Below are 144,179 nucleotides of genomic sequence, written 5' to 3' on the forward strand. Positions count from 1 at the left end.
ATAAAGCAAATAACTTGTGTCCTTAGGTCACAGTCCTCAGATCAAGAGGACTTATACTCTAGTGACCATACCTGAGATGTCTCATCCATACCTGAGCCTGATTTCAAAAACAAGATCCTGTCTTTGTGCTGCTGATGATAACAGATGTATTTGGGGAGTCTTTGGACAAAACCGATAGATTTTGTCTTTGGGGTGGACACAAACAGGCATGTATCATTGGGAGGCCAAAAGATGACTGAACTTACCATTCTCCAATAAGTCTCACCTCCTCATATTTACATGCTTGGGGAGTTCCTTCCCTCATTGAACAAGACTGATTTGTGGACTAATTAGATATTGTGGACATGATGCTATGTGACTTCTGAACATAGGTCAAAAAATATGTTAAAACTTCTGCCTTTCTTTCTTGAATCACTCACTCTGGGAGTCTATACCATAAGGACATGAAGCAGTCCCGTACAGAGGCCCATTTGTAGAGGAACCAGGACCTCTCACCCACAACCAACACCAACTTGCTAACCAAATACATGAGTAAACTTTGTAGTGGATTTTCCAGTCCCAGATCAACCCTTGAGAAGAAGACTGCAGCCCTGGTTAAGGTCATTGAGCAACAGACCAACCCAATTGAATAGTGGTTCAGACAAGATGCGTCAGACTTGCAAATACTCTGAGGGATAATAAATGTTTACCATTTTCTTAAGTCACTGTTTTTAGGGTAATGATATATGCAGCTTTGTCTCAAGATCAAAAAGTGTAATTTTATTTTCCATTATGGTTTTCGCCAGTCTTTGTACACACACATAAGTAAGCAATTTCATTCTATTTCTCCCATAAGAGAGATATAACTCATACCAGAAAACTATTTTATATGGCATAATAATTTTCTCTGACTTTAGTAGTCCTACCACCAAAAGCTCCTTATTTCATACGTGTAAGGACATGTTTCATGTCCTTGCTTTATACAAAGCTTCAGTTTCAGAAAACATTTGCTTTTGATGTATATTCAATTTCAGTTCTATTTTATTTTATCCAAATAAAATGTATAATTCTACTAACCACATCTTGCAAAGCGAGAATCAATGAATTTCTATAGTTTGTACCTCTAGCCAAGGGATAACTAGTTTCCACTAACTCTCTAGATAAATATAAACAGATTCATCAAGTATCCATCAGAGAAAAATAGAAAGAAGGCCACTCAACTGCACACAGGAGTATATTTCTTGAAAAGGGAGAAATTACTCAGAGGCCAGGCACAGACCTATGGTGTCTCATTTCCAGATTTTGAGCCTTAATCAATCAACAAACTGGCATTTTCAAAATGCTGCCTTCAGAGAAGATTTCTCATCTTATCCTGTTTATTGTTGCAGTATGTCTGAAATGAACTGTACTCTCCCACTTAAGAAACCTGAGCTTCACATGTTTTTTTTTTTTTCAACAGTTGATAGATGCTTCACTGATGATACTAGTAAGAAAACTGTAACTGATTATTTTCAATGTTATCCATTGAGTATGTCTAGGAGAAGTTGAGGTAATAGAAGAGTTGGTCGAATGATCTAAGGATTCATGAGATTTCATTGCACATCAAATTTCAGAAACCATCATATTATTTGCTTCAAGATATAACATTTTAAAAAATTTATAACATGCTTATATTATTTGCTTTGTAGGCAAATGCCAGAAATTAGAATAAGTACAGTAAATTTCAATTTGTGAAAACAGGATTTTAAAAGTGCTGGTTGAATTTATATGAAAGTGAATTTTTATTGTCTGCACATTGCACAAATGTCTATATAATATGCTAATTAAAGGGGGTTTCAAGGCAACAAACTATGAAGACTATCAATTTTCCTTTTTAAAGGCTTGATTATCTCACATAAAATATGAAGAAAAGGTAGAATTTTCTCCTGTAGTTACTATGAAAATAAAAGAGTTCAATGTTTTTAACCCAATGTTAAATAATTTTAAATAAGAGAAAAAGTTATTTGGTTCCACCGAAGCCTCACATCCATTAGTAAGTATTTCACAGTCCAAAGTTTTGCCCTAAATCTTTTAGACACTTACTTTTCTCACAAACTAAGAATATTTCTGTTCCTTAGGGATGGACTTGCTTTTTAAAAAATATTCTGGATTGACATATAAATCATATGCCAAATTATCCATATTCAAGAACTACAAAGTTAAAACTTCAAAGGAAATCTGGACACAAGTTTTCCTGCTAGAAAATTTTCTTTGTGGGTATCTCACAGGGCCAATCTGCAAACAAAAATTTATTTGGAGAGAACAAAATCTGGATAAATGGAGATAGTAGAATAATCTGAAATTTTAATATCATCAGGTCTAAAAATTCTAAGGCATCTATATAGAAAATCAGAATGTATTTGCCACAGCAAGCAAAAATGTCAAGTTCTTGGGTGAAGACACAATATGTTTGACACACATTTTATATTGACAAATTGAATCTTTTCTATGATTATTGAGTAGGAAATTGAGATCATTCTATGTACTCAATGTTCTGAAATCAGAATTATTGGTAACAAATAATTATTAACATAAATTTTTAAAAATCTCTAAATACTGATCAACATTTTCTTGACATTTAGTCTTTCAGAGATCAAATCTGAATATAATCTGAAATGGTTTTTTCTGTTTTGTAAGTAACCTGGTTAACCTGGTGGCTTTTGCACAGTTGTATGTCGGTAATTTTTTTCCTTTATCGTTGTAACTCAAAATATAGCCGTGATTCTCTTTTCACTAATTGTGTCTAGATTCAGTAAGCACTTTAGGGACAGCTACCAAAGTAATTTATCAAATCAGGAAGTTGTTTTTCTTCTGTTATATTTGATTAGTTTTCTCCTTTATGCTACTCAACTCATAATAGACGTTTATGCCTTTTTTCTTTATCCCCGAGGCCAGACATCTCATTCTTAGAAAGGTTGTGTTATTGGTCTTACACTTCATTTTCTAGGGGAGCTTCTCGAAATGTCCTGTGAATCACTGTTGCGATTTTTCTCAGTGTTCTTTCCACCCTCCTAAGTGAATGGATCATAATCTTGCTATTATACTTTCAATTACATTTTAATTTCTCTACTTGCATTGGAATGCTTAAATCTCAATAGGATGTTGTAAGTCTTTGGCCTCCTCTCATTCTTCTAGATGCTACTTTATGACTTCTCACTTTAGTTTTCATAGTGGTGTTATTTCCGTATACCTTTTTAAGAATATAAATCTAGTATCTCTAATTATTTCTCCTTTATTTGATTTTCAGCAGCTTTTCCTACAAGTCTATGGTACTTTTATTTTTCAAGATATATTCTACATTTTGGATTTTTTAATATTTTTCTGCTTATCTTTGATAAAATATAGGGCCAAACAGACCCAATGTTTGCCAAGGAAAAAAAATGGGTCTATTCCTCTGCTATTGCCACTATTCATCTGGTGCTTATAGCATCCCGCTCTCCAATCTACAGCCTGAGATGAATGAATACATCTCTTAACATAAAGCCTGACACCTTTAGTACCTTTATTCAGGACAAATCTCCTGGACTGGGGTGCTATTACTTCGCTAAAGCCTGCCTTTTAGATATTTTAATTTGAAAATATATTGCCCTTTGGCTCCTTTGGATTTTGTTTTTGGTTATAAATCTTATGTGGTGGAGCTATAACTCCCAGAAGAAAACCATGGCCTGCAGTACCTACTCAACATTCTGATAGGTTGAATGTAAGTGAGGAAGTCTCAGGAAGTTTTTGGAAAGGTATAAACTGATAAGTATGAAAGTGTACTTTATTTCTAGTTGCTCAGGTTTTATAGTAGGTAAAATAAGGCCTCTTTAAGCCAGCAAGCAACAATCTGCTGGGAAGGTTTGAGGCTTTGTAGCTACTTCCAGGCAAACCAAGCTTACCTGAATAGAATAACTTCTATGAGCCACTATTATGTTTCTTGATATGTCTCTACTTGTTTTTACCCAGTCAAAATTCTCAGATTTTAGAAATAGGTTAGTCATAGTCTTAGTTTTCACTGATTTAATTGCATCATTTTCAGTTGTGTTATTTTTCCCAACAAATAGATATTTTACTGGGATATTAAGAGAGAACACACTAAGAACTCATAAAAATATTTTGCGATCCACTGAGTAAACTTCATTTCCTGAATATTTCCCTAACACTAGGATTCTTATGGCATTTGCCTAAGCCATTTTCTTTGTTTTATACTAGCTGACAAAATTTCATTAATACTAGCTTTCCAAAAAATAGGCAGCACCAATATTTCTAAATAGTTCATTTAGTAAATAACTTTCAAAGTGGAATCAAAAGTTGAAAGATGTAAACAAAGTTTATACCAGAGATATCTTTTTAGAGAAAATGCATCAGTCATGAGCCAATTACCAAGCTTTTTTAAAGCCAGACTTAAAATTGAAGTGCCCATAAAAAATCAATTTATTGGAAATGACAACTACAATATTCTGCAATACTCCTGATCAGCTTCTATTCAATATTTTTAAATATTTTTATATATCATGGCTATTCATTCACGCACCTTAAATAAGACAGCAATGAATTTAACTGACTGTTTTGCTAACTGATATATTCCCACTAAACTAGAAATGTGCTCAGTAGATATTTAGTAAAAGAATAATTCTACAGACTACATAACAAACACATTCTCAGTAGGTCAGTGCTAGACAAAAGTGATTTGCTGGCTGAGAGATGACCTTAAGTTTCTTTGGAGAGACCTAAAGTGAAAACTATTTTCATAATAATACTAAGGCATTATTTGCCTTTTTTTCATTATGCTAACACTTATACTGATGGTCCAAAAGCAATGCTGGGTGAAATTTCTGACAATTACATCAAAATATACTCATAGTCACTGTAATCTTCAAGGCCATCCACTTATAGGAAAATAAAATGCCAGTTGTGCTTTTGAAATGTTTGATGAAAAAAAGGTTGTGTTGTTAATTTTATTGTTTAGTATACACCTTTTTTTTTAATATTTTATTTATTTATTTGACAGAGAGACAGAGTACAAGCATGGAGGAGGGGCAGATAGAAAGATAGGAGACTCCTCGGTGAGGAGAGAACCAATGTCGGCTTGATTCCAGGACCCTGGGATCATGGTCTGAGCCAAAGTCAGATTCTTTTTTATTTTTTTTTTATTTTTATTTGTTTATGATAGTCACAGAGAGAGAGAGAGAAGCAGAGACACAGGCAGAGGGAGAAGCAGGCTCCATGCACCGGGAGCCCGACGTGGGACCCGATCCCGGGTCTCCAGGATCGCACCCTGGGCCAAAGGCAGGCGCCAAACCGCTGCGCCACCCAGGGATCCCCCAAAGTCAGATTCTTAACCGAGTCACCCAGGCACCCCTAGTACACATCTTTTTAAATATCTTACATGATAACATGGGGAAAATACATAAAATACATTTTTTTTCTTTGTAACATCATTGTTCATGAAATGAGTGGCAAACAAATTGATTATTCAGATTTGGTATTATGGGAGATCGTAAATTAAAATATAGCAATAATATCAATGTGTCATCATTAATGAAGATAAAATATAGGACAATATTCAAATACAAAAAAAAATAATACGGGGGCAGCCCGGGTGGCTCAGCGGTTTAGCGCCGCCTGCAGCCTGGGGTGTGACCCTGGAGACCCAGGATCGAGTCCCACCCACATCGGGCTCCCTGCATGGAGCCTACTTCTCCCTCTGCCTGTGTGTGTCTCTGCCTCTCTCTCTCTCTGTGTCTATGAATAAATAAATAAAATCTTAAAAAAAATAATATGGCATATTCTAAAGATAAAATTTCATGTAAATCATATTATTTATTTTTTAAATATTTATTTATTTATTTTAGAGGAGAGAGAGTGCATGCGAGTAGGGGGAGGGGCAGAGGGAAAGAGTCTTCAGGCCGACTCCCCACTGAGCACGGAGCCAACCCCTCAACCCATGAGATCAGATATTTAAATCATTTTAAATATCTGACTAACCACATAAAAGAAGGTTCTTTGTAATTTTTTTTTAATTTGAAAACAAGTTAAGATCTACAGTAGGAGATTGCTTATCAAAATTATGGAATATTAGGACTATTAAAATATATACAGTCCTACAAAATGAAAATGTAGTTATATGCTTCTTGATAAAGAGTATTTACTTATTTAGTAAATATTTAGTAATAAATGTAGATTATAGAACAGAGTGTGTTATGATGCTTGTAGTCTATCAACACAAAATCATGGGAAAAATATCTGAAAGAGTTTATAAAAAATAATAGCAGTGCTTACCTTGTGTGGTTGGATTTAGGGTGATGAGGGGTTTTTTTGTTCTTATCTGTATTCCTTGATTTTTTTTTTAAGATTTTATTTATTAATTCATGAGAGACACAGAGAGAGAGAGAGGCAGAGAAACAGGCAGAGGGAGAAGCAGGCCCCTTGCTGGAAGCCTGATGTGGGACTTGATCCCAGGTCTCCAGGATCACACCCCTAGCCGAAGGCCCCACTAAACCGCTGAGCTACTCAGGCAGCCCATGATTTACTTTTAATATAATGAATGACTTAGTCTTTAGTTAATAACTATGTAGGGTGAACAGAAGAGTACATATTCAAAGAATTTCAGTGTCTTGTTTCCTCAAACTTGTGAATCCTAGCCAGTTGAGAAGAGGATGTGGGAGCAAAAATTTTGAAGGTTTTTTTGGTAGACCTTGATGTACTCCCTGAAAACCTTAATTGGACTCTGCTTTTTTGGGCTTCACTTTAATCACATGATTAGCTAATGTTTTAATTGGCAAAAACAATTTTCCTTCATTTCCTAAGAGAGTAGTCATCAAATATATTAATGAATGGAAGAATGGCACACATAAAGACAGATAAGCTAATCAACCAGTAGGAGCTTTCTTAATGCTTATTAGGTGTTCATTATTTTGCCACGAAAACATTGTTTTTCTGAAATCTGAGAGGAGCCATGCCCTAAGGTTGCTGAAAATTATTTGTGTTGCTAAGTGTTTCACAGAATACAATATGAAAAGATGTCAAACAGTTCCTTTATCCTGATGAAAACTCTGTTTTAAAGGTAATGAGACCTGCAATGATTATTTTCCTTAAATTGTACATTGGCATTCATTATATAATTTCTAATAATTGCTAAAATAATATCTATGACTTTAGGTATTTCTAAGGAAAATGCGTTATTCCATAGAAGAACCATGTTGTTTATGGGGCGTTTATTCAGGTATATTGTCTCCTCCTTAGATGAGTCTAGCTATGTTCTGGAAAGAAAAATGAGGCAGTGATTATACTCCTCAAACCAAATAATGAGAAATACATTCGGACAACGGGCAGCATGACGGAAATTGAGGTGGCCTTATCACTGTATTTATGGCCAACCATCCAACTGCAACACAATTTTCCAAATTGTTCCAAAATATTATGGATATTTTTTTCAAATGGGGCTGGAATCATTATATTAAAGCAATGCAAGTGGGAAGAAGGGATGCCCTAAAAGCTCTCCCTTGTCCTTTTTGCCCTAAAAACCACAGAGTTAGTATGGAGTGGTTAAAATTATAATATCTGCTTTTGCCTTCAACATAGAAACTGTGTACCTGTGACTGTGATCTAGTTTGTGCAATTAAGAGCTGGCTTGGGTCAGAAAGGTTAAAACACAAATATGGTTTTGCAGCAAGTAGTACTTTCCTAGCAAGAAGCATGGAAAAGGCTGAATGACAAATAAAATGTTCAGCAATTTTGTGAACTATAACCCTTCTCAGTCAGAAACTACAATGACAAGCTTTAATATCCCGAGGGCTTGTCTCGCTTAAAAGAAAGGTAGTGAGCAGACATATCAAAATTAGAGTTCAGTTAATTAGATGACCATCATTTGTCTAATTAGGGAGCATATCTCAAGAGCAATGGACATAGAAATGGGAATAGGAGAAAGGTGATTTTTCCTACTTACAGGCAAATTTATCATTTGAGAAAAATACATACTCAAGAAAAAACAAACTATAAAGTTTGCAATGTGGATTCAAGAACAATGGTTAAGAAATTAAGAGTGCTTTTAAATAGCAATGATGACCACTGGAACATTTTCAACTAGGAAGGAATACATAGTACAAGTAGACAGGATACAGAACAAGAAGACTTAAAAATATCATTTCCTAATACACTGAAGTCATGACAGGCTGCATAATGTAGCAAAAAGTGCAAAATCTGAGAGTCAAGAAACCAGTATGCCATTATTCTAGGCTATGCCACTAACTCATTTTGAAAGTTTTGGGAATGCCTGAGTGGCTCAGCGGTTGATCCCCTGGCTTTGGCGCAGGGCATGATCCCTAATTCCTGGATTCGAGTCCCACATCAGGCTCCTTGCATGGAACCTGCTTCTCCCTCTGCCTGTGTCCCTGCCTCTCTCTATGTCTCTCATCAATAAATAAATACAAATGTTTAAAAAAAGAAAATTTAGCCCAGGATTTCTTTTTGAGTCTCAAAATTTCCTCTACTACAGCATTAGACAGTAGGAGTAGATAACTTCATAGCTTCTGAAATTATTTTTATTTTATGGATGGATGCCTATGTTTGTCACTAAAATAAGATTATTTTTCTCTGATCTTATTAAGATCACTTCTGAATTTTTTTAGATAAGAGAACTTTAAAAGTTAATTATAATCTACAACTCAATATTTAATTTAATATAATATGATCTTTAAAGTTTATAGCATACAAATACAGTAGAGGAGATAATGAAGAATCAAGACAGCCCTAAAAACAAGTGCATTTTTTCACAAGGCCACCATAATGTTCCTTAAACTTTTAAATTCAGTTTCGATCCTCCTTCTTACAAACAATACTGATGGAAACATACATATTTTGTTTAAACTTTTAATAAATACAAAAATGGAAGAGTAAGACTAAAAAATAGTCACAAACTACATTTACTTGTACATCACATCCCTACATGCCATATGAAAGAATAATTGGACAATTGTATTAGGAGATAAAAAGCAGGATCCCTGGGTGGCGCAGCGGTTTGGCGCCTGCCTTTGGCCCAGGGCGCGATCCTGGAGACCCGGGATCGAATCCCATGTCGGGCTCCCGGTGCATGGAGCCTGCTTCTCCCTCTGCCTATGTCTCTGCCTCTCTCTCTCTCTCTGTGTGACTATCATAAATAAGTAAAAATTTTTTAAAAAATGCTAAATAATGGCTTCTAAATTTCACAGTTTATTAAAAACCTTTAAAAGAGCTAGGAGAGTATGCAAATTCTCAAGTTATTATGAATATATAACATTTAATTAATATGATAGTCTACCATAATTTTTTCTTTTTTTAAAAATATTTACTTATTTACTTGAAAGAGAGAGCACATGGTGGGGAAGAGCAGAGGAAGAGGGAAAGAGAAACTAAAGCAAACTCTGTGCTGAGCTTGCAGCACCACGCTGAGCTCGATCTCACCACCCATGAGATCATGACCTGAGCCAAAAATCACAAGTCAGATGCTTAACCATCTGAAACACCCAGACACCCAAATCCTAATTTTTTTCTAAAGAAAGTTTATCATATGCTTTACCGTAAAATATAAAAATTACCTTAAGTGTAAAGATTATTGTAAATTCCAACAAGTGCACTTATTATACTTAAAGCTAAATTAATCAATTCAAAAACAAGATTCTTGAAATATTTCCATTGTTATAAGAAGAAACTTAATTTCTATGTATCAGATTTAAAAAAATAGAGGCAGAAGATAATTTGTTACACTTGAGAGATACCCTCATGTCACATTTGAGGCAGTTTCACATCATTAAGAGTTCAGCCTTGGGGCACCTGTTGAGTCAGTGAGGTAAGCCACTGACTCTTTGTTTCAGTTCAGGTCATGATCTCAGTCTCAGAAGACCAAGCCCCACGTTGGGCTAAATGGTCAGTGGAGAGTGTGCGTGAGATTCTCATCTCCCTCCCCTTCTGCTCCTCCTCTCCCTACTCATCTGTCTCAAAAAAAAAAGTACTTAAATCTTTTTTAAAAAAATCAAAAAAAGTTCAGTCTTTGTAGTCCTATTGCTGGCTTAAATCTTAGCTCTAATATTTATTATTATGTGATCTTAGATTAATTATATAACCTCTCTGCCTTGGTTTCCTCAAGATGATAGTAATATCATATAGTTATATGATTATTATTCTGTAACAACCACGAACTGGGTGGCTTAGAACAATAGAAATGTGTTGTCTAATAGTTCTGGAGGCTAGAAGTCCAAAATTAAGGTGTCAGCAGAGCCATGCTCCCTCTGGAGGCACCAAAGAAGGATCTGGTCCAGGGCTTTCTGTTAGTTTCTTGTAGTTCCTTGACTCTGGCAGCAAAACTGAAACCTGCACATGTTGTTCTCCCTTTGTACATGTATGTCTCCTCACATGGTGCTTTTTATGAGGATACCAGTTGTCATCAGAGTAGGGGCCTATCCTGCTCCAGGATGACCTCATCTAAACCTGACTAATTACACTGCAACAACCGATTTCCAAATAAGGTTACATTCCAAGGTACTGAGGGTTAAAACTTCAAGCCATGAGTTTATGAGAGGGTCACAAGTCAACCCACAACAAACTTAGGGAGATGTAGCAATCATAAAATGGTAATGTATAAATATCTATACAGTTATATAGGAGAACATTGGCAAGTGGAAAGCACCCAGCTGAAAATGAGCAAGCCTCTACTTCTCATAGAGAACCAGAAATAATTATGGTATCTAAGCAATGAAACATTAAGAGACAAGCATCTGTTTCTCTTAATCTCTGTGAAAATCATCCTAATCTGCAGTTCTTACCTATAGTACACTCTTGCTATCTCCCTACTTTTATCTACACAGAATAGATAAGCAAATGAGAGCAATTTTTTAAAAATTTAAGCCAAATCACGACTGTTCCACTACTTAAACTCATACAATGGTTCTTGACACACTAAGAAAATAAGCAGGTTTCCCACCATGTTGTACAGGCCCCTCGTGAATGGTCCTCACATCACCCACTGTATCTCAGATTTTTGCTAAAAGCATACTAACTTCATCTCTATGACTCAAAAATGTTCTTGTTAACTCAAGGACTTCTCAGCTGCAACTTCACTTGCATATTTTAATTTCAGTCTTTGCATAGCTGACTTTTCAACTCTCAGATTTCAGTTCAAATGTCCAATCTAATCAGCATTGTTCCTAGAGTCAAGAATTAGCAATAGGTAACATTTTTGACTGCTTATTACTCTAGTAGCTCTGTATGCTCTATTTTAATTGAATCTCAGTACAACACTATTGGTTACATTCTCTAATTGCTGCCACTTTACTGATGATGAAGCTGAGGCTTCATTAGTTTATTAACTTAACCGAGTTCTATGGTAGCCCCTGTACTCAAATTCATATTTTCTGAAGCAAAGCTTGTGTTGTATTAATGACTTTTGGATACTAACTCCTAGTTATAAAAAGAAAGTTCATTAGGTATTTTCTCACTGATTAAGGTGCCAGAGACTCTGAAAGACTGGTACAGAATTTGCAAATCATAGAAGTTTAGGGCCTTTTAATTGTAGGAGTAGACAATTTTATATACTTCAGTAATTTTAATGGTATTTTATTTAAAAGAATACAATAACATCCATAATTATAACCTTGAGCAACAAGAAAAAGTTTTCATTAATATATTCTCTCCATAAAGGCATAAAATAGTAGAATCAATTTTCAAAAAATGTCTATGTTAAAATAAATGCTAAGTTTGGTGCTTAAAAGAAAATGATATCAGATAACTTAATAGTTACTCCATTCCCTGATCTTAAAAAAAAGGAGTGAATAAAATGGTTGCCAGTTGACAATCAAACTCACTTCCTTAAATGTGTTTTCTTCTAAAATCATTCACATGACATAGCTCACACAATAGCATCTTGTGAGAAAAACAAATTCTAGAAAGAGGAAATCCAAATCCAGATTCAACATTTGCAACGGAAAGTAATGCAAGTTTTTTTTAAGGCATAATAATGTAATTATTTGACTCTATTTAATGTTTCTAGAAGAATACACATTGAGATAACAATTTGTCCTGCACTATATAGTAAAGATAGATACCTAATTATGGTTAATATAGAAGTAAAATTTTAGAGTACTAATTAACACAACTGTGTAGGAAACATAATGAAAGACATATTTTTTACTAATTAGGAATGAACTTACTGTAAGCTTTTACTTGCCTAACATAACCTGCTTAAGTTCCAAGAGTCAGAATTCATCCCACAGCATGCAATTTTAAATACATTAAAGATCCTTAAAATTTGTAGCCAGAACATATTGATAAAACTGGTCAAACTTCTGTAAACCCAGTTTTCCAATTTCATAGGAATCTAAGGTAAATGAGGAAAGGTGCATTTGCATTTGTTTTCCTTCTAATAAAATTATATTATTTAATTTTATTTCAGAACTTACCCTCTTATCCTTGACAGTACAGATTATTAAAACACACTTTATTTTGCTATATTTGTAAAGTAACATCAAAGTATGGCTCTTTCTAAGGAACATAATCATTAGAAGGGATGTTTGGTCCTATTGAAATTTCGTGGTAACTTTCCTACTACCTATAATCATAGCTTTGGTTTTTAGAGATATGTATTTCTTTCACTGTTGTTATTGGCAGTTCTTGGAAAAGCTACAAAGCTCATAATTTACCGAATAGGTGCTGAGGGTGTGAAGACAGATCTCCACTAGTTCACATTACTATTGTTATTGGCACAGCGGAAATAGTTATATCCCGAGTTTTTAACTGAAGTAATAAGCTTTTGCAGATATATTTATGACTAGAGATTCCATTGCCAATTTTGTTTTCTCTTGGTCCTTCTCAGCAAGGACCCTATTATAATAGGGTAGCAGTGACCTTTATTTAGATTAAAGTCTTCAGGGAGTTGAAGCTTGCAACAATTTTACAATCTTTTAAAATGGGAAATCTTCTTTTTATTGAAAAGCCCCATGGGCAAATCATGGAAAACAAATGCAATTCTGAAAACTCTTTCATTGATGGGATTTTAATGACAATGTTTGATGTCTATTTGAAGGGACTTAATCAGCATATCTATTCAGTTTGTGAAAGTCAGAGGGGAAGAGCAAAATCAGAGACACCACCACAGCAGATAGTCCAGCTTTCAGTTCCAGAAAGGGTCATAAGGGACCAAAAAGAATGAGACTGTGAAAATAGCAATGTCAAAATGGAAAATAAAGTAATTCCTAAGTGGACAAGGAGTGGGTTATAAAATAAACTGAATTCTGAGACATCCAGGTATCTATTTCCTCCACAATCTCTTCACCAGTGCTAGCATCCTTATAAAAATTGGTACAGAAGACCCTGGTTAACTGTCATGCCCACACTTTGCAATACGAAATTTATCCATTCTAGATTTCCTTCTTGGTCAGGACTAGGGAAGTACACCTGAACAAAACTAAGCACGGCATCAAAGTCTTTACAGATCAATGACATAAGGAGTATTTTCTGAACTGGATGTTGCCAGTTAGAAAAAAAGAAATATCCATCTCCTGTAGAATTGTCTAAACTGAAACTTTTTCATGAAATAACCATGGATTAATCAAATTTAAACGTCTCAGATAAGTAGCAGCATACTCTTACATCTCATAGATGCTTCACTCATTATTCAGAACTAGAGTGTGGCTTGCTTCATCATGTTTGAAATTTAAGCAAGAAAATTTAGCCTCATGATTATATTTAGAAATATATTTATGTTCTTTAATTAAAATGTATAAGTTTCTCTCCTAACATAGCAATTGATGGCAAGATGAGCTCAATTAGAATACAGTGGTTGTCAGAAGAGTAATTTATTATGGATAATCCACAGTGTGGATATTATAGTGTTAGAAGCAAGTTTTATTAAATATTGTTGAGTAATGTTGTCTACTGTAGGCAAAAGATCCACTTCAGTGAGTGGAAAATCATTCATAGTCTTCTGTCAATGTCTTTGTTATCAATGTTTAGATTAGAAAAAAAGCAAAAGTCTAGCTTGTTGTCAAGAGGCAGTTTTATTTTCTGAGGCAAAATCACTTAACCTCTTTAAACTCAAACATCCTTATAAACTGCAAGGGTTGTCTAGTTGAACTCTACAGCTGTCCCGGTTACCAAGGACACAGAAATAAATAGATCAGATTTTGCCCTTATGCTATTCACAGACGGGGATGACAGAGATGTAGACATTTGCAATCTACTGTGCACTCTAAGCTAAAAGTATAAGAACGGAGTTGTGAGAGCAAAGAGGTGTAACGATGCCGAGTGTGTGACCCAAGTGCTTCCCAATAAAAAAGGACTGGTGACAGTTTTGCCACTAATGACAAATTTGATTGCAAACTGGCTGCACATTTCAAAATTTATGCGATGAAAATTTGAAGTAGCTCTTTTTGGCAGCAGTCATCTCAAATATACACACTAATATTCTAGATATGACTGTTAAGCTGTATCTTTACAGGCATAGCATGTATGTAATAGTATTACCTGTAAAAGAGTTGGTTACTCCTATCTTAGTAAGTGGGAGTGAAACCATTGTACAGCTCGTTCTTAAAATGATTTTATTATTGTGGTTGAAAAACATGGCTTTTGTCAAATATTTGTTTCCAAAACACAGAAAATGTGTTTATACTTTCCAATTAAAAGAATATCAAAAAAGAATGACAATTGAGTCAGTTCTTAAATAGTGGGCATGATTTGAACTTGTAGAAATGTGATCCAAAAGGAAATTGTGAGGTACAGCTAGCAACAGCGTAGGTGAATATAGAAAAGCGCTGATTTTACACTAGGCCGGTGGCTGTCAAGGAATTATATAAGTGAATCTTTGAAACCCAGACACACTGCCTCCATAGAAATAATTTAACAAATTATTATTAAACCAGAAGTTATATTGTAGCTGTAACTTGAAATTATACCCTAAAACACAAGTAAACAAACACACCAAATACTGTAATTCAAGGTCTCATTAACTCAAAAGCTTCTAATAAAAGTCTTAAGTATTTTCTTCCCAGAATCACCAGCTCCAAAAGCAAGTTTAAATGTAAATAATTAACACTGGGGTAGGTTTAAGTCTGTTATAGTGAAGTTGGTAGAACTGTAAACGTTGGATAGTACTGCCATTAGCAGCATGGACTTAAAAATAACTTTAATTTTTACCTGTTTGGAAATACTGCTAGACCATCATTACAACTATTATATTGGTGGTCTGATATATAATCTAAGAGGCATCTACTTGTTTTCTAGATGAAAAAATTGTGAATTGGACCTGAAGAACCAAGACTCCTCATCAGAATTGCATTCTCAAGACCAAGAAGGCAAGCATTCTGATTCCGATTAATATCTTTTCATCCTCATTTAGTGCCTCCTTTCGACATAATCTCTGACAAAAGGATGAAAAGATTTTAATGAGGAAAATCCCTGTAGGATTTAACCTTGTGAAATAGGGCTACCTGCTTTCCCCTATTCAAATCAAGCATGCACTGCTGTGCACCTCTGTGCAAATGGATGATATATATTTGGCAAAAGTAGTCACGTAAGACCGTAAAAATCTAAACTCAGGCCCAAAGACAGGAAGTTTACTGCAGTTGGTAGGGAGAGGTAAAACACCAGAAAGGACAGGTGTTTTAGAAAACAGTCTCCAAAGCAGCAGTCAAGCCAGCATATGATAACCTCCCTGCTGAAGGCCATAAAAGTCAAGAAAGCACCCTCTAGGCCCAACCAAGGCAGGGGGACCTGCCAAAAACTGCAGAAGGGTACAGCTGACAAGTGTGTTTGGTGCTCTGTGCAGATTTACTCAGCCGAAGTTAGAAAATAAAAATAGGGAATAGAAAAGAAGAGAATGGTTGTGTGTGCACGCCACAATTTCAGGGACTAAACACTTTTTGGTACACATATCAGTGAGTGATTAATCTTAGTTGGAGACCTGAAGTAAATAATTCATATAAAAACATAGTAATTCAAAATTAGGAAAATTAAAAAATGAGTCAGGACAAAGAAATGACTCTTCACTTTAAACCTCTACTTTAGGCTAGGCACCCTTATAATTTGTCTCTATCTATATATACACGTGTTTATTACACATGTGTGGCTGTGAGTGTGCACATACATACACATAAATACAGATATAATAGGCAACTGACGAGTACAATATATGCATGGCATATACAGCATGTGTGTACGTACATACACACACATGTGTGTGGGGTTTTTAAATTTTATTTATTTATTCATGAGAGACACAGAGAGAGGCAGAGACACAGGCGGAGGGAGAAGCAGGTTCCTTGCAGAGAGCAGGATGTGGGACTCGATTCCAGGACCCCGGGACCACACCCTGAGCCGAAGGCAGACGCGCAACCACTGAGCCACCCAGGCACCCCCACAGATGTGTTTGTACTCACAGTAGCCATGCTGTCTTATTTTAAGATAGTAGCAACCAAGGTATATATTAAAGAGGAATCAACTATTATCTCAGATTCTCACAACCAATAAAATACTGATTTTTTTTCACATCTCCTAACTTATATTGCTTCACTGTCATTTAGCGAACTTGCTTATTTTGTGACTCACAATTGTCTATGTGCTTTTCCTATCTCCCCTGAAGTTAGGAGCTGTAAATTCTTTCAGTACCATTTAATCTTATCCATCTCTGCATCTCATGTGTCATGTTTGATTCTCTGGAAAGAGTGGGCTCTGGCAAATTCTTCTCATAGCCCACTTTGGTCAAATTCCTGAAACACAAAATGAACTTTGCTGTTTTATTAGTTTCCTAGGATTTTCCTTAACAGGACCACAAACCGGCTTGAAACACAGAATTTTACTTTCTCTGGAGGCGAGAAGTCTAAAATTAGGGGTCAGCAGGACCCTGCTCCCTCTGAAGGCTCTGAGGAAGAATATTCCTTGCCTCTTCCAGCTTCTAGGGGCCTCAGTTTGTGGTAACATCACTCTAAACTCTGCTTACATCTTCACATGGCCCTCTTCCTTGTGTATGTGGGCCCTTTCCTGTTCCCATAAGGACACAAGTCATTGTATTTAAAACCACTCTATGTCCAGGATGATTTAATTTCTAGGTAAAGTCACATTCTGAGGTTCAAGGTAAGCATAAATTCGGGGAGGATACTATTCAACCCACTGCACCTGTAAATCAGACATTCCTATTTGAAAGTCAATATGTGCATCATTTCCTCATCCAAAAAATATTTATTGAGCTTACTGTGAATCAGGTGAAGGAAAATACCAGTAAACCAAACAGAGAGTTCTCCACTCTCAAGGTGCTGCTCACTTTTTAGTGGAGCAGAGGGAGGAATAGCAGACAGGAAGATGGCTACATCTACATGGAGGTCTACGGATAGATCGAGAGAAGTAGAGTTACGGTAGAGAGGTAATGAGTGCAGAAGAAAAACAGAGCAAGATAAGGAAAACTAATGTTACATCATTAAGGTTCTGCTTCTTGAATTTGTGTTAGCAAAGTCTACATAAGCCTTTAAGTCACATTTTGAAATTAAGTCAGTCTATTGAATCTAGTTCTACTGTAAAATCAATGGCTCCTCCAAATGAATTCTCCGCATTCTCAGAGGACCCTTTTGTGCAATGAGTTATGATAAATACCTTTTAACATTTATTTTTGAGGAAAGAAAGATTTCAGTATGATATTTTTAATGGTCTTCCATGAAAACTAATAGGAAGTTTTTAAAGAAATGTAGTTCAAAGAGAAATCACTGAGAGTGGTAGAGAAAAATCACAGATTTGCCTTCTATGAACTATGATGAGATTGTTGAGATTCAGATGAGACTGTGGAGATTCGGTTTCTTTACTTAAAAATTGGGACAGAATGGGCCCTTCCCTAGATGGTTGTGAGGACTGAAGGAGAAGTGTCTATGGGGTGGTCACCTAGCACATGATCTGGAATATAGTAGGTTTCAAACAAATTAGTTGAATCTGAATACCTTTTTACTCTTTCTCTCGATATTTATCATAAAAACGTAATACAGGTTTTGCTATCATCATATAGCTATTGACTGTTTTACTGTAATTGAACGTATGTCTTCACCTAAAAATAAGGATTTTTATTAAGAAAACCTGAAAGAGGTCAGAAAAATAGCATTCTCTGTTAAAGGGTACTTCTCAGCTTCTCTTTTAAATTATTTTTAACCTATTGAGTTCAAATCTTCCTTTTAACTGCTAATAACTAATGGTATTCTTTTATGAGTTAGACTTATTATAAGGTAATTATTTTAATGCAGTAGACAGTTTTATCATATCTCCAGGAGGTTAATCCACCATGTGAATGTCATGCACTGCCTCTTCTGATAGTTGCAAGCAAATGGATACCAAGTGACATCCTCAGTAGCGCCCTCCCTACTCTGGTAAGTGGCTTGTTTATGCATAATGGGGGTAATCGGAAGAAACAGCTGCATTAATTTGAGCGTGGCGGATGGTGCCACTCTACCTTTAAAGTTGTGTCAGTCTTTAGCCCGAAAAACTGCTTTTGATTAAGAGTGAATATTTCTCTCCCATCTCAAATGCTTTTGCTCTAATCAAATCGATGCCAATTCTTTTATTTTTAATTCAAGTCTAGGTATTTCTCTACTTACTGTCAAGAGAGTTAGATGAAGTATCTGTTCCTTTTGACAGAACAAACCTGTGAGAGTACTCTCCTTAGTTTGTCATGCAGTATTTAATAATTCCCTCCTTGAATTTAGAGCTTCTTGAAATGGGCTGAAATCTAAAAATATTTCTGGCAGAAGCAGTTATACCAGACATCTTAATTATTATGTTTCCAAGGAAATGACAGGCTATGTAAGGGAAGCTGACATGTCTCCCTGCAGCTATGTGCTTTTTATATTGGAACTCGAGGCTATTATAAATTACCTAGGCCTGAGACTGGCATGAGCACAAAGCCTCAGATACAAACCAGCTGCCACCTAATGAAGCTGGTGTTAACCCCTTCAGATTTCCCCCCTTTTTGCCTTGTGGCACAGGGGCCAAATATAACACTTCCAGGAGCATATAGATTCTAAAAGGGCGGTAAAAAAATATTTCGCTGTCTCATTTTCCTTATTTCCTTATTTTCTCGAACCTTGCTGATCCCACAGTTGGGATCATTCCTGAGGATCAAATTGAAGAGGAGGATGGGTAAGCTGGGTGGTGAAGAGGTTGGGATCTCAAGAGTGCAGGAGGTTGACAGTTGCCCTGTAGGGCTGGTGCTCTTGACGACTATTGTCTGATGTGAGTCCCTGCCTCCTCTGCTGAATGCCATGTTTCCACATCAGGAAAGGAGCTTGATCCTTGCACCTGCTGCCTCCCCTCCCAGAGGCGAGAGGAGAAGCACGTGGGCATCTTTAAGTCAAGCAGCTGACAAAACAGCACCGCGCAGTAAATGGAACAGAGCAAACATGTTAAGCTGTTTCCTGTTGGGAAGGTCTTTCGAATGGTACTGCCATACTCTTTTAGCTTGCCTCTTGAATTTAGGCCACTTCACTAAGTATTATTCCACTGCTAAAATCTGCAGCCAAGTCCAAGTCCTGCTGCTAACAATTGAAAAGGCAGTAATTAGCAAAATTGTCATTCTCCAAATACAGGGAAGTAGCAAATGGGGCCCACTTAACTTTAGGTTATTAAGCCTCTAGGATTATGTGACTGATAGATTTCATTCATAAAATGCAAATAATGCCATGTATATTTTACAAACATATTTGTAAAATGCTTTGTAATTGAGAGAAAACACCGTAACATTATAAATGCTAAAAGGCTTTGCAGATATCAGGAAATGGGCTAGAGACTGGTTTGCGGTCTAACACTTCCTTTTTTTAAAGATTTTATTTATTTATTCATGAGAGACACACACACACAGAGACAGAGGCAAAGACACAGGCAGAGGGAGAAGCAGGCTCCATGCAGGGAGCCGACGTGGGACTCGATCCCGGGACATGGGGATCACGCCCTGAGCTGAAGGCAGATGTTCAACCGCTGAGCCACCCAGGCGTCCCTAACGCTTCCTTTCTATATTTCTTTGGATATGCTTTTATGTCTGTTTTCGCCAAAAACAGTAAGACAAACAAAAAACAAAAACCATAAAACAAAACAAACCAAGAATGCAGACGTGGTATGCCCTGCCAGCTTCATCCAGCAGTTGCTAAAATCAAAGGATAGGAAAAATGTGACAGTGGTTGAAAGACTGCTCAGCACTATAGAAATGTACATTTTTATCAGCATTTTGTGGACTTTTTTATTGTTAGAAATTGCTCTGGGAACACAAATCAGCAAACCCTGTATGGATGAAATAATGAGTGGTATGATTTTGGTAACGAGTGCCTACTTGATAAATCTAGTGGAGAAGGACCTTCATTCACAGTAGAGCATCTTGTCAGTCTCTCACTACAAATAAAATCCAGTGAAATCCATCAGGATACTGACGGAAGCTGGTAGTAGGCACCCCTGTTTACAGACAGCGGAGTCTGGCTGATGAGTTTATAGAAGTCCAGCCTCTACACTGCTTCTTTATTAGTTATCTCAAAAGATTTTCCAAAGAATTTGAAAAGAGAAAGTTACCAGTTTAAGCAATTAAGTGCCAGTAAAAAGAAAAGCATGAGAGCCAGGGGCCTTCATGGAACTATTTAAAGCCAATTTCATAGAGAATAGCCTGAAGGTAGCTAAAATGTAGACCAGGATCAGAACCCAATTCTAAGAGTACCTGGAATGCAGAAAACTTTGAAATCACAGATCTGGCAAGTGTCCAATAGCAGGACCCTGATAAGGAAGGAGCAGGAAACTTGGGATTAGAATATCTGGGTAGATGCTCTTGAGATCTCCCTGAACCTTTTAGGATGTAGAAATAGCCAAACTCTTCTCTTTAGGAAAAAGCACTCACCCTTCTTGAAGATTATGGTAAAACTTCCTATGAGGGAAGTGTCTAACCAAATGTTTTCCTGTTCTTATCTGTCCCCCTAGTCACCATACTATTCACTAGCATGGCCTGACTGGGGAAGAGCTGAGCCAGTGTGGGAGGAGAGGTATTGTAAACTCTGCAAGCTGTAGGCTCTGACCAGTAAATACCGACAGGAACCAAGAGCATATGCATAGGGGTACATCGTGTGGCTTCTGGAACAAGGGTGGCATAATATAGGATTGAATAAGTGAGAGTTTATCAATAAAAGGACCTTATTTCTGATGCAAGATTTATCATCTTGGAAAGAACCCCCAAATTCATTGGGGGTTCCTGGAATGTTCATGGTTTGATTTTTGAGAATGTCACCCCCCGCCTTTGTTACCTACCATTTGAATCCATGAAACCCTGGTAACACTTCAGAGTTAGGTCTCTGCTTTGATTCTCTTCCAATCTGATATGCCACCTCTGTGACCTGTTTCACGTTATGCACACCTGTATCAGAGGTTTCTGGCCGGAACACCTCCCTTCTATTAGCAGGAATGCTGGCTTTAACATGATAAAAATGAATGCACTGTTTACACTTATGAGCCAGACACTGCAATATCACGCCAGAATGGCTGTCAATGGTCCAATGTCCACAGTTCTTACATGGTTCCCAAGTTTGCTTTAGACCCTGCTTAGCAGATCCCGTGGGATCAGGGGCTGCTAGCGTTATCACTCCCACTTGATCTGTGTATTATCCTCTGCTGGAGAATGATTATCCCTTGTGTTCTACTGAGCCGGTGCATCCTTCAAACTATCTGATGTCCCTGGATCTTAATTATAAACAATATATTTTTTAAAGATTTTATTTATTTATTCTTGAGAGACACAGAGAGAGGCAGAGGGAGAAGCAGGCTCCTCACAGGGGGCCTGATGTGGGACTTGATCCTCGGACCCCAGGATCACACGCTGAGCTGAAGGCAGATGCTCAACCGCTGAGCCACCTGGGCGTCCCAATAAACAATATCGTTAAGTTTCTTTCTTGTTCAGGCAATAACAATAGCTCTCTAAGCAAAGGTTCAGCTAAAATCACAAGCTTGAATAGTTTTTCATGGTTTTAAGGCTGGTTAATAACACTCCTTCATTCCCCTGCATGCTATGCTCAGAGCCAAGTACCTGGAGAGAATATGTATCAACCAGTATAAAGAATGTGATAGGAAGCCTATAAGTAGGTGCCCATGGGCAGCCTAATAGTAAGGTTTATTCTGAAATAGGTATTAATTATTTTTCAATACCATACAGAATGTATCCAGTATCATAAGGATGGAAAGAACTCAATATATATATAAATAAAAACTATACTTAGAAATAAATTGAATGATTAACTTCTAATTGATTCATAGAATATGTCATGAAAAAATTAGTGAAACACTGCACACTGTTCTATAATACTTGATCATTATCATTTGTGTGTGTGTGTGTGTGTGTGTGTGTGTGTATTTTTTGTAGCTGAAGCATTTCTATTTTCTTTTTGCTGGTTAAATAAAGAACTGCTTATAAAACCTAAGGTTAGATGGTACTGTGTTGTAATATAGTCCCTTGATGTTTTAGAACCCTTTATATATGGTCACCACAGGCAGTTACCTGTCTGTTTTGCCCAATCCGCAGGCTCAGGATTAAATGACTTACGAAAGATGTAAGAGAAAATAGGAAATCCAAGAGGCAATATTTCTTTTCTCCACAGTTGTTCATGTATCTGGCCCAATTATTTTTTATAAATGTTCCCCATTGTTGAGTTTTTTATTAGAAAAGTATAAATTATTTAAAGAATATATCACCTAGGAGTGTATTAGTGATCCAATAAACACAATGACTTTTACTTACAATATGCAAAAAATATATTAAGTGAGAACTTGCTTGAGTAATTGTAAGGTGAATTCACCTTCCGCATTTTTAGAGTATTGTCATAGCTTCTGGTTCCTCAGCGGTTACTGTTAACACTCATTCATCTTTTTCTCACTACGGTTTTGCTCTTCATCAATAAGGAACTGAATATAGTTTCCCCAAAACAATACTGAATCCTAATACTTTGGTTTATAAAATCTATACAGGACAAAGGAAAAAAATATGCAAACTTTTCTATGAAAATATATGCAAAGAATACACAAATTAACAAGTGTACATACACAGGAATTATGACACAACAAATACACCCAGTGAGCCTCCAAACATGATAGAAAATAGACCATTACCTATACTCAGCAGTTTCTCATGCAAACCCTCCAAGGACCTTCCTCCTTCCTCTTCAAAGCTTAATCATATTCTGAGTTGGAATATCACAGATTTTGTTTTACATACTTTTGAATTTTATGTAAATAAAATTTATGTCTAGATAATTTCAACAATTTGATTGGAAGGCTGATCCATGTTTTTGTAGGTAGTAGTTCATTTTTGTTTATTGTTGTATCATATCCCATTGACTACATAATTACCTATTCTTCTGTAGATGAACATTTGGATGGTTTCATCTTCAGCTATTATAAAAGTATGTTGCTATGAACATTCCTGTACATGATTTTAGTGGCTATTTGTATGCATTACCCTCATGCATATACATAAGAGTACTAAGTGAGTTTCGAAAAAATTCAGTATACAAAGTTAAAATACATAAATCTATTGCATTCCTCTATGCAAGTAACAAAAACAACAGGATGAATATTTTTTAAAACTCATTTACAATATCATCAAAAACAATGTAATTTGGAATGCACTTTTTATTTCTTTTAAGATTTTTTAAATTTATTTATTCAAGAGAGACAGAGAGAGAAAGAGAGAGAGAGAGGCAGAGACACAGGCAGAGGGAGAAGCAGGCTCCATGCAGGAAGCCCGATGAGGAACTTGATCCCGGGTCTCCAGGATCAGGCCCTAAGCTGAAGGTAGGCGCTAAACCTCTGAGCCACCCGGGCTGCCCTGGAATGCACTTTTTAAAAAATGAGCAAGACCCACACTGAATTACAGAATATCACTGAGAGAAATTAAAGAAGATCTAAAAAAAAAAAAAATTCATAAATTGAAATTTTTAGGATTTTTAAGCTGTCAAATTTCTGCAAATTTCTCTATATAGTTAAAACCAATTTCAAAAATCATCTCAACAATTTTTTTTTTAGAAATTTTACATTTTAATCTAAAATGTACATGAAATTTGGGGCACCTGGGTGGCTCAGTCAGTTAAGCGTCTGCCTTCATCTTGGGTCATGATCCCGAGGGTGGGCTCTCTGTTCAGCAGGGGAGTCTGCGTCTCCCTCTCCTCTTGCCCCTGATCATGTGCTCTCTTTTTCTCTCTCACTCTCTTGCTCACTCTCTCAAATAAATAAATCTTAAAATAAAATAAATGTACATGAAATGCAAAAACCTATAGACTATAAATAGCATTTTGAAAAAGAACAAATTTGGAGATCTTATATTACCTTTCTTCAAAACATAATACCAAGCTACTGTCATAAGGATTAACAGATGAAGAACCCAGAACTGATCCAGAATTACACAATTAATCAATTTGCAACAAAGATGTAAAATTATCCAATGGAAAAGGAAAGGGTTTTTTGTATGTTTTTCTTTTCATTTTTGTGCTTCCTTTTTTTTCCCCCAAACATATACTTAAATTCTAGTTAGTTAACATATAGTGCAATATTTTGGATACTAATCCTTTATTGGATATGTTACTTGCAAATATCTCTCCCATTCCCCAGATTACCCTTTAGTTTTGTTGATTATTTCCTTCATTGTATAGAAGCTTTATATTTTTATGTGGTTCCGATAGGGTTTTTTTTGCTTTTGTTTCCCTTGCCTCAGGACACATATCTAGTAAGTTGCTACTGTCGTCAAAGAGGTTACTGCCTGTCCTCTAGGATTTCATTGGTTTCCTCTCTCACATTTAGGTCTTTCATCCATTTTGAATTTATTTTTGTGTGTGGTATAAGAAAGTGGGAAGTTTCATTATTTTGCATGTCGCTGTCCAGTTTTCTCAACACTATTTATTGAAAGGACCACCTTTTCCCCATTGGATAGTAATTTCTGCTTTGTCAGAGATTAAGGGATCATACAGTTGTGGGTCCATTTCTGGGTCTTCTGTTCTGTTCCATTGGTCTGTTTTTGTGCCAATACCATATTATCTTTTTCACTACAGCTTGAAGTCCAGAATTGTGATGCCTCCAGCTTTGCTTTTCTTCTTCAAGATTGCTTTGGCTATTTGGTGCCTTTTGTGGTCTATACATATTTTAGGATTGTTTGTTCTAGTTCTGAAAAATACCAGTGGTATTTTGATAAGGATTGGATTATATGTATAGACTGCTTTGAGTAGTATAGACAATTTAACATTTGTTCTTCCAATCCATGAGCATGGAATGTTTGCATTTCTCTGTGTCCTCTTCAGTTTGTTTCATAAGTGTTTTATAGTTTTCAGAGTACAGATCTTTTACCTCTTTGGTTAGGTTTATTTCTCAATATCTTATGGTTTTGGGTGCAATTATAAATGAGATTGATGCCTTCATTCCTCTTTCTGCTGCTTTATTATTTGTGAATAGAAATGCAACAGATTTCTGTACATTGATTTTGTATCCTGCAACTTCAATGAATTTCTATATTAGTTATAGCAATTTGGGGGGGGAGTCTTTTGGGTTTTCCATGTAGACTATCATGTCATCTGCAAATAGTGACAGATTGACTCATTCCTTGCTGATTTGGATGCCTTTTATTTCTTCTTGTTGTCTGACTGCTAAGACCAGGATTTCTAGTACTATACCAGTGGTGAGAGTGAACACCCCTATCTTGTTTCTGGCCATAGAGGAAATTTTTCAGTTTTTTCCCATTGAGGATATTAGCTGTGGGTTTTTTATATATGACCTTTATTATGTTGAGATGTGTTCGTTAAACCCTACTTTCATTGAGGGTTTCTACCATGAATGGATGTTATACTTTGTCAAATGCATTTTCTGCCTCTATTGACAGGATCATATGGTTCTTATCCATTTATTAATGTGGTATAACATGTTGATTGACTTGTGAATATTGAACCATCCCTGTAGCCCAGGAATAAATCCCACTTGATCATCATGAATGATTCTTTTAATGCCCTGTTGGATTCAATTTGTTGTATTTTATTGAGAACTTTTGAATCCATGTTCATAAGGGATATTGACCTCTATAGTTGCAATAGTTCTCTTTTTTAGTGAAGTCTTTGCATTTGGTAATGCCAGCCTTATAGGATAAATTTCAAAGCTTTTTTTCCATTTCTTTTTTTTAAATATTTTGAGAAGAATAGGTATTAATTATTCTTTAAATGTTGGATAGAATTTGTCTGTGAAGCCATCCGGCCCTGGACTTTTGGATGTTGGGAGATTTTTTATTACTGATTCAATTTTTTTGCTGGCTATTAGTCTGTTCAAGTTTTCTAGTTCTTCCTGTTTCAGTTTTGGTAGTTATATGTTTCTAAGAATTTATCCATTTCTTTTGCATTGTCCAATTGGTTGACATACACTTGTTTATATTTCCATGGTGTTGGTTGTTACTTATGCTGTCTTATTTGTGATTTTATTTATTTGGGTATTTTCTCTTTTCTTTTTGATAAGTCTGACTAGGGGTTTACAATTTTATGAATGTTTTTTCAAAGAATCAGTTCCTACTTTCATTGATCTGTTTTACTGTTTTCTTAGTTTCTATATCATTTGCTTCTGCTCTAATCTTTATTATTTCTCTCCATCAGCTGGCTTTAGGCTTTATTGTTCTTTTACTTCCTTTAAGGTGTAAGGTTAGGTTGCATTTTTTGAGATTTTTCTTGCTTCTTCGGGCAGGCCTCTACCGCAATATACTTCCCTCATATGACTATTTTTTGCTGCATCCTAAAGGGTTTGGAGCCTCGTGTTTTCATTTTCATTTGCTTCCATGTATTTTTTTTTCAATTCTTTGATTCCCTGGTTGACCCATTCTTTCTTTAGTAGCATGTTATTTAACCTACATGTATTTGTGGTCTTTCCAAGTTTTTCTTGTGGCTGAATTCTAGTTTCTTGGAGTTGTGGTCAGAAAATATGCATGGTATGATCTCAATCTTTTTATACTTGTTGAGGCCTGATTTGTGACCCTATTCTGGAGAATATCCCATGCACACTTGAAAAGAATGAATATTCTGCTGCTTTAGGATGAAATGTTCTGAATATCTGTTAAGTCCACCTGGTCCAGTGTGTCATTCAAAGCCACTGTTTCCCTGTTGATTTTCTGGTTAGATGATCTGTCCATTGTTGTAAGTGGGGTATTAAAGTACCCTGCTATTATTGGATTATGATCAATAAGTCCATCTATGTTTGCTATTGTTTTATATATTTGGGTGCTCCCATGTTGGAGGGCATAGTCTTTGTCACTTTTAGTCTTTCCTTTCCTACTCAAAGGGTCCTTTTTAATATTTCTTACAGGGCTGGTTTAATGGTCATAAACTCCTTCAGTTTTTGTTTGTCTAGGAAACTTTTCATCTCTCTTTCTATACTGAATGATAGCCTTGCTGGATAGAGTATTTTCAGCTACAGATTCTTCCCACTCGTTACATTGAATATATCATGACACTCCATTCTGGCTGGTCAAGTTTCTGCGGAGAGATTTGCAGTAACCTTATTGGTCTTCCCTTAAAAGTTAAGGACTTCTGTCTTGGTGCTTTTAGGATTTTTTCTTAATTGCTTTATTTTGCAAATTGATTACTGTATCTTGGTGTTGGTCTGCTTTTGCTGATTTTGATGGGAGTTCTCTGTGTCTCCTGGATTTGGATGTCTGTTTCCTTCCCCAGTTTAGGAAAGAAAGTTTCCAGGTAATATTTCCTCAGATACATTTTCTGCCTTTCTTTTCCTCTTCTTTTTCTGTGGTTCCTATGATATGAATGCTATTACATTTGATGGAATCATTGAGTTCCCTAAATCTATATTTGTGATCCATAATTCTTTCTCTCTTTTGTTCAGCTTCATTATTTTCTACTACTTTATCTTCTATGTCACTTATTCATTCCTCTGATTCTTCCATCCATGTGTTCATTACATCCAGTCTGTTTTGAATCTCAGTTATTGCATTTTTCATTTCTGACTGGCTTTTTAACTCTTTTACCTCTTTGGTAAGGGCTTCTCAGAAGTCTTTCATTCTTTTCTCAAGCCCAGCAAGTATCTTTATGATTGTTGCTTTAAATTCTCTACTAGGCATATTACTTATATCTGTTTTGAATAGATTTCTGGCTGCAATCTTTTCTTCTTATTTCATTTGGGATGAATTCCTCCATCATGGCATTTTATCTAAGTCTCTGTCTTCTCTGTGTCATCAAAGCCCGTTATGTTTCCTGCTCCCGAGAATAATGGCTTTACGAAGAGGTCATATACTATACAGGGGCTGGCATTTCAGGGAATGTCTCTGATGTGTGCTGTGTGGACTCTGATGCTGTGTTTTGGCTACTGTACTTAAGGCCAGCCTCTGCAGAGGCTTTTGTTACCGGTAGGGGGCAGTATTTGGACTTTGGCGGCCAGAGTATGGTGAGTTTTAACCAGGTGAGCTCTGGACTGCTTGGTACATGAGACCTGATGTTACTTCCACAAGAACTAAATCTCTGCAGAACTCTCTGGTCAGGAGATGTGATATGTATGTGGGTTTCTGCTGGACTTCTGGGGAAAGGGCCCACTGAGCTAAGCCTTATGTATATTTGCCTAAGAGAAGTAGTTCCCACAGAGCATGGGAGGTGGGGACAGGGTTTGTTGTAAACAGATTAGGCAGTCAGAATTGGTGCCATATTATTTACTGAAGATGGTTTATGCTGAGGGATAGGGGAGGGAAATGACACCAGCCAGCTTCTTTATGCCTACACTTGTGTCTCCATGTTTGCTGCTCTCAGGGAGTTACTTCCAGAAGAGGGAATCTGACTGCCATTTTCCTACTGGCTCTGGGTTGCCTGCCTGCCAGGAATAGCACAGTGCACTTTGGGCTCTATCCACCCAAGCCTACTGACTTTTAAACTCCAAACTTTAGGGTTTGGTGTGGCAGGGACCTGCACTTGTCTTCTAGGGGAATGTCTTTCTGTACTGAGATGGATGCAGGTTTGGCCAAGACAGCAGTCATGACAGAGGGTAGAAAAGTGGGATTTGGAGCAAAGAAGGCTTAATAGCCAGTGTCCAGGTTAGCACCCTCAGCAGGTGTCTCTGTGCCTATGCGGAGGGGCAGGATAGGAAAATTATGTCTGCTGAATTTTTTTTGTCACTGGAAAAGCATTTCTGAGAATGCCACCTCTCACAGACACGCTCCAAGAAGAGTGAACAATCTCTTTCCTATTGGCCTTAGGCTTTCCTCAGATTGCATAGTCTGCCCTCAAATTGCTTGCCTGCCTTCTCTCCAGGGGCAGCGCAGGCCCTCAGAGTGCTATCCCAGCCAAGCCCCCTCACCTTTAAAACACCTGTCTTCAAGCCCCACCGGTTGCAAAAACTTCTGAAAATCGGCCACTCTCCTCTTTCCCGCCAATGGTTTTGGTGAAGTGTTATCCCTGCGTGATCCCCTGAGATCCCCTGATCTCTCTCTCACCTTTCTCTATGGCCAGGGTTCCCTCACCTCTGCGGCACCCATGATCCCTTTCTCCCCCAAGCCATGTCTATGCACTTCCTACTTTCCTTTATATAACCTCGTCTCCCCCTCTAGCTGTGGAGTTTTTCTGTCACTCCTCAGGCCAATTTCTTGGATATTCAGAATGATTTGATAGCTGTGTAGCTGTTTTCCAGAGATGAGATAAGCCTAGGATCCTCCTACTATGCCACCATCTTACCTCCTCCCTCCACCTAAAAGGTTTTTCTCAAAAAGATGCCAGAATAGCTGAATGTTCATTTGAAAAACAATAACTTTTTAAATCTTCCTCATGCCTTATATCAAATTTAATTTGAGTCTTATATATGCATAAAAAATAAAACCATAAGGTTATAAAAGAAAACATCTTAAAATAATATCTTTTGGGGTGCCCGGGTGCCTCAATTGGTTAAGTGGTTAAGTGTCTGCCTTCAGTTCAGGTCATGATCCCAAGGTCCTAGGATGGAACCCCTGCTCTGCCGCGAGCCTGTTTCTCCCTTTCTCTCTGCCTACTACTCCCCCAGCTTGTGCTCTCTCGCTCTCTCTGTCATATAAATAAAATCTTTAAGAAATAATAATATCTTTAGACTTATGAAAATGAAAAATTTTTGTCAGATCATAGAGAGCAATAACCATAAAAAATTAATAAATTGGATATCATCAAGTTTAAAACATCTTCTCATCTAGAATATATTATCAACTCTTGAAACTCAATAATAAAAAGACAACTCAATAAAAATGGGCAAAATTTTGAATAGATACTTTACAAAAAACATACAACATACCAGAATGGTCAAAAACAGATTTTAAAAATGCTTAATATCATCAGGGAAATTCAAATTAGAAACATAAGATGGTTCTATAGGGGCAACTATAAAATTTACCCCTTCATACATGTTTGTGAACTTTTTCCCTATGAATTTTCCCCTTAGATTCAATGTTGAAATTAAGAGGATCCTAGGCAATTTTCTGAAACTTTTTTTCTACATTATTCCCTTCTCTCTGTTATTCTGTCCCATAAATTCGAGCTGCCTCAGTTATTAAAAAGTGGATTTCTGTCTCTGCCACACAAAATACAATTTGAAGTTTGATTTTACCAAACATAGGCAAGAAATGGAGCAATAAAAAGTATCACCTATTTTTGGTGATAATGTCAAATGATGCAAATACTTGGATAAACTTCAGGCGGTTTCTTATAAAACTAATATACGCTAAACGCACACTCATTATCTAGCAGTTTGAATTCTAAGTTTATGAAAGGAACACAAATATATGCCCATAAGATTAATTGCACAAAATTGTTCATATTATCATTACTTACAATAGCCAAAGACTGGAAACAAGCCAAATGTCTATCAGTAGTAGAATGAATAAACAACTATTTTGTATTCATGCAATAGAATAATGCTATACAAAAAAACTACTAATACATGCCATAGCAAAGATAAATCTCAAAAAAAATCATTATGCAGAGTAAAAAACCCTCAAAGGATTCATAAAATATAATTCTATTCACTTGAATTCTAGAACATGCTAAACTAATCTATGATGATGAAAAAATCAAAACAGTGATGACCTCTGGGAGGACAGAGCTGGGAATTAACTGGGAAAGAGTGTAAATAAGTTGATGTTAATATTCTATATCGCAATTAGGATTAAATACACACATGTATGCATGTATCGAAGTTCAATAATATATAGACTTAAAATTGGTGTATTTCATTGTATATAGAAATCTGCATATAATAAATCTTTAAACCATAATATAGAATTCAATTAATGATAACATGCTAAAGTATGTAGCAGGAGGTATATAGATGTCTGAAATTATTTTTAAGATTTTATTTATTTATTCATGAAAGAAGGAGATTGAAAGAGAGAGAGAGGTGGAGACACAGGCAGAGGGACAAGCAGGTTCCATGCAGGGAGTCAGACGTGGGACTCAATCCCAGGTCTCCAGGATCACACCCTGGACTGAATGTTGCGCTAAACCGCTGAGCCACTCAGGCTGCCCCAGATGTCTGAAATTTGATTTTGAAGTTTATCAAGATAAAATATGTCAATGGATGAATACCAGGGTGAATATATGAATAAATGTGTGATAAAAAATATTAATGGTAGAATCTGGATGGTGAGTATGTAAACATTAACTATAAAATTCTTTAAGTCTGTATGTTTGAAAATTTTAGTAATAAATTCTTAAGAAAAAACTAATCAGGACTTTTTCTACCAGCCATGTTGAAATAACTATTACCAGATGTTCTCTCTTGATGAAACAACCAGAAAACAGTGAAATATATAAGAACTTTTCCAAGAATGGATGGAGAGAGCTGTGATCCTGGAGAATAGGGAAACAAATGATAGAAACATACATTTTGGCCATGCTTTCTGGCTGGAGTCATTTTCCAGAATGAAGACCAGGGAGGGGGACACTAAGCAGTATACAACGGACCCTCTGAGTTGAAGAGATGGAAATCGAGCTTGGAATAACTGAGGCAGTTGGAATTTGTGGGACAGAATAAAAGACAGAAAGGAATAATCTGGAAAAAGAGTTTCAGAAAATTGCTTAGGGTCCCTTCAATTTCATTGTTGAAATAAAGTGCAAATTCATAGGGTAAAAAGTTCACAAGATCAAAGAACTATTAGGAGCTGGAAACTGGGTTATTTTAGAGCTCATACCTATGAAACATTCATGTTCCCACCAAAGAAACTCCACAGACAGCTCAAAACTTTCAACAGAGATACCTAAAGGGTCAAACATAATGGAAACCCTGAAATAAACCTCTACAAAATCTGTATTACAAGTCCCAAAAGAATCAAGTAGATATGCAAGTAATCTGCATGCCTTGCAAACTGAACTTCAACACTCTTTAAAGTGGGATTTAAAAAAAGAATCCAAAATTCTAAACCATTACAATGCCAGGATGCAATAAAAAAAAATTATTAGATGTGTAAAGAAATGAGAAAACATGGCCTATAAAGAGGAGAAAAATGAACCATTAAGACAAATTCAACAATGGAAGAGATGATAGAATTAGTAGACAAGGACTTTAAAGCAGGTTTATACCTCAAAATTTTAAAAGAAAAAGAACTTAATGTGGAAAGAAATAAGATAAAAAAGAAACCATATGGAAGTTTGATACCTCAAAAAATACATTTAAAAAAATTACTGAGTGACTTAAGCACAGGTTATGTTAGGTAGAAGCCAGGCTTGAGCAGTGGAAGGAACACCCTGAGGCAAAATACTTAGTCCTTGAAGAGGAATGATAGTGACATAAGCTGTAGCAACATGAACTGAAGGCCAGGATGGTGATAAATTAGCTACACATTAAAAGACTGGGGGGACAACATCCTGACTTTGTAGCCTCCAAGACCTACGGGATGACAGATCAAGAGCCACAGGTCCAAAACTGCACTCTCTTCTCCCATCTCTGCCCCAGAATAACCCCTAGACTCAATATATGCACTTTCATTGTGGGTACAGCCCCCTGTCCCCATGGAGAGAGGCTTCCATGACAGTTCTGACACCAGCCCTGTAGGTTCAAAAACTCCCCCTGTAGAAGGAGTCCTCCAAAGATAGGAAACAGCCTCCATCAGAAAGCACAGCACTATATATTGCAGTTCCTCCCAGCCCAGAGAGACAAAAAATATCCAAACCCAAAACAACCTAGAGGCCAGTCCACCTAGGGGAACCTCCCTGCTTTCTCACCTTGACAGTGAACTTTCCTTTTAACTAACTGCTTTGTCTTGCTACTTTCCTTCGGGCTGTCTTTATCCCAGGGTGAATCCCCATGCAAATCTTGTGGTGAATCCAAGGACCAGAGATCTCCACTGCACAATATAAACTCTCCCACCGATTAAGTTACTCATTACAAAAGAAAAGATCAGTGACCTTGAAGACATAATAGTCTCAGTAGACTGCAGGACAGCATTAACCCCCTAACATACATGTATTTGGACTAGCAAAAAGACAGAAATGTGGACAGAAAACATTTTTTTGAAAAAGTCTCACAAAATTTCCATATTGAAGCAAATTTTAGACCTACACATCCAAGAATGTCAATGATGCCCAAGCAGGCCAAATAAAAGAACTACACTGGAACACATCAAAATCCAAACGCTGAAGCACCTATGATTAAAAAAAAAAAAAAAATCTAAAAAGCAGCCAGAATAAGAGATGTATTTTTTCTTAAGATTTATTTATTTATTCATGAGAGACACACAGAGAGAGGCAGAGACAGAGGCAGAGGGAGAAGCAGGCTCCGCGCAGAGAGCCCAAGGTAGGACTCGATCCCAGGTCTGCAGGATCATGCCCTCGGCTGAAGGTGGTGCTAAACCGCTGGGCCACCTGGGCTGCCTGAGAATAAGAGATGTATTATATATGGAGAACAAAAGCATTAGAAAAAAAAAAAACAGAATCTTTATCAGAAATTAAAGAGACATGAAAATGGAATAGCATCATTAAAGTACACACTGATGGGTACCCCAGGTGGCTCAGCAATTTAGCACCTCCTTCACCCCAGGGCGTGATCCTGGAGACCCTGGATCAAGTCCGGTATTGGGCTCCTTGCATGGAGCCTGCTTCTCTCTATGTCTGTGTCTCTGCCTCTCTCTCTCCCTCTCTGTGTATCTGTCATGAATAAATAAATAAAATCTTTTTAAAAAGTACATACTGAAGGACAAGTATTAAAATGAAACTAATAAAAAAGAAAATAAATAAAATGAAACTAAAATGCTATATCTAACAAAAATACTTTTCAAAATTGAAGGTGAAATAAATATGGTTTCAGAAAAGCCTAATGCTTAGAAAAGTAATCAAAATTAGATTTTGGGCTATAAGAACATTAAGGAATTTTTTCAGATTTTAAGAAAATTATAAAATTTTGGTTTCCCCACTGACATGTAAGCCACCTGAAGTCGTCACATCCACCCTTATAAGAAGAAAAAGAGGAGCAAACTGAAAATCGATATTACTTGGACTTAGTAAAAAACTAGGCTAGCAAGAGCAAATTGCCATCTGAAATTCTGAAGAGACAAGCAAATACAGCAAATCACCACTGAGATCAGTTTACCAAAAACTGAAGCCTCTTGAGGCATCAACTGAGAGGAACAGGTAAATGGTAATTTCAGTGAATTAGTGGAAGCTGAGTGTGGAGTAACAGAAAACAGAAAATCCTGGGGACCACAGGTTTAGGGAGTCTCTCAACTTTCATGGGTTCCACCTCCAAGTTCCCCACCACGCTGTCACAGTCAAGATCTGAGAAAGAGCTCCTCTGGCTATAGAAGGAAGAGATAAATGTTAATCACTGTAGAATAAAATTTTTTTTAAAAAAATAAAATCCCCCAGACCACTCTTCATAAAAAGTCCTATACTCCAAAGAAAGAGACTTTAGCAGAGCCTTACCCACAGAGAGGGAAGAGAATTCCATACACCCTCTCCTCTCCAGTCTCATAGTCCCACCCAAAGGAGAAGAGAGAAAGAGAAAAAAAAAAAAAGCTATACCACTATGGAGTTCACGGCCAAGAAACACGGGTACGTCTCTGACTGAGACAGTTTAATCATTGTAGCCCTCTCTCATTTTACCACCCACCAACAGAGCCCCAGGAATGAAAATAGTAGGCTACAGCCAAAGAGCATTTTTTAATTTTTTAGAATGTCCCTCAACTAGGATTTATCTGAAGTTGTTTTAATGACAGTGTGGCCTCATATTTACTTTGGACTTTGGGTTACAATCCAATACCATGGTGTTTTTGTTTCTCAAATTGTCCCAGTTTTGCCCTTTGAAACCTCTTTCAAAAGAGGCTTCTCTTGCCCTTTGACATATTTCCATTATTATGTGTTTTTCTTTCTCTCTCTCTCTTTTTCCTTCCTTCCTTCCTTCCTTCCTTCCTTCCTTCCTTCCTTCCTTCCTTCCTTCCTTCTTTCCTTCCTTCCCTCCCTCCTTCCTTCCTTCCTTCCTTCCTTCCCTCCTTCCTTCCTCTTTTTCTCTCTCTCCCCTTCTTCCTGCCTTCCTGCCTTCCCTTTTCTTTCTTTCAGTTCTTCCTTATTTTCTGGCACTACAAGATACTCCAAGTTAATCTGGTACATTCCCTACCCCAGTGCTAGAATAAGTCATTTTCATAAGGATTCTTGGTTTCTTTTCTTTTCTTTTACTGGCAAATGGTTTTAGAAAACAACATATATTGGGATGTCATTGTTTCTAGGCCCTTTGCTAACAGCAAGGAAATATATGGGGGTACATTAACTTGTTTATATACATATCTGTAAATAATTCTGTGTGTGTAACCATACATATCTACATTAAGCCCAACATGAGTCCATGCTGTTATCTCCATGTGTAATCCATTATAAATTATGTATCTTAACATATCATCCTAGATGAAGTGAAGATATAAGGACCATGTATTCTACAGCTTGATGAGCTTAAGTGATGTTGTAAATCATATTTCTATTAGGATTGCTTGCAAATGCAAAATAAAGATTAGGCCAAGCATAAGCATCCAGATGTCAAATTAAAATTATCTTTTCTTTTGATTATATTGTGAAGGATTAACACAACAATTAATTTGATTGTCATATTTCTATAGAAATATTTAATATGCTATGAGTGGCCAAATAGAATATCACACCAATTTTAACATGATTAAAATCATACTAATTCATATTGTGCCCTCCATGGATATAGCACCCTTAGAGAATTATTTCCATGTTTCTATTAATCCTTAAAAGGATTTTGAAATTACATTTAGGATTATCTATAGGTTACATATTTTCTTGTTACTAGCTTCAGAGTTGGAAAACTTTCATAATGTCAGATGACTTTTGGTAATAAACATGGACAAGAGCCAATCTCCAAGAACTATAAATAGGTAATGTTGCTTTATATCAAACAGACTAATTTTGTAGGTCAAAACAACCGATTCTTAACATTTTTAAACAGCTAAAAGAAGTAAAATAAGAAGTTAACATTTTTTTGTTTTTATTTTGCTGTTTTAAAAAATATTTTATGTAAAATATATATATACAGAGATTTTCCCACAATTAATATGAAGGAAAATAGTCATTAAAATATAAACATCAGGGATCCCTGGGTGGCGCAGTGGTTTGGCGCCTGCCTTTGGCCCAGGGCGCGATCCTGGAGACCCGGGATCGAATCCCACATTGGGCTTCCGGTGCATGGAGCCTGCTTCTCCCTCTGCCTATGTCTCTGCCTCTCTCTCTTTCTCTCTCTGTGACTATCATAAATAAATAAAAATTAAAAAAAATATATAAACATCAGTAGTGCGATTGCTGGATCATAGGGTAGCTCTATTATTGACTTTTTGAGGAACCGTCATACTGTTTTCCAGAGTGACTCCACCAGTTTGCATTCCCACCAACAATGCAACAGTGTTCCTTTTTCTCCACATCCTCACCAACACTTATTTCCTGTGTTGTTGATTTTACCCACACTGACAGGTGAGGTGATATCTCATTATAGTTTTAATTTTTATTTCCCTTATGATCAGTGATGTTGAGCATCTTTTCATGTGTCTGTTGGCCATCTGTTTATCTTCTTTGGAAAAGTGTCTATTCATGTCTTCTGCCCATTTTTTAACTGGAATATTTGTTTTTTGAGTGGTGAGATTTATAAGTTCTTTAAATATTTTGAATATTAACCCTTTATCAGATAAGTCATTTGCAAATGTCTTCTCCCATTCTGTAGGTTGCCTTTTGGTTTTATTGATTAGTTCCTTCACTGGGCAGAAGCATTTTATTTTGATGTAGTCCTAATAGTCTATTTTTGCTTTTATTTCCCTTGCCTTGAGAGACATCCAGAAAGAAGGTGTTACTGCCAATGTCAAAGAGGTTACTGCCTGATTTCTCCTCCAGGATGTTTATGGTTTCTTGTCTCCCATTTAAGTCTTTCAACCATTTTTAATTTATTTTTTTTGTGTGTATGGTGTAAGAAAGTGGCTAGTTTCATTCTTTTACAGGTTGCTGTCCAGAGTTTTCAACACTAGTTGTTGAAGAAGCTGTCCTTTTCCATTGGATATTCTTTCTTGCTTTGTTGAAGAATAACTGACCATATGGTTGTGGGTTTATTTCTGTTTGTTTGTTTGTTTGTTTGTTTGTTTGTTTGTTTTATATATTGCTCTGTCGACCCATGTGTCTATTTTTGTGCCAGTACTATACTGTTTTGATCACTATAGCTTTTCAGGTGCACTACTAGGTATTTACCCAAAGAATACAAAAATACTATTTCAAAGAATACGTGCACCCTAATGTTTATAGCAGTATTATCTACAATAGCCAAATTATGGAAACAGCCCAAATGTCCATTGGCTAATGAATGGATAAAGAGATGTGATATATACAAATATATATACATATATATGTATATATATTTGAAACAGAAATGCTGAATTTTGAAAGGCCCTTGGTTGCATTCCTTAGAGACAAAAAATAAGATAACAGATAAAGATGCGATGCTGGAGGACACTCCCAGTTCCTACTCCTTTTTTTTTCCATTGTTTTTGCAGTACTTTTATTTGAAGGCTTTGTCAAAAATACAGCCTTTCATGAAGTATTTTGAGAAGGGAGAGGCAGAAAGGAGCATGGGAGAAAGCCCATTATATATATATATATATATATATATATATATATATATATATATATATTGAAATGTTATTCAGCTATTAAAAAGAATGAAATCTTGTAATTTACAATACTATGGATGGAGCTAGAGACCATTATGCTAAGCAAAATAAGCCAATCAGAGAAAGACAGCACCAGAAGATTTCACTCATATATGGAATTAAAAAACAAAACAAATAAGCAAAGAGAAAGAAAAGAGAAAGAGGGAAACTAAGAGACAGAGTGTTAACTATAGAGAACAAACTGATGATTACCAGGAGGGAGAAGAGTGGGGGGTGGATGAAAGAGGTGATGGGGCTTAAGGAGTACACTTGTCATCATGAGCACTGAGTGCTGTACAGAAGTGTTGAATCACTATATTTTATACCTGAAACTAATACTATACTGTTTGTTAACTAACTGGAATTTAAATTAAAACTTAAAGAATATATAAACATCAGGACATGTCATGTTTCCTAAAATTATTTCATAATGTCAATTATACCTTTGGGAAGGAAAGCTACTATTACCAATGAATTAAGTCATATCATTTCTTTCTGTATTGCAAGATTCTGCAGTAACTGATTTTACCTTGCCTATCTAATCACATCTCCTAATTATACAACAGAAACCTTCCCTATGAGTAGAGTAAATCTCCAAAATGCTATTGATATCTATCAAGGTCATATCAGCTATGTCCATACTCTTTTTCAATCCAAATGTCCTCATATTTCTTCTCTGCCAATAAAAATACATAATTTCTTAAAGACATTTCATTTATTAAAAATTTTTCCCAATTTCTCATCATCCTCCATCTACAAACTAGTTTTTCTTTTTCTGAGTTCCTAGAGAATTTACACTTTACTGTACTTTACTGTAGTTGCTTGGCCCACCTTTTAATTTTTCTTAGATAATTCTTTCATACTTATTTGTAAAACTATATAAAGACCCCAAGGATTTCCAACTCATTTTCTTTTTTTTGCATACCACATATCAAACAGAGCTGATGATGAGTGTATGAAAAAGAGGAGACTATGTTTATGAAAACATGGTCATGAAACTTTGAATAGCAGGTTGCATCATTACTCTCAACTATTCAGTCTTCCTTCTCTATAGGCAGATTATACAATCATGCTCCCATTGACTTCAGTAATCAATTCCTTTTCTTTTGCATAATTATCTTGTGGTAGCTAATGGGATGTGTACACCATATACACCATATCCAAGCAGACATTTTAGAAGCCATTGCAAGTTTCCACCTGCTCTTTTGTTCCTATGTCCTGTCTATGGGAAGAACATGTCCCAAAAAGCTCTGTCCATTGGGGTAGTAAAAGTGAAGATATGTCATGCAGACCCCAACCTGTATTGCATCCCGAAGCAAAGTCTTAGCAGACAAAACTGACAATGAGAAATAGCTATTTAATGTTGTGAGTCACCAGGAATTTTAGGGTTTGTGATATATATATATATATATCATGACCTAGCAATATCTAATAAAATTCAACTCCAGCATTTAGAAAACATTAATAAGTATTTTAATCAGTATTTTTCCAAAAAAGACTACCAGATGGCTAACAGACACATGAAAAGATGCTCAAGATCGCTCATATCAGGGAAATACAGATCAACACTATGATGAGATACCATCTCACACCTATCAGGATGGTGAAAATTAACAACACAAGAAATAACAGTGTTGGCAAGGATGCAGAGTAAGGGTACTTGTCTTGCACTTTTGGTGGGAATGCAAACTGGAGCAGTTTGTTGGAAAATAGTATGGAGGTTCCTCAAAATGTTAAAAATAGAACCTATGATCCAGCAATTGCACTATTAGATATTTACCCAAGGGATACAAAAATACTGATTTGAGGGGATACATGCACCCTGATGTTTATAAGCAGCATTATCAACAAGAGCCAAACTATGGAGAGAGCCCAGAGGTCCACTGACTGGATGAATGGATAAAGATGTGATATATATATATATATATATATATATATATATATATATATATACACACACACACACACATCATATATATATGATGTGATATATATATTATATATGATATATCACATATATTATATATGATATACACATGTATAATATTCCATTATATATTATCTAATATATATTATGTAATATATTATATATTACATATATTATCTCTATATATTATATATCACATATATATGTGATACGCACACATATATATACACATACATGTATAATATTCTATATATAATAGAATATTATATATAATAGGATTATAAATTCCATTATATATATATATATATAATGGAATATTAGCCATCAAGAAGAATAAAGTCTTGCCATTTGCAATGACATGGACGGAACTAGAGTGTATTATGCCAAGTGAAATAAGTCAGTCAGAGAATGACAAATATCATATGATCTCACTCATATGTGGAATTTAAGAAACAAAAACGATGAACATATGCAAAGGGGGAAAAGAAGAAAAGGAAAGAGGGAAAACCAGCCATAAGAGACTCTTAATCATAGGTAACAAACTGAGGGATGATGGAGAGAGGTGGGTGGGGGATGGGCTGGATGCCTGATGGGCATGAAGGAAAGTACTTGTGATGCGCACTGGGTGTTGTATGTAAGTGATGAATCACTGAATTCTACTCGAGAAACCAATATTGCACTGTATGTTAACTAGCTAAAATTTAAATCAAAAAATTTAAAGAGTCCTTGAGGAAGAAAACATGTAACTTTTTAAACTGCATTTTCTTCATCCGTATATAAGGTAAAGCAAGTACATCTTAATTAGATACTTAGGAATTGTCATGAAAAGCATCAAGTGAGATTTTTAAGTCTAGTGAATCTTTTGATTTAGTTTTTGATGTAATGATTCAGTTTTGAAATATGTAAAATTCTTAAAGTAGTTCATTCAAATGAAGCAAATGTTTTAATTATGCTTAAAAATAAAACACATAAATTATAGAAAACTATAAAACTCATTTATTATTTAATGTTATTGAGAACCCAATAAAGTTATCTTAATTTGACTTAAATTTTTGTTTAAAGGGTCAATGAAATGTCAGATTATGAATTAAAACCCAATCCTCAGTTATGTATTGTATTCCTTTATTCTACTGAATCTGTCTCTTCTAGAATTATAAATGAGAGGCAATCTTGGCCATTGTTAATGACATATTTGAATCATTTTTGCCCTCATAGTCTGACTGGAGTTTCCTACAAAAGAATGCCCTTAGAAATTTAATCATGTGTTTTTTATTATATTTAGCTTTTTCATATACACTTTTGTAGCACTTGGCTAGTAAACACTATAATCAAGAAAAGTATAAGATTTACCAAATTCATGACAATGATTTTAAAAAATAGTAATATGGTAATCAGTGAGAACCCTATATATCTAAAGGTCAAAACTTTATTAATGGCAGAAATTTTTAAAGGTACGGTGGTGAGCAAATGAATATAATTTATTATTAACTTCCATAGAAGCTTCCTTCAAGATTTAGTTTTAATTACATGTTAAATATGATTTGCAGTGTTAGCTGAGATTACACCAATATCTTTGGTGGTATTTTTTCAAGAGATGACCTATTACACATTTTTGTAAATAACCAGTTGATCCCCATGATATTTGGTTTTATATTAAGCAGCTTAAAAAATCTAAGGCCAAGAAGAAAGCATTATTAAAAGAATCTTTTCCCAGCAAAATAAAGATATCACACTTAACAAAAGCAAGGCTGTGCCACATTTTTTTAAATCATGAGGTTGAAAGTCTAACAATTTGTAAACAAAACAATTATATCAATTTACAAATTTATGTGACATTTAAAAATTTCCCCAGTAAGCGATTATATCTAATGTAGCTATCTCTATTTTTTCTTGTCAGCAAGGAATACATGACCCACTAAGATATATTAAGGGTAGGTGTATCACACTTTGATATAGAAAGAATAAGAGATACCATATTCCATTACTATAGATGCAATTTAACTAAAATCAATTCTTATTTTGAATCTGCTAGAAATTTGTAAAGTTTTAGCCATAGTAATCATTCAGGAAGACTGATATATAGTCTTTTAGTTCACTTTACCTGCATTATTTAGCGCACTTTACATGACAACAAGAGAAATAAAATTTAATGTCCCCATATATATGAAGGATGACAAAGATCCTCTCTTGACCAAACTCTAGTCAGGCCCCTGAACCTTCTCCTAGGCACCTCTGTATGTTCATTTCCTTGTAAAATCTAGTTTTAGCAAGAACCCTGCGAGATCAGTTTACTCAGAACATCTCACTTTCCACATCTGATCACCCCGGCTACCTGACCAGGCTCCTCATCTTCCACATTTCCCAAGTGATGTCCAATCACCCTGGCCTGTCCTCAACAAGAATTCTGTTATGTCAGCTTAGCCAGAACCCCCCTTACTCCTGAGGTTCCCTCTTAATAATTTTCCATCCACTGCTACCTTTTACCCTGTTCCTCAGCTATAAATACCCATTGGCTTATGCTGTATTTGGCTTTGAGGCCAATTTCTCTCCCTGACTCTAAAATCTCATTGCAGAGGTTCCTATACTTATGGCAATAATCCTGAATAAAATCTGCTGTACTGTCCTTAACAAGTGTCACTGAAAATGTTTTTCTTCAACAAGTTTATGAAATATATATATACCGATATATAATTGATATAATACCTATTATAAAGTTATTCCATGTTAAGAATTAAAAATAATATTATCTTGCCCATTCTGAAAAATAATAATAGATCTAAATGAGTCATTAATTCAATGCCAAATATTAATTAAACACCTTTTACAATGAGGCACTATACTGAGTATATTAACAAAGATTTACCAATTAATGAAACTAATAAAGACCTCTTTGAAGCAACATCCCCCATAGCATTTTTTTTTTTAAGATTTTATTGACTTATTCATTAGAGACACAGAGAGAGAGAGGGAGAGGCAGAGACACAGGCAGAGGGAGAAGCAGGCTCTATGCAGGGAGCCCAACATGGGACTCGATCCTGGGTCTCCAGGATCACATCCTGGGCTGAAAGCAGCGCTAAACCACTGAGCCACCCGGGCTGCCCACATGTTTTTGTTTTGTTTTGTTTTGTTTTTACTTTTTTGACCACCTGTAAATCTTCATAAAAATATAAACTAAAAGTCACATGTTATACTTACTATGTCTGTATTTTGGTTTTAGAATCTCAAAAATACAGGTGATTCAAAGGTGCAATAAAGGTTCAGAAACACTATGGTAATTTTGAAAACCCTGAGAAGCTGACTCAGAAAATAAAAGAATAACTCTAGATTATCACCTTTTTTTTTTTTCATGTGTAAAATCCCTGGTGTTTAACATTCAAACTGCTGGGCCCCATCTCAAAATTTTGATTATGACTAGAATAGTATGGTAAAAGATGAAGGAGTCAGGAGGAAAAACCTTCAGTTCAGGAATTACACCTTTCACAATTGCTTCAATCCTTCACACTCTGTCCACTTTATAGAATGTGCTCCCTCATAACCGAGTCTTCCATTTTGGGGCACCTGACTGGCTTAGTTGGTAAAGCTCTAACTTGATCTCCTGGTTGAGTTCAAGCCCCATGTACGGTGTAGAGCTCTAGAGCCACACATTACAGTTAAGGGTATATTCTCCCACTCATTGTCTATTCCGAATATACAATGCAAACTGGCCTTTCAACTCTAAGATACATCCATGTGCTATCACAGGTATCACATTCACACATTCTAAACGAAAATGTTCAAGTTAGATACTGGGCCAAATCCTTTATGTGCTGGTGCCATCTCTCGCACACTTTCTGAGGGGAGCTGGTAGAGGAGCTCAGGCCCTCATATCCTTACTCCTAAAAATCTGTTTAGGCGTGTTTCTGTACAGGTAGGGAGGTAGGGGTGCTAAAGAATTTATAACCAGACCACAAGAGAAAAGCACTTGTTAGCATTTAATGAACCTCCCCCTCTGTGGTTTCAAGCTACTAGAACACAGGCGCCCCCCACACCCTTTATCTTCTCCTCAGCTCTTCTACTGAAGAATTTGCCTTCACGATGACAGGCTGTTTTGGGAGCTTTCCCTTTCCCAAAACTTTGTAGTAGCCCAATCGCTCCACATCGATAATAGGAGCAGCTCCAGTCTTGTTTTTGGCAGCATTTACCCGTGTCTGCTCACTAAGGTCCACAGTTTATCAAGGTTGACAGTTGGGCAGAAGCTCTGGTTCCTCTTTAAGTGGTAATGTCTCATACTGACTTTTCCAAAGTAACCTGGGTGATATTTGTCGAAGTTGATCCTGTGATGATGCATGCCACCAGCATTACCCCGGCCTCCTGGGTGCTTCCGGTGCTTGCCGATGCGGCTGTGGCCATGGCTCACCTGGCCCCGAAGTTTCCGGGTCTTCCTCAGTCTGGATGGCACGTTGGTGGCCCAGAGGAAAAAGGTGGTATCACCATTTCTTAACAACACCCTGCTGATTCTAATACAAGTAACTGATGGAATATACTTTGTCCAGGAGGCTAACTTAGCACACAAAGATGTCTGTAAACTCCAAGAAGTATTTGGTATCTTCCTAGTTTTTCTTTTCCTATATTCTTTGCCATTGCTGTTAGCATATCTTAAGTCCACAGAATTCTAATTATCTGGAATTGAAAAACTGGTACAAATTCTTATGAGTTAGAGTCTTATTTTATGAGCAAAAAGATAGAAGTCTTGCAGAATTATTCTTACAATAAATTTTGGAACAACACTTCAGTTATATTCTAGAGAGAGAGAGTTGGGGCACAGAAACACTGTGCCTTTCCCAAGTGGGTTTCTTGCGTATGGCCTGTGACTTAGAAGTCCATCATAAAAATCAACATCTATAGTGAATCTGCTGCAATAAAACTGTCATGGAATATTACAGATGATGGTCATCCTTCTTTGGCGTCTTCATTTTAAAGATGAAAAAAATAGATTACAGAGATTTTTTAATTTTTCAGAGAGGCCAAGCCTTCCTCTTATATAATAAACTTAATCTACAATTTACTCAGAAAAATATTTTCAATGTGGAAACAACTTTCGGCTTCCTAAAATCTAGTAGATTGTCTTCACTTTTGCTATTGTCCTAAGGATTCTAAGTGCTTTATAAGAAGTATTATTAATTACTCATCAATCAGCTTCAGTTTCATAATAAATTACTCTAATAGTGAGTGGCTTTTTTCCTCCTTAAAATAAAGAATTTTGTTTAGAAACTGTTTAAAGTAAAAGAAAACCCTGTCAAGAAAGACCAGGTGGAAAATCAGTTCCCAATAAAATGGAATTTTAGGGCAATAAAAGTCTAAAAAGCCACAAAAGAGAAACAAGACCATTGTTATTTGAACAATGGCTAGTTACTTGCATTTTTCGGCACTGTCAATCACTGAATCTGGGTTTTCCTCTGAATTCCACATACAGCATTCACTACCAACAGTTTTTTCATAAAATTTCTGCCTTCTAGACACATCTTAGGGCAAACTACCACCAGGAACAAATCAATATAAATACATCAGGGGCCGAACAATCTCAACATTGGGTGACACGTATTTTGCATAATTCTGCCAAAGGAACTGAATAGGTTAGAGGCAAAACAAATTAGGATGAGTTGAGGAATGAGAAGATTTTAAATATTAAAAATTAATTTAGACATGGTACCATATATTCTGCAAAAGAAAATTAACATTCAGTAACACTCTTGAATTTTCTCTCCAAAGAGATTAGATACTGGCAAAGTATTCCAATTACAGCAGAGGGCGGTGGACCGCATGGACCAAGAAGGCCCAGCCTTGCAGATCCCAAGGTAGCAACGGCCGTCACCGGGCACACGGTTTCCCACAGATCCTGAAAGAACTTGCAGTGTGACTACCTGCCTGTTGCACTTAACTCTAAGCAGCAAACTTTAAGAAGCCGACAAGAAGTCCCCAGTTGGCAAGGGGAGCAGAGAAGAGAAACATGTGAAATGTAAACTTAAAAGAGTAAAATAGAACACAACCTCCATTCAAATCCCAGAGATGTGGGCAGGTCTCCAAAAGTAGTTGTTAGATTTCATAACTGGAAACACCTCATTTCCCCAAAAAACACAATGCATAGAAATGTAAAAATAGAGAAATATTCAATGAAATTCAAGCCTTTCAACTCAAACGTATCTCAGGGCTGGAAACACACCCTCCAGTAATCCAAGCAACAATGCTTCTTGCTTCTTAAAGCAGGGATAAGACTGATCGAGGACACCAACTAGCTTTACAGAGCAACTGAGGTTTTGGGTTTTTTTTAAGATTTTTAATTCATTTTTAGTAATCTCTATATTCCACATGGGGCTCAAACTCACAACCCCGAGGTCAAGAGTCACATGCTCCACCAAATAAGCCAGCCCGGAGTCCGTACAGAGCAACGCTCTAAACTCTCCTTTGGGGCCAAGGTCTAGGGCCTCTGAGGACTCCAGCAGCCCTTCAAGGCCTGTGCACAGCAGATGCCAAAGGTCCAGCGATCTGGCCCTTCCTTCTCAGACACAGTGTCAAACACCAGCAATCTCCTACCATGTTACAGTTTATATTTTGAAATAAGGAAACACTTAAATACTCTTAAGGTATTTATTTGTCCAAACGTGATCTGCCAAGATTTCACACTTGCTTCAAATTCCTCAGTCTTCATATTTCCGTAGTGAGGTGGCCCCTTGAGTGTATTCCCCAGCACCCAGTATTATCAGTGACCACCCAGTGAGCCCCATGGCCAGTTTTTTTGATCCCTAGGTGATCTAATGAGATGTTAATACTGTTCTTCTACAAAACTCCTAATTCAAACTCATTGGAAGAGGAGTAAAACTTCTGCAAAGTGCAATTTAAGAAGAAGTATTTTTTTGCTTCCTTAAAGAAACCTTGGGATCTGCTCTAAGAAAAATATAAGGGAGCATGTTACGCTTAAGCACACGACCCCAAGTTGGGCTCCCACCCATCCCAAGGAAACAGAGATAACAAAAATAAACCTGGCTCCCTAAGCTCCAAATGTTAGGGGGTCACCCCTCTTAATGGCTGGTAGGCTCACAGAAACCCCAGATGTAGAGAAACACTATGGAGGAGATATTAGGGAGACAGAAGGGGGCACCTTGTTTGTGCTCAGGATGTTCACAAAGAAACACCTTGATGGTTACAAGTCCACCATGTTTGTTCTAAATATAGACATGGAATTTACAAATCCACCCTGATCTTGACATGAGGTTTACCAAGGTCCCTGGTCGGGTCCCTATAGAGGACAGACCGTGAAGGCCCTGGGGGCAGCCCTGTGGGGACCCCCCTCACTCCTGGGGGCTCTCTGTATCTCTGCAGACTACACCTCTATGGCTTTGCTCGCTCTCTGTCGCCAGGAGAGTCATTCTCCTTCCCCGAGACACAGGAACCCAGCCCTCCCGTAGCCCTGGCAAACTGGCAAACCAATTCAGTGCGTCTTGGCTTTCCCACGGCCTCCCTCCGCATCCTCAAAGGCAAGCTCCCATACACTGACCTGCCCGCACCAGGGTTCTTTGCACACCAGGGCCCCGCCGGCACGTGGGGCCAGAGGTTCAGAGCTAGAGCAGCAAGAGAAGGAGCCATGGAAGTTTCTGGGCCTTCCTGGCAGCCGCAGGGTCCTAGTCTTTTCCATCACAGGTTGCATCAGAAAACTTCGTGAACCACTGAACAAATTCAAAATTGTCCCCAAATTTTCCTTTTTACTAATCTACCCGCAGGAATTATTTTGTCAACTCCCATTCTCTTAAAATCTGCTTGCATTATTTTAAAGCCCGGGTGTACTCGTGTTTTAGCTTAGGCTGGAATTTCATGTTCTTCGGGGCAACGGAGCCAGGGAGCGGCCTGGCCGTGCTCGGACACCGCAGCCCGGGGAGCGCGCGGCCTGCGGCAGGACCGGCCCGCCAGTCGGGGCAACTCGGATGATGGGGGGGCTGCGAGGATTACACCGCCCTGCGCTGCTGTCTGGGGCTCTCAGGGGGCCGCACCCAGCTGCCCACGAGGGTCCCGACCGCGCCCACCTGCCCACGCGGGTCTGGCTGGGCCTCTATCTGGTTCGAACGGCCTGATCCCACCTACCACCCGCGTGAGGACCTCGCACCCACTCCAATGCACCTAAAAGTGAGGGGCTTCAAACACCCTTCCCTAATCGTTGTGGGGCGGCACCTTGACAGCACTCGGACGCCCTCAGCTGGGCTCGCTGTGGCACCTGCAGCCTGCAGGCCGTGCAGGACTGGCTGGGGGCCCCAGGGCGCACCTATGTCGGTGGGGCCCCTGGCTCCCAGGAGCCCCAAGGGTGAAGAAGACAAGGAGCTAACCGGCCTGGCGTCCCCGGACCCAGCGCTCTGGTGCGCACCTGGGCGGCCGCACTAGCTGCCGGAGAGACTGGGGGGGGGGGGGGGGGGGGGGACAGACCAGTCTATTCTCCTCACCTGCATCAGGCCCCGCCAATTAGCCCAGGCTAACTGGGGTCAAAGGGCAAGAGTGCCCAGGTAATGTCAGCCTCCGGGAGTAGAGAACAGGACGGAGAAAGGTCCTTACCAACACCGCGACCCGGTAAGCGGCATAGAGCTTAGAAACTGTTTACCATTGTGTTAGCGGGTGATTGCAGAGGTGAAAGTGGGCATCTTGACTTGTTCTGGTCTAAATTAACCAGGACTTTGGGCCATATTCCAGACAAAGCAAGGAACTTCAGGCACTTAAGCTCTCTTTGCCCTTCCCAATTTCTGTGCACTGTTCTTGGGCATTTTATTTATTTATTTATTTTTTTTTTTATTTATTTATGATAGTCATACAGAGAGAGAGAGAGGCAGAGACACAGGCAGAGGGAGAAGCAGGCTCCATGCACCGGGAGCCCGATGTGGGATTCGATCCCGGGTCTCCAGGATCGCGCCCTGGGCCAAGGGCAGGCGCCAAACCGCTGCGCCACCCAGGGATCCCTGTTCTTGGGCATTTTAACTGTGTATTTAAACTCATCGACGCTTTATTATTATCACTGTTTTGATAGAAGCAATATTTATTTGGATTCACCAATATATTTAGCCTTAATTTCTGCCTGTATCTCCTTGCTTCTATACCCTCACTGCTGAAAGAGCAATATTTGGTGTTTTCTTTAGCTCAGTTCTACGTATGGTAAGTTATTTCAAATTTTGTGTATCTGCAAATGCTTTCTTTCATTTTCATGATCCTTTTTTTTTCTAGCTTTAAACTTCTAGATTGACAGTTATTTTATTTCAGCCCTTTAAAAACTATAGGGACACCTGTGTGGCTCAGTGGTTGAGCATCTGCCTTGGCTCACGGCCTGATCCCATCTCAGGGTGGAGTCCAGCATGAGGCGCCCTGCAGGGAGCCTGCTTCTCCCTCTGTCATTGTCTCTGCCTCTTTCTCTGTCATGAATAAATAAATAAAATCTTTAAAAAAAAAAGATAAAAAATATAATTTGTCTTCTAGCTTTTATCATTGTTGTTGAAAAATAGACTTAAGTTCTATTGTTGTTCCTTTGAAGGTATAAGTTGTTTTTCTCTAGGGGCATGTTAAAATTTCTTTTGTCTGCTTTTCTGCAATTTTTCTCTGTTGTGTTACTATATAGATACATTGTTTAACATTCTACTTTGGGGGACGCATGGATGGGGGGCTCAGCAGTTGAGCGTCTGCCTTTGGCTCAGGGTGTGATCCTGGAGTCCTGGGATCGAGTCCCCCATCGGGCTCCCTGCACGGAGCCTGCTTCTACCTCTGCCTGTGTCTCTGCCTCTCTCCGTGTGTCTCCCATGAATGAATAAATAAAATCTTCAAAAAAAAAATTCTACTTTGGAGTCATAAGTTTTCTGTTACATATGGCTTATTGTCTTCATCAGTCTTGGAAATTTTCAGCCATTACCTCTTTAAAATTTTGTCACCACATTCTCTTCTCTTTCTGCGACTCTTTAAACATGTCCCACCACATCACAGGTTCTCACCATATTCAAGAGGAAGGGAGCATAGAATGTGTCTATACCAAAATGGGAATCTTGAAGGACATCTTGCAACTCTAGCTGTCACAGTGAGCAATATTCCTGACAACCCTGGCAACATCATTACATTCTATCCCAAAGTTTTAATAAGCTATTCTTATGTTCAATACTAGAGACTTAACACCCGTATTTTTTTCTAGAAGAGAGAAGGATATTCTAATGGTAAAATTCCCTTTTAATGAGAACTACTGCTACTAAGTTAGAGTAAATATAGGGTAAATTAACACACTTCTGTAAGAAATCATATATAGCAACAAATGTAAGAAACTATTTTGAATAACAAGAGGAATGAAGCTTCTTCCATGTCCCTAAATAACACTTTCAGAACTAGATAAAATTTTAAACTATGATTTAGGTTCTGTATATTCAAAATGTGGATAACACCAATCATTATCTTATTTTCCCTGTCTTACATTTGAGCATAGTCAGCGTAGAAAAAAGTATACTAGGGAGAAAGGAAGGGTAGAGGAGACATGGAGGTCTGATGACTTGACAGAAAATTGCATTAGAGTGCTCTTGAAGAAAAAGTAGAAATTATAGGAAGAAATGAAGTAATGGAAATATTTATTGGTTGCCTACAACTAGTCATAGTGGTTTTTTACTGCTGATTTTTGTAATTCATAGAACTGTGACCATAAAGTGGTCAAGCAATATCACTCAGAACTTGTGCAACATCATTAAATATTATTCCTTGTCACCATCCGTTGTAGCAACCATGAATCATCTGTATAAGAATCAAGTTATTTCTCTTTCTCACAAACAAAGTGGACGAAAATCCTTCCTAAAAACTCTCCTCACTAAAACTCCAAGGCAGTGATTATTGTCCCTAGCCTTGTACGTATAAGCCAATTCAATCTATTCATTAATTCCTGATCAGCAACAAATAAACCCCGGTGCCATTTACAGCCATCTTTCCAAATGTTCTCTCATTTTTGCTTTTGGCTTTGGCCCCCTTCTAGTTCAAGCCATGTTTACCTAACATCAACCAACCTTTGTTTATTGTTCCCTGATTTTGTCTTCCTTTTCCTGTCGGATTGGCATACTCATTGCAGTTTCCCAGACTTGATCTTTGGTTCCTCAAGGCTATTATTTCAGAATTTTTCTCTTTTCATTTCTGGTGGCCACAGACAGACCCTCCCCAATAAACATTCATTTTAACTTTCTGTGGATTGATGTATTGTTTTAGAGAATAATTCTCATTTGTTTTGTTTGGTTGTTCCATGACTATGTTCCATGACTAGGTGTATTTTAGAAACTCTTAAAATTGATATAAAGTAATAAATAGAATTAGGGATTCATTAAATAAATCCATTTTCCTAACTTCTAATTCATTTTTATTATTAAGATAATTTTAAATGAAATAGAATCACAGTGATTATCTGGTACAAATGATGGTCCATCAATTCAAATATATCTACTACATGATATAGATGTTTATATAACTCTATATGTATAAATTTAACTTTCTCTTGCTTTTGTCTTTGTGTTTTTGTCTACCTAACAAAATGTTACACACATTATATCATGCTCATATAGCTCTTGCTTTTCAAGCTATTAAGAATTCCCTTGGCCACTGTCAAGTGGTATAATGATTGACCTTTAATTAGATATTTAATTTGGGGTTCTAATAATAGACATAGATGTAAAATATCAAAATTTGACGATTTATAACATGCAAAATAAGTATGCCATTCTGATTTTATAATAGCCTTTCCTGAGGATAAGGAAGTTCAGAGAAATTTTAATATTCAGTTTTTTGTCTTTAAGATCTGTTTTTATTTCAAATGTGGAAAGCAGCTGTTATCCTTTCCATTTTATTATATAGCATAGAGAATACAGTAAGGGGATCCCTGGGTGGCGCAGCGGTTTGGCGCCTGCCTTTGGCCCAGGGCGTGATCCTGGAGACCCGGGATCGAATCCCACGTCGGGCCCCCCCGTGCATGGAGCCTGCTTCTCCCTCTGCCTATCTCTCTGCCTCTCTCTCTCTCTCTCTGTGTGACTATCATAAATAAAATAAAATAAAAAAATTAAAGAATATGGTTATTGGTTATATGCATGAGTTGAATCTTATATGACAAAGGCATTCAGCATACACCCACATTTTAATTTTTTTGTCTTGCAAATTAAACATCTCATTTCAAGTCACCTTACCCATTTCAGGTCCTGAGTTCTGACTCACAATTACCACTCTGACCTCCTGTACAAATATAAAAAGTTGATTTATAAAACCAATTCATATATGAATATTACATAACTTATTCAAAAATAATCCAGAACTCTTAGGTTGTCTATGTAACAAATTCATTTCAGAATATAGAACTAGAAAGATATTAATGTATCTCTGGGTTAGTATACAATAACAGTAAGAAGAGAAGGATTATCTAGTTAGATTGTCATTATTTCTTTATAACTGATGACAGAAACTTCACAATGCTTAAACATTTAACTGTTTGCTGTCTTTATGTAGTAAGAGAAACATAATTTCTAAGAACTAGTTCCCTCAAATTAAAAAATTACTATAACTTCTAGCATATTTTGATGGAAATATTGAAATTTGAGGGCAAAATTGCCTGGGTTCTTGTCCTAATTCCGTATCTGTGATTTCAAGCAAATCATTTTATGAACTTCACTTCTTTCACATTTGTAAAATTATTTTTCTACTTTACTAATTAACCTCATAAGCTTTGGGAATCAAATGAAATAATGTACATAAAATTGCTTTGTTTATAATAAAATTCTAATAAATTTAGCTATAACTACTGTTAATGTTATAAAAATAATATACCACTTTTTAAGACATGTTAATGAGCCCTAATTCAGTATATTTGTGAAAAACCTCATCAGTAATAACAATTAGTTGCTAATATTATCTGAATATTTAAATTTGGTAAATGATACTAGACACCTTAAGAAGAAAGAAATTGAGCCATAGAAGAATAAGTAGTTTGTCCAAGGAGCACAAGTAATAACATTCAGAACCTACATTTAATTACTGTTTTTGAGGGCAGCCCAGGTAGCTCAGTGGTTTAGCGCCGCCTTCAGCCCTGGGAGTGATCCTGGAGACCTGGGATCGAGTCCAGTGTCAGGCTCCCTGCATGGAGCCTGCTTCTCCCTCTGCCTGTGTCTCTGCCAATCTCTCTCTCTCTGTGTCTCCCAGGAACAAATACATAAAATCTATTAAAAAATAATTACTGTTTTTGAATTTGAATTCTGAGTTTGAAGTGAAAAGCCTTGAGACACCCACTCCCCTGTCTCACTAATTTACTAATCAGATTGGAATAAACATGTCATATGCAAACAACTAAAAGTAAATGTTAAGACCTTGAAATTCAGTTATAAATCAGACATCATCCATATTTCGTGAAAGTCCACATGTGTATAGTCTGTGTATATGAAGAATCATCAACTCTGCAAAATATGCCCATTTAAACAAGGAATCACCATTTTAAAGGGATGGTACGGTTTCCCTGAACATACAATCAAAATGCTTAAATTAGCTTGGGGAAAGGCTACTTCAGGTCAAGAAATCCCAAAACCCTCAAGTTAATTAGCACTTACTTGTTCCACTAAGTGGCACTGACAGGCACAATCTTTGGCTTCAAAACAGAAAAAAAAAAAATTAGTAAAGGAAGAAAATAACCTATCAATATCTACTAGCCGCAATGTCAATAGTTTTCAACCCAACTTCTAAAAGATACATTTATAATAATATAGAATATTTTGATAAGTCTAATGAGCCCTATCTAATATAAAAATGCTCAAACTTTTGCTTTGCTTTTTAGTTTTTTGTTAAATCAATAGTGTGTGCAAAACACGTTTAAATCCTATCCTTTACCAAAATCTAAATCTATGCTTCACATAAATTCAGAATCTCATTTTATCCTTGTATCAAACTCCATTTTGCCATCTCCATTTTTTAGTTGCCATGTATGTATCATCAGGGTAGATTGATTGTGACCAGGTTTATGGATGAATTCTTAGATGATTAAATGCAGGATGTACCTGAGGAAAATCATGAAACAGGATGCGATGGGGTACAAACCATAGGAGAAGGTTATGGTAAAAGTTGGGGAGGACATGTGGAAATTCTAATACCACAAGATTCACAGATGAAATAAAAGGTGTTGCTGAGCAAAATTCATATAAATAAATGACTCCTTCTTTATAAGGAGTCAAAATGTCCTGATGCTTGCATGATAGCAAGCATGTCAAGAAGGATCCCACAGTCCTTTTTGATAAAGCAGTATTTTTCTTAATTTTTAGTGAATAGTTTCAGGTTTACCTAAGACTTAACTGAGTTTCCTACCATGTACCAGACATTTTCACATTTAATTACTGAAATCCTCATAATGGCCCTAGAAAACTTCTATTAATAACCTCACTATGCAGAAAAAAATAAATAAATAACCTCACTATGCAGATGAGGAAGTAACATCAGTTGCTTAAAGTGAGGCATTTTAAAAATTGACTGAACCAAGGCACCTGGGTGGCTCAGTCAGTTAAGCATCAAACTGTTGGTTTTGGCTCAGGTCATGATCTCAGGGTCATGGGATCAAGCCCCACATCATGCTCCACAATCAGCATGGAGTCTACTTGAGATTCTCTTCCTCACCCTCTGCCTGCCCGCCAACCCCACTCAAATAAATAATTTTTTTTAAGTGACTGAACCAAGACTACTTACTCAAAATCTGCTATTGCTTTAAGTACCTTCAGCTATGAAGACATTTCCTGTTATTATTGAAATGTCCCTACTAATGTTGATGGAAATTTGGATTTGACAGACCTAACAAACTCAGATGAGTTCTGTAGTTCTTTTACTGTATCTCATCAGCAGGATCACCCTGATAACATCAGTTTTCTAGTACCTCACATACATGTTGCTGGCAAAAATCACAAAATCACATAAAAGCATGCACACAAACTAAATTCTATTATCTTTGTACTAAAATTCCAGGGTCCAGTCTAGTAATCACCTGGCTGTGGATTACCTATCTTGCAGATTATCTGTTACAGGGTTATATGTCTGGCTAGTTTCAATAATATTCTCTTCCCTGGGTGGGTTTAATGTTTAGTGTTAAAGAAACTCATCATAAGGTTAACCTCATTTTTTTTACCAATTGATCTTTCTTATATTGAAGGTAACCTGGAGCAAGTACTATAACAAACACAGAGGTAAACTGACAATGAATCATGTAAGAGACATGAACTAGGGACAAGAACTAAAATAGCATTAATTCATAGAAATTTATGATAGCAAGGAGTCTGAGGTTTATGTATTCTAAAGCAAAAGTCCTCTTCATGACCTTCCTGACAAGGGACCATTATAGGTTTTCTCTTTGAAGGATATCTTTTTTATTCCACAGTAGGATGAAGAAATTTCAAAAAGAATCTATTAAGTGTGCTAGAAAGCTTGACTTCTAAAAGATACGATCCCAGCTCTAAATTCTATGCCACTTCTAGCAGAAATGTGGCAAATATGGCTTTGTGGGTTTCTGTGAACAACTTTTATTGAAGAGGTTAAGCCATTGTACAACCATGACTCTAAATCCTCTCAAAATGAACACATGCTTCTGAATTGATCTTTAGTCAGTCACGTACCTTAGCCTCTTCTACTTAAAAAAAAAATCCATGACCTTCCCAGGGTGCATATCAGCATACAGTAATCTTTCCTTCATATGTGATATTATACATTGTATGAAAAATATATATTTGGAACAGACTTTTAAATGTATGGGAACTGAATAATTCAAATTATTCTCATAAAATTTCTATTCATTTTAGCTTTCAAAATTTATATTTTGTATACATTCAAATATGGATTGGAAGGTAAAATAAAAATTATATAAGAATTGTACTTTTCATATTTTTCTTATTTTATTGTGTAATGAAAATTATAAAGTGCATATACTTTCAGGAGCAATTGCAATCGAAATTTAACCACATCGTTTCCTAGGATGCTGATATGACTGTGTCATATACACTGGTGAACCAACCAATGCAGAGCCTCTTGATTGGCACATGGAAGGCAATGGCTAAGTTACAACATCCTCAGCATGAAAAAGGAATGTTGTCTCTGAGAAGAGCAGAAGTCTGCCTTTCACAGTGGTTCAAATTCAAACTTTCAAGATCTACCGTGTTTTCTAGAGAAAGAGAAAGACCTGTGAATAGAAACTTAAAACACTTTCAGATAAAAATGCTAAAAAAAAAAAAAAAAAAACCCAAGTGTAAAATAATAGTAGTTTTTCAATAAAATGAAAAAATAAAAAATATTCTGTTTTTCCACATTGTCCTATTAGGTGGACACTTTGAGGACTTTCATTTAGCAGCAACATCTATAGAGTCTGTTGTATCACATGTGAGCTAACAGATTAGTTTCATAAACTCACATGGGTCACTCCTAAAGAATAATCAAAAAAACTGGAGGAAATTCTGTAGAGTGTCACATCAGTAAGATCCTAAAGTAATAGGTGGAGATTAGAAGCAAGAAATGTGAACTACTTATGGCTACAAAAACTCAATCTTTACTAAAGCCCAGTGTGGCCTACGTTACATATAAACATGACCAAAAAAAAAAAAAAAAAAAAAAAAAAAAAACACATGACAAAGAGCAATAGCCCTTGTAACTTTTTCTTCTCCCAAAAGTCACGTCTTTGACTTCCCCAAAGTCAAGTCTTTTCCTGTGAATATTTTTTTCGGTTGGTAAAATTATAAAATGACTTCTGCAAAGTGCTCCGAATTGGTTTTATACATACTGACTTAATAAATGGTAGCTATTAATATACAACATGAGGAATTTGCATGATATATTAAGAAGTTTAAACAGTGGAATCTTCAGAAAAATCACTATTGCAGGAATGAGGAAGCTGGATAAAGGAAAAGCAAGATAAGCAATAGGAAAGTCAGCCATGAAGGTATTCTACTCAGGTTAAAAAAAAATAGGGAAATGTGTAGACTTCCTAGGAGATTTTGGAAGGCAAATTCAAGAACCAGTTGGGAAATTGAATCCATAGAACTTGTTGACAGTTATCACACTGAACAACATGTGCCAGGGGCTGTCATGCATAATTTTCTCTCAAATTTCTCAGTCTAGCATGGCAAATATAAATACAGATAGTTATAAATATGTGACATTATGCAAAGAAGTCATGAGATAATATAGCAGACACTGTAAATTCCATGCCTTTATCAGCTCGATTCATCTAAATTCAGCTACAGCTATGGTCCAAAGTATCCAGCAGGCTGATAACCTCATCTGAAATCCTTTGCCTCAAGACTTTCCAGCACTTTGGGAACTTACTCCACCTATCACTGTAGGCTCAAGGTGAAAATGGGGAATTAACACACCAACACCGGAAGAATCCTCAACCAATAAGGGCTGGCATTGGTAGTCCTGTTTTCCATTGAGATCACTGTGAAATGCATCTCATAGAGAGTCTCCGAGTGTCTCCATTGTCATTGCAGCCCTGTTTCCCACTGGTAAAATGATTGACACATTCTTTTCCTTCCTTCATTGTCTGGTAAAATGATTGACACATTCTTTTCCTTCCTTCATTGTCTCACTTTCCCAACTCATTCACTTGTGCTTCCTAAGACGACTTCCCAAATTAATAAGCTGTATTTGCCTCTGTTTCACCATCCTTTTTGCTTTGGTTGAGGGGTGAAAGGATTACAAAAAGACCTAGAATGAGAGGTGGCCTTAGGAATGAGCTTTAGGAACTGTGTCACTTGGTCAGATATCAACAAGGACTACACTGTTGTGGTCAATGGGATGGTGACAACCGCTGGCATGGTGCTAACCTTTGTCATGGTGTAGCTTCTCAAATGACTAAGATCCTCACCATGGTAGATGGGGATGCAGTCAGGTGGGAGCACACTGGCATATACAGATTCTCTAGCCCTTGAGAAACACGAGACGATAAAAAAGATAGTGGAACTTACTGGTATTTCTGGACAAGTCTTAACAAGAAAAACAGGCAATAAGCTAGCCTCCTCTTTGGGAAGATGATCACTGATGGTTATTTGGAAGAAATGAATACATGTTAAGCTGTTAAATGGAACTGACAGAAACAAACATTTCAATAATACAAGCAAGAAGCATCACTGTGTTGGGGGAGGGTTAAAAGCAATTTTTTGCAGGCTAGAGTGAAGGGGCTGATGACAAATCTGGGAAAGGTGTCCAAGGCCAAGTCAAGGAGGATTTAATGTGCCATTTTAAGAAGCTTGGATTTTATTCCATTTGTAATATGGAGTGAGTCTTGAAGGCTTTCACAACTCTACCAAGAAAATGATTTGACTATTTTATTAATTATTTCAAGAATGGAAAAAAAAAGAATAGACTATAACAAGTACCATTATAGATGCACAGAAAAGCAGTTAATTTATTATGCTTAATGGATGTTTGAGGACATTAGGGCTTACTTCTTACAGAAACCTTAGAAAAGCTGAAGGGCTTCATAATGGAGCTTACTACCGCTTTAGTTTTAAATATACCACTCTTTACTTAAACTTGGATTCTTTGAAATTAGTATCAAATTGAATGGGACAATGCACTTCTCATTCCCTTATGTTCAAAAACAGGATCAAACTAGACTCCCTGAGACAACATAGAATTCCTAACAAAAATATCTTAAATATGTCATGAAAGATTACTGTGCTGTCTGAAATAATGAGAAAGGAGTTCATCTCTGCTCTTCCTTTAAAATAATCCTGCTTCTAGTCTTCAAAGCAACTCATACCCAAAACATAGTTTCATAAGTTATGTTCAAATTTAATGCTTTAAAATCAAATTTTTGGCTGTGAATTGAAAGTTGGAATTTTGTCCCTTAAATTTATGCAACATATGAGAAATGTGATTTTCTGTTTAATTCTGATTTTCTAAGTGGCTTTACAAATTGGTTAACCAGAAGCTTTGAATAAGGAATAACACGATGACATTGTTAAAAGAATTTTCATTTTAGATATGAATATTGAATATAACTGTGACTAAATTTGCAATCTTTCTAGTGAATCAACAGGTGAACGTATGATCTCTCTGATTCCATACTAGTTATTTAAACATTATGCTAAAATACTATGTTAAATAAATAAGTAGTTATTTATAGAACAATAAAATTTATTTTGCTTATTTATCTTATTTATAACACACTTTTAATTACATTTTTATAAACTAATAATAAAGAAATTATTGGATCCACACCAGAAACAAACTGTATGTAAGATAGTATTATATTCAAAATTTATTTTCCTATGATTGCAGACTAAATTAAAAAAATAAGTAAAACTGAAAAGCTTCAATTATTTCAAGCTCTATTAATCAGAATATGTTAGTTTCGGTGCCAGAAAAATTAACAATCAAATTCTCAATGTCTTAAGTCAATAAAGCTTATTATTTTTTTTCTTTAATCTATACTAAGTGTCCAATTCAAGAGAGCTGGATGATAGGGACAATGCTCTAAGTAGCTACCCGTAAGTCCAGGTTGACTGGGGTTCAACAATATGATTGACATTTTCTACAACTCGGGAAGAGAGAATCTGGGAAACTCCCAACTATTGTTCTATAATCTATCCTAGAAATGACACCTACTAAATTTTTTATAGACCATTGGCCAGAATTGGTCACACGTTCCCACCATGTTGCAAGAAAGCTTAAAATTTTCGTATTCCATGTGCTTGGGAGAAGCACACTCGGATTCCTCGAAATTAATGTTAAATTGAATAGGACAATATACTTTTCATTCCCTCATGTGCAAAAAGAGGGTAAAACTAGATTCTCTGAGATATCTTAACAAAAATATGTTAAATATGTCATAAAGATTACTATACATAAAAGATTACTGAATATCTGGATAGTCATAAGCATTAGTTACATTGAATACACATGGTAAATTACTAAGGACTATAATCCAATTATCAAATTTTAAAGTGGAAACCATAAATACCACATCATCATTACTATAATGAACTCAAACAATTTGTTTAAATTATATGCCTTGAATGTGGTCATATAATAAACTGATTTTCTTATTTACTGTGAACAGACTTCTCTCAAAGAGCTTCTCTTGGAACAAGTAGACATTAAGACAACTACCTTGAATTTATGTGACCACTTATTGTCAAGAGGCTGCAAATCACATTTATTCAGATTTGGTGAGTAATGCATGTACTTACATTTTCCTTGGTATTAGCAAAAATATTTTGAATTGAAATATATGTCAAATCATTTTTACTAAATATAGAGAAAATAATGAAATGTTTGAGCTCTCAAAATATATGTAATCTTTATAACTCAGCACCTCTTAGTTCAACTACTAGCCCTCTCCACTTCATCTATCATTTAATATCTGCTATTTTTTATAGTTGACATTTCTTTATTATCTGTTTAAGCAATACAAATGGAGCATGTTGCAAGACCTACATATATGGATATATGCCATAAATTAATTACGCAGTGCAACTTACAACTATGGCTTGATTTTCTAAAGAATTCATTGTCTTTATTCCTGATAGGCCATGAAGAACACACAGAATGACAAATGGATTAAAAAGTAATGCATCCCAATCAGTAGCTACTGTCATTTCTGATTGGTAGGATTAAGGTATTTATTATTCTCGGAGAGGTTTTTCTGTGTTTCACTTTTTATCATTCTTTCCCATTATAATCTTGGTGACCATAACACATAGTATAAAAATAACCCAAATGTAAAGTCATCAGAATTTCTAAGTTTGAAAAAAAAAATTAAAGAAAAACCTATATCTGGAAATCAACTCTGTGTCTAAATGCATTCAACCATTTATTATATCAACTTTGAAAAATTATAATTTTCCACCTCTTGATTCTGTCCCCTTAAAACATATTGATAAATACGCTAGTTGTTCAACAATATCTATTTTTTCATAGAATTTCTTCAGGATGTATGATCTTCCAAAACAAAGACTATATTTCTTTTTTTTTTTTTCTTTCCTTGGTATTTATGTATGTGGCTGGGTTCTAACAAATGAAAGCTATCATGTGTTTCTGGGTATCTCTGGTTTACCTCCTTTTGACTTCTTCCTCATCCCTATCTTCCTACCCTTCCTTCCCAACCTCAACCACACCACTCCACCATCCCCTACCACAGAACAGTCAGTTGGAAGGAACCTCAGTCTATGGGGACTTTATGGAATAGAATCATCATATAAATTCTTCAGTTATGAAAGAAATAAGCATCTTTCTGCTTTAAGCTACTATTACTTTTAGTTTTCTGTAAATTTCAGCTGCACAGAACCTTAACTTGATATATAATACCTCAAAGAACTATTATGGGAATTGAATAATATCTGTTGTTTGTTTAGCACGCTGCCTTTTATTTGGTAAATGTTTAGTTAAATGTTACCTCTTTTAATAGTTATTTAAAATTATGTGAGTTGAAGCAAAAGAAATCAGAGACACATTTATTGACAAGTCTCTTTCTAAGCCTTGCAACACATGACAGAAAACCAAGCTTTTACTCTCTTACCAAAAAAAAAAAAAAAAAGTTTGGTTGGGAGTAAATATTGAAAGAAAACAAAAACTTCTGCAACTTCCCACAATTCAGTTATAAACTAGGTTTTGTATGCATTGAAAGGAATCCCAGGCAATCATTGTTTCACGGATAATTCATATGTAATTTTCAGAATCTAGAACAAACTTTGTAGACCAAGCCCTTGCAATCACTTTGTACAATGAAAGACTTCATCTGATGTATATACATCTTTGATTGATTATAGAACTTGATATTTGAAAATATTTTCTTCTGACCCTGTTTTATACCAATAGTAAACTGTTAATTAGCTGTTGACTTTTAACTTCAAATTCAAGCATTAAAAATTCTCCTTCAAATAAAAGCTATGACAATACACTTAAAGCAAGTTTTTTCTTCTGGGGGCTTCTGCGTGGCTCAGTGATTGAAAATCTGCCTTCAGCTCAGGTTATGATCCCTCCTGGGATCCAGTCCTGCGTCGGGCTCCACGCAGGGAACCTGCTTCTCCCTCTGCCTGTGTCTCTGCCTCTCCCTGTATGTCTCCTATGAATAAATAAGTAAAACATTAAAAAAAGTGTTTTTCTTCTGACAGACTGATTTCAAAAGATGAAATTATTCTTCATATATAAGTCATAGATCTGTTTTTAACAGTATATTAACACACAAAGTTCAAGATTGTAAATTTTAAAGACTTGCTGAATTTTTCCCATATAATAGGTTTTTCATGGTCTTGTATGTTTTGAGTCGTTATTGCCAACAGAAGTCAGGGAATGTGGTTTGGACACTGCTTTTTTTTTATATTTAGTGTTATGCTCTATTGATAGTAAGTGCTCAATATTTATTTTATTATAAAACCATCAGGTTCTTTAAAAATAAAGCCCAAACAGCCAAACTTCCTCTTAAAATTCCAGTATTATGATATTTAAGTCAATGAATATATTTATTCCATTAGAAATGAATGTAATTATTCCATTGGAAATGATTTGTCAATAAATTTTTTAGCTTTAATTTTTTAAGATTATATTTATTTATTCATGAGAGACACAGAGAGAGAGAGAGAGAGAGAGAGAGGCAGAGACACAGGCAGAGGGAGAAGCAGGCTCCATGCAGGGAGCCCAACGTGGGACTCGATCCTGGGTCTCCAGGATCTCGCCCTGGGTGGAAGGTGGCAGCCAAACCGCTGAGCCACCCAGGGATCCCCAAATTTTTTAAGGTAATGGTCCAAGGCAAACAAAATAGTCAGATTAGGTGGGACATTACTCCTCTTTATCAACTTTTAACTAAATATATTATAACTTGTGTTAATTGATATTTTAGACTACTCTTTAGCTTTTATATTCAAGCTAAAATATCACAGATTATCTTCCAAGCACACACTCCTATTCATTAGGTGATATAAATTTTGTAACAATAAAGATGTAAAATGATAAAAATATTTAAAAATATTTCTGTATTTTGTATTTCTTTATTTTTGATTTCTGTATTTTGACCTAAAATATATTTTTGATTTCTGTATTTTGACCTAAAATATATTAAAACTATTTGAGTTTTTGTGGTGTGTTTCTTTTTCTTCTAAGAAAAAGCAATAAAAAAATGTCTATGAGACATATACAACCAAGAAAAATACCTTAGAATAAATGAGTTTATTCCAATAAGTTTGGTGATTTTTATGAGCAAATTGAATTAGATATTTGTTAATTCCCTATTCAACAAAATTCTTGAAAATGTTTTTGAATCTTTCAAGGTAGTCTCAGGTCATCTTTAAATACTAATATTTTTTTTAAGTCTTAGAAAATAGCATTTTATAATTTCCATTCAGCATTCTCAGAGACTAAGAAATGCGGAAACTTTTAAAATGACATTAAAATGCATGTTGATTATATGTGATCATAATAAATTAGCAAAATATATCCAGATATATTTTTTCCATTGTATAAGAAGTTGTTATATTAAAATTCAACCAAATTAAAATCTATCACTTCTCTCATTTTGTTACCTTATACCCTAATCTTCCCATTTTAAGAGGGTTGAAAAAAGCAATGAAAGGGGCTATTTCGATTTTTGGTCAGATTCCACACAGTCTCATATCAGAGTAAAATAAGGTTCGGCCCGTTTACCCAACAACATCAAACTTCTTTCTTCCAAAATTTTGAGGTCTTTGAGAATAAAAGATCAATCTTGCACTATATGACTTTCTGATCTTTCTTGTTAGAATTAAAAAAAAAAAAAGAAAAGAAAAAGGGATTACATTTCCAACTGCATGTGTAATAATGTATTCAAAATAGTAATGGGAGAAGAATGGTGAGATATATAAAAACTAAAAGGGCACAGATAATAAAATATAGGTAACAAGAACATTCCTCCAAACCAAACAATAAAAGGTATTGTTAGTGATATATTTTAATTTCAGGGACATAATACACTTCTCCATTATAAGATTATTTTAAAACTGAATATTTCAAGTCATTAAAAATAAAGGGGAAGAAGAAAGTCTCATTTATTGGATCTGATTTTGTGCAATGTATATATTATCCCTTTTATTCTTCTACAATAATGCTCTATATGGAGAAAATGGCCAAGATCTTTCTAATTCTAAAGTTCAGGATCACAAGCACAATTCTCTGATGTCTTAAACATGCTCAGGTGTTTGTACAACGCTTCAGAGAATTTCATTGTGCCAAAAATAATCCTCTAGACTAGAAATAGAACATTACTATTACACCTAATTTTAGAAAGATGAAACACCCCCAGGGGTACCAAATGGCTTTTTTTTTTAGTTCATCTAGGTCAATAGTCCAGGATTTCTGTTTGTTCACTTCTAAAAACGTTTTAATTATTTTAAGTTGCATACCACGGTAGGATTTTTGCTCTGTGACTTCTTATTAGGCGTGCACACTGTGACAGAAAATTATATACAATTTAAATGACCATTTTAGATACTTTCTTCCTTCAAAAAAGACTTAAAAAAAATGTCTGTCTTAGAAAATAACATGAACAAAATTGGCAAATATAAAATATATAGAAACAATTATTAATGGCATTACTAGTCCATCTAAATCAAATTGTTATTGATATCTTACTGCATTCTCCCCATTTTTTCCATTCCTAGTTTACTCCTAATCATATTATGGTGATTTGTTAGCATTTTCTTATTTTTTAAATGTTTGTATTGATGTATAGTTGAAACAGTGTTATATTAGAGTCAGGTTTACAACATAGTGATTCAACAACTATATACGTTATGCTGTGCGCACCACAAGTGTAGCTACCATCTGTCGCCATACAACTCTATCACAGTACCACTGACTATATTCCCTGTGCTGTAACTTTTATTCCCATGACTTATTCATTCCATAATTGGAAACCTGTCTTTTTCCAGGACTTTTTTTTTAACCATTTAAACCACATTCTTTTCTGCTCTGTGAGATTTTTCTCTTTGATAATTTGTTGAAAAGAAAACAAGTATTCATCTACATACCTTATTTTGATATGTCTTCAAATAAAAATGTCGGTAAATATGTTTTTCGTACAGGGTATTATTTTTATTAGCCTCCAACGCATGAGACAATGTTACGCATATTTATAATCCTATTATTAATAAATGATGAATAATACTCAAATGTTGCTTCAAATAAAGTTTTCCTTGACTTATTATATTCCAAAAATAATACTAAACTTCATTTCTTACAGATATTGTTACAAATATCATAGAATAATACAAGTCACTTGTTACACAGGAGACTTTTTATTATTCTCTAATAAAAACTTTAAAAGCTGAACTTTGAAGTGTAAATCCTTCAGAGTAATTCTTGATTCTTTTCCACATCTATTTGAACTTTTTTATCTCAACTTTCTCTGTTTGTTTTATTTGATGTGTTGTCTTTAATAGACTCTCAATGTGTGATGAGAACTTCATTCTCTGTGTAAACTGGAAAGAAAAATGCTTCTCTAGGTAATAAAAGAGATCCACTGGTAAGCTGTGCTTTCTGTGACCATGGTTGTGGCTGTGACTTACCAGCAGACTCACTGCCTAGTCTGACTGATATATCATCCCCTGACTATTAGGTCACAGTAGAGGGAGAAAGTATAAAACCAGCCTGCTTTCTTAAATGGCTTATGTTAGCTCTGTTTTTTTTGTTTTGTTTTGTTTTGTTTTTAATCTATTCTCCTGCTGCCCTTTAACTATGGAAATTAAAAGTCAGTCTTTAAAATTAGAGTCAGTTTATTTAAGTAAAAATATAAAATGAACCCTTCAGCATTTAGAATCAATTGTTATGCGACCCCTTCAATTTTGTCTGTGGGTGTATTCATTTTTAAGCAGGTCTTTCTCTTTTTGCCTTCCATGGCTTTCTTTCTGGATAATGGAGAGAAAGTCCCCACAGTCTTCCTCAGCTCACAGAGACAAGATTTCCTTATTATATTTCTTTTATTGTTTTTTTGTACAAATAACATTTTTCTAACTTTTTCATATGCTACTTCTTTATATTAAATGAGCTCGGGATCCCTGGGTGGCGCAGCGGTTTGGCGCCTGCCTTTGGCCCAGGGCGCGATCCTGGAGGCCCGGGATCGAATCCCACGTCGGGCTCCCGGTGCATGGAGCCTGCTTCTCCCTCTGCCTGTGTCTCTGCCTCTCTCTCTCTCTCTCTCTCTGTGTGACTATCATGAATAAATAAATAAAATCTTTAAAAAAAAATAATAAATAAATGAGCTCAACAATTACAAAAAATTTAAGAATTTAACATTTCCTGCAAAACTACCTTATTAAGATATTCACAACTAACGTTCCAGAATAAACCTTTCATATATTTTAATGTATGTGCGTATATATATTTGTGTGTAAATATTCCAATCTGAAGCTACTCTATTTATAATCTTACAATAATGTGTATGTACACTTATATTTATTTTTGTCATTTTTAACTCTACAAAAATGGAAAATTTTTTTGCACCTTGGCATTATGAAGGCATAATAATTACCCACTCTTACATTTACTGCCTTTTCCTAAGTAATCTGTAAGTTTTTGTTATAAGGTACAGATGTTATCCCTGTATTTACTTCAAAATGCTCTATTTTATCATGTTTCTGAATTATTTTATATTGTACATTTCCAAATAATTTTAATTGTCATCACATTTATCTTGCACAGTTACATGTATTAGCTAAAATTACCTATCACTGCTAAAATTTTAAGATGTTTATTTTATACTTACTCATTTAATTAAATTTAACAACTGAAACTATTTAACTGAAATTTCATTTTATTTGTGTTTTTTTAATAGACATGAATATTTTCCTTCCTCATAAATAACCAATTATTACAGCCCCATCTATTAGGCAAACTCACATTTTCTCTGCTCATTTGAAATACATAGTCATATATGAAATCCTCATATATAACCAAAGTCAACACTTTTCTATATTTTTAATTTATTTTCTCTTCATAATGCAGTATCTTTATGGTTTTTTTTAATTATTTATCTATTCTGTGTCTAGAGACACAGAGAGAGAGAGAGAGAGGCAGAGACACAGGCAGAGGGAGAAGCAGGCTCCACACAGGGAGCCTGATGCAGGACTCGATCCCGGGTCTCCAGGATCACACCCTAGGCCGAAGGTGGTGCTAAACCACTGAGCCACTTGGGCTGCTCTATCTTTATGTTTTAATGTGGGTAGATATACTGCAAAAAATAATACCTGGTAAGCTCCCATTATTCAACTTTTCCATCAAATTATTATATATTATCATATATTTCTCCTTCCATATAAATATTCAACATTTATCCAATTCAATATTTTGTCCAAATGTAAAAGACATTATTGCCATTATGTATGAAACAGAATTAAATTGATAAAATAATAATTTGAGAAATATTCACATAAGCTTTTCTAAGGATATTTATACACATTATTTATTTGGAATTTCTAGATAGAATCTAAATGTCCACTATTACTATAAGTGAAGTTCTTAGAATGTGTACTTCAAATTCTATTGCACATCTTCACATTGGGACAGCTTCTGAAAACCTCCACAGTCATGGGTCAGCTCAACTATGATCAATGGGAATCACTAGGTTTCAAATGTTAAATGTTAGGAATTTTCTGAAGATGTAAGAAACTGTTCCCCAAAAAACTACTGGTCTAAAATTAAAATCATCCCTTATGCTCATGTATAGACAGGTGAGCATGTAAAGAGAGTACTCTAAATGTTTGCAAGTTATTAGATAAGCATTTCACTGGTAACTCAACTTAGAATTTCCATGAGAAAGGGGTTCTTGTCTTAAACATATTATGGGGGTTAAACTAAAGTTATTTTAATAGGCAGGCTAACAACTGGTTAAAGAGATCTCATTCAGGATTTTTGGCTATAACACTAATATTTTACTTAAATATTTGTTAGATCACTGGTGCAAACTCAGATTGATTGAATGAAAACTATATTTCCTTCAACTCTCTGTATGTGTGTCTTAAAGAATTCAATCATTATCCATTAAGATTTTTTTGACCCTTTGAAAATCTAACTTCATAGCCAAATATACCCTTGATATTCTATGCCTATTACCTAATGTTATCTGCAAGGTTTTAATACAAATTTTCATTTCCTCCTAAGACAACAGTGAAAATTTTAAAAACTGACAAGTCTTGTGAAGAGTCTCCATTCCAGTCATATCCATGTTTTTCTTCATCTTATCACCCACATTGTGTGAACTGTTTTTGTGTCCCAGAAAATATTTAATTAAATTTAAATTAAATTGCATGTAGTTCCTTCATATGAACAGAGTAGATTTCTGGATTAGTGAATGTTTCATTTCACTATAGTTAAGTTTATATAAATATGGGAATTTGAGAGATACAAAATTTAAAGTCATTTTATCTACAAAAATCAAAAACAGTCCATTTGTAAAAGATTTATCTCTGGAGCTAGACCGGGTTCTCATAAATGCTTCTCTAGTTACAAGTGATTGGGCCTTGGACAAATTAGTTCTATTTTGGGCCTTCAATTTTCTTATACTGAAGATTAAATGAGTTAACACAGGTAATTGCTTATAAGAGTGTCTGTATGTGAGTTATCATTATTGTTTTTACATGACTCAACAATTTTGCATCATTAATAAGAATTGCACTTAGAAACACATGTAGACACAGGTGCAATGATTTACATCTATCCAATCAAGAAGCAGTCATGTCCTATTATAAAACCAAGGTTTGTTATTTTCTTATCCAATTCAGTTTCACACACTGCTACAGTCAAGTTCTATTTGTGCATAAGACATATTTAAAATAAAAAAGGAAAAAAATCTAGCTCTTGAGAATGTCATGTTGAGGGAATGGCTATAAATCTGGGCATCTAAAGTTTTTATCTTTTTGGGGGGAAGAGGGACGGTACATATTTTACTCAACCATCACTAATTCAGTCCTTACTATGTTTCAGGCTCTATTCTATGCTCTGAGAAGAACTAATAAAGAAGGTTCAGTCCCATTTATAAAATAAGAGTTTAGGGCAGCCCGGGTGGCTCAGCAGTTGAGCGTCTGCCTTCAGCCCAGGGCGTGATCGTGGAGTTTCGGGATCGAGTCCCACGACAGCTCCTTGCATGGAGCTTGCTTCTCCCTCTGCCTGTGTCTCTGCCTCTGTCTCACATGAATAAATAAATAAAATCTTTAGAAAAATGTTTAATTTAAAGAACCGCCAAGGATCACTCTTCCACCTCCCAAATTAGAATCATTTATGTGTTCCAAGTAAGAGGTTTGAACTTAAAGTATGGCTATATGGGGAAATTAATCCCATTACTAAATTAATCTTATTACAAATTAACCTATTTCTAAAAACAATTTAGTGACATATATGTATGCCTCTATGTTATGGATATATACACACATACATAGTAACATGTAATTATATATAAATGTATATCTTTTCCCCTGTAAAGCAATTTCCACAATCCAAGACAGCATTCCCTAAGTATTATAAGTGCATATTAATTGACAAAACTCTATGGGTTTGAATGTTGGCTCCATAAGTTAATAGATGTGACTTTGGCCAATTTCTTTAATTTCTTGTGCCTCCAGTTACTACATATAAAGCCCTTGAAACATTACCTAGAGTATAAGTACTCTATAAGTGTTAGCTAACTTATTTTCATTACATGTAAATAAATTTGATCAATCTATTAATTCTCACCCTGTCCCGACAAAGGTGGCAACAGGTCAACCCAAATATATCCTCCAGTATTCCTGATCTAAGCAAAACTGATCCAGCAGCTGGGTGGCTCAGCGGTTTGGTGCTTGCCTTTGGCCCTGGGGCGTGATCTGGGGTCCCAGGATGGAGTCCCACATCGGGCTCCCTGCATGGAGACTGCTTCTCTCTCTGTCTCTCTCTCGGTGTGTCTCTCAAGAATAAATAAATAAAATCTTTAAAAAAATAAAAAATAAAACTGACCAGGAAGGATCATTTCATACCCTAAATTCTCACTGCTCTAGATCTCCTAGCCTCTAGCTTAAAAGATTAATAGAAAGGTCTCCATGCTTGAAATAAAACTTTTCTTTTCCTGGGAAGAATCAAGATTGAGTCCACATATTCAGATAAGATCTTGCCTACCCATATCTCCCATATTTATCTGTAGGAGTCTAGTCACATTCCTTTCCCTCACTAATTTCTACTCAGTTGTCTTATCACTAGTGATACAGGTATCCACATAAATGATTCTTCCAACATTAGTACAGACAATTCTGTTGTCTGCTTCTCAAAAGAACAATCTTTCTTCATTTTACATACCTCAAAATGAGTGCTAAAATGACAATCTTAATTTGAGTCTCATAGAAATTGATGTCTTTACCGTGTAGAATAAATGTTTCACTAATATGCTCTTAAGCTCTCTCATCCTAGTGTATTTTTCCTTCCATTTTGATTAGCCATTCTCTTCTATGGTTATACACTGTATTTCATGATTACCACTAAATGCAACATCCCCATAAGCTCAATTACAACTATCTCATATTCTAACCATTATCACCTATCTGCCCAACTCACTCTTTCTGGTACCTAACTCCAACACAACTTTCACCCCTCTGCTAAAGCCTATTAATCCTCTCAACTTTTCTCTTTTACTTTCCTTTATATCTTCCCTTCTTCTTTTCTAGTTTACATTTCATGAGAACATTTAAAAGCATTGTCTTGTATGCCCATTTAAGTTTGTCATTTCTTGGACAAGTTTGTCATAATCATAGAACAAAATTCCATCCTGATTTAACTCATTCTCCTCTGGTTCTTAACCTGTACCCACACAGCTAAAAATAACTGGAAAAAAACAATCACCTTGATGCATGATTAGATCCATGACATTAGCCTCAAATGAATCCTCAAAGCTGCTTGTCAACTGAATGACATTTGTCTAATCCAACCACCCTCTTCGTACCTTAGACCGTTACTCATTACTTTACATATTCTTTTCAAACATCAGTCATCCCCTCTTATCCTCAATCTAAACTTCTTAATGCCTGAGAAAATCAGAACAATAGGAAAATATAAGGTTCCACTTCCATATCCCTAGTATCTTCTAACACTTGCATCCATGTTTCCGAATTCTGTCACTCAAATGGAAAGTTCACTGGTACCTAAAGCCAACATACTCCCTTTTCCTTTTCCCTCCCTCTTTCACAATGAAACACAACATCCTGGGAACACTATCATCTCTACTATATAATCACATTTCTCGTAGGTGTATCAACACGGTGTTACTTTTCTCATGTTAAAAAAAAAAATCTATCTCTGGAACTCATCTCTCAGTGACTCACCATCTCTCTCTAGCCTTTTATGTGAACACTACTTAAATGAGTGCTCTATACCTTTGCTATACAAAGACTGGTCCTTGGACCAACACCATTAACATCTGTAAAATTGTTAGAAGTGCAGAATTTTGGACTCCACCTCAGGCCAGCTAAATCAGGATCTATATTTTAACAAGATTCCCAGGTGGTTTATAGGTACTTTAAAGTTTAAGAAGCACTGGTTTATACTCCTTTCCTATTTTACTTTTTCCATTCTCAAGTCCTTCCCAATCAAGATTTTGCCCTTAGAGCTCCACTGAAATTGCTCTTATCAATGTCACTGATGACCTCCTTATTGCTAAATCCAATGGCCATTTTCAACCATTATCTTATTTGAAATACCAAAAGTATTTGAGAAAACATATCACTCTTTCCACCTGGAAATATTTTCTTCACTTGGCTTCTCTGACAAAGCTTTCTTATTGGTATTTTCCTTTGTTAAGTCTTCCTCTTCTCTCTAACCTCTTAAAGAACTCAGACCCTAGAATTTTTCTCTTCTCATACTCCCTGTATTACAGATCTCATCAATTTAAATATACCTATAATTTGATAGCATACCTTCCCTCATGGTCTGGACCCACATATACAACTGCCTACTCCACTATTTCATTTAGATGTCTAATAGATAACAGATGTCATAGATGTCTAACATCTAATAGAAGTCTCTAAATTAATGTTTAAATTATAGTTATTATATTCCTCCATAAAACTGCCCTCTCCACAATCTTCCCATTTTCACTTAATAACAACTTCATCTTCTAATTATTCAAGACAAACATCCTTGAATCAACCTTGACTTGTTTCTTGCTCCTATAGTCTGCACACCATCCATAGGACTATTATATTCTCAACTCTGAAAATATATCCAAAATTCAATTGCTCAAATCACTTCCACTGTATTCATCTTAATTAAACCACCATCATGCCTTGATTGCATTATAGCAATAACATATTTGTTCTTCCTCTTTCCAACCTCCCCCCACCTTATAATTTATTCTCAACAAGCTTCCAAAGTCCCTCTCAAAATGAAATTTGCAAAAATACTCATGTGCTTAAAACTCCCAAAGAGATCCAATTTTATTCATGATAAAAGCCAATGTTCTTTATGATTTCCAGAGCACTTCAGGATCTGGCCCTTCTTGTTTTTCTGATTTTGTTTCTTACAATTCATCATCTTGCTCACTACCCTTTTGTCATACTGGTCTCCTGTATGCTATTGGAACAGGTCAGTTAACCTTCCACTTATAGATAGGCCTTTGCATTTCCTGGCCATACGCCTAGAATTCTCTTTCTTTATCTATAAGCCTGACTTGCTCTCTCAACCTACTTCAAGTCCCAAATGTCACCTTTCCAACAAAACAGAGCTGATCATCTATTTTAAAATATCCCACTCAGGCCTATTCTCTTTTACTCAATTTTAAAATTTTTCATTATAATTTACAATGTATTACTATATCATATAATAAGTAGTTTTTAAATTATTGCCTTTTTCTTTCATATGGGATATATTTTTTTAACTTTTGTTCCACTTCTATATTATTTAAATCTGAAAAATAATAATGCTCAAATTATTTGTTGGGTGAATTAATAATATTCACTATTTGTTAATAATGTATCCATTGTAAATATATATGAGTAAATGAAAAATGTATGTATTTTATCATATTACCTTGAAAACATATTTAGTAGGAAGAAATATGGTATCTAAGTAATAATGCTGCTGTATAAATACATTTATCTTCAGAAAGCCTGGTAAATAAATATCTCGATGATAAAATCTCTCCATAAGATGACTTCCATTTTATTAGAGCCCTGATCACAAATCATGAATTTGAAGTACATTTCAGTAGCTCAGGTATATTTATTTTAAGACCAATATTTATCAATTTTGCCATTATAAGAGAAAGTCAGCTTCTCCAAGATAAAGACTGACAAAAACAGATTTCACAGTCCTTGTGAGTTGTTTTAACAATTAGAATCTATGGGTATTCGTTGACTTAGGTCAGACTTTCCCTTAAATATAATTTTACATGTAATTTTATAATATTTGCAAATTGAACCAAGGAAGTTCCTGTGTCTATCTGCAAACAGTCCAACAGTAATTACCTAGGAGCCCCTCTCTCTTGCCATCTGAGGTTCTATGTGCTATAAGTTAATCTTTACTTCTCATATATCTATTGATTACTCTCCACCAGCTCAAATATACAGTTCCTCTTACATTTAATTTTGTAAAAAAAAGGAAAACAGTTTTATTTAACCAAATTTTCTCTCAGTACTTTATACTCCCCAAACTACTTGCTAAATTGTTTACATTCTTTATCCTTTTTCTTCATAGCTCAAAATAATTGTTCAACCTACCACAATCTGCCTTCCATCACTATGTTTCCATCATTATGCTTCCATCATAGATAGATTGATTGATTGATTGATATGTTAACCTAATAATTAGTGTCACCAATTAGCTCTACTAAATCTGCACAAAATATTTTTTGGTTATGTTGTGTAACCATTCAGTGGCAATCAACACTGTTGACCATTCACTACAAATGCATTCTTTTTTTCTGGTTTTAATAGGCTCCATCATTTTATCCTTTTCTCCCTTGACAGTCTGGCTTCTCCATTCCCTTTACCATTCTGCTCCCTTTATGCTTTCCCCAAATGCCATTTTTCCCTTGAGGATTAGTCTTTGGAAATTCGCTTTTCTTATGGACCATTTTACTCTCTTGGTTACTCTACATACACTAATGTCAAACAAGACTATTTCTCTTTTAGACCCAATATGAAGTCTAGCTGTATATTCAGTCTTATTATTACCACTGAAATGGAATGGTTCAAAAGTATCATTTTTCAAAAAATAAAGTATCATTTTTCAACTGTACTAAAATTAAATTAATTCAATCCCTCACTCTACCTGCAACACCTGAATCCCTTCCAGTGTTTCTGACATTTTTATTTTTTGTTTTATTTTTAAGATTTTATTTATTTATTTAGAGAGAGAGAGAACACATGAGTGGTGCAGGAAGGGGCAGAGGGAGAGGGAGAAGTAGACTCCCCACTGAGCAGAGAACCTGATGCAGGGCTTGATCACAGGATCCTGGGATCATTACCTAAGCCCAAGGTAGACACAACCAACTAAGCCGCCCAGGTGCCTTTTCCTACATTTTTATATATCCAATTGCCCAACCCAGAAACCTGATTCATCTCAGCTAAAACAGCCCTGTTTCAGATAATTACGGACCACTGCAACAATTCTATAACAGTTTTCCCTTGGTCCCCTTTGGATCCATTGTACACAGTGTAAGAAGAAGAATCTTAAAAGCGTTAATATATCTCTATCCTATTTAACATTTTCCAAGTCTGTATTATAAAATCAAAACTTATTGGTAAAATACAAAATTCTACACTATCTTCCAAATGTCTGTCATTAAAACCCTCATTTTCTATCCCTCAAGTTCTTGCACTGTGTTCCAAATGTGACTAATTCCTCACCAGTCTTTAAACTGGGTATTGCAGACATGTGTACCTTCACATATATAATGTTCTCTGCCTGGAATGACCCCATCTCTTTGTCCAGCTTTCTCAATTTATATGAACTTTTTAAGATCTTGCCTTATCTCTGACTAGGTTAGGAGCTTCTGCTGTGTGTATATGTACATAATATATATCATTAATCATAAAATGATCTTCTTTGATCACATTTATTTTAAAATGTGCTAATTTCCAAATATTTGAGAATTTTGAGTTATTTTTATATTATTGATTTCTCATTTAATCCCAGTATTGTCTGACAATATACTTTGCATGATTTCTATACCTTTAAATGTTGTCAGATATATTTTATGGCCCAGAATGTGGTCTATCCTGGTGAATGTTTTTTATGAGTTAAGAAGAACCTATTTGATGAAATATTCATAAATATCAATTATGGAGATATTGAAGTCTCCAACTATGAATAATAAGTTTATCTATACCTCTTTGTAGTTCTATCAGTTTTTTTTTCACATACTTTAATATTCTGTTCTTAGATGGGCACAAATTGAGGATTGTTCTGTCTCCTTAGAGAATTAACCTCTTTTTTTGTTATATAATAATGCCCTGCCTTATCCCTAATAATTTTTCTTGTTCTTAAGTTTGCTTTGTCTGAAATCAATGAGTCACATTTTTTTAAATTAGTGTTAGCAGAGTATATCTTTCTCTATTCCTTCTATCTATATGGATATTTTAAGTGAGATTCATTACAGGCAACATATAGTTAAGTACTCTTGTTAAGCCAGTCTGAAAATCTGTATTTTAATTGGTGTATTGAGGCTGTTTGCTCTTAAAGGGATGAGTGGTAGAGTTGGAGTAATTTCTACTATGTATTTCCTACTCTCTGCATTTATTCTTTCTTTTTTCTTTCATTTTTCTTCCCTTTCTGATTTGCCAAAACATTTTATATGATTACATTTTATCTCTCAGCATATTAATTATTATTTTTAATATGTTTAATGGTAGGCCAAAAGTTTCCAATACATATACTTAAATACTATAAGTTTACCTTAATAACACTAGACCACTTCGAATGTAGCACAGATACTTTATAAAGGAGTATTAGCCCTTATAACACTATAATCATTCAATTCACTTATGCATATGCCAACATAACTGAATACAGTTACAATTATTACTTTAAACAAACTATTATCTCAGATCCATTAGGAATAGAAAAAATGAAATATTTTACTTTAACTTAATTTTTTCTTCTCAAACACATTCAGATCTAGATTCCTTTTCTTCAAAGAATTTATTTTAACCTCTCTTGCAGGGCTGGTCTGCTGGTGATGACCTCCCTCAGGTTCTGTCTAAGGGAGTCTATTTCTTCCTCATTTTTGAAGGGTCATTTTAGTGAACAGAATTCTAGATTGGCGATTTTTTTTCCTGTCAGCACCACATATTTCATTCTAGTCTTCTTGTTTGCATGATTTCTTACAAGAAGTCTACTGTAATTTATATCTATCTGTAAGTCATTTCTCCCAATTTTTTTCACATTTTCTCTGGGTCTTTGGTTTTCTGAAGTTTGACGATGACATATTTAAGTGTAGCTTTTTGTTTCAAGTTTTTTGTTTTTAGTTTGTTGGTGGTGGTGGTTTGGTATTCATCATGTTTGGTGTTTTATGAGCTTCCTGGATCTGTAGTTCGTGTCTGTCATTTATTTTGGAAAGTTCTTGGCCATTATTACTTCAAATATCTTCTCTGCTCCATCCCTTCTTTCTTTTCTTATGTTATTTCAACTACATATGTATTATACTCTTTGAAATAGTGCCACAGTTCTTGGATGTTCTGTTTTATTCTTCACTTTTTTCTGTACATACCCCTGTCTTGGAAGTTTCTACTAATTGATCTTCAAGCTTCTTTCCTTTTCTTTGTCTGGTTTACTGATGAGCCCTTCAAAGGCATTCTTCATTTCTGTCACAGTGTTTTTAATTTCTAGCATCTCCTTTGCATCATTTATTTTCTACTTGTCCAGCTTTCTACTGTTGTAAGGATGGGTGTGACAACTTCCAAGTTCTTTACATGGTGAAGCAGCAACCATAAGTATCCTTATCAGTTATTACTGCCTCCTTTTTCTTCTGAACTCTACATGTTGGAGAACAGTAATGCTATCTTTCTTCTTTACTCAGTGAGCAGTTCATGCCTTGGAACATGCTAAAGAAACTCAATAGCTGGGGTGCCTGGGCAGTTCAATCAGTTAAGTGGCTACCTTCGGCTTGGGTCATGATCTCTGATTCCCTACTCAACAGAGAGTCTGTTTCTGCCTCTTCATCCACCCCTCCCCTGCTTCTGTGCTCTTTCTCTCAAATAAATAAATAAAATCTTAAAAAAAAAAAAAACCTCAATAGCTATTTGTTGACTATATTTGTAGAATGCATTAATAAATGAAAACTGAACATTTCAAAAAGACATGTTACTTTCATAAAGATAAAGAATTTGGGGGCACCTGGGTGACTCAGTCAATTAAGCATCTGCCTTTGGCTGAGGTCACCATCCCAGGGTCCTGGGATCAAGCCGTATGTCAGGCTTCCTGCTTAGCATAGAGTCTCCTTCTTCCTCCCCTTCTGCTGCTCCCCCTGCTTGTGCTCTCTTAAATAAATAAATAAAATCTTTAAACAACAATAAAATAAATTTTTAAAGCAAAAATTTCTATTTGAATTCCACTTTTTAAAAAATTATTTATTTATTTATCCTTGACAGACAGAGAGAGGCAGAGACACAGGAGAAGGGAGAAGCATGCTCCATGCAGGGAGCTCAACGTGGGACTCCATCCGGGCCTCCAAGATCTCACCCTGGGCTGAAGGCAGAGCTAAACCGCTGAGCCACCAGGGCTGCCTGAATTCCACTTTTTAAAATAATTAAATAAGAAGCTCAATGATGTTAAAACCATTCATAGTTTTGTGAAAAAATTCTTTTAAGTCAAGGCTTATTATTTTAACTAACTACCTTTAGCTAATATAGCACTTTAAATGCTATTTCTAAAAATGTTTGTGTTTTTATTAATAATTGTTAAAATCTATAGGAAATATATGAATTACTGGGAAAAATATTTTTTATTTTAATAAAATAAAAATTGTCTTTTTAAAGACAATTTAAAGAAAATAAAGACAAATAAAAATTGTCTTTTTAAAAAATTGTCTTTTTTAAGCTGGATTTAATTTTTCATGATAGAGTAAAGCCAATTGGTCATAGACTGCCCATTCTTCATCTTATTTTGAACTATTTGTATAAAGTAATACAATGTTCTTCTTTTAGACCACACTCTCAGTATTAAAATGGAGTAAATTTTATACCTCTTAGAAACTAAGTTTTTATGGGTTTATAGTTGTCTTTCTAGATCTTCCTTTCTCTTGCCCAAACTTGAATTGTCTAGTGTGTTATTGAGGGAAGTGATTGCTTAGCTATAATATTGTATAGAAAACTCTTAAATGCATTGGGAAGAGTATTGGTGTTGTGCTTTTAAACCTGTTTTAAAAACTTGGCTCTGCATTTGGCTAATTGAGTAGCCTTAAACAAATTGTTATTAAACCTGTAAATGTCGTTTGCTTGACCTGTTAAAAGGAACAGCATTACTTGCTTTATGTTTTGTTTGTGAGTGGAGTATCTGGTGCATAGGAAATGCTTAATAAAATATAGCATACATCCTTTCTTCCTCTTTGATGGAAACACATGAAATTTATTTACATCTGAGCTATTTGTGTTTGGGAGAGATGGTTTTCAACTCTCTAGGAGGAGGAAAACTGCCTACTCTATCCTGGCTTCAAAGAAAGTTGGCTGAAATTCTATAAATTTATTCTCATCTGGTATACAGTCCATAAATTCAATTTTATTAAATAATTAATTTGTATTATTAGGTATTAGCTCAAAAGATAAAACAACAGAATCATACAAAAGCTTAATGATTAAACAAAATTCTAATTTACTATAAGAAACCTAAATATTATGCCAGAACTATTGAAAAGTATATACTGATGGGAGGCAAAATCAATTATTGAGCTAACACTCAATAAAAATTGATAGATTATGTCTTTCTGTTTCCATTTTAAGTATGAATTTGAAACTAACTTTCTAGGTGTTTTGGCACTTTGGATAGAGCTTAGGTAAACTTCTTATGCTTCTTTTTTTTTTTTTTTTACTCTAGGTAACTAGCGACCCTTTAAAACTTATTTCATTTTTCAAATAGTATTCTGTAAAGTCAAAAAGGTCTCATCTTTAAATTCATTATAGTACTGAGGAAATATCAAAGTTACATTTCAAATCATCACTATAAAGTCAGGTAAATGTCCAAATGAGAAATTTATTATATATTATTTAAAATAGTTTTACAATCAATAGAAATCTAATCTCCAAAGCCCCAAATAAACCATAAGCACACTATAAATTCATTTGATTGTGCACACTAAAGTATTAATTTAAGAAATTTACTGCTGTGAACCATGCTGGTAATAATAACTTAGGTAATGAACATTGGATCTTTTTTGTAGAAAAGTTTTTTTTTTAGAACTCAAATTCATTATACATTAATGTAAGATTATATATTAGGCATTGTTTTCCTGTATATATTTCAAATGTGTTGTTTTCTTCCTTTGCCCTGTATTTATCTATCATTCTTCTCATTTTCTGATTCCATCCCATTGGCAATCTCATAATTATCCCTAAAACTAACCTCCTCTCTCCAGCTCCACTGTTTCTGCCTTAATTCAACCTTACATTGATTCCTCCTAAGAACAATTTTAATGTCATACTAATTAACGTATTCCTCTCATATTTTTCTAGTAATTCTTTCACATAATATTAGAGTCATCATTATGAAATCCCAAACCTCCATCCCTTATTTCAAATTAATTTTTGGCTGCTTTTCAGTTCCCAGAATGAGGCATGCATTTTCAGAATCACAAAACATTTTTCTTCTTAATGTTTTCTCACTTTAATAGTAAATAGTTTAAGGTCCACTTTCAAATATGAGTCTTCTCTGATTCTCAGGAAAATTTTTTTTCTCTTGTCATATAACATACTAAACTTGGTCACATTATTTTAATCTCTATAATTGTAAAATGTATTATTGTAAAAGGAAGATGTAAATATCTTATAAAAGTATCTGGAACTATTGTTATTATTATTATCATTATTAGATTTGTTCTAGCATAGTTTTGTTGTTATGTGTTTCCCACTAAGCTGTGATATTCCTAAATTCAGGAATAAGTCACACTTTTGATCTATAAAACCTGCATTCAGGTGTCCAGAGATATATGAAAATGAATAAAGGAAAAAATTAATAAGTAAATATCATGTAAGAAGTTATGCAGGGAGAGAGTGATGAAACATAGGATTTCACCCTGGGTGAGGGGACATAACAGTGACTCTGTGCCATACTCAGGATTTGGAGAAATTGCTAAAGGAAGCACTACTTGAGGAGAAAAAGAGAAAGGAAAAGGGATTTTAAGTTTGACAGTGGTCATTACACCAGAAATTGTTCCCCTCAAAAAAAAAAAAAAAAAAAAGAGAGAGAGAGAGAGAGAGAATTATTGTATTGGTAACCTATTAATCTACCAGTGTGTGATGATAGACATCAAAATTTATCAGTTTGAAACAATCAAAATGTATTTTTACTAATATTTCTGTAGGATGACTGCCCTCAGCTGCATAGTACTATACCATGTTATATTTGCTTAAGTCACTCTTATGAAGCCACCTGAAAAATGCCTGGGGCTAGAATATACAAAACAGTTTTGTTCTTAGGTCTAGCCCAGGTTGGAATTGCTGGGATATCTGGAATCTGGCTGGTTCATTCTCTCTCTTTCTTCTCTCTGTCGGTCTTGTCTCTCTTTGGCCTCCCATTATTCATTAATCTAACCCAAGCTTCTTTACATGGTGCCCAGATCCCAAGAGGATGAAAACTGTAAGACCTCTTACGATCTAGGTAGAGAAGTCACTCAGGATAACTTCCACTGCATTTTATTTGCCAAAACAAAGTCCAAGGACCAGCCCAGTTTCACAGGAAGAGAAATATCCTCCACCTATTCGTGGGAGGAATGGTATACTAGTACGAGGATAGGAAGTATTGTTGGTGACCATCGTTGCAAATGATCTATCATTATCATCTCTTTGGCAGCAGAAAATTACCCCTGTTGCGATAGATATTTATTTTAGGAGAGGTGAAGACAGTGACAAGCATTGTGAATTTCTTTCAAGTTTTTTTTTTTAACTTTAAATAGTTCTCAAAATTCTTTCTTGAATGTCACTGCCAAATAAGTATAACATGGTCAACCATTTTATATAAAATATTTAGAACACAGGAAAAAAATTACAAGTAATAGTGGGACACCTGGGTGGCTCAGTGGTTGAGCATCTCCCTTCGGCTCAGGGTGTGATCCTGGAGTCCCTGGATCAAGTCCCACATCAGGCTCCCCACTGGTAGACTGCTTCTCCCTCTGCCTATATCTCTACTTCTCTCTCTCTGTTTCTCGTGAATAAATAAAATCTTAAAAAAAAAATTACATGTAATAGTTGAGATACACTCTCAGGTCTTTGATGTTTGGCCATGTCCTTCCTAATTGTAATGTAGCTGCATAGAAAGTCTCATCCTGAATGTCCAACTGTAGCTCTCCTCCTAGACCATATGAATAACTCCAAATTACCCAGAGGTGGGGATCCCTGGGTGGCTTAGCCATTTAGTGGCTGCCTTCGGCCCAGGGCGTGATCCTGGAGACCCGGAATTGAGTCCGTGTCGGGCTCCGGCATGGAGCCTGCTTCTCCCTCTGCCTGTGTCTCTGCCTCTCTCTCTTTGTGTGTCCCTCATGAATAAATAAATAAAATCTTTTAAAAAAATTACCCAAAGGTACCCAGCACAATCCTTCATGGACTACATAAATATTTACTAGTAGACAGGAATTTTATATAGGATATATTTAGCTAATTAATTTTGAATTCATTTGATTGATCAAATACTATAGAATTCAGTTACACACAGTCCTTTGGTAATGGACTGAGTACAGTTTGACTGAACCCACATCTGGTCTGGCAAAGACCAGCTATCACCAGTAGAATGGCTGGTCCTAGGAAAGTAAACACCTGAGAACTCATACGTCATTTTCAATGCAATGTTTATGCCCAATGCCATAATTGAAGCATCATTGATAAACAGTTACTGAGATATATTGGAATTTGAGTTGGTAAAAACTCAAGTTTTTCCCCCATTGGTCAAGTGGAATTCTCAAGATGCAAATAGAAAGAATATAGGAGAAGCATAGCCTTATCAATAGTCATATACTCACTCAATACAACTAATCTATTCAGCCTGTTCCACAACAAAGTAGAACAACTGCAGTGAAGGAATCCCCATCACTAGAGCAACAGAGACTTAATCAGTGGTGAGTAAGTGATCGGCAGGCAAGAAAGGTCCAAATATAGCAGTAGCTGCAATATAACAAGAACCACAAATTTTGAGAGCAAGAGAAAGGAAAATTAGGGAAGAAAAAGGTGAGGAAGCACAGTTTAAGATAGTTTTGTCATAGAAATGTAAGCTTCTACGGTAACATTTAAAAACATGAAAAACATATGATGGTATGGCACCTACAGAAGCACGGAAAAGCAAGCAAACAGAAACAAGAACAGATGGTCCTGTAAGAAGTGCTATAAAAAATTAAATAAATGATCATTATTAAACACCCAATCTATAACATAACCTATACAACCTAAATTTCTTATGTAGGTTACATTATAGCCAATATAAAAAATATTTCCAAAAAACAATTAAAGTCTGTCCATTTCAAATAGACCTTTCAGCACAGACCTTGAATAGACGTTATTTTCCCAGGTGACCCTAGTGCTAGGATTTTATTTCATCATAAACACATTTTGAAAGGTGTGTTGAAACATTTTTTTTTAAGATTTTATTTATTTATTCATGAGAGACAGAGAGAGAGAGGCAGAGACACAGGCAGAGGGAGAAGCAGGCTCCCTGCAGGGAGCCCGATGTGGAACTGGATCACAGGACCCCAGGACCACGACCTGAGCTGAAGGCAGACACTCAACCACTGAGCCACCCAGGTGCCCCGAAAAACTTAATGTTACTATTTCATCATCACTATTAATCTGCCAACACCAGTGACTCTCAGTGTTTCTTCCACACCCCTTGCTAGTACTCTATTTAAAGTATTAAAGTTTTCTAAAATTCAAGCTAGATGAATTGAAAAAGTCATTTTTCTTTCTATTCTTTAATTTCAAAGATAGCATGAAATGGTAAGAATATAAAGACTTTAGAGTAAAAGAGAAATGGCTTTGAATCCTTAACACTTACTGGTATTTAATTTCTTGCTCTCATACTATGATGTCCTGATATATAGTTTTAGGTGTAAAAGAATCTCAATCTCCACCTTCACCCAATGATCCAAAGAATATAATTAGGTCTTTTATGTGCTCAAACTGAAGAAAATCCGTGCCCCTCTCTTCTTATTTTGCAAAAGTCATTCAGGTGTCCATACAAATGACAGATTCAATTTAATCTGTTTCATTGTTTAAACCAAGATTTAGAACAGTCATTTCCTGAAAATTTGTAAATTCATACCTACTACCATAAACAAGTGGTTCAGAGTAACCTTCTGCATTGCTAATATAGTCACAGAGCTGGGAGCATCCAGAATGTTAACTATCTAGAGAAATTTCCGGCAAGTGCTGCTATTGTCATTCTCTGTCCTGTAAAGATCACTCTGGATGTTCCCATCCAAGGGCCAGCACTGATTTCTTCTGTTCTAACATAGAAGTGGGAACCTAGCTCTGCTTCTTGAGGTTGGTAGACATCTCAACTACCAATAAACTCTCTGATGCTGCTGGAGCTGTTACCAAAGGCAGTAATTGCCGAAAATAGGATATTTGGATAAGATTGTCTGTCCAACACTATGATGGTCGTGAGCAATGAATAAGTTGCCATCACTGCTATCAGTGTCCTAAAGAAACCTCATTATACCTCAATATAAACAAGACTACTGCATAATAAAATTTTCTTAGACTTTTAAAAGTTTTAACCTTTTGTCCTCACTGATTCAGTTATTTTCCCAAAGTACATTCCTACTCAGAGAAGGGCTGGTCAGGTAAAGTTCTGAGGTCTGCTTAATTTCTGCAGTGAATTTATCCAATGGTCATTTGATTTCATATGTTTCCCTCCATTGGCTTTGGCTTTACCGACAGATTTCTGAAACTAAATTTCAGGAACCAGTGATTATATACCAAGACTATTTCTGCTCATATATTCCCTGTACGCTTCATGGAAGCTTGATTTTTTTTCTGCTCCAAAAAGCTCAAAAATTTGTATTCTTAAAGCTTCTTCAAATTTTTGCTTCATCAACAATACTTCTACATTATCATCATTAGATTCTCCATCATCATTTTCATCAGTAGCAGCCAGGAAAGCTCTCAATTATCTTTACAATAGTGATCAGGGCAGATATGTTTATGGTATCTTCAACTTTAACAGTCTATGTACTTTGTTCAAGACATTAATAGCCTTAGATTCATCAAAGAATAGGCTTCCTATAATAAAATCAATGTTCTCTAATTAAAGGACACTTTTAGAATAAAAATGAAGTAAATAGTCATTTATGTATCCCACTTTTTTCACTTTTTGTATATCTTTTAACATTCACTTTCAATTCACATTTTCAATTTTATTTCCTAATTGTCTTATTTTTATGGTAGCTTTTTCCTCATAATAGTAATGCAGTAACTCATATGTTGACACATTAACAATGATAGTATGCCTATAAACAAGATAAGTCCTTTTTTTCTCACATAGCAGAGTAACATAAGAATCTCCTATGTTTTAAGATAACCAAATTCCAATACATGTAAAGGGGATAAAACATTCAAGCCCCTATAAATTTTAGGAATAATTTTAGTAATAATTATTCAATATTTTATGTGTTCCATTGTTAATCTTGTGTGATTTCTAGAACAAAATGATTTTCTTCCAAATATGTCATCAGTGAATAATCGTTTCAAATGGTACATTGTCATACACAATTTACTTAAAAGCAAAAGGAATAAATGATTATGGTTCCTGGCTTTTATTTTCTCTTTATCTTTTATGGCTTTAGGAAATAAAATGCATTCAAAGTAGATTAAAATAACCTTTTATAAATAATTCTTATGAAAGTTGTTCCTTCTCTTAACAATATAATCTGTATAAAATAGCATTATCTGTTCTATTTCACATTCCAACCTCTAGAAGATTTTAGGGAAGCCAACTACAAATGCTAATATGGCAGGAAATTAGAATAGTTTTCTTTCTATAAATATTTGAGTACATTTCTTGTATTTTAAAATGTATGGTCTTACTATAAATACACTTTATATATACCACAAAATTAGCTCTTTTATGAGTCGGGTCATTGAGAAAGAGTCATCTTACTGTATGAAAGAGATTTCCATTTTTAAGCAAGGCCTTCTATTTTAGAGATAACATACGGACTTTGGAAAACACACTAATGTACTATGTAGAGTTCCTATATATTGGTACTTTATAGAGTACTTGGTTACATATTTAAAAACCAAAGGAGATGCACTGTATAATCAGTAAAATACATAGTCCAGCTATTATAAAAACAGGAGAAAAATGAAAAGTTTTGTGATTTTCCTATCAATGTGTAATTTAATTATTTTGAACATGCATTAATGACACTGCCTAGTGTCATTTTTCAGGGTCAAATTGTGTTTCAAAGAAAATATGTTCTATTTTATTTTTAAAATGACACTTAAGGATCTGGCACTCTTTTTCATAGAGCTCAACTATGCACAATAGCAGGAAACAATAATAAGGCAAATTTCTCACCAAAGTGTCTAAAGTTTAGGTTTCGTGGAATAATAATATTTAGCTTCCATTTCATAACCAAGGCTCTTGAAAAGCCAGTATGACATCTGAACTTTTGGAGATAGGAAAAGAGTAGGAAAAAATACAAGATTTTGTTGAGAATTTTTGTGTGATTTTTTTTTTTTTTTGCTAACAACTCTATAGAAAATACTGTCACATGGTGGTATGTGAGGCTTCTTTCAATAACAAAGAAATAAAACCATAACTATTGTTCAACATTAAAGTTCTCCATCCCTTCAGAAAACACCAAGGATATTTTTGTGTTTGTTTCTTTTTCTTTGGTTTACAATTTGTTTGACTAACAGGTAAAACTTTATTTCTGGTTTTAATGGCAAAGACTTGAAGTTTCTAAATTTTGTTAAAAATTCTAACAGTTCAAAATCAATCTGTTTTTTCATGCCAAGAAACAAAACAAAATAAAAACATTCTATTATAGTCAACTCTTCACTTCAAGTGTCCATAAATCAGAACCTTGCCACAAAAGAACTCATTTTTTTTGTTCCATCACATTCTGTTATGAAAACTTAACAGAGCATATAATCCTTATAAAATTTTATTTGATAAAATTCAATTTATGAACAAACAAGAGCCTACAATTATAATTACAGAGCATGATTTTCAAGAGGGTATCAATTGAGAAATACTCCAAACATTACAGGCATAAAGATCCTATGAGAACAAATCATGCTACCTTGCTAGTTTAAAATAATATTTTCATATTTGATATAAATATTTTTTCCCAGAATAACATAAAATAGAAAAGGAAATCTGAATAAAATGTTACTGTCTGTGTAGGAGCTCTTCAAAATCCATGTACCTATCACACAGGGTTAAGTTTAAGCCTTCTGTTTTAGAGCTTTGCCATGTATGCTTTTTCAAACCAAGATCTCTGAAAGAAGGAACTGCCTTCTCTGGTCAGCTTTATTAAGAACCTCGATTTGGTCTAAAATAGACAGTTGTAACCTTGGGATTAGAAAAAAATGTCAATTCACCCAAGCCCAGTGTTCACTAAAATTTTTATTGGTAGTTTACTGTATTTTAATAGCAAAGTTGGAGAAACAGCACAAAAGACAACATTAAAACAAATTTTGCAAGAGGGACAACTCAGGAAATTATAGAAAATGAATTAAATTTAAAAAAATGAACAAACAAAAATTTGTTACCATTAATATGAATTTGCTATTTAAAGAATAACTATTTTTAAGTTGATTTTCTAAAAATTATTTCCTGGAACATTATATTGGCATTTCATTTGCATGATCCTACATTTATATTTAAAAGGCTTGAAAAAACTAGAACTAAAAGAATTCTCCTCTCTTCTTTATTTTTTGCATTGCAACCATATATACAGGTATAGAACCCCATGTGATTAATTTTTTAATAGAATGTTAAAAATTCCAATAAAAAAGACATTGCTACTATAATTACCTGACAAATATTTCCTTTCTGACCATGATCAATGCCCACTGTCAGTTGCAGAAACCAAGCAGACCTATGGCTTTCTCAGTTTGGCCAAGAAGCTCAATGGATAGAGCCTTTAGGCATACCCAAAAGAACAATGTGAATTCAACTACAATGATTCTAATCCAATTCCACTGTTCCCTGACCTAGGAAATGGCTCCTTCTTCCAACACAAGCAAGTTTCTGCTTACATTTAGGATAATCTTGAACATGACATAAATGGCTTACAAGAAATCTATGAACTAGTTCAGAAGCCAAAATAACAGTGACTTTTAAAAATTCAAAAATGTGTTTAACTCATATATATATGTACATACTCTAGAGTCTATATATAGAAGTCTGTCCTGTCAGGTATCTAGGCTCCTTCTGACTTGTTTCTCTATAACGCATGGCCTCTTTGCCCCCCTAGTTCAAAAAAAGCTCTTCCAGTTCCAGGTACTACATCAGCATTCCAGACAAAAGGAAGAAGAAATAAGGAAAACAAGGGCACAACCTATCACCTTATGGACACATTACAGAATTGGCACATACTACCTCTGTTTAAATTCCACTCACTTGAACGGTCACGACTAGTCATAAAGCTAAGAGATGCAACCTATACAGAGCTAAGTACCAAAATAAAAATCTTGAATCTTACCACAGCTAATCTTCTCCAATTATTTTTGAAATGAAGAATGCTCATCTTCTACAAAATTCCTGTTAAAAGATAAGAGATAACAGTAATTCTTGTGTTCTTATCTATAAAAAAATTGATTTTCTGGAGACTTGTTAAATGAAGACATCTTGGATGGTTATTCAATTCTTGGCTTATGTTTTAATGAGTTCCTTGAAAATGCATCTTCATTTTTGTCCAACTTTATACATTGCTGTCAAAATTCCGATGTCAATTTGATTTTTTCTCCTTTGTTAATACAGCTTATCATCTTGTCCAACCCATAGAATTAAATCTTTACCTTTATTATTATTTTTTAAATCTTTACCTTTAAGTTCCAAAAGTTTTATTTGTATATTTTGAAATAGACACTCATCAAATTTCTCAGAGACAGACAGCTTTGACGAATCATTAGATGAAAAGATCCAGCATCACCTAGCTACCTCATGTGAAGACAACTCAGGAAAACTTATGAAATCGACTATGCAAGAACAGGAAATCACCTTTTATTGTTTTACCCCACTAATGTTGTGCCCAAGATTGCGAATCCGAGAAACCACCAAGGAGCTGACACCGATGCAAGTACATGAGGGTTTATTTACAAGCTGGAGCTTGGGTCCAAGTATACTCCATATAGCAGAGCAGGGACTTGGACCCTGAGACTAAGAAGCATAGTAGTGTTATAGGGGCCAGTGGCCAATGAGATTGTAACATACGCAGAAAGTTGCACAGTCATGTTGGTCCACACGCAGGTGGCCAATTGAATCACGATTCACCCTATAGTGACCATTTGAACTAGCCTATTATTCTGGTTAGAACTGGCGTGCAGGTTTGGTGGGCAAACGAGGGGTTTTCATTCCTTGGCTGGTTAAAGGTCAGAGGTCCCGCATTCCTAAGTGTGCTGGTTTCTGATGAAGGTGTGCTTCATAGCTAAACTAGGGAGAGGGAATACCTTAAACAATAGGCAGGTCGTGTGGGGGGTTTTACATGAGATGGCAGGCGTGGCACAAAATGGAGTTAGTCCTGCTCTGCTTGTCCAAGAGTAGGGGATTTCTGTTAGATTTCCTGGGTCCCACATTCCCCCCTTTTTCAGAGGATCCTTTGCAGGACCCAATCATGGGTCCTGGGCCCTTGTTGACAAAGGCAATGGTCTTAATTTTTCTTGTCCTCCACCCTAAGATTTGAGTTTACTGTCATGAATGATATATTAACCTACCTTGACATATCAAAATTGAGTAAATTTATTTCAGAGGCTAAAAAAACGAAAAATATATACTCTGAAGTAGCAATATGATCAACAAGATTTCACAAAGAAAAAGAAAACTGCTGTTGAATATTCCTTACGAGCCTAGATGCAAAATCTATTAATGAGACTTTTCATATAAAATCCAACATTTAAAAGGGATAATATGTTTCAACAAGTGGCAATTTCTCTAAGAATGGAAAGTTGATTTGATGTTAAAATATCAAAAAAATATAATCCATTGTATGGCTAGAATAAGGAAGAAATCCCATATGATAATATTAATGGATAGAGAAAAGACATTTGAGGAAAACACCTATTTTAAAGTTTCCAGCATATTAGGAAAAAAAGGAAATTCTCAACCTGATAAAACCTACAGGTAACAACATACTTGATTGTGAAAGAATAAATAAATGCCTTTCTCCTAAGATTGGAACCAAAGAAAAGTTGTAGTCTTTCATGAAGTCTATGAAACATTGCAGTTCTAACCAGTGCATTTAAGCAAGAAAAAAAAATTGAAAAAAAATTATTTAAAAAAAAAAACAAAAACATAATGCTATCTATCCACAGATGATATCCTCATGTCCATGGAAAAATCTCAAGTGCTTGGGATTTCTGGAATGCTGGAGTGAGGAGTGTGACAGACCATGTCTCCAGAGAAGGATTCATTCAATTGGTAAAAATTATAAATACCAAATTTTTTAATGGAATATAGCAAATGAAGAAATATTTACTCAAGAAAATCAACTAAACCTCAGAAGAATGAAAAATCAATGGTGCTTGAGCTACACGATACACTCCTATATGCTCCCCAATGCCCCCAACACACATGCCTTTGCAAACTTAGTGTGACAGAGGCATTACTCCAGGTGAGTAAAGTTAAAAAGACAGCCTTCCCAATTTCTCAATAAAGGGCTATGGTTTTACCCTGAAAAATAAGGCCACCTACATCTCTCCCATCCCTCCCATCCCTAAATTTTAGAATTCCTATTACAGCCATCTGCAGACAAAAGGACTGAGGTTCCTTTCTCCACCCAGCTTCCATTCAAAGGACAGAAACTCTACCCCAGTGCAGGGTAGGATGAGAGCACTAGGACCCAATCACCTCCACTTCAACTCCCTATGAGACAGAAATTCCTTGCCAAAAGGGCAAGTCAAGACCAGGTGGCAAGACCCCACATCTGACATGTAGATTATGGTTATCAATTGGGAGAATTATAGCACAAAGATTCTGCCAGTGGAGAAAGGCAGAATTTAAGAACAGACAGGTCCACAACTCCAAGGGTTCTAAACTAATTCGGAGCTTGTAGAATTCGTGCCCTAAGGGTGTTGTTGAAAACTCTGGAAATCATAGATGTGAGAAATTAAAGGGAGGTTGGTAGTTCCAAAGTATTTTAGCAATAAGAAAATGGTAAACAGCTAAAAGTTTAATAGAAACAACCAGGGAAAAGAAGCTAAGAGTCTTCCTGGGGTTCAAAGAAAGCCTAAAAATGGTAATACTGTTTCTGAAAAAGGATCTAACTTTAATTAGATCAGACTGTAGAGTGTGATATTGTGATTTATCATAAGAAATACCTATTTGGTCTTTGCCCTCTTTTCTGACACAGAGCTTTTAAAACCCCTAAAATGTCCTAAATTGTTAGAATTGTTATGTTAATGAAGTTACTTTTGGAGACCTCCTAAGGATGGGGGCTGGTTGCTGGTGGATCAATTAGAAGATTGGAATTTTATTTCTACCCTGGGACTTAACAGAGAGAGGAAAGAGGTTGGAGATTGAGTTTAAATCACCAATGGCCAATGATTTAATCAACCATGGCTTTGTAATAAAGTCTCCTTAAGGGACCCCTGGGTGCCTTCGGCTCAGGGCTTGATCCCAGGTCCGGGGATCAAGTCCCGCATCGGGCTCCCTGAAAGGAGCCTGCTTCTCCTTTTATCTATGTCTCTATGTCTCTCCATCTCTGTGTCTCTCATGAATAAATATATTAAAAATCTAAAAATAAAAAAAAAAGTCTCCATAAATACCAAAAGGACAAGGTTCAAAGAGCTTCCAGGTTGGTGAACACATGGTGATGCAAGGAAAGTGGGATACTCACAGAGAGCACAGAAGCTCAGCTCTTTTCCCATAACTTGTCCTATGGATCTTTTCCATCTGGCTGTTCCTGAATTATACATTTTATAATAAACCTATGATCTAGCAAGTAAAAAGTTTCTCTTGAGTTCTGTGAACCACTCTAACAAATTAATTGAAACCTCTGATCTATAGCAAGTAAATCAGAAGCAGCAGATGACAACCTGAATTTGTGACTGGAGTCTAAGTGTGTGTGTGTGTGTGTGTGTGTGCGCGCGCAGGGGGGTGATGGCAGGCACTCAATCTTGTTACAGTTGAAAGAGTCTGTGTTGTGTGAATGAAGGTCTCAGTCCTTGGATTTTCTGAGATTTACATGGTGATCTGCCCTCAAATAAAGGCCGTCAGAAGAGATCTAGCAAGCACAAAGCAGTTTATTAAAGTAAAAGTACACTCTTAGGGTGTAAGACTGAGCAAGTTCTATGAGGTAGAACCAGCCTGTGGGGTTATTTTGGGATTGGATATTATTGAGTCTCCCTGGGCTGTAAGGAGCTGTGATATACAGTGGTGTGGTCTTTAATAGAGACTGCTTCCAAAATCATTTGGGAACTTCCTCCCACAGCCTGGGAGGAAGAATTTTTGACTCTACTTTGTACTGGATCCATGTCAGCCCTTCTCCATCAGGTGGGGCTGTACTGCAATGAAAATGCATTACAGTGAGTCTAGGGGTTACCCTGCCTCAGAGATGGAAGAGGAGAGCACAGGCTCTGCACCTGTGGCTCTTTGGTTTGTCAGGCCCAAGGCCCAAGGTTTTGGAAGCCATAAGGTCAGGATGTTGTGCTTTACAATGTATAGCTTATTTATCACTATCCTGGCCTCCAGTTCATGTCTCTATCATTCCCATTCAAGGACTTGGGATTCTGCCTTAGGGTGTTCCTTCCACTGTTCAATGTCTACTTCCTACCTCACAGTATGACTGAGTCTTTAATCGGGGGATCTGATGCTATCTCCTGGGAGATGATGTCAGAACTGAGTTGAATTATAGGACACCCTGCTGGTGTCCAAGCATTGCTTGGTGGATGTATGGGAAATCCATACACACAAAAACATTGGAACTGGGTGATCAGAACCCATTATATATATAGCTACAATTATCTAAAATGTCTAGTTTAAAAAAAACTCATAAGACATACAGGAAAAAAGGAAAGTATGGCCCATCCATAGAAAAACAAGCAGACAAAACTGCCTTTGAGATGAAGCCAGAGGGCAGCTCCAGTGGCTCAGTGGTTTAGTACTACCTTTTCAGCCCAGGGTGTGATCCTGGGGACCCGGGATTGAGTCCCACATCGGGCTCCCTGCATGGAGCCTGCTTCTCCCTCTGCCTGTGTCTCTGCCTCTGTCTCTCTCTCTCTCTAGTCTCTCATGAATAAATAAAATATTAAAAAAAAAAAGAGATGAAGCCAGATATTGGACTAGCAGAGAAAGATCTGAAAGCACCTATTATAAGTATGTTCAGAGAGGTATAAGCAACCATGTTTAAAGAATTAAAGAAAAATGTAATGAAAATGTCTCATTAAATAGAGAATATCAATAAAGTTATAAGAAATATATATAGAGAGAAAGAACCAAAAGGAAATTCTGGAAAAAAATTAATCAAAATTTATAAAGTAATAATAATTATAGAGAACTAAAGCAAAAATAGAAATAACATTGAAACCTAGTTTCAAAAAACTTGGGCCTGATAGTTTTGAGTACAAATATCTGATGCATATTTGAAATGGGATGGACATATCTGAAGTACTGAGGTAGATTCATTGCTACGTGTGGGCTTCTTTGGATGTATAGGATGTAAAATAGCTTTTTTGTTTCTTCATGCAATACATGCATACATTTATTTGTTTGTTGTATGTGCATGAAAAAGAGAAACAGAAATGAGCAAAGGGCAAAAATGAATTACAATGAATTTTCAGATGAAACTTGAAATGTACAGGCCTAAATTTATTAAAGGTGAACTGATATTAATGACCTTCCAAGAAAGGAGCCTCAGGCCCAGAATTTTTCATTGATGAATTCTTGCAAATATTTAAGGGAGTATGACACCAATTTTCTACAGCTTATTCCAGAAAAAGGAAGCAGAGAGAAAATTTTCAGCTCATTTATGAAAGTAGCATTGCCCTAATACCAAATCAGATAAAGACATTGCAAGAAAACCAAACTAAAACCCAATATCTCCCATGAATATAGACAGAAAACTCCACGACAAAATATTAGCAAGTTACATTGTATAAATATATATATAATATACATGTTATATATAACACATATTTTTATATCACAAGAAGTAAAATCTATATATATACACTTATATTCATATATGTATTTGGAAGGACATATTACAACTGTTTTTATTCTTAGACAACATGATTGGCTATAGAAAACCTAAAAGAATTAATGATAAAACCATAACTAATAAGTGATTACACTAAGATTGCAGCATACAAGAGTCATATACAAATGTCAGTTATATCTCAGCAATGAAAACTGGATTTTGAATTTAAAAAATAGCTTATAAGAGATAAAACAATGAAATTCTGAGACAGAAATTGAACAAAATATGCACAGGATCTAACATAAAGAATTATAAAAACCTGATGAAAGAATTCAAAGATTTAAATAAATGGAGAGAAATGCCATGATCCTGGATTGGAACAATATTGTTAAGATTATCATTCTTGGCAACTTGATCAATAGATTCAATACAACCCCAATGAAAACGCAAGCAGAGCATTTTGTAGATACTGAAATACTGATTTTAAAGTTTAGATGGGAAGGGAAAAGCCTCAGCATGCCCAAAATAATACTAAAAAATAACAATGTTGGAGGACTGACACTGTATGACTTCAACATCTATTATAAGGTGATAGTAATCAACACAGCATGGTGTTGGTGAAAGACCAAGCACATAGATAAATGGACCAGAATAGAAAGAGCAGAAGTAGACCTACACAAATATAGTCCACTGATCTTTGATAAGGCAATGAAATGGAGATAGGACAGTCTTTTCAACAAATAGTGCTAGAACATGAAAGAAGAAAAGGAAAAGAGAGTAGAGAGTAAAGGGAAGGGAAGAAGGAAGGAAGGAAAAGAAAAAGAAATCTAAACACAGACTTTACACCTTTACACCAAACGACCCAGCAATAATTTTTCATTTTAATTGCATTAAAGCTTCTTCCCACATAAAAACCTAGATGTGAATGTTTGTAGCAACATTATTCATGCCAAAGGCTGGAAGCAACCAAGTTATTCTTCAACAAGTGAATGGATAAATAAATTATTATATATCCATATAATGGATTTTATTCAGTAAAAATAAATGAACTATCAAGCCATGAAAAATATGATGCATCTTAAATGCATATTGCTAACTGAAAAGAGCCAGCCAGAAAATACAACATACTATATGACTCCAACTATATTAGTTTCTGGAAAAGGGAAAACTACAGAGTTTTTTTTTTTTGATAAATTAATTTTTTATTGGTGTTCAATTTACCAACATACCGAATAACACCCAGTGCTCATCCCGTCAAGTGTCCCCCGCAGTGCCCGTCAACCATTCACCCCCACCCCCCGCCCTCCTCCCCTTCCACCACCTCTAGTTCGTTTCCCAAAGTTAGGAGTCTTTATGTTCTGTCTCCCTTTCTGATATTTCCCACACATTTCTTCTCCCTTCCCTTATATTCCCTTTCACTATTATTTATATTCCCCAAATGAATGAGAACATACACTGTTTGTCCTTCTCCGATTGACTTACTTCACTCAGCATAATACCCTCCAGTTCCATCCACCTTGAAGCAAATGGTGGGTATTTGTCATTTCTAATGGCTCAGTAATACTCCATTGTATACATAAACCACATCTTCTTTATCCATTCATCTTTCGATGGACACCAAGGCTCCTTCCACAGTTTGGCTATTGTGGCCATTGCTGCTAGAAACATCGGGGTGCAGGTGTCCCGGCATTTCATTGCATCTGAATCTTTGGGGTAAATCCCCAACAGTGCAATTGCTAGGTCGTAGGGCAGGTCTATTTTTAACTATTTGAGGTACCTCCACACAGTTTTCCAGAGTGGCTGCACCAGTTCACATTCCCACCAACCGTGTAAGAGGGTTCCCCTTTCTCCACATCCTCTCCAACATTTGTGGTTTCCTGTCTTGTTAATTTTCCCCATTCTCACTGGTGTGAGGTGGGATCTCATTGTGGTTTTGATTTGTATTTCCCTGATGGCAAGTGATGCAGAGCATTTTCTCATGTGCATGTTGGCCATGTCTATGTCTTCCTCTGTGAGATTTCTTTCATGTCTTTTGCCCATTTCATGATTGGATTGTTTGTTTCTTTGGTGAATTTAATAAGTTCTTTATAGATCTTGGAAACTAGCCCTTTATCTGATACGTCATTTGCAAATATCTTCTCCATTCTGTAGGTTGTCTTTTAGTTTTGTTGACTGTATCCTTTGCTGTGCAAAAGCTTCTTACCTTGATGAAGTCCCAATAGTTCATTTTTGCTTTGTTTCTTTTGCCTTCGCGGATGTACCTTGCAAGAAGTTACTGTGGCCAAGTTCAAAAAGGGTGTTGCCTGTGTTCTCCTCTAGGATTTTGATGGAATCTTGTCTCACATTTAGATCTTTCATCCATTTTGAGTTTATCTTTGTGTATGTTGAAAGAGAGTGGTCTAGTTTCATTCTTCTGCATGTGGATGTCCAATTTTCCCAGCACCATTTATTGAAGGGACTGTCTTTCTTCCAATGGATAGTCTTTCCTCCTTTATCGAATATTAGTTGACCATAAAGTTCAGGGTCCACTTCTGGGTTCTCTATTCTGTTCCATTGATCTATGCGTCTCTTTTTGTACCAGTACCACACTGTCTTGATGACCACAGCTTTGTAGTACAACCTGAAATCTGGCATTGTGATGCCCCCAGCTATGGGTTTCTTTTTTAAAATTCCCCTGGCTATTCGGGGTCTTTTATGATTCCACACAAATCTTAAAATAATTTCTTCTAACTCTGTAAAGAAAGTCCATGGTATTTTGATAGGGATTGCATTAAACGTGTAAATTGCTCTGGGTAGCATAGACATTTTCACAATATTAATTCTGCCAATCCATGAGCATGGAATATTTTTCCATCTCTTTGCGTCTTCCTCAATTTCTTTCAGAAGTGTTCTATAGTTTTTAGGGTATAGAGCCTTTACCTCTTTAGTGAGGTTTATTCCTAGGTATCTGATGCTTTTGGGTGCAATTGTAAATGGGATTGACTCCTTAATTTCTCTTTCTTCAGTCTCATTGTTAGTGTATAGAAATGCCACTGATTTCTGGGCATTGATTTTGTATCCTGCCACATTACCAAATTGCTATATGAGTTCTAACAATCTTGGGGTGGAGGCTTTTGGGTTTTCTACGTAGAGTATCATGTCATCGGCGAAGAGGGAGAGTTTGACTTCTTCTTTGCCAATTTGAATGCCTTTAATGTCTTTTTGTCGTCTGATTGCTGAGGCTAGGACTTCCAGTACTATGTTGAATAGCAGTGGTGAGAGTGGACATCCCTGTCTTGTTCCTGATCTTAGGGGAAAGGCTCCCGGTGCTTCCCCATTGAGAATGATATTTGCTGTGGGCTTTTCGTAGATGGCTTTTAAGATGTCGAGGAAAGTTCCCTCTATCCCTACACTCTGAAGAGTTTTGATCAGGAATGGATGCTGTATTTTGTCAAATGCTTTCTCTGCATCTAATGAGAGGATCATATGGTTCTTGGTTTTTCTCTTGCTGATATGATGAATCACATTGATTGTTTTACGGGTGTTGAACCAGCCTTGTGTCCCGGGGATAAATCCTACTTGGTCATGGTGAATAATTTTCTTAATGTATTGTTGGATCCTATTGGCTACTATCTTGTTGAGATTTTTTGCATCCATGTTCATCAGGGATATTGGTCTGTAATTCTCCTTTTTGGTGGGGTCTTTGTCTGGTTTTGGAATTAAGGTGATGCTGGCTTCATGGAACGAATTTGGAAGTACTCCATCTCTTTCTATCTTTCCAAACAGCTTTAGTAGGATAGGTATGGTTTCTTCTTTAAACGTTTGATAGAATTCCCCTGGGAAGCCATCTGGCCCTGGACTCTTGTGTCTTGGGAGGTTTTTGATGACTGCTTCAATTTCCTCCCTGGTTATTGGCCTGTTCAGGTTTTCTATTTCTTCCTGTTCCAGTTTTGGTAGTTTGTGGCTTTCCAGGAATGTGTCCATTTCTCCTAGATTGCCTAATTTATTGGCGTACAGGTGTTCATAATATGTTTTTAAAATCGTTTGTATTTCCTTGGTGTTGGTAGTGATCTCTCCTTTCTCATTCATGATTTTATTAATTTGAGTCTTCTGTCTCTTCTTTTTAATAAGGCTGGCTAATGGTTTATCTATCTTATTAATTCTTTCAAAGAACCAACTCCTGGTTCTGTTGATCTGTTCCACAGTTCTTCTGGTCTCGATTTTGTTGAGTTCTGCTCGAATTTTAATTAACTCTCTTCTTCTGCTGGGTGTAGGGTCCACCTGCTGTTTTTTCTCTAGTCCTTTATGTGTAAGGTGAGCTTTTGTATTTGAGTTCTTTCCAGTTTTTGAATGGATGCTTGTATTGCGATGTATTTCCCCCTCAGGACTGCGTTTGCTGCATCCCAAAGATTTTGAACGGTTGTATCTTCATTCTCATTAGTTTCCATGAGTCTTTTTAATTCTTCCTTAATTTCCTGGTTGACCCTTTCATCTTCTAGCAGGATGGTCCTTAACCTCCACGTGTTTGAGGTCCTTCCAAACTTCTTGTTGTGATTTAGTTCTAATTTCAAGGCATTATGGTCTGAGAATATGCAGGGGACAATCCCAATCTTTTGGTATCGGTTCAGACCCGATTTGTGACCCAGTTTGTGGTCTATTCTGGAGAAAGTTCCATGTGAACTTGAGAAGAATGTGTATTCAGTTGAGTTTGGATGTAAAGTTCTGTAGATATCTGTGAAATCCATCTGGTCCTGTGTATCATTTAAAGCTCTCGTTTCTTTGGAGATGTTGTGCTTAGAAGACCTATCGAGGGTAGAAAGAGCTAGATTGAAGTCACCAAGTATAAGTGTATTATTATCTATTTCTTCACTTTGGTTATTAGTTGGTTTAAATATTTGGCAGCTCCCACATTCGGGGCATATATATTGAGGATTGTTAAGTCCTCTTGTTGGATAGATCCTTTAAGTATGAGATAGTGTCCCTCTTCATCCCTCACTACAGTCTTTGGGGTAAATTTTAGTTTATCTGATATAAGGATGGCTACCCCTGCTTTCTTTTGAGGACCATTCGAATGGTAAATGGTTCTCCAACCTTTTATTTTCAGGCTGTAGGTGTCCTTCTGTCTAAAATGAGTCTCTTGTAGACAGCAAATAGATGGGTCCTGCTTTCTTATCCCGTCTGAAACCCTGCGCCTTTTGATGGGGTCATTAAGCCCGTTCCCATTCAGAGTTACTATTGAAAGATATGAGTTTAGTGTCGTCATGATACCTATTCAGTCCTTGTTTTTGTGGACTGTTCCACTGAACTTCTTCTTAAAGGGGAATTTTAAGAGGCCCCCTTAAAATTTCTTGCAGAGCTGGTTTGGAGGTCACATATTCTTTCAGTTCCTGCCTGTCTTGGAAGCTCTTTATCTCTCCTTCCATTTTGAATGAGAGCCTTGCTGGATAAAGTATTCTTGGTTGCACGTTCTTCTCATTGAGGACCCTGAATATATCCTGCCAGCCCTTTCTGGCCTGCCAGGTCTCTGTGGAGAGGTCTGCTGTTACGCTAATATTCCTCCCCATAAAAGTCAGGGATTTTTTGTCTCTTGCTGCTTTCAGGATCTTCTCTTTATCTTTGGAATTTGTAAGCTTAACTATTAAATGTCGAGGTGTTGAACGGTTTTTATTGATCTTAGGGGGGGATCTCTCTATTTCCTGGATCTGAATGCCTATGTCCCTTCACAGATTAGGAAAGTTTTCAGCTATGATTTGCTCAAATACATATTCTGGCCCTCTGGCCCTTTTGGCGCCCTCGGGAACCCCAATTAAACGTAGGTTTTTCTTCCCCAGGCTGTCGTTTATTTCCCTTAATCTGTCTTCATGGTCTTTTAATTGTCTGTCTCTTTTTTCCTCAGTTTCCCTCTTTGCCATCAACTTGTCTTCTATGTCACTCGTTCTTCCACCTCATTAACCCTTGTCGTTAGGACTTCCAGTTTGGATTGCATCTCATTCAATTGATTTTTAATTTCTGCCTGTTTAGCTCTAAATTCTGCAGTCATGAAGTCTCTTGAGTCCTTTATGCTTTTTTCTAGAGCCATCAGTAGCTGTATAATAGTGCTTCTGAATTGGCTTTCTGACATTGAATTGTAATCCAGATTTTGTAACTCTGTGGGAGAGAGGACTGTTTCTGATTCTTTCTTTTGAGGTGAGGTTTTCCTTCTAGTCATTTTGCTCAGTGCAGAGTGGCCAAAAGCAAGTTGTATTGGGAAAAGGAGAAAAAAAGAGGAGAGAAAGAAGGAAAGAAAAGAGAAAAAGAAAAAAGAAAAAAGGAAGAAAAAAAGAGAAGAAAAAGAGAAAGAAAAAGAAAAAGAAAAAGAAAAAAAAGGTGGGGGAAGGAAACAAATCAAAAGGCAAAACAAAACAAAACAAAACAAAAAACACGGGGGAGTATCTTCTGATTCTGTGTACTGTAAGTCCCCTGACTTCCCCTGGAACTCGTCCGTCCAGCTGGTGTTCTGGGGGAGGGGCCTGCTGTGCTGATTCTCAGGTGTTAGCACTTGGGGGAGCTGCTCTGCCCCTGCCTGGTGCAGGGCTCAGGGGGGGTTGTTTACCCCGTGAGGCCCCAGGAGGAACAGCCCTAGTGGCGGGGCCAGCTCTGGAAACCTGGATTCAAACCCCACAGGAACTACTCCGTCTGCAGGGCCTGGAGGCTCCGGGGCGGGGCCACTGATCTGCTCAGCTCAAGGCAGGAGCGTCCTCGCTGTCCTGGGCCCTCCCGGCCTCTGCCTGTCCCGGGGGAGGCCGGATCCTGGGCTGTGTCCCCGCGCCCTGTGCTCGGGGCCCGCGCTGGTGGATTTGTGCTCCTGCTCCGCAGCCCCCTCCGCGGAGTCGCCCCCGAGCCCCCCGAGCTGCTCCCACCCCGCAGCCCCTTCCGCGGAGCCGTCCCCGAGCCCCCCCACCCGCCCTGAGCTGCTCCCGCCCGCAGCCCCCTCCGCGGAGCCGCCCCCGAGCCCCCCGAGCTGCTCCCCCCCGCAGCCCCCTCCGCGGAGCCGCCCCCGAGCCCCCCCGAGCTGCTCCCCCCCGCAGCCCCCTCCGCGGAGCCGCCCCCGAGCCCCCCCGAGCTGCTCCCCCCCGCAGCCCCCTCCGCGGAGCCGCCCCCGAGCCCACCGAGCTGCTCCCGCCCCGCAGCCCCCTCCGCGGAGCCACCCCCGAGCCCCCCGAGCTGCTCCCCCCGCAGCCCCCTCCGCGGAGCCGCCCCCGAGCCCCCCGAGCTGCTCCCCCCCGCAGCCCCCTCCGCGGAGCCGCCCCCGAGCCCCCCGAGCTGCTCCCGCCCCGCAGCCCCCTCCGCGGAGCCGCCCCCGAGCCCCCCGAGCTGCTCCGGGTCCCCCGTGCGCGCTGCAGCCCTTAGGGAGCTCGGCGCACTCCCCCGGGCGCAGGTGCCTGTCAGTGTCCCCGGGAGCCCGCGGGCCTCCCCGCCCTCCGGGTCCTGCTCCACCTCCCTGGAGCCCCTTTCCCCCGGGAAGGTCGGTGCAGCTCCTGCGTCTCCGGGACGGGGCTCTCCTGTCCTGGGGACCCTCGCCCCGGCCTCAGCCCGGCTCCTCGCGGCCCCTCCCCCTCGGAGGCCTTTTGTGTCTTTCTTTGTCCCCGTCCTCCTACCTGATAGAAGCGCGACCTCTTCTCCCCGTAGCGTTCCAGCTGGTCTCTCTTTAATTCTCAGGCCGAATTCGTAGATTTTCAGGATGTTTTGAAGGTTATCGAGGTAATTTGGTGGGGACAGGTGACTTGGGGACCCTCCTCTTCCGCCATCTTGCCCCTCCTGCAAAACTACAGAGTTTAAAAAAAAAAAAAAAAAAGACAGTGGTTACCAGAGATTTGGGAGTAGAAATAAAGGAGAGTTGAATAGGTGAAATACAGGGGGCTTCTGACAGTCTATTTTGGACAGTTATATTTATGAATAAAGCTCAAAAAATAAAAAAATATAAGGATATTATATTTAGCTTCATGCTCTCTATTCACTAGAGTGTCTTATATATTATACTACCTTGAAATCAATAAATTATCTCCATGACATGTTTCCATATTATGTTGAAATTCTAAAGGTTAGATTTCATGATGAAATGTTCATTTCCTCATGTATTCTCTCTTTTATATTCTTGCAAATTTGCCAAGAAAAATGCCTAAGGCTCATTCATTCAGAGAAAATAAAAGGTGAAATATTGGGAATTTGAAGCAAAATTGGTTATTTTATGCAAAAGAGTAAAAACTTAGTTTCTCATTTGCAACAAGATATTTCTTATCCCTAAACTCAGGAAAAAGAAATTATCTGAGTAGAAAAGCCATGGAAAATGATATCAAAGTAAAAAAAAAAATTAAAGAACATTTTGAACCTATTCACATATAAAAATATCATATTACAATATTTCTCACATCAACTATCACTGCACTAAAGGTTATTTCAACAGCAAGCCAAGAAATAATTCAAATTGGTATACTATGTCCTTGTGTTTCCTCAAGATATTATAACATTATTTTTCATTTCCTTTTATAAATTACTGGAAAAATATTTTAACATCATTTTGTTTAATGATTAGCAGTTTCTAAAAGGTCTTTATACCATAAGAAATTACTCCCCATTTCCACTTCAATAAGTAAAACTAAAATAACTTGTCTATAATTACTTAGATTTAATATGTCTGTGGAACATGAAAAAAGGAAAGAAAAAGAGAGTAGAGAGGGAAGGGAAGGGAAGAATTAATAGATGAATGTGTTTTTAAAATCAGTATAAATGTGTTGAAGTTTAAGTCAACACAAACAGTGTAATCTCATTCATTTTATTCAAAATATCATTGCTTCATGAATTAATATTTAATCAATGTAAATTTGAGTTTCTTTAAATAGGCTTGCTTCTTATATTAACTTTTAGTTTATTCTCTTTAATATTTAGGAAATTAGGATAAAAACAGCCAACAACATAAATGGGAATGAGAATTAAGCTGACATGTATAAAATTTATATTGATCACATTCTTTAGAAATATATCATATTTCACACTTATATTTCTGGAATTTTTTTGTTTCTGGAATTTTTACAATTTCTATTACTTATATAGCTATGGAAACACTGACTCCTTAAAGATGATATACATGAAATACCTTAAAAAAATTGAAAATGTATAAGAAGCTCTAATCTCCAGTTCTACCTCTGCCATCTTCAATATTTCTTTCCTATCACATGACAGTAACAGAAGGAAATAACATTAACATGAAATTTTGAGAACATAATTTATTTACAGAAAGATAAAAAATATCAATGAAAAAAACAAGAGTTCTGCTCTACCCCTGAATTTTAAATCTCACAAAATTGGTATGATTCCAATTATCTACAATTTACATCTATTTTCACTTGATCTCATCTGTTCTTCAATGAAAAAGCAATAAAACACCTCAGCCATCCCAACCCTGCCCCATGTAGAGACAGTCACCACTGATTACTGTTTAATTTCTTTGAGTAATGAACACCTTCACTCCATGTGATATCATTGATATAAGGAAGGAACTCATAACAGTCTACTTTAGCTGAATGCTCTGCTCTATGGTACAAGCTGAAAATATATTCTTAAATCCTCTTACTGTGAGGTCTCAACATGTGAACACACTGCAGCCTCCCATCCACTAACGCTCAGGAATTTTCTTATATCCTCTACCAATTCCGGTTTTCTTAAATTCAGTAGTTTAATTAAGAAATAAATAAAATTTATTTAATTTACAATGACAGTAATATGAAAATTGTAATAACAAAATAAGCCAAAAATATGAAAACTTCTATGAAAGATGTAATAAAAATCAATTGAAAGACATAAAGAAGGGTAAAATAAGTGTATATAAATAATCCTGGGGGCACCTGGGTGCCTCAGTCAGTTGAGCATCAGCCTTCGGCTCAGGTAATAATCCTGGGGGGGGGGGAGCCAAAACCACCACCAGCTCCACCTTCTTTAATTGCCTGCTCTCCTCCTTTGTCATATAATTCCCTTTTCTTTGCATCAGAGAGCACTTCATAAGCTTGAGAAATCTGTTTAAACTTCTCTCCTTCATTTGGATTCTTATCAGGGCGGTACTTCAAGACCAGTTTTCTGTAAGCCTTTTTCAATTCCTCCCGGGTGGCATTGGGTTTGGCCCCAAAACATCATAGTAAGTGGTTTCTTTCACCATTTTCTACAGCCGGTGAGAAGGCCGAAGCCGGTGGGGGGGAGCGGGAAGGCGCGCGTTGCTGGGCGCAGCTCCGGCAGCCGCCGCTCCTCCGCGTCTCACCGAGCGTTCTGGAAAGTTCCGCCTTGCTCTGACTTTGCCCTGTATGTATGATGACTTCAGTGTGCAAGAGAAGTTTAATACTGTAAAAACTACTTTTAAAAAATCTCCCCTAGCGTTTGTTAGGCCATACCCTGTAACTGATTGCAGCTCTACGTGTATGAAACAGTTCAGACTGAAATGCTAGGTGTATGTATTGACTTCAGGGTATGACCCTTAATTGTTAAGCTATGAAGTTAAAACGTGTATTTAATTGGCAATCAGACAAATAATTTATTAATTTGTAGAGAAGTGTTGGTCTGTAGTTACGTTAAGTAGGATTCATTGTGATGCCTCTGCATTTTATTGCCTCAACTGTTACGTGAAGATGACATGCTATGTAATTTGGCCTGTGGTATCAGTGATAGAAAGGATACCTCTCTAAAGAAGTGGTTTATCATATGCTGCTGCTTGAGGGCTTGCACTTGTAGAATTGCATTCCCTTCTGTGCCATCTTTTTTTTTTTTTTGATATATATATATATATCAGTTCTGGTTACACTTTTTTTCCTTCTCTTTGGACCATGATAAACTTCAGAGTAGTGACTTCAGGAGCCAGGGTAACTTAAGAGTGAAGAGACATTTACGTGGAGAAGTTAATTTGCATGTATGAGACAGGAAGGTGTCTTCTAGGTATGTGACAGGCTTACTTTAAAACATTTAACTTATGTTCCAAAGTAACTGTAATTTCATGTTGGTAGTATAGCAAATTATGATGAATAGCTTTAATTGTATGTTTAAAAGGCATGTTCACAAGCTTAAATCTGGAATCAGAATTAAGCAATTGAAATGTATGAATGTCTCCTTAATATACTGATTACAAAGCAAAAAAATAATAATAATAATAATAATCCCAGGGGGCTGGGATCAAGCCCCAGTGAGGCTCCCTGCTCAGCAAGGGGTCTGCTTCTCCCTCTCCCTCTGCCTGCCTCTCCCCTGCTTGTGCTCCCTCTCTCTCTCTCTCTCTCCCTCTTTCCTCTCTGTCAAATAAATCTTTTTATAAAGATCATTCTGTATGACATTTCAAAGGCAGAAACATAAATTCCCAACAAATTAGTGTGGAAATCTATTGTGATGCTTATCAGAATTCATTTTGCTTATTTTCTTGTTTTGCTTAGTTTAACTTTTATTATTTTTCTAGATTTTGGAAACTTAATAAATGAGTATGAAATTTTCTCTAGTAAAATAAATATTTGTAAGTAGCCAGGAAATGTATTTCTTAAATAGTGTAAAGGGTTATACTACATGAGATATTTAAAAAGTACTATAAAATTACAGCAATTAAGATTGAGTAGTAATGATTCATAGTCAGACTTAACAGAAGTAATCAGTAATTAATTTCAAGTAAAAGAAGTGTTTCTTACACACTAAGTAGTGTGTCACTGAATTCTTTTTTTCAGTTCCAAATGATACAAAATGACTCAAACAAAAGGTTAAGGTGACTAAAAGTAGGGTTTAAAGGGTACTTAAATTTATTCTTATGTCACCAATAAGAGATTTTCTATCTCTCATTCTCGTCACCTGTCTTGTCCTATAAGTCTCCATATTTAGCCAGAAATATAATATATCAGGATAGATAGCATAGATATCATAGCATGATATCCTATTACCTTCCTCAGTTGGAAAATCACAAGAATTCTTTCCCAGAATATTTAGCAAAAATCAAAGTATGTCTTTTTGATCAAATGGCACTACTGAAGCCCATTAATGTGCTGACAAAAGCCTGGTTCATTTGTTCTATAGATATGGTTTGGAGGTAGGGCTTTACTAGTAAGTCATACAAAGTATGTAAGGGGAATCCCTTATGGCTGTTTCCCCAAATAATTTCTGTCTCTATAAATGACATGTCTAGCTTTTAAATTCACACATTCTTATTTTCAAGTTTAGTTTTATTTTTTTTTAATTTTATTTATTTATTCAAGAGAGACAGAGAGAGAGAGAGAGAGAGAGAGAGAGGCAGAGATACAGGCAGAGGGAGAAGCAGGCTCCAGTGCAGGGAGCCTGATGTGGGACTCGATCCCAGGACTCCAGGATCACGCCCTGAGCTGAAGGCAGATTCTCAACCCCTGAGCCACCCAGGCATCCCCTAGTTTTATTATTTAATTGTTATTAATTAATAATAATTAATATTTATTTAAATAATTTAAAAAGCTGAATTTCTCTCATGGAAAGAATGTTGTAGAACTATGTGATATAATGCAGGAAAAACTGGCATCCCAAATGAAGGTGGCTATATTGGTTCCAACTAAAGGGAAGGGACATTTCTTCTATAAATAGAGCAATGGGTAAATATGGAAAAAAGTTGGTGGTTGGAGTAGAGAGAATTTTTCCTTAATAAAAGTAAAGAGGAAATGATGAGGCAAAAATCTTGAATAAAGGATGAAAGGTACCGAGAGAAACGAAGTCACTAGATGATGGAGTTGATGGTCCTCTTGAAAGCAGAGAACAAAAATTTTAGTTGCATCTAGGCACTTACTAGTTAAATTATTTTATCTAAAAGTAACTTTGAGTTACTACTTTGGAGCAAACATGCAGTCTGTTCTACAAACCCTGAACAGCTGAACAAACAGATAGAAAAGGCAATAGAATTAAGTATAATGGCAAAGAGATTAATTGATGTCGTAGATGATAGAATCTGGGCTGGATAGAAAAGAAAAAGAAGTTTGAAATGAAGTAACACACAGAAAAAGAATTGGAGATCTTGGTGGAACTGAAAAGATGGCCATTAATATCGAGAACGTGATAAAGCAGCAAAATTTTGTTTGAAGAAAGCAATATTGATGTTGGAGCTGGAGAGATTTCAGGAAATGAATTCTATGTTGTAACCAGGGGAATGAGCTTGCTAAAGTGACATGTGAATAAAGACCATTCAGATGTAACTGGAATGTGTGAGAGCTTTGATGGGTCAGAGGAGAACTCTAATCTCTAAGCTAACTGGAGGAAAAGAGAAGAAGAAAAATAGATGTTTTACTCCAAAAAAAAATCTTCTAAGGATGGGCTTTAAAACCACCAATTAAGATGAAACCCATAATCCTCTTAATCAAAGGGAAAAGAAAATGCTTTGACTATCTGAAAACTATCTTCATCAGGAAAATTACTGGAACTTCTCTGATTAAACAAGGAGCAATGTGCTGCATTAACATAAAAATTTGAAATATTAAATTCAATGCTTTTTTATATTCTTAGAAATGAATATGGGGATTTATAGGATTTAAATCTTGGAACATAAATTTAACTTAAATTTGAATGCTAACGTATGCTATAAAAACTACTAGTAAAATAATGCATATAATTCTAGAACATGTATGTTACTCTTTATTTGCAGTATTTTTCATCTAATGTGTTATTCAAAGAATGATAAAAAGTTATCCCAACTAAGGAATCATGAATACTTTAACATGTAACTTCTCATTTCACATGTACCGAGGAGGCCTTCAAAATCTAGCTATCATGCATTTATTTCAACTTTTCATTTACCCATGTTCACATCTGTAAATCAGCTTGTCTTTGCTACACTAGGATAATGAATTGTACCCAGGCTCTGTTTGCTGCTAAGATCCAGGCATTTCTAGACATGTTTGATTATCATTACCGGAGCTTCTACTTATACAGACGTCTTAGGGTAAGAATAGACAAACAAACTTGACCTAATAGCAAGCCTTAGTCTTCTGAGTTAAAGAGAAATTCTGTGTATGATACAGTAACTGTCCTACAGATTTCTTATTTGGCTTAGCCCTCAATGGAGCTATTGCCCAGTCCTACAGCAGGTAGAGAACAAGAGTGAAAAGCTGAAAAAGATCAAATACTAAACTCTTTATAACCTTTGTGTCTACTCAGGACTTTTTTGAGATCTTTCTAATAATATAATTAAGAAAAGATAAAGAACACTTCTCCATATACTTTCAAGATAAGTAGGCTATGTTATGTAACAGATTAACACAGAAATCAGTCTGCATGAGTTGGGAAGTCTTTGTCCAATTTACGGTTAAAATATTTGGATCACAGGATCTCCTGGGTCACAATGTTGGAGAAGAGAAGCCTGAAAGAAGGCATAGTAGCTCTTAACCATCTTGGCCCAGAAGAGCCTCTTATCAACTCCATTCATAATTCAATTGCAGTTTTTCCACTAACTTCAGAGGAAGCTAGAAGTGAAGTGCTCCCAGGAGCCTAGACAGATACATTCATACATACACAGAATTTGGTGAAAGCTGGCCTCACACCAACCTGTCACATTGATGTAGGTTAATGTCTACTTTTGGCAGTAGGTGCCAGGGTGTCAGCAGTGTTTCCCAGAGTGCAGTGGGTACTAGGTTAGCAGGTGATTCTGGGGGGAGAGGGAGCAGGGATGGAGGTTGTCAAGTACAAAGTTGATCACCACTAAAATAATAGCTGAGCTCTACAGGAGCAGCCACACCTACAGGAGGAAGGGAGACATCCCTACCAACTAGATGCAGAGTAGCCCACAGAAGAAAAATTCTGATGCCTAGAGTATGAACCACAAGGAGTCTTATCAGCACGAGCAGATTTGTGAGGAATTTCACAATATGAAATTAATTAAAATATCCCAGTGAGGAATGGAGAAACTAAAGTTACCCATTTACTTTATACTCTCTCACATTTCTACTTTTGTTCAATTTTTTTTTTTTTAAAGTAGTCTACTTTGAATTCTCAGTCTGGTACAATCAAAATAAAAGTACTGGAATTCTGAAGTTTTTATTGGTGGACTTAAGATGAATCAGATTTAGGCAGTTTATCTTTGAATTTCCAGCTTGGAATGCTTTTGTTCTATTCTATTATGTTCTGTAAATATGTGTCGCTTCTTTTTATGTGGAAAGCATTACTAAACGCACTGAAGGAAACAGAAAGTTAAATAAATGTTTCTTCCCCCAAGGAACCTTAGACAAATAGAATGGTGAGTTAAACTCACAAAGAATTATGAAACAAAATAAAGGATAGTAAGTGCAGTAAATGTGGATGTAGGAAATGAACAAAGAGAATGCGTCTAGTTTGGGAAGAAGAAAAACCTGAATACCAATGTCCTAAAAAAATATTACCTTCTCTTTAAATTCCCATCTCAACGATTCTCATGGATTTAAACATAAACTTTGTAGGGATTAACAAATCAACTCCCGATCTCTCTCAAGCCCCAGATAACCCCCCCCCCTTCTTGTTGGACAAGTCTACTATCATCTTTCTCCATCCTCCTGACTGCTACTAGCCCCACTGTTTTTCCAGTCAAACTGGCTTAAAACCAATTTATTAACTTTCCATGATATGTAATTATCTATACTTAATCAGCTGAAATTCAGGTTTTCCCCGTTTACACTTTACCTTATCAAAATTTAGCATTATCCCCTTCTGTATCATACTGTAGTACCTGTGCTCTGAGGTTCCCCTCTTAATGCTCCCTGTTGATGAATTTTACATCACTGCCGTCAGGCACCAAGTTGGTCTTTCAATGCCCTGTCCTCTCTTAACTAAAGGGGATGTTAAATTATTCAGGATCTATTTGGTTCACCCCGCTTTATTCTATCTAATGTTACACTGTTTGCTCCTTTGTTTTATTATTAGCCCCACCACTTCTGCCGCAAGGCAGGAAACGTGATTGAAAACACCTTGCACTTATTAGGTACATTTTGAGCTGAAAGGAATTCTCTAAACTATACCACTTGAAATTGAAGGAGAAATTACAAAGCCAGCAGCAAAATACACCAAAATAATTTTAAATGGTTTCTTCAATATTCCCAGTATATAATTTAAATAATTATCATTAGATAACTGATTGTATCAATGATATATTTCCAATTCAAAATATTTCTCATTGATAATGCTTTGTAATAATATAATTTACTAGAATGATAGAGTGGATTTCCAGGAAAAAAAAAATTTCTACTTAGATTCAATAGTTTCTTCTAGCCTTTCAAAATAATAGAAGTTTTAGAAATATAAAAAATATTCCTATTTACCACTTTATAACAAAGGAATATTATTAACATTATTAACTGTAGGACAGCTTGCCAGGTACCATCAGACCTTACAGGAAAAGGTCAAAATTATTTATACATTATTTTATGCTCCAATATTAGTAATAGGTTAAGGAGAGGCAACTATTTAGGAAAAAAAATAGGCCTTTTAAAGATCTCGAGTGGAAGTACTGCCAAGGAAAAAAATTATGGGATCATAGAACTCTAGTAAAAATGTCAACTTGCCTGTTTCAGTGTTTTATACATTGGTTAGTAGTTGTGCCAGGATATCTTTTCACAATGGAAAAGAATAAATTATGCCACCATTATGTGGAATATATGAACCCCCACAGAGAATGCTTTCCTTTATAGATCCTGATGCACTGTGGCCTCAGTTCAGCTCATAAAACATGGAACTGTCAAAACATCTTATGATTAGTAGAGAAGTATATTTTGAGTATTTCAGGGGGAGCACTTGGTTTATTATTCAGAGTAAAGATTATATTTCAAGGGAAAATGTCTAATACTAGAAACAATAAAATTATACTCTATGATGCTATATATTGTCTTTTTGGCAGAAAGTAGGTTTGTTCATTGTCTCTCTCAAACATATTTAAAATTTTATGAGATTATTATAACAATATAAAACACAAAAACCTAAATCACGAAAGCTTTTAGTTTATAAAAAAAAAAATGAAATCTGAAAGAATTCCTTTTTTCTAGGTCCATGATCCTAACCACTTCAAGATACCATAATTATAGGATGTTATGATTGATTTTATATATATATATATATATATATATAAATTAAAGGATGTTAATTTTATATAATTTTAAAATTATATAATTAAAATAGTTAATTTTATATAATAAAATTAAAGGATGTTATGATTATATATATATATATATATATATATATATATATATATATATATATTCACACACATACACATAAAAAGTCACCATTCAGTCATCCTTTCATAGCCATATCAGTAAAATGTAAGATAGATCTAATAGCAAATAACAAGTCCCTAAAGGTGAAATGAGATTATAAAATATAATTTTATCTTCCCTTATGGAAAATATGGTATGTGAAGTCAAAAGTCAGCAACAGGTAGACGTTTACACTGGCAGGGACTCTGTCAAGGCAATGGATAGGATCCCAGAGTGAAGAACTGGCATCAAAGAGAGCTATAGGGACCCATTTATTCCTTAACATACAAATATTTATTGAACATCTACTGGGTGCATTTCACTTCCTGAGGTAGAAGGGAAAGAAGAGTAAATAAAACAAACAAAAAATATATTCTTATGGGGCTTACATGGCACTGAAGAGAAAGCAAACAAACTTACAGATATATACTATAATATCTGGCAATAATAAAATACTATAAAGAAATAGAGTTGGCTAAGAGATAGATGACTTTCTATTCGTCCCTATGAATCAAGGATGATGGAGAGGACTGGAAGACTGGAGGAGGAAGCAAAGTCAGGCTGTTTCCTTCCTGTTCCTAATAGCATCAACTAAACAGTGTTTTGTTTGTTTATTTGCTTGCTTGCTTGTTTTAATCCTGATAGTGGCAATTGAAACCAGTAGCAACAGTTGATCCCAGCTTGCTGTCTTTCCAAAAATCCCAGAAATAATCTCCTCAGGTCCCCTCAGAGACAATAATACCACAGCTAGCATCTTCTACATGGTCCTGTCCTCACATTGCCCCTCCTGTAACTTCAGAACACTAGGACCAGCCAGGCAAGTCTAAGATCTGAAAGTTTGAGATCTAGCTTCATGGTGTCCTCCTTTGCTTTTCATTTTTAATAATTCCAAACTTTTCCATTAGTTCCAAAGCACCCAGGAGGAAAAGCTGCTTTCTACAGTTACTACCTCCATGATCTCTCAAGGTCCCCCCCCCTTATTTTACCTTTTTCTCAGTTCCTCAATATCTAATTAACATTCTTTCATTTTTTCCTATTACATTCACAAAGTTAAAATAACTGATATTGCTTCTATCTCCTAACTGTACCTTTGCTGTTATACTTCTAAAATACAAACATACAATTCCCAGTTTCTCCCTGCATATATGTATACACACATAAATATATGTACAGACACACACACACACACACACACATACACACACGGTTGCCTCTTCCAGTGCTATCTCGATTCATGCCATCATACAACCAGTTTCGCAAGACGAAAACCAAGACATTGTTCCTGAAAACTTTACTCCCACTAAAATTCAGTTAATTTTCCTCTTAAATATCTCTAAACTCATTGTTTTTCTTCATCTTGACCCCCACCTCACTGATTTATGCCTCTCATTTATATATGCCCCCCACTGTCCTTTACCTACCTCACCATAATGGCAACCCAGTTAGATATTTTTTATTCACTCTGTACCTATTTTTAATCCAGAAAGAACTTAAATTTAGTTAATATAATCCTCCTCAATCCTCATGCCCTTCCTCATGATACAAACTAAAATCTTTAACATCATCTATAAAATCTTGCAGCGTCTGGTCCTTGTTTATTACTGCCAGGTCATCTCTACTACATCATCATGCTTAATATTCATTTGTTTCTTTATTGTTCCAGGCATAATTCAGGGATTCTGTATATGCTGATTTTTCTTCCTGGAATGCACTTTGATTCTCAAAAGCTCAATTATCCATGACTTTATCCTGCATACCTTAAATCAAGTGCTTCTTCCACATTGAAGCCTTTTCTGAATCCCATCATTACATTTAGACTTCCTGTTAAAGTCATTCATAATATCACTTACATTTCTCATAATTCCTACTCACTGCTCTCTGTTCTGTCTCTGGACTTGAGTCCTTAGTCAATGCTTGGGCCAGGCGGAGCTGAAATGCCAGGAAATTAATTCCTCAGAAAACCACCCCTGAACAGTGAAAATTGGTGGATAAATAAATCCACCTTTTTGTCTTCAGGTAGGACAACGCTTATATTTTGAAACCTCCCAGAGATCTCCAACAAGAGTACATCAAAATTGTTCATAATCAGAATCTGCTCATTAACCTAACCAGTATATTCACCTCTTCTTTTTTTCTCTGCCATTCTAGTATCGGTATTTCTACAAGCATCTTTAAAATAAACTATGTGCACTCAAATCTTTGTCTCAGGTTTGCATCAGGAAGAACCTAAAACTGAAACATTATCTACTGTGGGGTCTTTGCCCAAATGTCAGGTGGTTGTTGGTAGTCATTTCGCACTAAAAGTGATGCCATAAAAATTGATGGGAATCTTTGCATGCATGGAGAATACCGTAAAGAGATGATGCTCAATTAGATCTGATTTTGCTTCCCAGGGGACATTTGGCAACATTTGGCAATACTTTCCATTGTCACAACTACTGGGGAAACCACTGACATTTATGAAGTATAGGTCAGGAATCCTGCTAAACATTCCACAATACGTACATACAGCATTCTGTTCAAAATGTGAATAGTGCTGTTGTAAAGCAATCCCTTCTTTAAAGTAATATGACTGGGAGGGAGTCAATCATATTGTTGAGGTATTCACAAATCAACAGCTTTAAAATTATTGTATTAGAAAAAAGAAAAGTCTAAAATTAAATACCTTAAGTCTCTTCTTAAAAAGATTAATAATGAAAAGTATATCCAATTAATATTAACAAATTCAAATTTTCCTTTTAAATATATAAACAAAATTAATAATCAGCTATAATGAGTAAAAGAATAAGAGCAACAACTAAAATTAGTAATATCCAGAGTGAAATCAGGACTATCACTACATCTCCTATAGACATTAAAAAGATAATAGGTAAATATTATGAAAAACTCTATTCCAAAAACATTTGACATTAAATGAAATGGAAATTTTTTCCCAATACAATTTATAAATATCAACACACAAGGAAACAGAAAATCAGAGTAGCCCAGCTACTGTTTAAGCAAATGTACTTGCTATCAAACATGGTCATATAAAGAAAACTCCAGGTCTGCATGATTTCACTGATGAATTCTAACCATATATTTCATATTTAACTAATAGTACAGACTCCAGAAAACAGAACATAAGGAAACATATCCAAACTCATTACATGAGAATAATAGGACCTAATAAAAATGTTAACAGACACTAAAATTTATTTTAAAATTGCAGACTTAAAAAAATAAAATAAAATTGGACTTATATCCCTCATGAATGATGATGCAAAACTACTTAGCGAAATAATAACAAAAAAATCTAGTAAAAAATAAGAATTATAACAAACCAGGAAGGCAAATCTGCTTTAACATTTGAGAATCTGTGCTCATCAGGCATTAAGAGAGTAAAGGGGAAAAGTTATATGGTCATTGAAATAAATTAAGAAAAGGAATTTGTCAAAAGGCATTATTTAGGCATGAGAAAAATTCAGACTCTCAGGATTATTTCCTTTGATAAAGAACCAGGCATTTTAAATTACAGACAGCGTCATAATTAAAAGTTAAATGAATAATTCACCTCCCATAATCAAGGGTGTCTAGTCTCACCATTTCTATTTAACCTTTTACTAGAGTCCTTAGGCATCGCAATTAAGCAAGAAAAAGATGCAAAAGGCAATCTAAAAAAAAGAAGGCAAACAGAACTCTCCCTTCTACAGATAGCAATTGTTTATGAGGTAAAACTTGAAAATTAACACAACTGCTACTAAAACTAATAAGTGAATTGAACATTATCTTGGTGTATATAATCCAAAAATAAAAACTTTGTACTTAACTCTCAGTATCTAACAATGGGAAAATAGATGCTTTTTAATTTCCATTTTCAAGTAGTACCCCCCAAAACATGAAATATATAACAATAAGTTTAATCAAACATATCTGAGATCTCTAAAAAGATACAAGGCATTCCTAAGAGAATTAATGACAACAAATGGAGAGGAATATCATGTTCAGAGACTAGTAGACACAATATATTTAAGATACTAATTCCAAATTGATCCATAGATGTAACACTGTCCCAATCATAATCTCACCAGGTTTTTTCCCAAGAATTTGGGGAAAACTGATTCCCAAATTTGTAAGCACAAAATGGAACATTAAAACAATCCTGAAAAAAAAAAAAAAGGATGAAGTTAGGGGACTTACACTACCTGGCTTTAAGACTTATTGTAAAGCTACAGTAATCAAGACAATGTGGCACCAGCATAAAAAAATGATAAATAGGTCAGTAGAAAAGAACAGAGAAACCAGAACTATATTTACATTTTTACAGGCATTTGGGGTTTTTTTTTCAGCTTTACCGAGACATAACTGACATATAACATCATGTAAGTTTTAAGGTATACAGTTCGTTGGTTTCATATGCATATACTGCAAAATGATTACTGCCACAGTGCTAGCTAACAACTCCATCATGTCACATAATTATCATTTCTTGTGTGTGTGTGTGTGTGTGTGTGTGTGTGTGTGTGGTGAGAACACAAGATCTATACTCTTAGCTACTTCCAAGTATATAACTCAGTATTATTGGGCAGCCTGGGTGGCTCAGCAGTTTAGCGTCGCCTTCAACCCAGGGTATAATCCTGGAGACCCGGGATCGAGTCCCATGTCAGGCTCCCTATATGGAGCCTGCTTCTCCCTCTGCCTGTGTCTTTGCCTCTCTCTCTCTGATGAATAAATAAATAAAACCTTAAAAAATAACTCAGTATTATTAACTATAATGATCTGCTATACTTATTAGTTCCTTAAAATTACTTATCTTAAAGCTGGAGTTTATACTCTTTGATCAACATCTCCCTGTCTCTCCAGGTATTTGTTTTTTAACGAAGATGCCAAACAATGCAATATTTAAAGAAAAGAGTTTACAGTAAGTAGTACTGGGGAAACCACTGGGAATATATGTAAAATAAAACTGAGCCTTGACTCCAAACTAAGGCCATAAGCAACAATTTGAAATGGGTCAAGTTAATAAAGCTTTTATTCTTTTTTTTTTTTTTTTTTGAGAGAGAGAGTGCAAGTCGGGGAGGTATAGAGGGTGAGGAGAGACAGAACCTTAAGCACAGAGCATAGAGCTTGACAGGAGGCTTGATCTCACAATCCTGAGATTATGACCTGTGCCAAAATCAAGAGTCAGAGGCCTAACCACCTAAGCTACCCAGGCACCCCAAATCTGTAAAGCTTTTAGAAGAAAGTATATGAGAATGTCTTAGCTATTGAGAATAGTCAAAGGTCTATGGGAAAGAAGTTAAAGTGATAACATTAAAAGATAACATCAATAAAAGGAAAGATAATCCAAAGACTGGGAAGACTGTTCATAAAATACATAGCTGAACAAAGATTGGTATCTAGTATATATAAAAAGGTCTACACACCTTAATATTTTTTAAAAAGGAAAATTATTGTAGTAAATACCTCAGATGGAAGGACATACACATATCAATAAACTGAAAAATGTTCTACAGCATTTCTTATGAGAGAAATTAAAAATAAACTCACAATGAGATCTCACTCCACACCTATCATACAGGCAAAAAATAAAAGTAGACTAATATCAGTAAATATTGGTAAGGATGTGGAACAATCAAAACTTTCATATCATTGGTAGAACTGTAAAATGGCAAACCACATTTAGAAAAAGTCTGGTAGTTTCATTTTTATTTTTTATTTTTATTCTAAGCAAAACAATCAAACTAACAAAAAAAAACCTGTTATATTACAGCAATTCTAGTCCTAGGTATTAACTAAAAAAATGAGAAACACATAATCCCAAAAGATTCTTACAGGAATGTTCCTCACAGCTTTATTTAAAATAACAAAATACTGAAAACATTCTAGGTGTCCATCAACAGGAAAATGCCTAAAATAGCTAAAATGGCTAAACAATTCTGATGTATTCATACAATAGAATATTATCATGAATATAAGAGAACAAACTATTGATACATTCAACAAACTAGATCAATACAAAAAATATGCTGCATGCTCTATTAACTAAAACTGTATAGTACTGACACATGAATAGGCAAGTAGGTTGTTGGACTAGAATAAAGGTCCAGAAATAGATACAAGTATATATAGAAATTTATTAGCTATCATATGATAAAGGTAGCATTTCAAATTAATAAGGCAAAGAAGGACATTTTAATAAATGGCACAGGGACAACTGGTTAGTCATTTGGAAAAAGATAAAATTAGATCCATACTTCACCACCATACTCAAGAACTTAATTCCAAATGGATTGTCAATTTAAACCTAAAAAAATGGAGCCTACAAGTACTAGAAGAAAACATATATGAATTCCTTTTTAATTTCAGCATCAGGAAAAGACTTTCTGACCATAATTCAAAAGCCAGAGACCTAGAAATGGCGGCAAAAATTATAACATAAACCCCACCATAATCAAGGTCAAAGGACAACTGACAAACTTGCAAGTTTGCAATATATACTACAGACGAAGTGTTAATATTCCTAATATATAAAGAACACTTAAAAATTGGGGATGCTAGATCAAATAAACAATAAAAAATTTGGAGACAGATACAAAAAATAATTAACAATAAGGTATAAAAATAGCCCTAAACTTGAATAAAGATATTTATTCTCACTCAGTATGAAAATATCAATAAGACAGCATTTCTTATTTATCAAGTTGGTAAAAATTAATAAGAATGACATACTGTTCTGTTGACAAGGCTATGGGAAACCTGGCACTCTCATACATTGTTGCTGGGAAGGTAATGCTATAGAACCCTCTGGAAAGAAATTTCCAATAAACTAAAACAATTACATATACATGTATTTTTTGATCCAGAATTTCCATTTCTAAGGATTTATTCTGTTTATATATACCTCCAACAAAATAAAAATGCATGTATACAGTGCTATTCATTGAAGCATTATTTGTAATTGCAAAATTTTGGAAAACAACCAAAATGCCCATATACCCAGAAAAATAGTTAAATAAACTATGGAATCCACAGAGCATTCCACACCCGTAAAAAGAATGAAGACTATTTCTATGTACAAATGTGGAGTGAGGTCTAAAATGGCAATATTGTTAGGTAGAGAAGCAAAATACAAATTTTTATGTATTATCGGATAGCTTTCATGTAGGAAAAAAAAGAAGAAATAAGAAAATACGTCTATCTGCTCACTAATGAAAAAAAATGACAAGAAGAAATTAGTCAAATTGATTACCTGTAGGGTGAATGGAAACTGGGTAGAAAGACTGGGGAATGCAAACAGGATTATTTTATCTTTTCCTCACTTAAGCATAAGTAATTAATAATCAGTTTTTATACAAAAATCTAAGAACTATTAACTAAAGGTACTTTCTCTTTTCACTTGCTAATATGATAACACATATTACAAACAGAATGTAGAGTTTTTCTTCCTTATTTATCTTCTTTGCCTTAAATCTTTAAATGTCCATTTGACTTTACTGAGACATTTTAGTTTTCTCTCTCTTTTTAACCCCTCTGGAAACCTCAATTCGAATTCCTTATAGCTTTCGAGACAAAAATTGCTTCCCTAGTCTTACTTTTACAAAATATGTATTTTTAAATAGTCAAAGTCTCTGGAGTCAGACTCCTGAGATTGAACACTGGCTATTAGTTATGACCTTTATTTTCTTCATATGGTGCTTGGGAGATAAGTTAAATAATATGCAAACTTTTTAATACCCGGGGAAAGTACCAGAAAATGGTTTTCCTTTGCTTCCAAATTCCTTACATACGATAAAGAGTTAAATAAATGTATGACTCTCAGCAGATTTTGATTATAAATAATTGTCTGGATTGTGCAAGTAAACTTAATTGGATATTTTTTTAAATTGTGGTTATTTGGCCTAACAAAATAATTTAATTGAAAGTATGGCAATTGAAAAAATTCTTAGATGCTAAAGCCAGTATCAGTTGTGTTAAGTTTTTAAAAGAGCACAGGACTGCATGTTTAATCAAGAGAACTTTTAAAGATGTTTAAGTTTTATTTTCTATCTGGTCAAGTTTTTAAAAATATTTTTTTAAGCATGAGAAGACTCAACTCTACGAGATTATAATTTGTGTGCATATTTATTTCACAAACTTCTTCATTCTCAGGTCAATAATGAATAATACTTGCTAAAGAATATATCCACTCTTAGTAAATCATCTGACTTTATATGCTTGCTTTAAGAACATGTACTTAAAGTGTTTCTTCAATATTTCAAGTTGGGTTTAAGTCTACTGCTCCTTTAGTAAGTGAACATCTCACTTGACAAGTGAGATTACTTTTATGGACATTCCACATCCAGCTAAGTCTTATACATCTCTTCTACTCATAGATCACGATTTCAAAATGATCATAATTTAGAATTTGACCAAAGAGTAAGATCAAGTGACTTAAATGCATCCATATGATCTTTGTTCAGTGCAGCATATATTTATAAGGCTTCCTCAGGTTTAAGATGTAAATTATGATATATGTTCTCCTTACTCATAAATTAGATTCATCATAAATGAGTTCTATGATCATTACATATTTGTGACTATCTAGACATCAGTATAAGATTATATCTGAGATCAAATTTATTAAAACTACTCAAAAATGCAGAAAAATGAATCATTCTTTGATCTTTCTCTTGCCTATAATGTCATAAAAAGAGACTGATTCACATCACCAGAGGGGGGGAAATAATTGAGGTGACAATGATCTTTTAGCCAGTAAGACTTCAGTCTGCAAAGGCATTTACACAAATTTAGTTGTACTAAAATTTAATTTGTAATATAATGATTGCTGAGAGTTGAGTACTTCATTTAAGTTGTTAATTGACTACAGAATTTTGCCAGTAACCAACGGAATGAATGAGTGATGAAGAGATTAGTACTTTTTTTCATGCTTCTACAAACTTTAAAAGGTATACATACTTCCAAGCATTTTCTGCTTCCTGGAAGGAGTTTAATCACATATTGTAGCCAAACCCCTTCAATAACATGGAAAATACTTTTTCATTATTTAATCTTCACCTGTAACAGCCATCTGTTCAACTAGAATTCTACTCCCATAGGCACTGGATGTTTTCCTCTCAAGTATAAAGTTAGCAACATGCCACTTCATGTTCTCAGTGAGTATAACAAACCATGCAGCATATTAAAATCATAGAAACATGTTTTATATCTAAGAATACTACATTACCAATGATATGACCAGGAGCTCAATGATATTTTAAGCATCAGGCAAACTTAACTAATAATTGTGTGTGTGTTGAATAGTTCTGAAGTATTTTTGAAAATTTAAATTCTGTGGATGATTTTATTGATAGATGGATATTGCAGACTTTACCCTGGAATTTAGCTCACCTTTGTGAGATGTAAAAATAGTCATTTATACATATCTGAAATTAGGAATATAGAAATAAAATCATTTCTGAGACATAGAAGGAACCTCTGAAACTTCTTTTTTTAAAGATTTATAAACATATAATCTTTTTAAAAAAGATTTATATATATATATATAGAGAGAGAGAGAGTGCGCGTGCGTGAGCATGTGGGGGCAGGGGCAGAGAGAGAGGGAGAGAGAGAATCTTAAACAGACTCCATGCTGACCATGGAGTCCAGTGTGGGGCTTGATATCATGACCCTGAGACCATGACTTGAGCCAAAATCAAGAGTGAGACACTCAAATGACTCAGCTACTCAGATGCCCCAGGAATCTCTGAAACCTCTAATATAATTCCCAATTCAAAATTTATATCCCATCTAGAATATCTCCAACAAGTATTTAACAAGCCTGTTTTTCAACCTGGATGGATTAGGAACCTATCATTCCAACCAGTCAGAGCATGATTGTGTAAGTCGAATTTTTGAAAGCATAGATATGACATGCAAATCTCAGTTACACAATATGTAAATGCATGTTGAATTGAGTAAATTTTTCTTTATTATAAAAGTGTTAATGTATTTCATATTATTGTCATTATTCATAATTCAAATAAATATGACGACTATATAGGTCTGTAAAAGGAGGCTTTGTTATTGGTAAAAAGGTTAGGTGGGCTTTTTCTAGTCTTGTGAAGATTCAACTTGTAAGACAGTTTATACAAGCTGTCTTCAGTTTATAGGATAATTGTTTTTAATTCTTTCAAGAATTGGGTTCCAACCTGAATGATTTCAAGGTTGCTGACCCACCCATCTGACATTATCTCCAATATTCCTTTAATTGAGAAAACAGATTTTTAAATGAGATAGAAATCAGAAGATTCCTATGTTCTAGATTTAGAGCTATTTGTCTTTACAATGTCTTTCCTTCCCTCTGGGTACGTAGTTTCATTTTAGCTTAGGGGAGAAGGCAAAAAAAAAAAAAAAAAAATCCTGTCAGGCTTTATTCAAATTCATTCAGCTTCCAATTTGACCAACTTCTGACCACAGCATTACTTTAAAAAAGTGTGGGGGGGGGGGGAACCTGGGTGGCTCTGCAGTTGGGCATCTGCCTTCAGCTCAGATAGTGACCCCGGGGTCCTGGGATTAAGTCCCACATCAGGCTTCCTGCAGGAAGCCTGCTTTTCCCTCTGCCTGTGTCTCTCTCTCTATCTCTGTGTGTGTGTCTCTCTCTCATGAATGATATAAAATCTTAAAAAAAATTTTTTTTTTCAAATACCTTGTTAAGTTTCAGCCAGGACCAAAAGTAAATATGCCTGTTAGTATTGAACAACCTCAAAAGATACTACCTTCCCAAAATCCAGAGCCACTCCCAAAAATAGCTAAAGAATGAAAGACTTAGACAATCCCCCTGAGAGCTGGCAACAGTTGGGAGGACCCTAGCCACAAATGAACTGCAGGCTACATTTCCGTCCAGTCGTATTTCAGGGACCCCCCAATTTGAGAGTAGACCTACTCGCATACACAAGAACAGATGATGTGCGTGACCTAGACAGGTAGAAAGCCAAGCCAAGTTCCCAGCATACTAAATGAGACAAATAAGAAGGAAATCATGATTTCTGAGAAAGAAAGGATCAATCCCAAAACCAAATTTATAAGAGTCTGGATTTGGAAAAGAAGAGATAATGAAATTTTACCTTCCTTTATTGATCTGGCACTCCAGAGATCTGGGAGACCTGACTGGTAGAAATTCTCACCGTTCCCTGGCTCTGATAGCTTTCCCAAGATTTCATAGGTAAGCACCTGAGCAAGTGAATTTAAAGTAGAAAATACAGCCCAGGGATTTGCAAGATTTTCCATTAATTTTAATTTTAGTTTCCCCCTGGCTGTTAATAAGTAACTGGCAGCAGTTTACCACTGAATCTCTCAGGCCTGCCAACCCTAGGAGGGAGCCGAAGGGGGAATGCACTTTTGAGTATAGATACGAGAACATCTGAGTGTAAATTCGACAAAACCTTCAAGGACAATCACATTTACAAAGATTCAATATCATAAAGATAATACCATTTCTCCAAAATGAATCTTTAATTTCTGGTCCTGCTATTAGCTTTGTAGAATTTGAATTTTGATCCTAAAATTATTGGGGGGAGAGGGAAAGACTATAATTTTTTTTCAAATATGTCAATATGGCAATATATGTTCATTTTTCTGGTGTCCTAGGCTTAGCTAATGAAATGAGATTTCAAATTTCATTTCAAATTTCAGGGAGCCAAATTCATGCCTAAGAGAGATGCATCACTGGCTTGGGAATTTGTGGTGTTTTGCAGTACAGTGAAACGTCTTTGCATGGAAATTTTCTTGAGTTTGGCAGGGTCACTTGTCAATCCAACCAGTTCCATGACCAAGTTATCGTAGCACTTATGCTTATCTAAGCATCTCAGACTTCGATGGCAAGCATTCTAAGAGCTGCTAAGTGCTTACCCATACCCACCCAATTTTGCAGTTTGGGCTTCCAAGACACATTAGAAATAGATCTGTTATTCCTTATGACAAGAAGAGTTCTTTGTAGTGGCAGACGCCCTGATAGCTTTTAATGTTCAACTTGTACCTAGTTGAACTTTTGTTATGTTGGTCAAAATATTCTGATTCCTTGTCTTATTTCCCCAAGTCCCCCAATTGTTATGATGTAGACTTACATTGAGGCTTTGTGAGTCACCTAACAACTGCCACCCATTACAGACATTGGATTTCCTTCAAGTCCTCTGATGGCTGCCACCCACCATAGACTCCCAATATAATTACCCCCAGGACATTTACAGGATCCCAGAAGCTTTCTGGGAGTTATTAAACTGCAGAACCTTTATAGGGTCCCAGAATCTTTCTAGGAATGATATATGTGTGTGTGTGCATGTGTGTGTGTATGTACATACATATATATACATATATGTGTATATGTATATATACACATACATTTATATAAATATATAAAAATATATTTATATATAAATATATGTAAAATATATTTATATATAAATATATAATATAGTATATATTTTAACTTTATATATTATATTATGTATATTATATATATATATATATATCCCCCCAAATAAAGTTTGTTTTAATTGGAGAGCTGCACACAGAGGAGCTCAAATCCGAGAGTGACTTAACCACAGCCCTCACTAATGATGACAGGAAAGTCGAAGTGAAAAGGTTCAGTGGGCATCACACCTATGTATCCAGTTGTCCTGTGGGCTGTTGGAGGTCAGATTCAGGTCCCACTCCTCATCACCAAAAATTGTTAAAAAATAATTAAAGATGACAATTTCAGTGATACAAACTTTATTTAACATTCAGGATGTGAACAGTCTCCTTTCAGAGAACTGCAAAATAGAGCAGAAGGCAGGAAGCTTTACAGGATGAAGAATAAGGAATAAGAAAAAAATAGAAAATATCTAATTGGCTGGGTCACATAGTCAATCGTCTTTGGGGTGAAAAAATTCAGAGTTGGCTTGTGTTTGGGGACTAGCTGGCTGGATGTACTATGTTTCTGGTAAAGCAGAGCATTTATAGGGACAAGAAAATTAAGTTTTGGTTTGACTAGCATCCTGGGCAGGAGTGGATCCATCTTGAGCCTACAAATGTATTTCAACCCTAACAACAAAAGCAACTTTTCTTTAGTTAAGAAAGAAAACCTAAAGAGACATATATATAAAATGGAATACACAAAAAGAATCTATTCACAAAGGTAATACCATGATTACATAATATATTATAAAGGTAATACTGAAAGTTTAAAAAATAGATAAACCTTAACTTATTCAAAATATTGATTTACTATTTTAAGAGGCAAGGAAATTCCAGGTATTTGTATGTATTCGGTGTATTGCAATAGTAATAACAGAAAAAGGCATTTGTGGTGCATAATTTTATATATCAATTAGATTATACCACAGAGTGGCCATTTTATTAAATATTATTCTGGGGGTGCCTGTGTGTTTTAGAATGAGACAAACTGAGTGAAGGCTGACTATCCTCTCTAACCAATCATTTAAAGGACTGAATGGACCCAAAAAAAGCTAAGTAAGGGAGAATTCCTCCTGCCTGCCCTGGAACTGAGACCTCAGCTTTTTCCTGCCTTCAAACCCGAACAGCAGCTCCTCCTGGGCCTCGGGCGTGGGCTGGACCACACCGGCCTGCGCGGCCCTGCAGATCACAGGATCCGTCCGCCTTCATGATCCTGTGGCCGGTTCCTTACAAAGAATCCTTTATTAGTTCCAAAAAACCCTTAGTGATAGAGCAATAGAAAAAATAGTGGAGCAATTCTCTTTATGAACAAACATGTAAAAAAACATAAATGAAATAACAGAGCACCAGTAATACAGATGCATACATGCTTATTTCCACACAGACCCTCCATGGTCACGTGACACTATTCCTGGGAATGCGGGGAACACCTCTTTATGAATTTTGGCACATGGATTGATTACACGGAAAAGAAAATCATGACTCTAGCAGTAGCTAGAAGAAAACGTGATAAAAGTTAGACCTCATTCATCCCAAATGCTTCAATTAAACAGAATTTTTTTTAATTTTTTTTAATTTTTATTTATTTATGATAGAGAGAGAGAGAGAGAGGCAGAGACACAGGCAGAGGGAGAAGCAGGCTCCATGCACCGGGAGCCCGACGTGGGATTCGATCCCGGGTCTCCAGGATCGCGCCCTGGGCCAAAGGCAGGCGCCAAACCGCTGCGCCACCCAGGGATCCCAATTAAACAGAATTATAGAAAAAATGTTAGCTTAATAAAAATATACAACAAATATCAACATGATAAAGAGAAGGTAGGTGAAAAGAGACAAGATGGCGGCGCGCGGCCCTAACCCTGGGGCCCTAACCCCGCGCCGCTAACTCACCCTCGGGGCTTCCGCAGCATCCTGAGCACGGACCAACTGGACCTGAGACGTAAGAACAGTCGGACGCCACCGAGAGGAGGGCCTCCGCCCCTAACCGGGTGGGAGGGAACTGAAGTGCGGGCGCCTGCGAGGCGCTGGGCTCCAGCAGAAGGGGAGAGCCTCGGCCGGAAGCGCAGCCCCAGGCCGGAAGCGCAGCCCCGGACGCGCCGGGACCTTACCAGTCCGCGGGAGCTTCCCGGCCGGAAGAGGGCTCCGTGGGGAAGTTGGCAGAACTGGGATCACAGGGAAGCTTCCAGATCCCCCGCCTGCCCCGGGGCGCCCAGGCCCCTGCGGACCGGGAGCTGTGGTGGATACTGCGGGAGCTGACTCCAGGGCTGGAGAGCTGGCCGCCGCCACTGTGGCTGTTCCTCCTGGTGTCACCGTCTGCCTGGGACGGAGCGGGACGCCACGGAGCAGGGGCCTCACGGGATAAACAGCTCCCACTGAGCCATGCACCTGGCAGGGGGCGGGGCAGAGCCTGCAGGTGCACACACCTGAGAGTCAGCATGGCAGCCCCTCCCCCAGAGACCAGCTGGAAGGTCAGGGGAAGAGCAAGTTCTTGACCAAGCAGCGCTGGAAAGCTCCAGGACCAAGGGAAAGTTGAGGGAATATAGTATATAGATCTAGAGGGTCCCCTCTTTTTTTTTATTTTTTTTCATTACAATTCATTTTTATATCAGACTAAAACTTTCCAATATTTTATCTCTTTTCCCACCTTAATTATAATATTTAACCAGCTCTTCATATTTAAGTTTCTTCCTTTTTGACTTTCATATTTCTACAATTACATGTCTTAGATATATTTTTCACTTCAGGATTCCCTTCAACATATTCAATTTAATTTTGGGAGATATATGAGATAGAGGTTTTTGTTTTGTGTTTTGTGCTTTCTCTGCGTTGTTTTCTTCTACAATGGCAGAAGTTAATACCTTCTAAAATATGACGAACATGCACCCAGAACCAAGTGGTATACTGTGCTGGTTCATTTTGTGAGATTCCTCATTCCCATTCTGTCCCCCTCTTTTCTCTCATTTATGTTTTGGTGGTCAATATTGGGGCCTTCTACAAGTATTTCTGGTTTATATAAATTTGGGACTGAGCATCTTCTAACATAAAGAACAAAATACGCTCAGAACCAGGAGGATCACCCTCTAGGACTCCTCAGATAGATGACATTCTCTCTTCACTGCCACTTCTTCACTACCATCATCCCTCAGTGGCCTCCCTTTTTTTCTTTTCTTCCTCTTTACTTATTTCTTTTATTCTTTTTCTTTTTAATTCTTCTTTGGGGTTTTAGCCTTTTATTTTTACTACTTTGTTTTACTTTACTGGTCCTTTTGTTTTATTTTGTTCTGATCTTTTTTATTTTCTGGCCTCTGAACTCATCAGAATCATCTGGAGTGGAATTTACTTAGATTTTGGTTGATATTCTTGACTCAGCCCACTCATACAGCCACTCTGCACTGAACAAGATGACTAGAAAGAACTCACCACAAAAGAAAGAATCGGAAACAGTACTCTGCCACAGAGTTACAGAATTTGGATTTCAATTCTATGTCAGAAAGCCAGTTCATAAGTATAATTATATAGCTACTGATGGATCTCGAAAAAAACCATAAAGTATTCTAGAGGTTTCATCACTGCAGAATTTAGATCTGATCAAGCTGAAATTAAAAATCAATTAAATGAGATGCAATCCAAACTGGAGGTCCTAACTGCTAGAGTTAGAGGTGGAAGAAAGAGTGAGTGACATAGGAGACAAGTTGATGGTAATGAAGGAAGCTGAGGAAAAAGAAAAACAATTGAGATACCATGAGGAAAGGTTAAGGGAAATAAATGATAACCTGAGAAGGAAGAATCTACGTATTATTGGGGTTCCAGAGAGTGCAGAGAGGGCCAGAGGGCCAGAAAGCATATTTGAACAAATCATAGCCAAGAACTTTTCTAGTTTGGGGAGGGAAACAGGCATTCAGATACAAGAGATAGAAAGGTTCCCCCTCCCAAAAAAAAATCAATAAAAATAATTCAACACTTTGACATTTAATAGTAAAATTTCAAATTCCAAAGATAAAGAGAAAATCCTAAAAGCAGCAAGAGAAAAGATTCCTAACTTACATAGGGAGAAATATTAGGTTAACAGCAGATCTCTCCACAGAGACCTGGATGCCGGATGGGCTGGCAGGATATATTCAGGGTCCTAAATGAGAACCTTCAGCCAAGAATATCCAGTAAGGTTCTCATTCAGAATAGAAGGAGAGATAAAGAGCTTCCAGAATAGGAAAAAATGGAAAGAATATGTGACCACCAAACCAGCTCTGCAAGAAATATTAAGGGGGACCCTGTAAAAGAGGAAGCCCAAAGAAATAATCCACAAAAACAGGAACTGAATAGGTATTACAATGACACTAAATTCATATCTTTCAATAGTAACTCTGACTGTGAACGGGCTTAATGATCCCATGAAAAGATGCAGGGTGTCAAACTAAATAAAAGAGCAAGACCCATCTATTTGCTGTCTACAAGAGACTCATTTTAGATGTAAGTATACCTCCAGTCTAAAAAGGAGGGGTGGAGAACCACTTACCATTCAAATGGTCCTCAAAAGAAAGCTGGGGTAGCAATCCTGTCAGATAAATTAGACTTTATCCCAAAGACTGTAGTAAGAGATGAAGAGGGACACTATATCATGCTTAAATGGTCTATCCAACAAGAAAACCTAATAATCATGAATATTTATGCCCCTAATGTGGGAGCTGCCAAGTATATCAATCAATTAATAACCAATGTAAAGAGATACTTAGATAATACACTTATAGTAGGAGACTTCAACATGGCACTTTCTGGAAATCACAGATCTAAGCAGAACATCACCAAAGAATCAGGGCCTTAAATGATACATTGGACCAGATGGATTTCACAGGTATGTACAGAACTTTCCATCCAACTGCAACTGAATACACATTGTTATCAAGTGCACATGGAACTTTCTCCAGAATAGACCACATATTGAGTCACAAATCAGGTCTCAACCAATACCAAAAGATTGAAATTGTCCCCTGCATATTTTCAGACCACAATGCTCTGAAATTAGACCTCAATAACAAGAAGAAATTTGGAAGAAACTCAGAGACATGGAGGTTAAAGAGCATACTGCTAAAAGATGAATGTGTCAACCAAGAAACTAGAGAAGAATTAAAAAGATTCATGGAAACTAATGAAAATGAAGATACAACCATTTTAAATCTTTGGGATTCAGCAAAAGCAGTCCTAAGAGGGAAAAACATCGCAAGACAAGCCTTCCTCAAAATATTGGAAAAAACTCAAATACACATGCTAACCTCACACCTAAAGGAATTAGAGAAAGAACAACAATCAAACCCACACCAGCCAGAAGAAGGGAGAAATAAAAATTCAAGCAGAACTCAATGAAATAGGGATCCCTGGGTGGCGCAGCGGTTTGGCGCCTGCCTTTGGCCCAGGGCGCGATCCTGGAGACCCAGGATCGAATCCCACGTCGGGCTCCCGGTGCATGGAGCCTGCTTCTCCCTCTGCCTGTGTCTCTGCCTCATTCTCTCTCTCTCTCTGTGACTATCACAAATAAATAAAAATTTAAAAAAAAAAAAAAAAAAAAAAAAAAAAAAAAAGAACTCAATGAAATAGAGACCAGAAGAACTAGAACAGATCAACAAAACCGGAGTTGGTTCTTTGAAAGAATAAGATAGATACACCCCAAGCCAGCCATATTAAAAAGAAAAGAAAAATAGTTAAATTAATAAAATCATGAATGAAAAAGGAGAGATCACAACCAATGCCAAGGAAATACAAACGATGTTAAAAACGTATTATAAGCAGCTATATGCCAACAAATTAGGCAATTTAGAAGAAATGGCTGCATTTCTGGAAACCCTCAAATTATCAAAACTGGAGCAGGAAGAAATAAAAAACCTGAACAGGCCAATAACCAGTGAGGAAATTGAAGCAGTCATCAAAAACCTCCCAAGACACAAAAGACTAGGGACAGATGGCGTCCCAGGGGAATTCTATCAAACATTTAAGGAAGAAATGAGACCTATTCTACTAAAGCTGGTCTGAAGGATAGAAAGGGATGGAATACTTCCAAACTTGTTTTATGAGGCCAGAATCACCTTGATTCCAAAACCGAAGATCCCTCCAAAAAGGAGAAATATAAACCAATATCCCTGATGAACATAGAAGCAACAATTCTCACCATGAGACTAGCCAATTGGTTACAACGGTACATTAAGAGGATTATTCACCACATCTAAGTAGGATTTGTCCCCAGCATGCAAAGTTGGTTTAACACTCATAAAACAATCAACGTGATTGATCACAAAAGTAAGAGATAAAACAAGAACCATATGATCCTCTCAATAGATCCAAATAAAGACTTGACAAAATACAGCATCCATTCCTGATCAGAACTCTTCAGAGCTTAGGGTTAGAGGGAACATTCCTAAGTATATTAAAAGCCATCTATGAAAACCCCACAGCAAATATCATTCTCAATGGGGAAACACTGGCAGCCTTTCCTCTAAGATCAGGAACAAGACAGGGATGTCCACTCTCACCACTGCTATTCAACATAGTACTAGAACTCCAAGCCTCAGCAATCAGACAACAAAAAGAAATAAAAGGCATTCAAATTGGCAAAGAAGAAGTTAAACTCTCCCTCTTCGCAGATGACATGATACTGTACATAGAAAACCCAAAACACTCCACCCCAAGATTGCTAGAACTCATACAGTAATTTGGCAGTGTGGCAGGATACAAAATCAATGCCCAGAAGTCAGTGGCATTTCTATACACTAACAATGAGACAGAAGAAAGAGAAATTAAGTAGTCAATCCCATTTACAATTGCACCCAAAAGCATAAGATACCTAGGAATAAACCTAACCAAAGAGGTAAAGGATCTATACCCTAAAAACTACAGAACACTTCTGAAAGAAATTGAGGAAGACACAAAGAGATGGGAAAATATTCCATGTTCATGGATTGGCAGAATTAATATTGTGAAAATGTCCATGCTACCCAGGGCCATTTACTCGTTCACTGCAATCCCTGTCAAAATACCATGGACTTTCTTCAGAGAGTTGGAACAAATCATCTTAAGATTTGTGTGGAATCAGAAAAGACCCTGAATAGCCAAGGGAATATTGAAAAAGAAAACCAGAGCTGGGGGCATCATAATGCCAGATTTCAAGCTGTACTACAAAGCTGTGATCATCAAGAAAGTGTGGTCCTGGCACCAAAACAGACACATAGATCAATGGAACAGAATAGAGAACCCAGAAATGAGCCCTCAACTCTATGATTAACTAATATTTGACAAAGCAGGAAAGACTATCCACAGTCTCTTCAATAAATGGTGCTGGGAAAATTGGACATCCACATGCAGAAGAATGAAACTAGACCATTCTTTTACACCATACACAAAGACAAACTCAAAATGGTTGAAAGATCTAAATATGAGACAAGAATCCATCAAAATCCTAGAGGAGAACACAGGCAATACCCTTTTTTGAACTTGGCCACAGCAACTTCTTGGAAGATACATCTATGAAGGCAAAGGAAACAAAAGGAAAAATGAACTTAATTGGGACTTATCAAGATAAAAAGCTTCTGCACAGCAAAAGAAACAGTCAAGAAAACTATAAGACAACCTACAGAATGGGAGAAGAGATTTGTAAACGACATATTAGATAAAGGGTTAATATCCAAGATCTATAAGAACTTATTAAACTCAACAGCAAAGAAACAAACAATCTAATCATGAAATGGAAAAAACAAAACAAATCAAAAAATGAAATTTCACCAAAGAAGACCTACCCATAGCCAACAAGCACATGAGAAAATGCTCTGCCTCACTTGCCATCAGAGAAATACAAATCAAAACCACGATGAGATCCCACCTCACACCAGTGAGAATGGGGAAAATTAACAAGACAGGAAACAACAAATATTGGACCGGGATGTGGAGAAAGGGGAACCCTCTTGCCTTGTTGGTGGGAATGTGAACTGGTACAGCCACTCTGGAAAACTGTGTAGAGGTTCCTCGAAGAGTTAAAAATATAGCTACCCTACAACCCAGCAATTGCACTGCTGGGGATTTACCCCAAAGATACAGATGCAGTGAAACGCCGGGACACCTGCACCCCAATGTTTATAGCAGCAATGTCCACAATAGCCAAACAGTGGAAGGAGCCTTGGTGTCCTTCAACAAATGAATGGATAAAGAAGATGTGATCTATATATACAATGGAATATAACTCAGCCATTAGGACGAATACCCACCTTTTGCTTCGATGTGGATGGAACTGGAGGGTATGATGCTCAGTGAAGTAAGTCAATCAGAGAAGCACAATAATCATATGATTTTACTCAATTGGGGAATATAATAAATAGTCAAAGGGATTATAAGGCAAAGGAAGGGAAATGAGTGGGAAAAATTAGACAGGAAGACAAATCATAAGAGACTCCTAACTCTGGTAAATGAACAAAGCATTATGGAAGGGGAGGTGAGAGGGGGAATGGTGTAACTGAGTGACGGGCACCGAGGAGGACATTTTGTGGGATGAGCACTGAGTGTTATACTATATGTTAGCAAATTGAACTTCAATAAAATAAAAAATAAATGGCCAAAGAGAGAAGAACTTGACTCTTATAAAACATTAATAATATGTAAAATATATCTTAGAGAGAAGAGATGACATATAGATGATAGAAAGATTGATTGATTGATGATAGAGAGATAGATGATAGATAGATAGATAGATAGATAGATAGATAGATAGATAGATAGATACATGATAGAAAGAATCTATTTCTTTGTGTATAAAGGAATATCTAGAATGACAATCACTTGATATTTCCCAGTGGTCAGATTTTATTGGTTTTCAGTTCTTCTTTATACATGTTTATATTACTTCAATTATTTATATTTAGTAGGAATATCTTCACAAAAATAAATTATAATATTTCAAGAGAAAATAATTTCCTATGGTTAATTTTAAGTATATTTTATTGTTGTGATATTTAATATTGCCTAAAGCAAGATTTGATTTCTTACTTGAAAGATACTTTCTTAAATATCTGAAAAGTGTTCCAATTTACACAAATGGTACATAATACGACAGAAATACTAGAACATTTAGCCACTTTCCATTTTATCTTCATATTATAGATATAAGTCAAGTGTTATACAAATGATATTGTATGTTTTTTAATATTCAAATGTATGCCTTTAGTCATTGTTATCCTGAGTTACACATATTGAAGGTCAAACTGCTGTTTGCTCAAAGATTCTCATATTGTTCTTAATTACCTATAATGAATACATCAAAGTAATTAAATCTCAAAAAACATTAAATCCCTAAAAATATAGATGTTTCACTTAACATTTTATCTGTAATTATTAAGTGATAAAATTCAAAACACAAAGCACTGTCATTCAAGATCCAGTGTAATCCTATTATTAAAATTGAAAAGCGATTATACCATCACCTATAAATACATATCACAATTCATTAAATTACTTCCTGCAGGACACACACACACACACACACACACACACACAAACTGAGTAGAAAAAAAATGTAAATATATTATCTTGAAAAATAAAACAACAAAAAATTACCCACCTTTATGGATTCTATATTCAGCAGAGTATTCACTAGAAGTCTTATCTAGGCAAATAAAAGTTGAAAAAGTAATGAAGTATACATAAATTTAAAAAGAAATAAAAATGACGTGGTTTTAATTTAAATTGTGTTGTTTTTAAATGTTGTTATAGGGGATCTCTGGGTGGCTCAGCAGTTTAGCGCCTGGCCTTTGGCCCAGGGCATGATCCTGGAGTCCCCAGGGTCGAGTCCTACGTCGGGCTCCATCTGCCTGTGTCTCTGCCTCTCTCTCTCTCTCTCTCTTTCATGAATAAATAAATAAATAAAAATATTTTCAAAAATGTTCTAATTTTTTGCAATGTTTTTCCACATGGAAAACTCAAAGGGAGGCAGCCCCGGTGGCGCAGCGGTTTAGCACCTGCAGCCCAGGGCGTGATCCTGGAAACCCTGGATCGAGTCCCACGTCAGTCTCTCTGCATGGAGCCTGCTTCTCCCTCTGCCTGTGTCTCTGCCTCTCTCTCTGTGTCTCTATGAATAAATAAATAAAATCTTAAAAAAAAAAAAAGAAAACTCAATAGAATCCTTCAGAGCATGCATTGTTTCCAAGATCAGCAGCCAAAACTACCCAGTTTTATCTGGAGAAGAATTCTAGGAGAAGAAAAAAAGAAATTAAATAATTTTGTTATGCTCTGTTGAAAAAAAAATTGGCAACACTAATGTCATGTAGTGGAAAAGTAACCTCAAAATTTTAGTTGGACTTCAAAATGTTTTCTTTCTTAAATAAGTATTTATTTGCAAACTAAATCTCCCTTTAGTATTAAAATAACTCATGGAAAGTTTTTAAAATCTGAAAAATACAAATAAGCAGAAAAAGAGTGTAAATGACACATAGTCCTCTCCATGACTCAGATATTTATTGCTTTAATTATTTTTCTTTTTGAAGAAATGGCACAACCTTTTGAAATGTCTAGGTTAAGGTCTGTCATTACAAAATTTCTTAATTTATGCAAGGAGGATCTCATTACTCAAAAGTTTTAAAAGTATATCTAATAGTTAATTACTTAAATGTGAATCTGTAATTTCATTTACATTAGTCTCTGGCAAGGAATCCTTTACTCCAAAGCTGAATACTCACTTAGAAAAAGATAGTGAAAGCAGAAAGACAGCAAGGCATTAATAAGCTGACACATCTTCAGTGATAAACAGTAGCCAAACATATACATTTAGCAGAGAATAATCTCTTTATTATTCTATTAGTCTATCCAATGTAAATTCTCTTTACTTGTAGAAGAAGTCTTATAAAGAAGTCTAGGCTGATTCCTAGGACCCTGAAATTTTGTAAAATTTCTGCCTTAATACCTTTTTAAGCTATTTAGATACTTTAACCTTCCATTTCTCTTCCTACCAGCACCAATTAAAGAGATGTGAATGTAATTTACGCTTCTTTATTAGCGTTCATATATAGATACTACTTATTAAATGCACTGCCTGGAAATTAATGTTTCAAAGGGCTTTCTTTTGTCTACATTTTTGAATCACTGTGTATACACTTTAATTGAGAATATCTAATAAATATCATAAAAAGTGAAACACTGAATGGTGCTCTGTTTTTTTTTGTTGTTTCCAAAAGATTTAAAAAAAAAAAAACCACAAAGCATTGCATCATAATTTAGTGTGTCTCTTTAAAAGAAAAACTGCTCACTATTTCAAATCAAATTATTATGCAAATATTTTTAAGTCATCTAGCTATGGTGAGCAAGAAGGAGCCCATTACAGCTTTATCCTTGACACAGCATATCTGGATTATCAAGCATTCTGCAAAAATACCACAATTACATTGTGCTATAATGATTTTCAACTTCATCAATAATATCCTCCAATCCATGGATGCAATGAAGTCTTTAGAACCTGGCTTTCTTTAACTCACACAGATGCTATTGCCAAGATGTCTTTGAGCTGATTACCTTATAATTAATTTATGATAAATTATTTTTATATAAGGAAAATATGACTGTGAGATAGAATCATTGTTAACTCACTTGAAAATTCTAAAGTATTCTTCTCTTCTCAGTGAAATTCTGACACTATTATATGACCTTAAAATTTGTCTAAGTGTTCTACGTTTTTTGTGAATGTATAGCTCCCTATTTTAAGTTTGAGTAAAAACCCAAAGTCCTATTATAAAGTGATTTCTGTTAGAGACCATTTAGTTGAAATGGAAGCTAGATGATAAGAGGAAACCATTTAACTATCTTTTCATTTGAAAATATTAATAGAATTCTTCTGGGTGCTAACTCTGATAGGCACATGGGTTCCACAAGAGATGAAAAAGAGAAAGAAGAATTTCTCCCTTGAAGTAGATATTGGGGAGATTATATATAATATATATTATATATATTATATATAATATTATATATATGTTATATATTACTCAGCATTGTTCACATAGAACTGGGTGCCATCATTAAAAAGCAAAATCTGAAAGTTTTGAATAATATAAATTTTTACTACAGTTTGCATTGAAAGACAGAGAAGAGTTTATAAGGCTCATTACATACCAAATGTTCTTAAAAATCTCTTTTTAAAAAATCTTTCTTTCTTTCCAGTATTTCCAACCTATAGCAACTGCTAAAACTGCTATTTATCTCTGATACCAGTACAGTTCATTAATTGCCACACTGCTACAGATCAAAGCCCTCCTTCATCTTCTCCCTTGGCATATATATCCAAAACCTGACAAATACTACCTGCCATGTATAACGCTCTGGGAAATATGGATTTCCTTCCACTCTACTGATGTTCTTGTGAGAATAAGACACCTCTACCATCATAATATTCTCATTACCCACAAGGTCTGGGAAATAAAATTTTCCATGTAATAGAAATTTGGAGATATTTGATGAGGCAGTTGGCTTATTGGATGTTGATATGCTCTATATAGCAAACATGTGCTCCTACAGCTTCCTGTGTATGTGACTGGCCTCGTTCCTTTATTGGAATTAATAGAGTCAACTCCACAATTCGATGTACTCCTATGTGAAGAAGAAACTAGTTCTGTTTTTTTTAAGGTTTTATTTATTTATTCATGATAGAGAGAGAGAGAGATAGGCAGAGGGAGAAGCAGGCTCCATGCAGGGAGCCCGACGCGGGACTCGATTCTGGGACTCCAGGATCACGCCCTGGGCTAAAGGAAGGCACTAAACCGCTGAGCCACCCAGGGACCCCCATAGTTCTAATGCACTGTGCCTACTCTGGCTTCCATATCCCCATAAGCAAGAGGGAAGTCAGAGTGCCTGGATTCCATTTATTTTGAGTTAAGACTGCGATTACTAGGGTCCATTCCTACAGAAACAGAAGTGAAGACAAGTATAAGAAATCAACTTTGACCTGATAAACTTCCCCCCTTTCTTGCCCCAACCAACAACCACTATTACAGCCTCTTATCCATCTCTCATTTTGGGCTCAGGAGAGCTTTTCTTTTTATGCCCATTAGTCTAATCAATGACCCAAAGGAACCTTGTCCACACAGCTCTGACTCCCAGTCTCAACTCTCCCAAGCTTCTTACCCTTGTCATTCTGCCTGCTGTAACTCAACAGTCCTTCATAACCAGAATCACTTCCATTCTCAATTTATTTGATATTATTTTCACTCTTGTGAATTTCTTGTTCCTAATCAAGAACTGGCTCTATCTTATGAACCACAAGGACCCTCTCAAGCTAAATTATCTATAAAGAATGGTCATTTTTGTACATCATTAAGTATCCAAATCATTCTTCTTTCCTTCTCCCTAAAATCCCAGCTTCAAATTACATGTCACACTATTTACTTCAATCATAATATTTAGTGTTATCACACATCTACATTAATGACTTTCTAACACTCTGGCAGTTCTTCAGAGAACATTTAATACTCATAGAAACCCTGTAAGGTAAATTCCTGAAAGTGAAATTCCCGAAAGTGAAATTCCCTGAAAACACTATTTATTCTGAGTTTCCAATTACTCTCCGTCACTTCTGCATTAAATCAATTCCAAGATTGATTTTCTTCTTCTCCACAACACGATGTTGACAAATGTTCATCTCCAACTAGACCCTTCACTCTGAATTTAATGAATATGTACAACTGATTTCCTAGCAACCCTTATGGACATCTCAAATTCACAAGGGCTAAAATTCTTATCCCATCCTGCTCTTCACATGGCTATCACATCTTAATAAATGGCAAGTTTCTACTTTCAGTTGTTCAGGGCAAAAATCCAGAAGTAATTTTTTATTCTTTTCTTTCTCTCACAGCTTTTACCCAAGACATTAACTTACCCTTTGGTATCGTTTTCCAAATACACAGATCATGACCAGTTCTTAACATCTATATGAAGTGACTGTAAAGTTATTATCTCAAATAATACACTTTCAGGAATGATAAACTACGAATAATTCACCAGAATTACCCACCTCTGTGGTTAATTAGCATCCAGTACTTAAAATGCAAGCCAGTCACATCTCTTATCTGCTCAATACCATTCAAAAGTTTCCCATCTCTGTCAAACCTAAATCCAAATTTCAACAATTACCTAAAGGAACAGATGATTGAGCCAGCCCCACCCTCCCACTACCACTTTAACCTCATTTTCTTTGCTTGTTGCTATAGAGGCACTTTCACATAACTAATTATAGACAATGCCAGGTCATAGTACTTGCTGATCTCTCTGCTTGAAACGCTTTCTCCAGATAATCCCTGGCTTGCTCCTTCACTTCCATACATTCTCAGCACACATGTTACTTCAACACAAACTGCTTAAAATAGCAACCCCAAAATCTCTATCTCTGTTTCTGATTTATATTTACCATAACACTTACCACCATCTGATGTATTATAGAATACTTATTATTTTTGTCTGTACCCCCCCCCCACTACTATGTAATGAGACTGGTCATTACTGTCTTTTTTTTTTCTTTAATAATATATTTCCAAAACCCAGATGAGGTTCTGGTATATATTAGGGATTTGATAAGCATTTGTTAAATAATTTAATAAATAAATGAATCTCAGTAGAAATTGATCCAAGAAAAATAGACAATATTTCTGCAAATATTTCCATATTCAATGCGGTTGAGGCTTAAGTCAGACGTATCCCTTATAAATGCCCAGAGTCTTACACCTAAATTCTCCTCAAGAAATAACATAGCCAAAAAAAAGAAAAAAAGAAATAACATAGCCAATAAAATCAAAGTTGATGTTTCTGTTTTCATTAAGGAAAGGTTAACTCATTTTGATTTGTCTAGGCAAATCTTTTTCCAAAAGGATTACAAATTATTTATGTAAGTACTCTGTTCTCAAGTAGAACAAAACTCCCCACTCTTTATGTGGACTGTATCTAGTAACTTCGTTCCAAAGAGTACAGTATAGAAATGGGGGGAAAGCATAATTTTACAACAGAGAATCTTGACATACACTACCTCAACCAGGCCAATTAAGATTAACATCAACAATGTTAGACAATTTAGTAGAATATACCATTAATATGATATGATGAAAATAGCATTTTTATGACCCATAGTTCTGAAAAACCCATAGTTCTCCTTTAGTCATGAGAAAAACATCAGATAAATGCTAGTTGAGAGACATTCTACAAAATACTTGACCAGTATACCTCAAATGTCAGGGTTATCAAAAACCAGGAAAGTTTGAGAAACAGTTACAGTCTGGAGGAATCTAAGGATACAGTAGGACTAAATGTAGGATCCTGTATGGGATCCTGGGACAGAAAAAGAACATTAAGTAAAACTAAGTAAATTTGACAAAAGGATAAACTTTAGTCCCTTACTGAATATTATTGAATAATAATGTATAAATTAGTTCGTTAATTTTGAAAAATGGTCCAAACTAATGCAAGATGTTAATAACACGGGAAATTGAGGCTAGGGTATGTAGGAGCTCTCTCTACTATCTTTGCAACTTTTCTGTAAATCTGAAACTATTCTAAAATAAAAAGTATATTAAAATCATAATAAATTATAATTTTATGTATTAATATTGTCATTCTTTTAAAAGTTATCTATTCTAAACTTGATACTTCATCCAAAGTTCACACCAAATGATTTAGAGTGGTGCTTTCCAACAGAGCTTTTTGAGATGATGGAAATGTCTTACTTTGCACTATCCAATATGGTAGCCAGGAGACAGATGTGACTATTAAACGCTTGAAAGATACCTACTATGACTGAGAAACTTAATTTTTAATTGTGTTTAATTTTTATTAATACTAAAGTAAATTGTACCCTATATGTAGCTATTACATTTTAAATGGTGCAGATATAATCAATAATACATCAGCCACAGAGATTTTGAAGTTAGTATCATTTACTAGTTCTAGTGTGACTTTTGTTGTTTTGATTGTTCTACTTTACAGCGATAAGAACTTATTTTCCTTAAAATATATGAACAAATCAAGATATACATTTGCCTTAAATCATTAGCTCTTATGAAAAAATAGCCTAACACAGAAAATATCACTTACTTCTAAATTAATCTAAAAGTGATTAGTGAAAATGTGAAAACGTTCCTATATTCTACAGCGTTGCATACCCAATGAATATAAAGCTGACAAGAGAAAAGAAAAATTAGATAAAAATACAACTGTATTTTTAGTTATACAAATGAAAAACAAGGATCAGATTTATTAATATATGTATGGAAGTCATTTAATATCTCCAGCTCTCAATAGGTTCATAACATTGTTCAGAAAGATTAGGAATAGAGTGTTGCTTGCTTAAAACAGTTACAAATGAAAAAACAAAACAAAACAAACAAACAAAAAAAAAACAGTTAAAAATTGTAAGAAAGATATACCTGAAGTTATAGAGACCATATATCTTTATTAAGGGGGCAGAGGGGACAGAAATGGAAAGACAAAATTCTTGCTAAATATATAACTCTGGGAGATATTCTAAAGTAAATAAATACTACAGGAATGAAATACCAGGAATACACAATAAAAATTACCTAGTAAAAGAAACACAGGCAGTGTTTCCAATAGCTATGATTTTTATCGTATTCTAATTTACAGGATTTGTTAAAAAGTTAGCGGCCTTCCCAAAAAAAAGGAAAAAAAAAAAAAGTTAGCGGCCTTCCCTGGATATAACAAATTTTAGAAGATTTTTATCGTATTCTAATTTACAGGATTTGTTAAAAAGTTAGCGGCCTTCCCTGGATATAACAAATTTTAGAAGAGTGATCATTCTTTTTATCTTCCTTCCAGTACATACTTAAATTTTTAGTAGCCCATACTGGAAAATAGATAAAATCCAATGGTGCATTCTAGGGTTGCATCTACATTGGGCAAAGGTTACTATTATATCAAACAACTACTATTATAGTCAAATCATCACTTCTTTTTCTATGGAATTTGAATAAACGAGCCCTGAAGAATAGTTCTTGAGTGAATTTTATTAAAGATTAGTTTTCTAGTGATTTTTTTTATTGCAAGATCTCTCTAGTGTTTGCTCTTCTGACATCTTTCCATGCCTGAAATTTTGAAGGAAAATCTAATATATTCTCAGTTCAGAATATCATAACTTTCTAACCCTCTCCTGTGGTTAAAACATATTATTCACTTAAGGTCAGCATTATGAACATAATCGAAAATATGAGACCTGGGAACGATGATGTGAACCAACTATAAAATATATCAAAAGCAAGAATAGGCATATTTATCTCATAGAAAAGTCAGTTTTTATTAAAGATTATCTGTAGAGGTACTAGTATATGTATTTTTTCTTTCTTAAGAAATCTGTATTTTTTCATGATTATATTTTCATTATTAATTCTGTTTATTATTTGTAGATGTCCTACTACTCAAAACCAGTAATTATTAGGTATTTTTGCCTTGGAATAAACCTAATTTCAATGCATTAATGTTTTTGTCATTAGTTTCAATTAAATGGATATCTGTATTTAAATAAGAATCATTCTTTTTTTTTAAAGATTTTATCTATTTATTCATTAGAGACACACACACACACAGAGAGGCAGAGACATAGGCAGAGGGAGAAGCAGACTCCATGCAGGGAGCCAGATATGGGACTCCATCTGAGGACATGGGGATTACGCCCTGAGCAGAAGGTGGATGCTTAACTGCTGAGCCACCCAGGCATTCCAGGAATTATTCTTAATATATAGTTACAATGATTCTCTTTCAACTTTACCAATATTAATATAAAAATAATTCAAGTGTAAGCATAATTCAAGTATACAGTTTGCTTGCTATTATTGATAACTTTTCAATCAGAATCCAGCTTAAATCAATTTCAATGAACAACTATTAATCCAATAGAGGTTAAACTTTATATATTCAATACATCTGCTCTAATTCAAATTATAGCATTCCAGGATATCAGGGTAAAAAATGAGGCTAAATACAGTAATTATATTTTCCTGACATTTAATGTGACTAATCATAAACATCAAAAGCAATATTAAAATTAAAAGAAACAAGCAACAATTTATTTCATTCAAAGACAAAAACTGAATTTATTATACCATCTCTGCCATCACTTACAAACACAAAATAATGCTGTATTGTGGCAAAAAAAAATTTTTTTTGACTCAAAATTGAACAAATTACATCTATTCCATAGTTCATAGACTACAACTTCCAGCCTTCTAAATTAGGATAGGCTAGAATGGTTTGCTAGAATTACCTCCACAGATTTCTAAGGAAACTGAATTCAGAAGATAATAAAAATATTTTAAAACCAGCAGAGATACTGGCCAAACAAAAGGAAGACACACCATAGAGACAGAATAGAGGTGCCTGGTATTAATTCTTTCATTGCTGGATAAAAGAGCAGTTCCATGAGCGGGGCCAGATGGCTAGGAGTTAATACTGAAATAGTTCAATATTTGAACAATCAATATGACTACACAAGTGTAAACCACCCAAATAGTTCTGTCTCTAACAAAACCCTGTTTCAGGAATGTGCCTAAACTCAGGTCTATAAGACAGATCTCTCACAGGGGTCTGCCACAGATGTTAAAGGACCTGAGTATTGACAGCAGAAACCTTCAGTGTTGTGTATCTCTCAGCCTCATGGGTTCTATGAGCAAGGTAGGATTTTTCTGAATTGTTCTTTCTAAATTTCCTTTAGGACAGTGGATTGTACTGCCCTGCCTTTTTTTTTTTTCTTTCTTTTTTTTTTTAAGTTACTGTAATTTCTACATCACTTTCCATATGAATGCTCCAAAGCTCAAATATTTCAATTAAATATTGAGCTGATTGGATCTGCTATTAGAGCAATTTGACTGCCTCAGTCTTTGGGGCCCATCCATGCCACTGTTCTCTGGAATTTTAAGGTCTTACCAGGACTTTGTATACTTTAGGACTTCTTTTCCACTTCTATTCCCTTCCAACAGCTTAATGATAAACAGCATTTTATGAAGTGAGATTATGTTATATACCAACACCATTTTGCTAAGGGACAATAGGTTGTATATATTTGCTATACCTGGTCCCTTTGCCTTTCCATCTAGAATGTAAGCTCATTGGGCCAGATACTTCTCTTCGACTCCTAGTCACTTAGAACAATATTTGATATATATGCATCCAATATATATTCATAATGAATGAATGAAAAAAAACTTCACAAGAATCAATCTACAAAATGACTTCCATAACAGCAATTCAAACTGTATTCTAAGAGATAAATAATAATCTTTATATATGTAATAAATTTATTTATAAAAATTAAGTACACTCTTAATTTTTAGTAACTCATGAATCATATATAAAGCAAAATATTTAGAACTTTCTAAATTTGGGTTTTCTTACAATTAGAATAACTGTATGATGTATCATCCAAGAATAAGCATATAATATCTTCAGATCAGGACCCTATGAGAGTAAAGGGGTGGATTATTAATGATTACACCAGAACTATCATGAAATAACTCTGCACTTTCCAAAGAAAGCAAGTTGTGTGATCACTTTATCCACAATAAAATTGCTTTTCAATCAAGAGTTTTGCATAGCTAAATTGAATCTTGTAATCACATAGAAACCGGTGCCTCTGAAATAGATGAGTATAACCCATTGGTGCCATATTTAAATCTGTCACTAAATTGAATTCATTGAAGAAATAACAATTTATACTCTGTTCACATTCCAAAAATATAATGCTATGTCTGCCTAATTCCAGTCCTATTGAAATTATAGAATTCTTTAACTCAATGAGAACACTTTTCACAAATTCATATTGCATTCTTAATACCTTAAGAACCATTCTATTATCTTAGACTGATTCCTTGTTTAGTGCTAATCTAGAAGCAATAACAAATGGAACAGAGTGAATCAAAAACTTCTTGAAGAAAAAGTTACCGTATAATTAGAATGAAACCACACAGAATATTCTTCACTAATCATTGAGAATGTGCTTTTTTAATGTTCTCTAACTCTTCAAATTGAAAATGCTAAATAAAACTGATATTTCAAGCTGATAGATTTTTAAAGTAATTTTGGACAGTAAATTAACTTTGTATGAATTCCACTTCCCCAGAATAGAGATACATCATTTATTTTTTTAAGTCTAAATGAAATAAAATTGAACAATGTATTTTACTCATTAATGCAAATAAAGATTTGTAAGTTTGGGCAGGAATAAATCAATGAAGACAATTTAATTTAATTAACTATGCTAAAATATAACTTTGATCCTAGGTAATGCTTGACTTTTACAATGATCAACTTAATTAGATTAATATATTGTTGCTTTTTCCTTTCCTTGTAATTAGCAAAGGACAGTCTCAGGGGATGCATTTTATAAAAATTATATGTGCTTAAATAATACATGAGTGTTTAATAAAAAAAACTAAAACAGGAAATTTATTCAATAAATATATGACATTATGGTCTGACCTAGAAGTGGTTTTCTCACTTCTACTCATATTATACTGACTAGAACTTAGCTTTGAATTCAAATTCAAAGGAACTACAATATGATGCATGCCTCTCTCCTATAAAGTCTTCTCAACTTTTTAAAAAACATGATAAACAGAATCACCTGTCCACAGAGGAATGGCTCAGAATGGAACCATACCACAGTAAAACTTTTTAAATATGTGTATTGAAAAGACAACTGTGTTTTCTCTGGCTATTGGAAAGCAGTAATATTACAATGTATTAAATGGATATTACTCTTTAAGCATGTCAACCAAAAAATTATATACGTGAACTGTGAATAAGAGGAGTGAAAGAGAAGGAGTGGAAAAAATGGGGCTTTTTAGAGGAAAGCCTATCATTCTGAAAGCATCTGGATTTGAGAAGAGTCTCTTCATGCCCAGTTAATGACTATGGAGTGGAATTTAAAAAGAGCCTCTTGTGGATTCCTCAAACAAT

The 144,179-nt window shown here is 35.8% G+C and overlaps 1 long non-coding RNA gene and 1 pseudogene across 1 annotated transcript; both read right to left on the minus strand.

The window, feature by feature from the left end:
- Positions 1-43,355: 43,355 nt before the first annotated feature.
- LOC106558151 lies at positions 43,356-45,554 on the minus strand (annotated as a pseudogene).
- Positions 45,555-52,232: 6,678 nt separating this feature from the next.
- LOC111093780 lies at positions 52,233-101,295 on the minus strand. The gene is made up of 4 exons (XR_005383129.1): positions 101,229-101,295; positions 87,961-88,019; positions 53,708-53,745; positions 52,233-52,346 (listed from the first exon to the last, which is right to left on the minus strand). It is a non-coding gene; the product is annotated as an uncharacterized LOC111093780 (long non-coding RNA).
- Between the last annotated feature and the right edge of the window lie 42,884 nt (positions 101,296-144,179).

Source organism: Canis lupus, chromosome 33 (assembly GCF_011100685.1).
Source record: "Canis lupus familiaris isolate Mischka breed German Shepherd chromosome 33, alternate assembly UU_Cfam_GSD_1.0, whole genome shotgun sequence".
In the NCBI taxonomy this organism is placed as follows: domain Eukaryota; kingdom Metazoa; phylum Chordata; class Mammalia; order Carnivora; family Canidae; genus Canis; species Canis lupus.